Here is a 139,147-nt window from a genome sequence, read left to right as displayed (position 1 = left end):
TCTCCCTCTCAGCTTTGCACCCCCCTGGGGTCTGTCTGTCTGTGTGGTCACATCTGTGCCTGCTCAGCTGCCTGCTTGATCCCACAACATCTGCAGGACACCTGCATTGTGTCTCCCTGGAAATATTTCTGGAAATTTATCCATCAGCAACCAAGGCCAGGGTGTGGCCCAGCAGAAATTCAGCTGAAATACTTGGCCTTTTTCTTGGTCTCAGGAATGAACAGTTTCATAGGGTTTCAGTAGTTTCGGCTGACATGCCATTAATTTCAGGCTCTCGTTAGCAAGGAGGAGTTGATGCTAATTGTGCAGGGCCAGGTGATGTTTGAAATAGGATCTGTTTGGGCACTGTTGTAACTGATCCTTGGCTGCTGGGGAAGCCTTGGCTGGGGCCTGAATGGCTCTCCAAATACAAATATTTGCCTGTGGATGGATGCCTCATTATTAATTTAAAGCCTGCCATAAATCATGAGCACAGAAATGCAGACTTAAGCTTCGCAGGCAAAAATAGATGTGGCCTCTTGCATGGGGAGCTGTTCCCGACTACGCTTCCATAATTGGATCACGCTGAAATGGATACCTTAAATTTAGTTACAAAAGGCTAACAAGAATAAAATGCCAGCAATTTATCACAGGCATGGTGCTATATTTAAAGCTGTCAGCATTCCTGGACTATAAAGTGATTATAAATCCCAGTGATTTGTAACTGGCCATAGGAATCTGCTTCCATGCTGACATTCAACACCCAGGTTCTCCACGCTGGCAGCCCTGGATTCAGCCACGTAATTAAGCCTTCACCTCCTTTTCAGTTTAGGAATAACCCTGCTGCTCTTACAGCAGCACTGCCAATTCCAGGCACAAACTTAATTGATTTCCTTCAGTAATCAATACGTCGCTGCTGGTTTGGAGGTGGAGGTGCTAGAACGCTGCTCTCACGTCCCATTTAACTGAAATAAAGCAGTTGCCTGGCCCTGTTCTGGGGCTCTGGCAGCTCATTAGCTGATAGTGAGAGGAGCAGCAGACAAAAAACCCAGTGAAGTGTGCTTTTCCATGAGCCTTTCCGAGGAATCTTTAGAAACAGGCACACAATAATCCATAGTTTGATACCTCTTCAATCCCCGGAGGTTGTTGGCATCGCCAGCCTGCAAAAAAGGGATAAAAATCTTGGAAACAGGCAGGCAGGGAATGACTGTGCTTGGCTGAGGTTTCTTCCAGATCTTCACTGGTTCATGCCCTGGAGCAAGGGAGTTTACCTTGTTTTAAAAACTCATTTAGAGCTTAATCTCCAACCTGTAGGCAGGTGGTGGTTCACTTCTCCTCACGTCTGTAAAGAACTTTTCCATGGATAAAAGCCATAGAATACTTTTAAATTTAAACTCGAATACACCTGCACTCCATTCTGCAGCCTGTTAGGATTTCAAAACCTTGATTACTAAAAGTTTCTCTTTTTTTTTATGGGGAGGTTACAACCAAACCCAGGTTTGTACATCAAAGATGCTGGAATTGAGAGCTGATGTCAGCTTACCAAAATCTGAAAGTCTTACTGATGTCTTCTTACCAAAGCCAGAAATGGAGCACTGATGTCTCTTAAGAAATTCCATTAAACTAAATATTAAATTAAATATTAATTATGTTATTAAATATTTGAAAAAACCCATTATTTTTAGAATAGAAACAATGTTTTATTCAAATATATTTTCACCTTTGCTAGCTGTGACATTGAGATATTTTACTTACACAATGGAACGATGTTTGCTTGAGTCATGATACAGATAATACTGAAAGAGCCTGGAATTTGGGAAAGTGGCCACAAAATAAGCCAGGGAGCAAAGCCTCTGCCTGTGGCTCTGCTTCCCTTTGTGTTTTCATTTCCTACCTTCATTCCTTCTCCCTTACGTGATCTCAAATTTCTGGAATGCACTTATTTATTAGCAAGCTAAAGAACAATAAGTAAAAAAATGCAATAAAAGAAGAAACCTCTCCTAAACCTCCCTTGCCAAGCATGTGAATCCTTCAGGAAACTAATCCACTCCACGGCTCAGCAAATCACTGAGGAATGTGAGTTGTCCCATGGGATTAAAGAGCCCTCAGGAAGGCTGCTGAGATTTGGGGTGGGTAACCCCATTTCACCACTTCTGTGCTGAGTAGTTTTCCGTGTTTTCTAACACAAATTGTGCTTATCAATTTTTTTTTTTTTTCACAGCCCAAAAGCTCTTTGTTTTCTTGCTACAAAGCCAGGACAAAGCCAGGATGCCCATGGAGTGTGGATTTGTCCCTGGAGGTCCGACCATGCTGTGGCCTGGGCTGCAGTAAACCTCAGCACTATTCAGAGAACCATGGAATCGTTTCAGTTGGAAAAGCCCTCAGAACTCATCGAGTCAAACCATTAAGCCACCACCCAATTCCAAATTTTCCACCTCACAGGAGCTTCCTCAGGGAAGGCTTCATGTCATGTGGCCAGACCAAGGCAAAAATCCTCTTGCAGTGATGACTGAGCAGCAGGAAAGAGCGTGGTCAAAACCAGGCCAAGTTCAGCCCTGCTCTTACTGAGGCTGGAGAGAATTTCAGCTTCCCCATCCTCTTGCTCACCTGTCATCTCAGAGATGTTTTGGAAGAAGGCCATGCCTTCAGACAAGGCTGAGCTCATGGGATTTATGGATGTGAGGAGAGATAGACAATCTCCCCCAGCTGAAAACTGAGATAAGCATCTAAAGGTGTTCCAAGAGAGCTAGAGAGGGAGGTTGGACCTGGGCAGGGGGTGACAGGACAAGGGGAAAAGGCTTCACACTGAAGGACAGTGAAGATAGATGGGATATTGGGAAGGAATTCCTCCCCGTGAGGGTGGTGGGGCCCTGGCACAGGGTGCCCAGAGCAGCTGTGGCTGCCCCTGGATCCCTGGAAGTGTCCTAGGCCAGGCTGGACAAGGCTTGGAGCAACCTGGGACAGTGGAAGGTGTCCTTGCCCTGGAATGAGATGAGCTTTAAGGTCGCTTCCAACCCAAAACATTCCATGATTCTGAGTTTTTATTATTCCATTCTAATAAAATTAATTCCTTCCAGATACTCCAGCTCTTGTTCACCCCACTCCCACATCCCGTTTGATGGCCATGTGTGGTTCCCACCCAATGTTCACCATTGGAGCAGAGTCCAGGAGACTCCTCCTGGCACATTGTCCTGACATTCCCTGGGCAGATGTAGGTCCTGGATGCTCCAGGTGGGATCAGGAGAGCTGCAGGAAGCGCTGCATGGTCTTTGCCTTGACTTTGTTGGCACCCACCTTTGTGAGGGTGATCGTGCGCTTAAAGCAGAGTCAGAGGGATTGATTTTCCTGGGAATTGAGTTCCCAAGGGAAAAGTTCTGGCTATTAGTATTTCCCAAAGCTGTGCCTGGGTGACTGTTCAAGGAGAGTCAAATATATCTGGCAAATGTGTGAGTTTATTTCGGTAATGCCAAAGGGACAGGGACATTTTTGGAGGAAGAAGAGGCAGAGGGCTGAGTCAGCTGTTGAAACAAGGAAAAGAATGGGCAGTGGTGGTGTTCTGGTTCTTGAGCCCAAACCTTCAACACATCAGCACTAAAGTGACTGATAAGCTTTTAACGGGACCTCTCACTTATTTTTCTACTTATCTTCCAGGCAGAAAGGTCTGCTGCTGCTGGTAAATCTTGGACAGGTTCGTGGAATTTTGCTGCCCAAGAAAGATGCTCAGTCTCCTCCCTGTTTCCTTTCCATTTCCACCCAGATCAGCCCTCACAAACTGAGCTCTAGGTTTTTAGCAGGTATTTGGCACGTCCACCCCAAACATCAACACTTCACAGCTGACAGACGCTCCTCAGTGAGAAGACTTATTTTTGACATTTCTCTTGCACAAAAAAATAGGGACAGTAACAGCTTCCCTTTCCCCTTCCCTCCCACCTTGCTGGCTCCTTTGGAGATCTCCGATTGCCGGCGTGAATCATCCACATCCAGGTGCCAATAGCAAACAGGAGGGAGGGGTGGCTTTTTATGTTCCAGGCAAATTTATGTTCCTACTAATCGTTCCTTGGACGGAGTAAAGAAGGCTCAGCCAAGCAGACATCCCAGCTGCAGGGCTGATGGCTGCAAGGGACGTTTTCCTCCCTCTGTTAACTTATCAAGTGTGTGGTTAATGGCAAACATTAATTAATGCAAGAGATAGCGAGTAGCCAGGTTGAGCCAGTGGGACAGGCTGTGACTTCTTTGGGAAAGAATTTAATGGTCGTGATATCCCAAATATCCTCTGAGCAGGCAGGGGACAACGCTCAGCCTGGAGTGAGGAGATGGGGCTGAACTGACAGCAGAGAAGGACCAAGCCAAGTGGCTGAGGCCTCCTGGGGGGTTATGGAACCTTCTTCTGGAAAGATCTTTCCACCGTGAAAACAGAGTTCAGGATCCTCCTTTAAAGTGAGGTTGCTCGGCAGTGCTTTGGATGTCTCCATGTGTGTTCCTGCCCGTAGAGACTTCAGAGCTGGCCTTTGAAGTTGCCCACCCTCCTCCCCTGGGCTGCTCTGACTTTGACCCTCCTGGCCCAGAAATAGCTCCTCTCAGTCACAGAAAATATCAAAGGTGTTGGACAATGGCTGGGTCCCCATTCTCCCTGAAGGCAGTGGGAACTCTGCCACGGTCTGGAGAGAACATGATCAGACCAGCAGGGCCCTGGGACAGTCCTCCTGGTCTTGGGGTGGGGGCACATTTCCTCCTGGGGACATGTAGCCAAACCCAGCCTCCGTGTGGTGGCCTGTGGGACGGCAGCTGCAAGAGAGGTCACCTGGCCCAGAGAGGTGACAGCAAAGCACAGGAGCTCCCAGACCAGTGTCAATGGGCTGGTCAGAGCCAGAGCTGCAGCAACAAGGTTGTTCCAGCCTATAGGTCCTTCTCCATTGAACCTACACATCCTGCACAACCCAACCCACACGTCCTACACCATCCCAACCTACAGGTCCTTCTCCCTCTAACCCACAGGTCCGACATCTTCCCAACCTACAGGTGGTCCACCATCCAACCCACAGGTCCAATGCCACTCCAGACTACAGTTCCTACACCTTCCCAACCTACAGTTCCTCCTCCATCCAACCCACACGTCCTACACCATCCCAACCTACAGGTCCTTCTCCCTCTAACCCACAGGTCCGACATCTTCCCAACCTACAGGTTCTTCTCCACCCAACCTATACATTCTACACTGCCCAACCTATAGGTTCAACGCCATCCCAAACTGCAGGTCCCTCTCCATCCAACCCCCAGGTCCAATGCCATCCCAGACTACAGATCCTACACCTTCTCAACCTACAGTTCTTCCTCCATTCCAACCCGCATGTCCTACACCATCCCATGCTATACAGATTCTTCTCCAGATAGCCTACACGTTCTGTACTGCCCAACCCACAGGTCCAACACCATCCCAAACTGCAGGTCCCTCTCCATCCAACCCACAGGTCCAATGCCATCCCAGCCTACACGCCCTACACCTTATTAACCTACAGGTCCTCCACCATCCAACCCACAGGTCTGACACCATCCCAACCTACAAATCGTTCTCCATCCAACCCACAGATTCTACATCATCCCAACCTACAGGTTCATCTCCACCCAACCTACATGTCCTACACTGCCCAACCCACCGGTCCAGCACCATCCCAACCTAAGGTCCTTCTCCATCCCAACCTACAGATCCTTCTCCATCCCAACCTACAGGTCCTACACCATCCTAACCTAAGGCCCTCCTCCCTCCAACCCACAGGTCCGACACCATCCCAACTCACAGATCCTTCTCCATGCAACCCACAGATTCTTCATCATCCCAATGTACAGGTTCATCTCCACCCAAACTACACATCCTACACCTTCCTAACCTGCAGATCCTCCTCCGTGCAGCCCACAGATCCAACACCATCCCAACCTACAGGTCCTTCTTTATCCAGCCCACAAGTCCCACAACCATCATCAGAGTCACACGGGTGTCATCACCTCACATGGCTTTGCTATGTGCCCAGCCCGACCTGAAGTTCACTGGAAGCCCCAGATTGTGAAGTCATGTGAAAAAGGAACAATCTCCACTCTCATTTTTTTAAAGTCTAGAAGTCTTTTTGGGAAATTGCTGTCATGTACTGGGAACACTTTACTCTCTCATAGTAAGACAGATCCTGTGAAAGCCCAGCCAGTCTAAATTTTTTACTTGTTTTTGGGGGCTTGAGAGTTTTGCTGGGTTGAAAAATATATTAGCTCTGCTCACAAAACTTGCCTTACCCGTGACCTTGGACTATCAGAGCCACAACAGCTCTGCCATTAGGAAAAAATAATATTTTGAGCCTGTGGCTGGGAATACTGACAAAATCCAAACTAAGTGCCAATTTCTCTGCCGGAACTCAGGCTCCATCAGAAGAAACTCACAGTGGTGTTTCAGTTCACAACCTTCTCTACAGGCAACACAGTCCAACTTTAGAGACGATGAGACAAAAATAAGTGGAGGAAACTCAACACGGGAACATAATCAAAGGCATTGAGCCTTTTAAGATAGCGTCTGCCCCGATGTTTACAGAGTCCTCCCTAAACCAGGAGACTTCTTCTGGACTTCAGAGACTCAGTGTTGCTCTGTTCCTGTTTATGGCCCTGATGCCAAAGAAAATTGAGGGGCTGATAAGCACCATGCACCCTGCCATGCTCTGTCAATGGACTCTTCCTTGGGATTAAGTGCCTGAACAACATAAAAGTGTTTTCATTCTGCTTTATGTTCTCATCTGCCTCCAGAACAATTATTTTCAGAGTTGTACAAGAACACAGGCTCAGTAGGACTTGGGTTTTGTTCCTGCTTTTTCATCAAGCTACAATGGAGAGCCCACGTGCAGTGTCTCACTCTCACTCCCAGACCATGGCATTGTCCTCATGGGCTCATCTTGGAATTGTCCCTCATGTGGGAATTTGCTTATCTGAATCCAGAGCACGCTCCAGCCAGCCAAGGAATGGCTCCCCTTGGAAAAGTAGGCATATTTAAAGGATGCTTTCACTGTAGCCAGTCAATGTTCAGTCTCTTTGTGTGTCTGGACCCTAATTAGAGAAGGGAATTGTGGATCAGGAGCTAGAATTTGGTAGAACTGGAAAAAGAGTTTCACCTCAGGCTTGCAATCTCCTGAGGTTAACCATGGTTAGTAGCTCCAATCCCACTGGTTGGATACAATGGAATAGAAGCCCTCTAACTGCGTGTTAATTGCAGTTAATTGTTCACCAGGAAGGAATCCAGGCCTTCCTAGCTGATTATGGGAAGCAGTGATAGCTGAAGGAGGAGCAGGGTCTCCATGGATGGTGGTGCTGGCAGGAGGTAGGGCAGGGCTGCCCAGGTCACCTTCCTCCTCTGCCACCTGGGCTGAATCCAAGTGCCACAGCCCTAATCCTGCCAGAGCTCCAGGAGAATTTGGACAACACTCCCAGGGATGCACAGGGTAGGATTGTTGGGGTGTCTGCTCATGGCCAGGGGCTGGACTGGATGATCCCTGTGGGATATTCTGTGATTCTAACCCTGCACTGCTCTGGCTTGCCTGGGTCTCTGCTCCACTCCCAGGCTGCCCTTTGGCTGCTCCCATTCGTTGCTGATCAACCCAACCTCCTTGGGAAAGAGGGGCACAGACCTCCTTCTGCTTCAGACCTCTGAAACCCCCTCAGATCCTTTCTCCTTGTGGGAATTCCAGACCAGTATCAGCTTGAGGCTTTGCAGGTGAGGTGGAGGGGAAGGGAGGATGAGGGGAGGTGGGGAGAGCTGGGATATGTGGTGGGAAGGGAGGATGGGTGTGCACACCCAGTGCCTGCACCGAATTCCATGGAAAATTTGCCCCGGGAGCTGGGCTGCCAGGCTGTGAGTTTGGGAGAGAAAGGGAACACGGCCAGCAGAACGCAGAGCCTGAAGCAAGCACGGGCTCAGGATGAATGTGGGGGGCCGGGGGTTTGGCTCTTGTGGGTTTGTTGTTGCAGAGAGGAATGCGAGCAATTCCTTGGCAGGATTTCTCCGCAGGATATTAGCATTAGAAAGGGACTCGCTGAGCAGGGATAGTTCAGATGTTGCTGGCTCAGTTCACCCTCTCTGGGGGTCTTGGTCTGCTCTGCCCTTTTCCAGTCAATGCAGTCTAAGGATCAGTTGATTCCTGCACAAAACTTCTTACCCCAAAACCAACTGAGGAGGACAGCTGGCAGGATAACATGCCATTCAGCATCCCAAAACTCCTTGGCCTCTTTCTTCAGGCAGAGTGCAACCCGGAGCCTTCAGGAAAGAGACTCCTGGCAAGGGCAGAACAACAGATTGATGCTTTCTTTCCTTTCCTGACATGATGAGGGGATCCCAAGTGAGTCTTTTTTGTCTCTCCTGGCTCTGGTCCACATTAGGAATTTAAGTCTAATGAGTCTGTGATCATGTCCAGGGCACTCTGGGATGGATGGGGAATCTATACCTCAAGGACAGATATGTGGATGGAACCCAGGGGGATATCTCCCCCTGACTACTGAATGGGGATTTTTTTTTTTTTTTGGGGGGGGGGGTGGGGGGAACCAACCTCTGTGCCTCCTTTTACAGCAAGCTGTAAAACTTTACTGCTTGTCAAGCAACATCAGTACCCGCCCCTTCTGGGAAAGGAATTTTACTGTCATTACAGCAGATTCACCTGAGCACCTCAGGGCTCAGAGGTGCTGGGCACAAATCCACGCCCTCGATCACTTTTAACAGCACTTTGGAAAAGGCTTCTCCTCTCACCCCTCACTGCTCTGGGAAATCACATCACAATCCAAATGGAGCTGGGAGAACAGTTGTTCATGATCCTCCCCTCCTTGCGGGCAGCTCTTCCAATCCAGATTAGATTAAATTGAACCAAAAAGCCTCCAGACTGTGCAGCTGTAAAGGAGCCAAGAATTAACGAGTTTTCATGATCCTGGGTCCATGCTGCAATTTCTTCTGCATTCCTGTGGCTGCCCACGTTCAACAATGAATGTGCCCCATTTCAGAGTCCATGGGGAGGTGAGTGAGTGTTTGTAAACTGAAAATTGCCCTTTGAGCCATGTGAAGGCAACTGGGGTGGCAGAAATGGGGGCTGGCAGCCCTCATCCACGGATAAGGAGCTATGCAGGCTCCTGGAACAAGGGCAGAGAGGAAGCAGCCTCCAGGTGTAGCCACAGCTTATCCCCTCTGGGCCACAAAGTTTTGGAGCCACATTGCCATGGAGGGAAGGGGAGCAATCCTGATTTTCTTGGGAGATTCTCCTAAACCAGTGGAGAAGAGCACCCCACTGCTCCTTTGCACCAAGACACCTTTAATCCTGTGGAGATGCCATTCCTGTTCCTTGTTTGTGTGTCAGCCCTTGCTCTATCACAGGACACCATGATCTCCTTTGGGGTTGCACAGTCTTCCCACTCCCAAAAAATTGGGAAAAACCCCAGAGAGTTTTATGCACTCAGTAAATGATACACCAGGTCTGCCTACCAGAGAGCCAGGAGTTTTTGGGATAACTAGGGGAATGTTAATGGTGAATTAGTCAGAAAGGCCAGTGAAGTGTGACACTAATCAGGAAAGGTGATCACGCTCTGCTCAAAGTCTGTGACTGCCCCTGAATCACCCGAATTTGCTGCTCCCCCGGGGTGGTGCAGCAGGGCCTTAGGAGGCAGCAAGGCTGAGCATTGCTGAGGGTTTGACATCTCTGACAGTTCTCTCCCAAGACTGTTTCACAAATCCTTAATGAAAATCCCCCTTGAGCAAGAGGTGGTGTGTAGGGAGCTGAATTGCTTTTTCAGGACCAAATGAAAGTCTCAAAATGTGTGACACGGGCACCTGGAAGCCCATCATGATCTTTGCCAGGCCTCAAAGGGACTCACTCTCTCTTGTCCATGAGGGTCATAGCTCCTTTCCAGGGCTGGGAAAACCCACCAGGAGATGTGTATTTGTTGAACTGGTGCTCCAGCAGCTCCCAGAGGTGTTGGTTGAGATCTGGAGAGTGACCAATGACCCCAAAGAGCAAAACTTCAGTTCTCTGTTGTCGGGTTTGGCAGGGGACGGGGAGGATTTAATGTGCTTTAAAGTAAATGTGCATAAGAATCATCCCAGAGTGGTTCGGGTGGGAAGGGACCCCAAAGATCAACCAGTGCCACCCCTGCCATGGGTGGGGACACCTTCCACTAGACCAGGTTGCTCCAAACCCTGTCCAACCTGGCCTGGAACAATTCTACACATGGAGAATCCACAGCTTCTCTGAGCATAATATACACACAAATATAACAAATACCAGTTTATATATGTTTTAATCAGCCTATCCTAAAAGTCCATGAGCCCTCAGTGTGGTAATTGCAAAATGGACCAGGGCTAAACTTCCCATTCCCATTATCTGTGCTCCTCCCACTGACATTAAGTCAAACTTGAATATTTTCCTGCAGTGTGAAGCAAATAAAGAAAACAAGAGTCAAGTGAAAAGTGCCATTAAGCTGTAGGCAAACTGGCGAGCTTCCGACCCTGGGAATGATTTACTGGAGTCTTTAATGAAGCCTGAGTGGGTGAATTATGGGCAGAAAGGCAGGGATGAAAAGGAGAGTGAGAGGAGGGTATTTTTGTAACCTATAAATTCCTGTCAGATTTATGCTTTTCTCAAATTTTACGATGCTTGGATGTAATTCCCGATAAACTTTCTAAAGTGGTGTTTTCATCCCAAATTTAGTTTGTGTTGTAAAAACATCTGTGACAGTCCTTTCTCATTCCAGCTGCTCCAAGATCCAGGCTACTTTTGCCACTACCACAGCCCTGTTATCCATCTGGGATGGGTTGGGATGGATATAAGGATACAGGACTCTACTAGCACTTGCGTGGGTCTACTTGAAAATAAAGCTATGAAGCAAAACTGAGCAATTTTGCCATAGAAATGTTTATCTGTCACCCATTCCTCACCCTCCAAGGAGGAAAAAAGAGTTTTGGACCTAAATCAAAAGGGTTGGTGGAGCTGGATCCAAATGGGCCTGATACCTCGATCAGGCTCCAAGGAAAAATCCTGGAGCTTGGATGTGTTGACAGCATCCAGCTCCCACAATCCAAGAGTAACATAAAGCCTTGAGGTATTAAAGGCTGGGATCAAAGTAATTCCATGCTTTCCTGTTTGTCCCAGCTCCTGAAGAGCACAAGAGCTGCTGGGACTAGATAGGAGTGGTGAACGTGCTCCTGGGGAGGTGAAAGTCTTTTGAACTGAGGGCAGCGAGGCATGAAAAGCACATTTGTGCTTCCCCACTCCTCCCACCTCCTGCAAATCTTGCAGGGTGGGGAAACCTCCCTCAGTCCAAATGTTTTGCCACGAGAAAGAAATTGAGGAGCAACACTTGGATGTTCAGGGCTCTGTGTCAGCATGACCCTGGTTTTCTCTAAAGGAAGAAATAACTCCCAGAAAAGTGGTAGCACTGGTTCTTCCAGGTCAGCTCGGTTTGCATGGCAGCATTTGGGATTAGTTTATGATTTTTAAGGCTGTGTTTGTGCCTAAGCCCTGGAGGGGATAACACCAACGTCACGCAGCCCATGAAGCTACAGCCAGCCTCTCCCTCCTTCTGGCTCTCCCCCCATTACCCTCTAGGCTCCTGAGGCTGTTGTGGGCTAAGCCATCCCTTGTTAACTGTTTTTGGATCCAGGTTACTCTGTTCCAGGCTTTTCATTCCTGGTTTTAACTTTCCCAGGCAGCCAGAGCCAAATCCAGCCCCAGGGACCCCAGAGAGCTTCAAGCAGGGGTGAGTTTGGCCCAAGGTGTTTCTGTCACAAAGCTGTCAAAACCAATTTCTTCTGATCAGACCGAGTTGAAATCCCAGTGGAGGCAGCTCATCTCCTGCTGGATGCTGGCTTGAAGAGCAAATAAACATCAGAGGCAGAAGAGCCTGGCTGGAGATGAGAAATCTCATCCTGTGATGAGAGGTTATGAACCTCTCTTATTTTATCTTATCTCATCTCACCTTTCTTTATCTCTTTGCATTTCATAAGGAGAAGCCTGGCCTGGCAGCAGCTCATCCCTGAGCTGGGGCCGGGGTACCCAGGGTGGCTGGGGTTGCTGCAGCCAGCTCTGCTCCCCAAGGTTGTAATGTGGGATGAGGCTGGGACAGGAAAACTGGAAGGTCCTTGTGTCCATGGCTGTGTTTACTCCTTCCCTGGAACACTGGGGCTGAAGGACAAGGTGTGGAGGGAACATGTCAGCGTTACAGCCACGCTGGATTTAACAGCAAACCCTTAATCTGCTGCCAAGGTGGAAGCAAACACCTGTGGGAAGGTGCCAGCCCTGGCCAAGGTCGTTCCTCCAGTGCTCCTGCCCACGCTGAGAAGCATTTTGGGACACAGCAGTGCCTGAGAGCAGGCAGTGGAGCAGCTTCACTCCCTCCACCTCTAGCTCAAATTGTTCTTAATGGTGATACCTCCACTGCCTGAGCCCCAGGACCCCTCTGAAGGCCACCTGTGACCACTGTCCTGGCCACATCCCTCCCCTCCATGCCATGCAAATCCCACCACCTCCCACCACAGAGTTGCAGAATATTCCGAGTTGCAAGCAAACCACTTGGATCACCGAAGTCCAACCCATTCCACCTCCCTGGACAACGGGTGATTTCCCCCGTTTGCCTACAGTAGCTGCCACACGTCTGCAGAGTGAATTGAGCCATGGGGATGGAGCCATCCCACCCAGCTCCCACGGGAAATGGGTGTCAGAAGAATCCCTTGCCTCCCATTCCCACTCCGTTTTGCCGGCTGCCGGCGCTGCAGCAGCGAGGAGGAAATGCCAGGGCTTAAGTGATTTAGCTTGGGGAGTGAATGAAATCTACTTACATGGGCTAATTGATAGCAAATGATTCCTTAATTAGAAATTATGGAATTGCCCCCTAATTTACGAGGAAGAACAGGACCAATGAAATGAGGAGCTGAGGGGTGTTTCCCGTGGTTGCCGGTGATTTTCCTTCAGAGATACTCTCGCCAATTAACTTTTCATGACATAAATTTGTTTGCCTTAAAATATCCAGTTAGAAGCATTTGCAAATGCATTATTTAAGGCTTGAAAATAAATATTAGATGCTCAGTCTGTGCTTTGTGAGAGCTCTGAGCCGCGTGGCTTCTCACTCAATTATTGATTGCACTTTCCACCGTGCTGAAGATGTTCCTGTATGCAAAGGGGAAAATCCCAGCTTGTTTACTTGCTCCTTCTGTGTCTCAAAGTCTCCAAAAAACTCACCCAGCAATGGATTTGGGGATGTTTATAACTTTTACATCTTCCTCGATGTGGGTTTTCTGGTGTTTAATAAGGTATAAGCACCTTGTACAATTTTTTTTTCCTTGCAAAGACATTTACAGATGTTTTTCCGTATAAAATTTTGCCAGGATGGATTTATCCTTGTGTCAGATCTGATTGTAAATAGAACCACAGAATCATGAAGGCTAGACAAGACCTCCAAGATCCTCAAGTCCAACCTTGAAGGCTCCTCAGCAAGTGTGGTGGCTTTGACCTCACCTTCAGCAAACAACAGCACGGAGAAGTGATGAAAACTCATAGCTGAGGATGTGAGATTTGTAACGGGGAAGGAATTGCATAAACCTCACCTTTGGAAGATTGCAGAGAGGTTTCCAGGGATATCTGGGGGCTGCCAGTGCCCAAGAACCACTCACCCTCAGCTTTGTGTCAGAAGACCTGCCAAAAATTCGCAGGTGGAAAACCGGTCAGGCTGCTTGGCTCTGCAGCTGGAGCCTTGGCAGGAATGGGAATGCCAAGTCCAGGGGGAAGAAGATTTCTGCATCCCATTAAATACTCTGTCCCACAAAAAAAGCTTCTCTGGGGATGCTTTGTGAGAGCCCCAGCATCACCCAGGATGAATCTGAGCATTGGCAGAGGCATAAATAATGCGGGACCTGTCGGGAAGCGTTGCAGGGGGAATTCAGTTTGCATCCCAGCTCCTTCCCACATGGCAAACTGGAGCCAGAGAGCTTGGAAACCCTGCAGACTCACAGCCATAATTAATAGTACAAAGAGGCTGGCAAGAGAACGCCACCAGACAGGCTCCAGCCCCAGCTCTGACCGTCTGCAGAGCCCTGGCCATGCCGTGGCTGGTGGGGAAAGCCAGTGGGCATTTCCCTCCTGCCTTCAAAGAAACCAACATTTTGCCCCAAAACCCTGTTGCTCCCATCTGCTGCTCCATCCCTGGCATGAACAGACCACACAAATCCCAAATCTTTTCCACGGGGTGCCCACCACAACAGAAGCAGCCTGATAAATGCTACCTCCCTCCAATTTGCCCACCTTTAAAATGGGAATTGTGCCATTCGTGCTGGTGGCATGCTCAGCCTGTGGGTTGGTGGTCACTGTTATTGCAGGGAGGGTCTCTTAACATCCATGCTAATAATCCCATGGCACTGGGAACTAAATGAGATCCTGCCAGCTGGAAGTGAACTGGGCATTTCTTTGCCGGAGAAAAGGAGGGTGAATAATGGGCTTAGAAAAGAGAGACTGCCAAGAAAAACGCGGAGCCGAGCGCTCGCTGCTCTCCCTCACATGCTTAAAGAAAGCAATTCAGGCTCAGCACACGCAGTTATTAAATGGGGAGAAAAAAAATATAATTCTTGTGACTCTGTTTCTTTGCAGGGCAGCCGAGCAAACTCCTCGATCCGCCGTGACCTCGGGACATAATGGGGCATTGAAAAGCAAATCCGGCGGCACAGAAAGGAAGTGTGTTCCACCAGGCCAGAGGAGGCATTGAGGGAAGGAACAGCCAAGTGGTTATCTCTGACTGGCTTAAATCTCAGCCAGGCAGAGTTTTGGACAAGCCAGGCTTTGTTGGGAGAGCCACGGGCAGGGCAGTGTGTGGAGCTGTACCTGGCAGCTGATGTTTAACGTCATTTTAGAATGATAAAACTCACTTGGGATGCTCTTTGTCCTTGGCAGGGTGGAAAAACCACCCAGGACAGGCACCTGTGTGGCAAAACAGCCACCATGTCCTCGTCCTTGGGGGCTGCTCCAGGATGCCTGGTGAAGTAGGGAAAGTGGTTGTGGGTTTCAAACCCTGCCAGGGGAAATGAGGGAAATCTGAGCGTCAGCATCACTGCTTTGTCCCCCTGGTCCTGGCAATAAATGTCCCCGGTTTTATCTCGGCACAGGTTTGGGCTGAAAGATTTGTCAGCCCCTCAAGCTGGGCTTGAGATCACCTGAAATCATTGGAAATACCTTGATTTATGGGCACGCTGGCAAATTTCAGCACTGTGCCTTGCTGTGCTACATGGGGCTGATCAGAGAATCCCAGGATAGTTTGGAAAGGGATCTAAAAGCTCATCTTCTTCCACCCCCTGCCATGGTCAGGGACCTCTACCACTAGACCAGGTCCTTCCAATCCCTGCCCAACCTGGTCTGATTTCTCTCTCTTGCTTCCCTCTGCCTCTAAAACCTAGGGAATTCTTATTTTCTCCTTTATCTTTTGAGTCCTGAGCCCTTTACCAAAGTGAACAGGTAGATAGCCGAGAGTGCTGATACTTTTATCCTCTGCTTTTATCCCGAAACACTTCCACCCAGTATTCCTGAGATGAATTTGTAGAAAATGCTGCTTGTTTTGAGCTTGCCCTGTATTTGTGCCAGGGTCTTCCAAACGCCTGTCCCTGCCCCAAGCCACACTGGTGTCTAGTGGGGACACCCAGGGCAGAAATCCAGGTGGAAATGACCACAGGCAGATCCTCTCCTTAAACGGGGCTAATGATGTGAAGCAGCTGCTCTGAACACAAGCCAGCACAGTCATCAATTCAATGAACCCCATTGATTAGTGCAGGAGCTCAGCAACAGCCATAAACGAGGCTGTTTGTCAGTGAACACGGGGAATTACTGTGTCTTAACACTGCTTAAGGAGGGAAACTTTCCCCCATTTTATCACAGAGCTGCCTGGAAAGTGGAAGGGCTCTGGCAGTGGTCTGCGGGAAGAGAGTAAATGATCATAACAAAGGTGTATCCCTTTGGCAGCACCATTCAATGCCTCTTGCTCCCCATGCCTTTGCCCCAGAGAATCTTTAGATGTGGAGGGAAAATGTGGGAATCAGCCGCCCAAAAGAGGTGGAGAAAGGGCTGCTCCAAGCCTCTGAGGAGCAGGGAAAGGCAGCCTAAGAGGATGTTTAGCTAAAGACAAAAGTATTCTTGGCTGAAAAACAGGACTTTGTGCTCCTCTAACTCCCTCCTGCAAGCCCTGAGCCTTTTCCAGGTCCACAGAAATCTGCTGGAGCCTGACTGTGGAAATCGCACAATCTGGAATCTGTTGGTGCAGGGAGGGAGGAGGTTGGAGCCATCTCACTCTCACGTCCAGATTCACAAGGATGCACCAACAACCACTTTGCATTCCCCCTCTGCTAGCCAGGGATATTTATCCATCTGGGAAGCCTTCATAACCAGTAATGATTTCCCTGTTCCCATTATCCCGGCGCTCTCTCCCCTAACGATAATGAAACAGCCTCATCCTGATGGTTGGTTTTAGATAGAGCTGTCATTGAGTCTGGGAATTTTTTTTCTTTTTTTCTTTTTTTTTTTCTTTGCAGCTTCCGTGGTTCTGTTGCCAGGAGAATCTCCAGCAGGAACAAAAGCTGTTTTATTTTGTGGGACAGGACTCAAGGAGGAAAGGGAAAAAGGGGAAGGACAGCGTTAACTTGTGGGTTGTGGGTCCTGCTGCTGTGAGCGGCCAGGCAGCCAGGGAGGTGAGGACAGGGATTCCTTGGCTTCTAAAGGGTGATGAGGAAAGAGGAACTGGGTGATTTACTGGGGATGGTGGCTTAAAAGGAAGGATTTTGGTTACAAAAAAAAAACAAAAAACAAAAAAAAAAACAAAAAAAAAAACAAACAAAAAAAAAAAAACAAAAAAAAAAACCAAAGAGGCTCCAAGGGAGCTGGAGAGGGGCTTTGAACAAAGGCATGGAGGGACAGGACACAGGGAATGGCTCCCTACTGCCAGAGGGCAGGGATGGATGGGATCTTGGGAAGGAATTGTTCCCTGGGAGGGTGGGCAGGCCCTGGCACAGGGTGCCCAGAGCAGCTGGGGCTGCCCCTGGATCCTTGGAAGTGTCCAAGGCCAGGCTGGACACTGGGGCTGGGAGCAGCCTGGGACAGTGGAAGGTGTCCCTGCCCACGGCAGGGGGTGGAATGGGATGGGTTTTGAGGTTCCTTCCCACCCAAACCATTCTAGAATTCTAGGATTTTGGTTATTATAAAGGCCTTTGCCATGTGGAGTAGTCTTCCAGGAGGAGGGAGGTTGGTGCAAATCTCTCCAAAACCCATCCCTTCCCACAGGACAGGGTGGGATTTGTATCCTGGGATTTGTACCCTGTGAGGGGTGTGATGGGGGCAGGATCTGTGTGCAAAGCTGAGGGCAGCGGGGGAAGGACACTGCAGCATTTTTCCTGAGGAGCAGAGAAGGTTTGAGACCTGTCCCTGTTCAAGCTCTTTCACCTCTCCCTTCTTTGCTGTCCTTTGTTCCTTCACTCTCTCAGCTGATGTCAGGCAGCCAGAGATATTATAAGCCTCTCCGGAAGCTCTGTCCTTTGCTCCGTGCACGTCCTCATCAGGCTTAAAAAACTAATCCCTGTTATTAGCAGGAAGTGGTTATTACCTGGCCAGGTGTTCCTGTCACCTCACAAACCCCATCCAGGGGTGATCACAGGTGATATCAGCCCCCCCTTGCCACAGCTTTCCCTCCCCTTTGGCACCAACCTAGTCACAGATTTATGAATCATGGAATGGTTTGGGTTGGAAAGGGACCTTCAAGCTCATTCCACCCCCTGCCACGGGCAGGGACACCTTCCACCATCTCAAGGTGGCCCCCAGCCCTGTCCAGCCTGGCCTTGGGCACTTCCAGGGATCCAGAAGCAGCCACAACTGCTCTGGGCACCGTGTGCCAGGGCCTGCCCACATTCCCAGGGAAGGATTTCTTCCCAATAGCCCATCTATCCCTGCCCTCTCGCAAAAGCAGAGGTCAGGCTTGCCAATATCACGTAGGGAATTGCTGCCTTCAGCCATTGCCATGGATGAAACAGGAACAAACCCTCCAGACTCCCAGCTGCAAGAGGAAATCAGGTGGAGACGGCGAAGGAGGAGTAAATCTGCCCTGCTTTAATTCCAGCCCGGCATAATGGAATTCCGAAAAGGAAGCAGAAATAATCCATGTGGGGAGCCTGGCAGAGGGTTTGTTTGCCAGTTCCAAATGCAGCCAGCCTCGTTTACGAGGCACTTCTGTGGGTAATTGGCTTTGAGGTGGGAATGTTGTACCTACAGAATAAATCTTGTTGGAATTTATTGGCTTTATCCAGCTCCTAAACCCCAAGTACCTTTGAGCAAACACCTGGAAGCGCTGCCTGTGGCAGCAACGCTCCAGAGCCTCGATCCTTGCCTCGGGATACAAACAAAGAGCTGCTGCTTCCCGGGAAGGAGTCAATAACTCAGCTTCCATAGGAGAAGAGGGACATCATACCCTGCCAGTTATCCCTCTCTTTTGTCATTAACCATCAGGGCTGTAATTAATTCGCAGCAAGGGGAAGATTGGCCTGGGAAGAGCTCGCCCCGGGGAGTTTGCTGGAGTGCTGCACTAACCAAGCGTTATTAAACGGACCTTGGCAGCCAAGCACGCGCTTCCTCAGCTCCAGAAAGCCATCCAGAGCACAAGCCAGGCTCAGGGATTCGCTGGATTCCCACCAAAACTGCAGAATCATGGAAAAGCGCTCCCTGCGGCCATAGCAACAAACATGGAGCTTGGGGTGTTCTGATATTCCACGTGGAAGTGGATTTGATCAGCTTCGGGTTTGGGAAGGCTCCCTTCTGGAAGGTTTTGGGAGCTCAGGGTTCATGGCTGAGCTGCTGCTGTGTCTGTGAGAGCCCCTGCAGGGGTTGGAATGAGATGGGCTCCAAACAATTCTATGGTTCTGGGATTCCATGATCCTCCTGGTGAGGAGGATCCGTGCTCCAGCCCTGGGGAGGGGATTGGTGTTGCTGAGTCTGGGGCTCATCAGACCCAGGTCCGGATGTCCAGCTCCTGTCCACAATTCCCAAGGCAGCATCAGAGCGGAAAGGAGCTGCTCTCTTCCCAACCAGACCCAGGGGAATGTCATCCTGGACCAGCCCTGTTCCTAAGAACTGTCAGGAACCAACAATTTCCACCCAGATTTGGGCCTGAGAAACACCACAGAGAATCAGAGAAATGAACTTTACCATGGAATTCCTGCAGGACGGAATCCCAGCGCCACAGAAAAGCCTGGCCTCCTTAGGGCATTTTGTCCAGGGCTAATTGCTCCCCGGGATCACTTCCTGGCTTGGACTTGCTCCTGGGCATTGCAAACCACTCGGAGAACAGAGAGGGATGGGTGCAAACCGCTCAGAGAGCAGAGAGGGATGGGAATGCTCATCCCTCCATCCCAGGCTCTGCATGAGCAATGTGCCCAAGGCACATCCTGAGCTTTGGGAAAGCTGCTCCCAGGATAAGCAACTGTTGTCACCCATAAATTGCTGATTTTTAATGGAGTCCGAGCACGGTTTTGGCACCTGGAGATGTGGTTTTTCCCAAGGGATCTGGAGGATGCTGAGCTGGAACTGCAGATTCTCATACACCTCCTGCAGCCCACTGGAAAAGACACTTTTGTCCCCAAAGCCACTCAAGGTGCCAGCCCAAGACAGGAATAAATTTGGACTATCCAGTATCCAAAGAGATGGGGAATCACACTAGAGATGGAAAAGAGGAACAAACCAGCAACTGAAGTAGTGATTTTAATGAGAGTATTGCAGGAGCAGAGGGATAGGAGCACCCCAGGCTTGGTGCCAAGGCACGGATGGGGGCAGCACCCAGCCCAGCTGCATCCCAGGTGCCATCCCAGTGTTTTCCACTGGCAAAACAGGATAGAAGTGCCCTGTTACAGTTAGAGAACCGGGTTATCCGGCTGCAGGGAGCTCGCCTTGGAGAAACCCCAAAGCTCCCAAAATAATGCTGCAGAAAAGAGCTCCCAAGGGTTCTTTGAAGTGGTTCTGTGTGGCTTGTTTTGGGGAGCCAGAAAAAAGCTGGGATGAGGCTGGGAAGTCCCAGCTGACCCCTGGGATGGGGTCTGGCCACACAAGGACTCACAGCCACCCCACTTTTGTCTCAGCCCAGCCAAAACTCTGTCTCCTTCTGCTGTGCTGGGCGCAGGAGGAGCCAGCACCAGGAAGAGGAAATTTAATCATCAGATCCTGATTAAACCCAGGAAAAAACAAGGAGGGGTTGGGAAGAGCAGCGGCTTGAGTAGCCCGGACCCATCTGCTCCGATATTTCTCACTCAGCTGCTTTTCCAAAGGGTGTTCCAACGGGAGATGATCACTGTGGTGGTCTTGGTGGCCACCATCTCTGGGTGCACTTCGTATCCATGCCTGTCCTGTTGTGCTGATGCTCCTGGTAGCCCACTTCCTAACCCTGCATCCCAGCCAGGCAGCACAACCCCAGGGTGGGATGCTCCTTCAATCTATGGGATTTTAGGGAGCACAACCCCCTTTTCCCCCTTTTTCCGGCGTTGGGTGCGGTGGGAAGTTGAAGCCGCTCTCTGACCGTGGTTAACGCGAGAGACCAGAGTTCAGCGTTTTCCTCCGCGTTTCTCCTGCCTTTCCCACCCTGGGAGAGCAACAGGGGCGGGATTTCTGCTTTACCAAGATTTCGCAGCTTCGCTTCCCTGACAAAAAAGGCCCAAAAAAAGGGTCGGGGGGAGCGGGCGGGAGGGCATAAAGCCTCAGCTGCCCAGCGCACAAGGTTTGAGCGTGACCACCACGAGCGTGACCACCCTCGCCCCGGGGCGGGGCGGGGCGGGGCGGGCGTGGCTCGCACTCGCCCCTCGCCCAAGGACGCTCCCTCCCACTCCGCCATCCCGCTTTTCCCGTCCTTCTCCCCTCCCCACGTGTTTCACACGAGCATCTCCCCCCACCCCCGGCACCCGCCGCGCTCCCGCCCCTCCGCGGGGCCACGCCCGGGCCACGCCCCGACCACGCCCCGGCCACGCCCCGGCCACGCCCCGGCCACGCCCCGGCCACGCCCCGGCCACGCCCCGGCCACGCCCCGGCCACGCCCCGTGACGTCAGGGCGGGCGGGCGCGCGCGGCCCGTGCCCGGGAGCGCAGCGGGGCCGCTCCCGGTGCTGCCGGTGTCGGAGCGGGCGCAGGTGAGAGCCGGGATGCTGGGCGAGCCCGGGGGCTGCCGGGGATGGGAGCGGCTCCCCGCGGGCTCCCGGGCCCGCCGGGGAAAAGTTTGTAGCGGCGGGAGGGCGGCGGCGGCGGCGGTGGAGGGTCAGGGGGGAGGCGGCTGGGCAGAGCGAGAGTGCGAGAGTGCGAGTGCCGGTGTGCGAGTGTGTGTGTGTGTGTGTGTGTGTGTGTGTGTGTGTGTGTGTGTGTGTGTGTGTGTGTGTGTGTGTGTGAGTGTGTGAGTGACACCGTGCGTGTGAGCGTGTGTAAAGTGCCCTCTGTGCGGGTGGGACTGTGTGCAAGTGTCGCGTGTCCGCGTGCGGCAGTGTGGCACTGTGTGTGTGTGTGTGTGTGGCACTCTGAGTGTCCTCTGTGCGTGTCCTGTTGGTGTCTGAGTGTGACTGTGTCGCGTGTCCTCTGTGTGCCGCTTTGTGCGTGTGTCCTGGGTGACTGTGCGTGCCACATGTGTCCCCTGCGTGTGTGACTGTGTGTGTAGTGTGTCCCCTGCGTGTGTGTGACTGTGCCCCTCTGTGTGTGTGTAGTGTGCCCCTCTGTGTGTGTGTGACTGTGTCCCCTGCGTGTGTGTGACTGTGTCCCCTGCGTGTGTGTGACTGTGTCCCCTGCGTGTGTGTGACTGTGTCCCCTGCGTGTGTGTCCCTGTGTGTCCCTGCGTGTGTGTGACTGTGCCCCTCTGTGTGTGTGTCCCTGTGTGTCCCTGCGTGTGTGACTGTGCCCCTCTGTGTGTGTGTCCCTGTGTGTCCCTGCGTGTGTGTGACTGTGCCCCTCTGTGTGTGTGTCCCTGTGTGTCCCTGTGTGTGTGTGACTGTGCCCCTCTGTGTGTGTGTCCCTGTGTGTCCCTGTGTGTGTGTGACTGTACCCCTCTGTGTGTGTGTCCCTGTGTGTCCCTGCGTGTGTGACTGTGCCCCTCTGCGTGTGTGTGACTGTGTCCCTCTGTGTGTGTGTCCCTGTGTGTCCCTGCGTGTGTGGGACTCTGTCCCTGCGTGTGCAGCGTGTCCCCCGTGTGGATGGCCGCGTTCTGTGCTCGCTGTTCGTGTCCCTGCCTTGTGCCCCCGCTGCCATGTGCTGTGTCAAGGTGTACGTGTGGCCGCGACACGCGTGGCTCCGTGTCCCCGCTCCCGGGGAGATGCCGTGTGGCGAGTGTGCAGCGCCGTGGGGGTGCCGTGCCCTCCGTGGGGGTGCACACCCGTTGTCCCCCCGGTCCCGCTGGCACTGCCGCGAGGGGATGGACGCGATGGACGCGGCTCCCCGCGTTGTCCCCCTGCCGGTGTCCCCGGACGTGTCCGACAGCCAGCGCAGAGGGGCCGGGCTGGGCTGCCTCCTCTTCCTTATCGGCCCCAGCTGGGACGCTCCGGGGAGTTCGGGGCTCTTTTGAGCAGCATTCCACCGGCTGTGCCTGGCGTTCCTGTTCCAGGAGGGTTTTCCCAGCTCGCCGAGGGCCCGCTGACCTCTTTGCTCCTTGCTGGCTGCGCGGGGGATGCTTTGGCAGCCAGGGATGCTGCGCAGGGCTTGGTTTTCCAGCTGTTGCTCCCGGGACGGCGCTGGGTGGGAGAGGTGGAGTTGTGCAGGTGTGTGATGTGCTGCAGCCTCGGGCTCCTGGGAACACCGATTTTCTGGGATCCCTGGCTATTCAGGAGTAGGCTCGGCATAAGTTTGGTCCAAAGGGGGACAGCAGTGACCGTGAAGTTGTCCTGTGCCCAAATTAAACCACATTGCATCAAAGCCCCAAAACCCAGAGGAGCTGTGGGATCAGGCGGATGCAACTTCCCAGCTCTGGAATGCCCATCACTGCCTTCCTCCCCTCTCCAGCCTGTGCTCGCTGGCTGATGCTCCCTGAGATTTGCAATGATTAAGTTTTGGATGTTAATTAATATATACATTGCAAGTTAATAATTCAGTTATGCTGAATGGAGCAGCAGCTTGGGTAGGAGTTGGAGTGGGGCTTGTGTTGTGTTGGATCTCTGTCTGGATGCTGAGGCTCTGGAATAAGGATCCATCCTTGATTTCCTCCTGCCTGACTGCACCAGCAGGATGCTTAAATTTGCCTTAAAGTAGAAAAAAATCTTGGTAATAAGAATAACATCCTCCTGGGATGGCTTGTAGGTCTGACAGGGGTCAGTGGTGGGTTTGGCAGTTGGGTTAATGCTTGAGCTTGAAGCTTTCAGGGAGCTTTTCCAACCTGAGTAATTCCGGGATCCTTGGAATGTTCACGTCTCCTCCTGGCTGTTGCTCCTGTGCAGCTGTGTTGGTACCAGACCCTGCAGAGGGGACAGCATCTCTGGTGGCAGCTCTTCTCTCCTGTTCTGCTGCTTTTTCCTTCTTTCCTCCTTTTCTCTGGAGCAGCTTGCCCTGACGAGCTGGGGCTGCCCCATCCCTGGAAGTGTTGGATGGGGCTTGGAGCAGCCCTGGTTTGGTGGAAGGTGTCCCTGCCCGTGAGGTGAACTTTGAGGTCCCTTCCAACCCAAACCATCCATGATTCCCTCAGCTTTCCAGGGTCTCCATGTTCTTTCCACAGCGAGCTTTATCCCCCTGGTTGCTCACAGCAAAAGAATTTCCCACTTTTCTCGTGACCCCCATCCCACGGACCCGCTGAGCGCATCCCCTCCTGGCTGGGGAATTTGCCGGCAGAGATGCCAGCTTTCCATGGCTATATGTTTCCAAAATAACCCCGTTCAGGCTGTGGAAGGGAACGTGCTTTTCAAAAATAGCAGCTTCGTTACTTTTAATCAACCAGAGCCGGAGCAGCGTGGAGTGATTGCAGCCGGCGCTCGACATCCTAATTATGTTTGCCTTTTAATGAGAGGAAAACTATTTGCGAAGCTAAAATATTTATTTTAGCCTGGTGGGATTGCTTGCAAGAGCTTGTGTGGATGGTAAGGAGGTGGTTTAGACATTGTGTGTGTTTTGTTTTGTTTTTAATGGGAAAAGCATTTAAATCTGGCAAGAGGCTTTTTGTGGCCGGGGCTGTGTGTGCAGAGGGAGCTGGCAGCTGGAGAGGTGCAGGGGAGTTTGCATCCTCCTCAGTCTCCTTATTTCCAAGGGGTCTGACAGTTGTGTCGCCTCCTGGCTCCGTGGGTGGATTTCTGCCGGCAGCTGGCACAGGAGTGAATGCAAATAACCTCACCTCGGGTTTGGCACCTGCCTTCTCTTTCCTGCCCAAGATCTGTCCTGAAAGCACCTGAGCTTTGCAGGCTGGCCCAGAGGCTCCACAGGAGATGGTGAGGAGGTAGGATGGGTTTTTATGGAATCATGGAATTGCCTGAGTTGGGAGGAACCCACAAGGATTGTCCAGTCCAAGCTCTGGCCCTGCACAGACACCCCAACAATCCCACCCTGGGCATCCCTAAGAGGGTTGTCCAAACACTCCTGGAGCTCTGTCAGCCTGGGGCTGTGCCCATTCCCTGAGGAGCCTGGGCAGTGCCCCTGCATTGTCTAGGGGAAGAACCTTTTCCTAAAATCCAACCTAACCCCCCACCCCCGCCCCAGCACAGCTCCAGCCATTTCCTCCCGTGCTGTCCCTGGCCACAGGGAGCAGGGGATGGCAACACCCAGGAAAGTTTTGTAGCCAAATGTTGACTTCCCCAGTGACCAGTGATGAGTCAGCTTTGAAGCAAGGGATTAACCCACTGGGAAATGTATTTCTGCTTATTAACTGGGATATCTTATTAACTGGGATATTAACTAGGATATCTTAGCAACTGGGATATCTCTGCTCTGGAGCCAGGCTGGGAGAACTGGGGGTGCTCACCTGGAGAAGGGAAAGCTCCAGGGAGAGCTCAGAGCCCCTCCCAGGGCCTAAAGGGCTCCAGGAGAGCTGGAGAGGGACTGGGGACAAGGCATGGAGGGACAGGACACAGGGAATGGCTCCCACTGCCAGAGGGCAGGGATGGATGGGATATTGGGAAGGAATTGTTCCCTGGGAGGTGCTGGCACAGGGTGCCCAGAGCAGCTGGGGCTGCCCCTGGATCCCTGGCAGTGTCCAAGGCCAGGTTGACACTGGGGCTTGGAGCAGCCTGGGATGGTGGGAGGTGTCTTTGCCCATGGCAGGGGGTGGGATGAGATGAGCTCTGAGGTCCCTCCAAGCCAGAGCATTCTGGGATTCTCTGATGGCTGCAGCAAGGTGTTCATGGAGAGCAGGGTGTGGGTGCTGCTGGAGTTCCCTGCCCTCTGGACAATGCCCTGTCAGGATGCAGGAGGCATCTCCACTGCCAGCGCCAGCTCGGGACCCATCCAAGCCACTCTCCAAAATTTGCAGAGCGAGGTTTGAAAGCACAGAACGCGTCCCCCATCGCTTCCTTCAGCGGGAGCTGCTTCCCTGGGCTCCCTCCTGGCCAGCAATCCCTGCATTAACCCTGCCCAGGGCTTGGGCACAGGGCTGGCATTGTCTGGGCGCCTCGGCAGCGCCGTGCCAGCCCTGGCTGGGGCAGGGAGCACGTGGCTCTGCCGGCGCTGGCACAGGGAAAATCCAACTGATGGACGGGGAAGCAGAGGCTGGAGGGGCAGGAGAAACCCTGGGCTGCTCCTGGTGGAGGTGGTGGGGCTGAGCCCTGTCCCTAGGGGAGCTGAAGGGTTGGGGACACCAGCCTGTGGGGACACCAGGGCAGCGTTGCTGGTAATTATGAGGCTGCAGGGTTTGTTACGTTCAGAAGGGTTTACAGCCCAGGCTGGCTCGGTGGCCATAAATAATGTTTGGGGTTTTAGGAAGGGGAGAAAGGAGAAGGCTCTTGCAGGACCTGCAGCTTTGGCACGTGCATGTCCTGACAAATCCCTTTGCTTCCCAAACAAGGCAGAGGGACTTGCTCCCAGCAGCTCAGATCTGTTTTTTAGTGCTCAAATGATGCCCCAGTTCCATTAACACCACAACCATCCACACTGAAGGATAATTTTTGAGGGTACCTGTGGCATCTCCCTCATCTTGTGCTCCTCCTTGCAGCCTGGAGTTCTTAATTTCTCCTGGTGGTCCCTGAAGTGATTTCCATGTATTTCTGTTTCTCTGGGCTCCTAAAGAAAAGTGTGGGATTCTGGATAGGGATGTGTGGATGGCTCAGAGCAGCAGGGAATGCAGGAGCACATGGAATCCCTCTGCTGCCTCGGGGGACTGCAGGTCCAGGTGTTTCCCAAGGTAAAGTTATGGATTTTCCCAGGGTAAAGTTCATGGATCAAAGAGCAGACCACAAAACTTCCAACTCTTTCATTGTGCCCCTGGATTGGCTTTTTGTCCCTCTGCTGGGAAGTTGGCATTCTGTGTGGGTCACGTGTTTTTGGGAGGGATCACTGAGTGTGCCATGAGCAGCATTTCCTGGCTTTAATCCCATTCTTTGGTGGCCAGGCTGCTGCCCCTCCATTGGGAACCCCACGAGCCCATGGGATGTTTCTATTTTTAACATGCTGATTCCGTGTGGATTTGTGCAGGGGGTTATTTTCGGTGCTCGGAGGCAGCCGTTCCCATTCCCAGCTGGCATATCAATGGGAGAGTCATGCTCTCTCTCATTCCCCAGCTCCTGGGGCTAAAGAAATGTTCCTGCTTATTCCTACCTGAGTGGGTGTTCCTGCTCTGCCCAGGAGAGAGGTTGTGTCAAACCCAGCTCTGGGAAGATGGCACATCCCATCTCCTGTTTGTAGGATCATCACAGAATCCCAGATTGGTTTGGGCTGGAAGGGACCTTAAGGCTCATCCCATTCCATCCCCTTCCAATGGGCAGGGACTTTCCCAATTCCTGCCTAATACCCAATTTCTTTCAGTTTGGGAGAATAACTTCGTAGCCTCAAACCTCTGTATATGAAAATACAAAGGTGGAAGGTGGCCCAGCCACTTATTTGTAATTGCACTGGTGTTTCCTCAAAATGAAAGAGAGTTGGTTTAGATGGAATATTGGGAAGGGATTGTTCCCTGGGAGGGCGGGCAGGCCCTGGCACAGGGTGCCCAGAGCAGCTGGGGCTGCCCCTGGATCCCTGGCAGTGCCCAAGGCCAGGCTGGACAGGGCTTGGAGCAGCCTGGGACAGTGGGAGGTGTCCCTGTCCATGGCAGGGAGTTGGAATGGGATGAGCTTTAAGGTCCCTTCCAACCCAAACCTTTCTGGGGTTGGGGGATTTTTCATCATCTGGCTGCTTTTGTGTAAATTGGAGGGGTGGTGATGCACATCTGGTTTGCAGTCCCGTTAAATAATGGGGAAAGCTTTAATAATATTGAAAATGATATTAATAATAATGTTGTGAAGGCCTTTCCTTTTCACTGTTCATTCTCTGGAGTTGCTTCCTCTCCTGCTCCGTGGGAGGGTCACCCTGGGGACCATCCCATCATTTTCAAGGGGGGAAATCACTGCCACAGAGCCAAACCAGATATTTTCTAGCTGACTTCAGAAAATCTTGACCCAGCAAAGACTCCTGCAGGGCTCTGCTGTGGGATCCTGAGGCTGCCTTGCTCAGCTCATCCCCTGCTGCACAAGCTCCCTGCTTCCCTCTCTCGGGGGTAAATCCAGCTGCCGCCCTTCTCCTGCCCTGCCTGGCCACTCTGCCTGGGTAAAGGGCTTTAGGTCATCCCTAAAAAGTGTTCCCGGCCGTTTTTGGGGGGCAGGCTCGGCATGGTGTGTGGCCTTGTTTGAACAAGGCCAGCTGTTTCCTTAGGAACAGGGAGAAAAAGGCTTTCTTGGAATTGAACAATGGGTCAGTGCAGAGGAGCAGGGCAGGAGGTGTTTTATGGGCACTGCTGCTGGAAGCTGTGATCCTAAGGGTCTTTTCCACCCTAAGTTATGAATCTGGGATAAGTCCAAGAGTTGGTTTGGTTGGACTTCTTAAATGTGTCCAGGGCTGAGTGCAGAATCCCTCATTTTATTTGGTGTGGTGGGGGAAGGTGCTCAAGTTATCCATTTAAAAACACCTCCCCAGGTCAAGTGTGGAGAAAGGGAGCAGGAAAAAACCCAGGACCTGGAGTAAGGGATGCAGTGGTCACACAGGGAGTTCAGCCCAAAGTCTCCCCAGTCTCACACACCTCTGGGACCGAGAGCGAAGCGGGCCGTGGCGTGGTGGGAGATGTTAAATCCCTAATTCCTGCCTCGTTCCCTGCTGCTGCTCCGTCCTCTTGGCTCACATCCGTTCCCAGAGCAGCCGGGGGGGCTCTGCTGGGTCCCTCGGTGCAGAGGCTGCCACGGCTAAAATTAAACAAAGAGAAACTTCCCATTTTTCTGTGAGCGCTCCGGCTTCCGGAAAATGGCAGCGCTGCAGGCAGGCAAACAAAACAAGGCGTCCCCGACCAGAGGAAAAAAACCTCCTCACCTCAGAGGCATTTCCTTGCTTTCTTTCCCCCCTCTCCAGCCTCTCTCCCTCCCCATCCTGGCTGCTCCATTGAAAACCTGCCATCAGATTAGGGCTCCCGGGGTGGGGTTGCTCTGGGAAGCATTTCCCAGGCAGCAGCCTGCGTGGAAAGGCAGCCTTGGGAATCGCTCTGCTCTCTGCCCCAAATCCCCTCCGTGCTTATTTTGCCGTGAACATCCTCAGTGGGGGGGTTTGGGTGCGTGTGGCTCCACCTTTGTGGCAGGTTGAGCTGTTGGAATCCTTAAGGAAGTGCAAGGAATAGTTCCCAGTGGGCCTGGGAGCAACCGGTCCTTGCAAAGGATGAGGTTTGGGGGTAGGAGAAAAAAGAGATGCTTGAGTGCATCCTGAATAAAAGAGATCCGTGAGTCCGTCCCACAAAAACAGGACCTGTGTGGGTGTATCCTGCAAAAAAAAAAGGAGGAGGAGGTAGGGCTGCATCCCAGAAAAAGGAGGAGGTGGGGAGTGCGTCCTGCAAAAAAGAAGGGGGAGATGCATGAATGCATCCCAGAAAAAAGCTGGAGGAGCAGATGTGTGGGTAGATCCAGGACAAAAAGAGCCGTGCAAGTGCATCCCACAGGAGAAGGGTTTGCGTGGGCACGTCCTGGAAGAAAGAGCAGCTGTGCGAGTGTGTCCCACAAAAAAAAAGGATGAGGAGATGAGGGTATCCCTCAAAAGGAGGAGATGTGAGTAAATCCCACAAAAAAAGGGGAAGCACATGGGAGTGCATCCCAGAAAACAAAAGAGAAGGTGCCCAAGTGCATCCCACAAAATGAAAGGAGGAGAAGGGAGGGGTGCATCCCACAGCTCCTCCTTCCCTGTGGATGCTGTTGGCTGCAGGTTCCTTGGAGCAGCCTCCCCAGGAGTGGAACCTCTGCAGGGATGCATCCCGTGGCTGCTCAGATGGGACAAGTGGCTTTTTTGGGGAAAGGGGAGGAAAACCTGGCATCCCCGGCGCCGGGATGGATTATTTTGGGGGTGTTCTGTGTCTTTTTTTTTTTTTTTTGATACCAGCTTCCTAGAAAGTATCTCCTTTCCAGCAGCTGAGCTTATCAGGGAGTGAGACCACAAAACAAGGCTTTCCTGGAGTCTTTGGAAATGTTTTCCTTGGTTTTCTGGGAATGGACCATGGACAAGGTATTTGCCCTCCCTGGAGGGTGGCAATTACCCCGTCAGCAAAGCAGGGCCCCTGTGCTTGACCAGCTCATCATTCCAAGAGTTGCCTGGGAAGGATGCTCTGGGATAGGGACATCACTGAGGTGGCTCTCTTCCCCTGCCTGGCTCTTCACATCCCGCAAAATAGGCGAAGTTTTCGGGGATTTGAGGTTGTTTTTTCCACTGGGAGTTCTCGGAGTCAGCCAACGCTGCAGAGGAACAGCTTGGTGCCCTCAGTGCTTCCAAGTAATTTTTTCCATCTCTCCTGCTGCACCCAAGCTGTGGCCCCTGCTCCTCAGGGAGAGCTGTCTGAAAGTTAATTGCTGCTGAAAAATGCTTTAATTAACTCAATTAGCCAGATGGTCCATCTGGGCTCCTGCAGAGCCTGATGAGATCCCTGGAATGAGGTCACAGCTCCACCCCGGTGATGGTGACGCGGAGGACACAGGGACTCATCCAAATCCCCATGGGATGTGCTGTGCTCTCCAGAGCATCCCTGCTCCTGGACCTGCTGTGGGAGGTGTTTGACAAGGGCATGGAGTGACAGGACAAGGGGGAATTGCTTTAAACTCACAGGTTTAGAGGGCAGGGATAGATGGGATGTTGGGAAGGAATTTTCCCTATGTGGGTGGGGAGGCCCTGGCACCCAGAGAAGCTGTGGCTGCCCCTGGATCCCTGGAAGTGTCCAAGGAGAGGTTGGATGGGGCTTGGAGAAACCTGGGGTAGTGCAAAGGTGTCCCTGCCCATGGGAATGAGATGGGCTTTGAGGTGTTTCCAACCCAGAGCACTCCATGACTGTGCACCTGGCCCTGCCATGGGACATCCCTGAGGCTCCTCCCAGGGCAGAGCAGGAGCTCCTAAAACACCCACCACATCCAGGACACGGCCAGGCATGGAAAGAGTGAGCAGAGGAATGCCCTGCACGCTGTTTGAGCAGAGGAATGCGGGGGCCTGGAGCAGGGGTTTGGGAAGGGGCAGTGTTTAACCCCCTGTCTGCCTTGTGACCCTTCCATCCCACCCTCAACCCTGCTGTTGGGCTCTGTTTTAAAGCCTGGCCTTACAGACATCCCGAGGGAAGCTGGTTTTCCTGGCTGTGCTGGGAACTTGAGCGCTGGCAGATGGAGATGCATCCTTGGGGCAAAAGGGAGGAATGTGTGTCCTGAGGGGTTTGGATACCACTGGAAAATGGTGCAGGGAGACTGAGGCACAGTGTTTCTCCGTGGGAAGGTTAAACCGTGGTCCCTGCAGTCGTGGTGCCCATGTCTCCGAGAATGGGCTCTAAAATCACTCCAGAAGGGCTCCTGGTGGGGGTGGGGAAATGAATCAGTGTGGGAATATTTGCTGTTGGGCCTCATTTTTAAGAGATTGTGATCGCAGAGTGGTGATGGTGCATCAGGTGCTCCCCTGGCTTGGAGAGGGAAGGGGAGGTGTTTTGCTCTGGGAAAGGGCAGGTAATTCCTGCTTTAAGGCAGTTGAGCTTGTGAAAGTGGGACAGAGGGTAATTCCCAGTGGGAGTGCTGGAAGGGGAGGTGATGCTGCTGGGAGCTACCAGGATGCAGAGCATCTTCCTTTGGGATGAGCATCCACTGCCCAGTGCTCCTGCCTGGAAAGCTCCCAGCTCATCCTCAGCTCCAAAACAGTGCAGAGTCCCAGCATCTCCCTGATTTCTTTCTTCTTCTGTGCTTGGGAATCACTTGGAAGCAGAGGTCTGAGCCTGTCCATGGAAATCCCACACGCCATAGTGCTGCAAACACTTCTGCCTCACTTCTGCCTTTCACCAGAAAATCCTCATCCCCTTTCCTGCACAAAAAAATATGTGAGTAATGCTGGAGAAATTTGGGATGAGGCCCAGCAAACGATCGGATATCCGGCTAAGCAGGGCTCTGACTTTTGGACTGAAAGCTCCCAGATGAATAAATGCAGCAGGAGGAATGGCAGATTTTGAAGGATTATATTTTTCTGGTGGTGCTCTGTTTTATCTCTCTTTAAATCTTCACTCTGCGAAACTTGGGAATGGCTTTTTTTTCTTTTTTTTTTTTTAATCACCTCAATATATTTATTTTATGCCTGAGTAATAACACATTTCCCGTTGTTCTGTTAAAAGCAGAGCTGATGGTATTTAAAAATAATACTGGTGCCAGTTGTCTTGTGATGCACATCATGTGTTCTGGCTGTAAATGTTGTTTACTGGGATCATGCATGGCCAAAAAAAAACAGAATTCACTGCAAAAGTGGCTTGTTGGGAGGCTAAAATGCCAGTGGATTTTTGCCCTAAGGAGTAATGGGTGGTGGTTGCTGTCTCCCTTTTGGTTTTCTTTCCTCCTTCTGGACCCTGCTGAAAAAGTTCCCATTTTTTTCCTGTTGATCGAGTACTTAAGTCATTCTTCTAAATATAAATCTCTCCTGATGCGTCAGCTGTGCCTGGGATTTCACTTCTTTTATGTGGCACTTCAAGCAAGTTTTAATTAAAAAAAAAAAAAAAAAAAAAAGAAAAAAAGAAAAAAAAAAGAAAGGTCCATCTGCATTGGTTTGATATTTAGGGAGTTTTTTTCCTCATCAGGAGCGTGTCTAATTCCAGCCTGACCCTGCAAAGTCCTGCAGGCTGCATGTGGCCATCAGCTGGTTGTGCTGGAGAGCATCCTCAGCTCCTGGAAAGTTCTAGCTATGTCCTGCTTGGAATCAGGGAATGGTTTGGGTTGGAAGGGACCTAAAAGCTCACCTCGTTCCAGGGCAGGGACACTTTGCACTATCCCAGGTTCTCCAAGCCCCATCCAACCTGGCCTTGGATCCAGGGGCAGCCACAGCTGCTCTGGGCAACCTCTGCCAGGGCCTCCCCATCCTCACGGGGAGGAATTCCTTCCCAATATCCCATCTCTGTCAGTTTAAAGCCATTCCCCCTTGTCCTATCCTTCCAGGCCCTTGTAAATCATCTCCCATTCCCTGGAATTCCAGGTCTTTTCCTCAGGGTTGCTCTCAGTCAGTGCTGCTTCTCCTGGCAGGGCTGTCCCACCACTGGCACCAACGTCTGCTGGATGTGACCAACAATGAGATACGGAAGAGCTTGATCCTAACGGGAAAAAAAAATCTGGGATGTCGATGTTGCTGTGGAAGGTGCTGAGAACAGGAGGTGTTGTCTGGGCAGGTTGGTGGAGTTGCCATGGATTTGTCTTCTCCAGCCAGGAGCCTGCTGCTTGCAGCCCCATGTTTTGGGTCTGGAAATTCAAAACGCATCGCTGTGGTTGTCAAAGCAGCCTCCGAGCAGAGCTGGTGGTGGGATTGAAGTTGTTTTCTACAGGAATCCATAAATGGAGGGGGCTCTGTGCTGCTCACAGGGAATGTGCCTGCTGACCCAGGGAATCTGCCCTGAACACGTGGGGCTTTTTAACCTCAGTTATGTCCTTGCTTTTTGAAAAGAGGTGTTCTTGTTGAGACAGAGGACAAGCTTTGGGGTCTGCTGTGTCCCGTGTGTGGCTCTCAGTGGCTTTGTCTTGTCTCCTCTAATTTGGGCACTTGGTTGGCCCAAGACCACCCCTTATCACAGCTGATAACGCTTCACCCCTAATTCAAGCTCCAAAACCCCAGAATTTAGCTCTGTGCTGTCTTACATATGGGAATTGAGCAACCTGGTCTGGTGGAAGGTTTGTTTGCCCATGGATGGGCAAAGAAGGGTTTTAAAGTCCCTTCCAACCCAAACCCTTCCTGGGGTTCTGTGAAATCTCAGTGGGAATGAATGGAGCGTGTGGCTCTGGGGCTCCAGCAGGGAGGCTCTGAGGTTCCTCTTGGGCAAGGAGAAGCCAGGGCAGGTCTGTCTCCTTCCAGCCTTGCCTGGGGCTGACTTCTTGGGGCCAGCAGAGAGGGAATAACTTGTCCTCTGGAAACGTTCCCTCTGTGGTGGCTCGGAGTTGTCCCTTTTTTAAGGGACGCTCCTGTGTCTGATGCACACGTGGGAGGTGTCTTGTCCTTACGAGTGCAATGCAGAGTTGTAGGGGTTACTTCACTCAAGCCATAAAGCTCTGCTTTGAGCAGGGAACAACCTGCCGTGGCTCTGGGATGACTTTCAGGTATCATTTTAATTTTGCCTGGTGACTAATGCTGCAAAAAAAAGTGTTTGAGGTTCAACCCTGCTCCGTCCAGCAAGGAGAGTAATTTTGAGCAAAAGTTTTTGCCAGATTTGCTTAAATTACTATTTTTCTGCCAAAGCATCTTGCTAGATAACCGGCATCTATCCCCAGAATGGCTGAATGTTTTGCCAAGGGTTATGTCCAGGCCCAGAGAAGCAGCTTTGCCATCACACACGGGGGAGGCTGCAGAGAGGGAGCTTTGGCTCTCTTTGGGGCCGCATTAATCCCAACACGGGCCTCGCGTGTTCTTAAACTGACGCAAAGCTGCAGTTCAAAGTGCGCGTCTTTGTTTGCAGATAAAGCCTGCCCATAAACATTTGGGGCTTAAAAGTGATGAAATTGGTTTCTTATCAGCCATCTGACCCACGGTCATGGGACTGAGCAGCTCTTAACCTGGCGAGACCGAAACAACAAAACCCCGGAGCTCTGACAGATGGAGGTGGGTGGTGTTGTTTTGGGTTTTTTTCCCCTTCATGGCACTCCTGATGCTGTGGAAAACGCATGGAGCCACTGCTTGGATGCTGTCTGACCTCCCTCAGCCCCAGGATGAGTTAATTTGCAGGTTGCACTGAGTCTCTGTGCAGTCTGATGGGCTTTAATTTCGGGGTAATTAATTAAACAAGCATGTGTGGTGTTTGCTCTTGTGTTGCATAAACAGCAGCCAGTTTTGGTGTATCTCAGGCACCCTCCTGGCTGGCAGAGGTAGGTGTCTGCACCTGGAAAGCTCATTCCCACCCCTGGAGAAGCTCTAAGCTAAATTAAAGTGAGGATTTGTGCTGCTGAAAACCACCTAAAATGAGCCACGTGGTCTTTGTGTCCACGTAATGGGTGTGGTGTTCAAAGCATGCTTTGGATGTAAGCAGGAACACTTTTTGGGATGGGTCTGCAGCTGGCTGGGTTTGCAGGTGAGATCAAACCTGAGGTCCTAATCCAGGCTCTGGTCGGTTTAGATCAGATATTAAGACAAAATTCTTCCCTGTGATGGTGGCAAGGCCTTTGCATGGGTTGCCCAGAGCAGCTGTGGCTGCCCCTGGATCCCTGGAAGTGTCCCAGGCCAGGTTGGACACTGGGGCTTGGAGCAACCTGGGACAGTGGAAGATGTCCCTGCCCATGAGAGAAACTTTAAGGTCCTTTCCAACCCAAGCCATTCCATGATTCTCTCATCTGTCCTCACATCCTCTTCCTACTTGCATCATCACCTGGGAGTTTGCTCTCCAGGTATCTCTGCCCTCTTTCTCACATGGAAATCCCTGGTTTATGAGATTGGGTCAAACATGGAGCATCCCATGATGTGACCAACCCCCATCTTTCCTTCCCATGAAAACACCATCAACTCCAGCAAAGGGTTAAGCTGCTTAAACCCAGGTGTCCCAGGCAATCTGGTTTGGGAATGTTTACCAAAGAGGAGCTTAAAAAACCCTGCTATTTTGAGGGAATTCTTTGCAATGTGCTGATTCTGTTTGTTTCTGCTCAAAGAGAGGAAAGAAAGGAGGTTTTTGGCTCCTGTCAGCATTTTCAGCATAGCTGAGGGTGTCCTGTAATCCAGCAGCAGATCAGTGATGGATTAATCAGGAAGGTGTGCTAGAAAATTAAACCAAGGGGTGGTTTTGCCCCAGCTTGAATGAGTTCTTGGAATCCAGAGAGGCTTCATTGATCATTGCTTGGTGTCCAGGTGGCAAATTTGGAACAAAACCCCTTGTTTTTCCCAAAGATGGACCTCCTGACTGAGAATACCTGGAGATGGATCAATCTTGGTGGAGTACTTGGGCTGGGAGAGCTGCATGGAGTTGTCTGTGATGACCTGCTGGGAGCTGCCTCGTCTCTGGTGGTCTACTGCTCATCTCTGGAGCTTTGTGTTGTCCTCTCTGTACCAGCTCTGGTGGCAGCCTGTCCAGCCAGCAGCATGAGTGACTTTCTTGTGCCTGCCCTTCTCTGGTCATGCTGGTGGGACTGGTTTTCCAGCCAGGAACAAGGAGAACACGTGGCATTGCAGCAGCTCCTCTCAGTCAGGCAAGGGCAGAATCAGTGAAGGGTGATGAGGACAGGGCTCTGAAGTGTTGGTGCAGTTAAAGCTCTGTCATCACCTCCTCTTGGGGAAGCTCAGCAGTTCAGGGACTTTGGGTTTTGACAGCTCTGAAGGCCAAATTAGCATCCAAATTATCCGAGGAAGGGGAAGCTGCTGGGACTGCGGCTGGAGGGTGGGAAGATAGAAAGATGCTCCAAGATTTTATCTTCCAGGGAAGATAGCAAGCTGCTCCAGTGCCTTTTGCTTTCAAGCTTCCTGGATCTGGTTGATTTGAGATGGGGAGGAGGAGCTGAGTGGCCCCCCTTGGGTGATCATGAGATGGTTCTTGCAGGACCCACAGAGGTGGGAAGCTGTTTCCCCTCCTTTTGACTTCCATGGTTTCCCTTACTCTGCTCTTTGTGGGTGTTGGCCTGAGATCTCTTGGGTGATCATGGTGTCTGTATGCATTGTCCTGGTGATTCTGGCAGGATCTTTTTCTTTAGAAGTGTCTTTTTGTGGCTCTGGAAATCTGGGATTCATTTCTCCTCCACCACCGATTGCCTGTGTGAGCTTGGGCTGCTGCCTGATCCAGCTCAAATCTGAGTTTCCCTGCTTTGAGAGATGTTTGATCCATGCTTTTGGCCCCAAGCGTCCTTCAGGAACAGTCTTGCTTTGGCTGTTGGCCAAACTCTTGGGCTTGTGAAGGACTTTGGAGGGGCTGTGAGGGTTTGGAGGAAGACAGTTCTCTCCTGGACTCCTGTTCCATCCAAGGGTTTTAAAGCTTGAGTTTATGGCTTTTATGTTTAACTCCTGTGGGAGCACAGGACTGGATGTGACTTTGGGTTTTCATGGTTTTGTTGGTCCCCGTGGGGCTTGTCTGGATTCAGCTCCTTGCCCTGCCAGAGAAGCATCCTTCCACAGCTCCCTGTTAAAAAGGCAGAACACCTTTGGGAGTGCCCTGCCTGAATTAGGAAGTGTTTTTTTCTCTTGGAAGAACATTGGGCAGACAGCAGGGGCAGGATGGACCAGGACTGAACTCTGCCTTTTCTGATACGAGGGCTGATGGACATCAGACGAGAGCCTGTTCCTGGTGGAGATGAGTTTTCCATCGCATTCCAGCCCATTTGTGCAGCTCCTTGCTGTAGGACATTGTGGAGACAAAAATGTCTGTGGGTTCAGGGAAAGACTGACCAAGCCCTCCCCTGGGCAAGAGGTCCAGGCGAGGCTGCAGAATGGTCCCCACTGAGGTCTCCTTTGATCTCTCTGCTTCACCAAGAGATGTTTGGGCAGACTCCACCTCTGGGTTTTTAACTGGCTCTGAGGAACGCAGGAGTCTGCTCTTGGGGGGTGCCTCGCTCTCCGTGCCGGCGTTCCGGCAGCATCCATTGCACCGAGGACTCTCCCGCTGGTGACATCCCTCTGCCTTGGTTTTTTTGGGAATGCCTGAGGGGATGGCTGGTCTTGCAGCCTGTGGTAGTGTTGAAACCGTGGAAGCAAGTCTGGCTTTCTTTGCTTCCCCGTGTTACCAGGGTGGGCGTGCACGTCATGGTTTTGTCGCTGTGGAGCGGAAGGACCTGGGCTGTTGTCCCAGGAAAACCTTTTTTGTGTCCCTGTAAAGCTCACAAGGGCTCCTGCCCTGTGCAGCACCTCCAGCACCTTCCTGCACTTCCAGGTTCTTTAAACCTCTGCCACACTAGCAGTTTTTTCAGGGATTTGGGGTGGGCTTTGAGGTTGCTGTGGCTGTTTGAGGGCGGTGCCTGCATCTCCAGGACCCTCCTCTGCCGTGGCATCAGTGCTGGGCACCAGCAGGAGGTCCTGCAGGGAAAACTCCCTTTTCCCACCCTCAAGACTAATTTATATTTGAGTCTCATGTAGCTAGTGATGGGGGACTCGTGCTCCAGAGTGGCTGCTATAAAAGGAAGCTCTCCCATCCTCCTGCTTTGCCTGTGAAGGATGACATCCCCAGCAGGGAGGCCGTGACGGACACCAGGCACCAGCACTCACTCAGCCAAAACAGTCTTCATTCCCCTCCCTTCTCCTTCAAACTGGCCATGCTTGGCTTGCCCTTGCCTGGCAGCAGGAGCTGAGCCAAGCTGGAGCTCGAGGGCAGGATTTTTCCGTGGGGCTTGGCAGGGAAGCAGAGGGCACGGCATGGCACGGGGCCGGGCTCCGCTGCCGCCACGTTGGGTGCAGCCATTCCCACATCACATGGTGGGAATGGGCTCCAGAACAAACCCCTGGGACGTGAGGGTGCTGCAGGAGGGATGGGAGGTCCTGATGCTTCCACAAGTCCCTTCTTGTTTGCTGGAAAAGGGACTAAAAGCGCCGTGTGTTGTGTTCCTGGCAGCTCCCGGGAGGCTCGTGCTGGGACGGACGTGTGGGTTCACACCAGGGTGTTCTTTCTGGTACAAAGAGCTGGTGTTTGGTGTTGTCTTAAGGGGTGGTTTTATCTTTGCTTGGCTTGGGTGGGTTTTTCTTTTTTTTGGAAGATGAAAGCGTTGGCTTGGCAAACGCAAGCGGTGAAGGAGGAGGAGGAGATAAGAGAGAGGCAGCGGGGTCAGGAATCACTGGGCATGGCTGGCATCAGACTTGGAGAATGCTTGGGCCGGCTTTCTGAGGGGAAAATCTCAACAGCAGCCAGCTCTTCCCCACCCATCCCCTCCAGCAAGGCTCATGGAAGACACCTGGATCACCAGGAGATGAGCCACAAGCTGATCGGTCTGTTCCTTGCCACCAGCTGCTTCCAAAGCCTTCCCAGCCTTGCGGGAGGCTGCAGAGGACCTGTGTGGGGCTGTGCTGGTTTTTGGGTTGAATTTAAGTTGCTAGTTTCAAGGACATTGTGTTTTTTCACCTGCCTGAAGATGTGTCAGTGCAAGCGTGGGAAAAGGAGGGAATTCTGAGCTGGTGGGATCATTTTCCACTGGAGGGAAGCCTGTGGAGCAAGGGCCAGCATTGTGTTGTGTCACAGCCATGGGGGAGAGATCTTGAAGGTGAAGAATTCACAGGGCAAGACCAAGTTCCTAAAGCAGATTGTTTACTAAAATTTGGAAGTTTCAATCACTCTGGGGCTTTTTACAGCTTCTTTTGTAGGCCCTTGCACCTTGCAAGGTTGGTGTCATCTGGCACTCCCTGAGCAGCTCCCTCAGGCCTGGGGTGTCCCTGGGGTGTGGAGGGGTCTCTTCTCCATCTGCTGCCATGGATTTGAGTTGCTTGGGGTTTTGTGACTGATAAAAGCAACATTTGCAGTAAATTCATTGTGTGGGACAAGTGTTGTGGGGAGCGCTGTGGCTCTGGGACATGAATTCCTCCCTAGAAAAAGTTTAAATTTGCTCATATCCACACAAAGCCGACTGTTTTTAAAAGAAACCTCCAAAAACACTTCTATGTTTGTAGGAGAGCCAGAGGAACTCAACTTTGGAGAAAGAAAAAGCAAATTAAAAGCCATAAAGCAGCAAGTGCCTGGAGTTGATCTTGGCTCTGCTGTGGGGAGAGGATGATGAGGAATTGATTGGAAGCTCCTTCTTTTTTTTTCCCCAATTTTCAATTTGTAGCCAAGGGTAGGGTGGGAGATTTCCCCTGAGCTTGCACCCCAGTCTTGAGAGGCTTTCAATGGATTTTCCAGGGAAAGCAGGGGTGCAGGGTGGTCGTTATTGCAGAGTTGACCAGTCTTACGTCACGGCAGCTCCTGTTCCTTGTGCTTCCCACGGACACGGACGTGCCCTGGTGGGATGGACCCTGCAGCTCCAGGGAGGGCTGGGAATGTGGGATGGGCAGGGATGTGCATTGCTCTCTTTGCTGCTGGCAGCTCCTTGGCTGCACCTGGAAGGACCTGGCTCCATCTCCAGCCCTGACAGTGCTTGGTACCACCCAGCCCTGCCAGCCCTCCTGGCTCTTATCAGCCCAAATTCTTGGCAGCCAGGGATTTCCCCTCGCTGAGGCTCCTGGAGGGGTCCTCTCCCACCTACACCACAGTCAGTGCTTGTTGGAGAGGACCTTCCATTGGCCAGCAGCAGATCCTGCTTCCCACCCACCCTCGGGCTGTGCACTTTTGGGTGTTCCCGTGGTTTCATTGCTTTTCTTTGCTCCAGGACGTGGGTTTGGTATTTTTCCTGGGATTGCTTTTCCCTGTCCAGCATGGCTGGGTGCCCATGGTGTGTCTTTGATAGCTCAGCGTCCATCCAGAGGTGGGTCCATCCCATAATGCCATCGGGATGTGCTCGGAATGATGGCTGGAGCTGGGGAGGATGGGGCTCTGTCTGTGCCAGGAGGTCTCGGGGGGCTCCCCAGTTGGATTCCTGGGATAAGTTGTACCAGACATTTTGCAGGAGTTATTTTTAACCTTTTCCAGGCCACTAATGCTGCAGCTGGGATGCTGAATGCTGTGTGTTCAAGTGCTGCAGGAAAAATTTGGTTTTGTTTTTAGTGAAGTTTTAGTAAGTGGTTTTTTTTTTTTTTAATAGATGTGACACTGTCACCAGCCCCAGACCTGCTGCAGCTCCGTGCCTGGTGGGACCTGAGGGAGCAGCTGGAGCTGTGTCAAGGGATGTTTAGGTTGGGTTTTAGGAAAAGGTTCTTCCCCCAGAGGGTGGTGGGGCACTGACCAGCTCCCCAGGCAGAGTTAAATCCAGGAGCAGCACCATCCGTGCCAGGAAGCTGTGAGGATGCACCCATGGAAATCTGCTCACTGGGGCTGCCCTCAAGCTTTCTCCAGCTCCCAGCAAAGCCTGCTTAGGATTTGGGAAAGAAAAACGTAACCTCTGTGGGGCCCTGATGCAGGCAGCTGGATTTGTTGGGATGGGGGGAGCAGGCAGCAGGTCCCCCTGGCTCCTAGGGCTGGATTTGACCCTGCAGCATTCTCTGTCCCTCATAGGAGGGAAAAAGCAGCGTGAACAGCAGGTGTGGGTGTCTTCGAGGAGCTGCTGGTGCTGTCAGGGTGTGCTCTGGTCGCCCACTGGTTTCCTTCCCCCCACCATTCATTTTGGATGCTGTTTGTGGCTTTGGGTAAACAGATGGGGCTGGGTTTTTCCCTGGTCTATATTTAACCCCAGGCTAAATTTAAAGCGGCTTTCAGAGGAGTTTGCAGACCATTGTCTCGGTGATTTCTAAACAAATCTTGCCCCTTCCACCCTTTGTTTCCCCCCCACTTAACCCTTTTATCCTCACACAGCCTGAATTTGAGGGTTGCTGGTTACCTCTGCATTCAGAAGCATTTTGGGTCCATCCCCAGCTCCAAAACAGGGCTCTCATCCCAAACCCAGCCGTGGGGGGCCTGGCCCCCATCCTTCAGTGGGTGTGTGCATCCCTGCATCCAGGAGGGACAGACAGATCCACGATGCTGCTGTCAGGAGAGGAAATACCTTTCCATTATCCCTCATTTGTGTGTAGATTCCTTTTGAGGCCTCAGGGTGCCATGCAGAGGGGATTTTTCCAGCTGTTTCTCCACACAGCCACATCTGTCAGAGACCTTTAGCGGAAAGCTTCCCATCTCCTTATGTAAATAGAGGGAGGGGGAGCATCCCTGCAAATTCCAGGCTTGTGGATGTGTCAGTGAGAGCTGTCAGGGCTGTAGCTGCCATAATTAATATAAAATTCATTTGATGCTGGACCAGCAGGCAGGTGTTTCAGAACATATTTGTGGCTTACACTTGGTTTTTTCCTACTTTGTGCAGAGCTGCCCAAGCAGGGGGGAGTTGTGGGATGCTGCAGCGGTTTGATTTTATTTTTTTTTAACAGGACTGTGTACAAGAATCGCCTAAATCGGTGAGGTGTGGGGTCTCTGGAGGGAGGCACTGTGTGTTTGGGGTCTTTCCACACCACCTAGAAAAGCTGCAACCCCAGATGGCATTAATGGGTGGATGGCGAGTGGTGCCAACCAAGGGGAGCATCCTTCCTCCCTTCCTTGCTTCCTGCTGGAGCTTCCTGCTGCTTATTCCTGCTTATTCCTTTGTCCTGCCCCTGGCAGCAGCTCCAGGTCCCCTCTCTTACCTGTCCCAGCTCTGATAAGCTCAGCCTTGACTCAAAGCCTGGTTTCCCTGTGTTTATTCCCTGCCAAACCCTTTCCCCTTGGATCGCTCCCAGCAGGACCTGACAGGAGGGGAGGCTCTCCTTGAAGGGGAAATGTTTGCACACAAGTTCTCCCTTCCCTTTTCTGGCTGCAGCCTGGTGCATCCCTTCCAGCCAGCCACATTCCCGGCATACCAGCCCTGGGGATGGCTTGGGAAGCATTTCAAGCAGGCTGGAGTATCTCCTGCTTAGGCTCTCCCCTGCAAATTTCCTCTTGCTGCATTCCAGAAAAGGGCACCAAATCCTTCAGGACTTGCTGTTCCCCCTCACGGTGCCGGAGGAGACATCAGTTCTGTATTCCCACCTAAGGAATTTGGGTCTGGCTGTTGTTTTCTGTTGGATTTCATTTTTCAAGCAGAGGGAGGAAAAGGAAAAAAAAAAATTGCATGGGAGGGGGAGAAAGGAAGAACAGCATTAGCAGTGGATGAAAATCCCTTTGTAAAACAAGGGATTTGGTATAACTTTTAATTAAAACTTTTATGGTTGAGACCTGCTGGTGTTTTGCAGCCAGGCTGGAGTTTTGTGGCAGCTGTGAGGGAGCAGGAGGGAGGGGCTGAATCCAGAATTTCCAGGATGATCCCAGGTACGTGGACAGCGTTCCTGCTGCCTGGTGCAAACCTGGAGTAGCAACTCGTGGCTCAGCTGTGCTCCAGCCATGCCTTCAGCCTTCCCTGCTTGTCCTGGCCTATCTGGCCACTGTCCCAGCTCCAGAGGACACGGGTGACATCAGGGGAGCTCTTGCCCATGCTTGCATCAGCCACGACGTTGGTGGTCGGAGTGTCCTGTGGGAACGGGCTCGTTTTCCTTTTGGCTCCAGTGGGCTGATGCAGCTGCTCTTCCACAGGGGTTCTGGAAGTGTTTTTGCCAGTGCTTCTGGAAAAAAAAGGAGGAAAAATTTTATTTTTCCTTTATTTTTGTCGTATTCAGTGCAGGAAGGGATGTTGCTCTGCCTGGTTGGCTGGGTGAGGGGAGAGACATGGGGAGCAAGTGGGAAGAGCCACTCCCCATTCTAGGAGATGCTGCAGTGGGAGAGAGGGATGTGACCCATTTGAACAGGGAAAAAGCCCAGTCCTGTGGGTCTTCCGTGCTCCCACAGCAGCACAGTGCTTGGTGGTTTTATAATTGTGTTACAGTAACCTGCAGATGCTTGGGAAATGGGGAGAAGGACCAATTTACAATGCTGGGAGCAGCGTATTCCCAAAAAACTCCTAAAGGCCAGAGGGCTGCTTCATATGGGGTTGTGTCCAGCATCGTGCAGGACCAGGCTGTCCTTGCTCCCCAGGGGTCTGTAGGCAGTGCTGCGGAGCATCCAGGTTGTGCTCCACGATGGTTTAAGGAGAGTGGGACAGGCTCTCCTGTACCGGCAGCACGGGATCAGCGTGTGGGTGCCATGGGGGCACCCAGAGCCTTTCTAACACCCTGGCCTTTGTCTTTCTCCCCCAGGCTGGTTCCCCGAGGTGACACCGGGGTCCCCATCACCAGCAGAGGGGCCATGGCCATGTAGTGCCCACCAGGAGCGGAGATGGCAGCGCAGAGGATCCGGGCGGCCAACTCGGGAGGGCTCCCGCGGTGCAAGTCCGAGGGGACGCTCATCGACCTGGGCGAGGGCTTTGCTGAAACTGCGCTCTGCGACGTCAAAGGTGCCTGGGGATCACCCCCCTCCTCATTTCAGGCCCATCCCCACCCCTGGGAGGGCTCGGTGACACCAGCAAGCCGGTGACAAAGGCGTTTCCCTCTCCCCAGTGCTGGGAGCCTGCAGGTTGCTCCTCCAATAATCCTTTTTTTTTCCCTTTTTTTTCCCACCTTTTATTGCATTTTTTTCCTGCTGTGTTTTCCTTTTATGCTGTGTTACCCAGAATAAAAGCCATGGTCAAGTGGGAGGGGAATTGCTGCTCCCCTGGCAGGAGAGCATCCCAAGGAAAAACTCCAGGTGGAAGCTGGAGAGCGCTGAGGGCCTTGAAAGTAAACATGCACAAAGGAGATTGTTTTTGCAGGTGTACCACCTGAACATCAAACACTTGCTGCAAATTAGATGGGTTTTAATGCAAAACCAGAAATTGCTGCTCCTATCCAAGGGGTTTCAGCACGTCCCTGTTAACCCCTGCATGCCCAGCTGGAGGGACAAGGGAACAGCCACTTGCCTGTCTGATCTGACACCAAAAATGCTCCATCCTGCAGGATGACTGAGGTCACAGCAGCTTCCAACCTAGCAGGCTGCCAAAATAATTCCAGTTTAGAGTTTCTGTGCAGTTTTCCACTGGGTGAATGTCCCCACACCTTTGCCTGCTGACAGATGAGCTGTTCAGGATGTGTACAAAACTCTTCTCCTCTGAATGCTCCATCCCCAGGCTATATTTGAAGGCCTCTCTTTGCTCAGCTGTATCTTCCCTTGCCTTGTTGTTTCCGTGGGTAAGAAGAGCTGCCAGCCTGCAGGTGGAGACTGAAGGGATGTGCAGTCTGAGCTCCCATCCCTTTGTCTCTGGGATTTTAAGGGCTTCCTGTGTTTTCTAAACTCCCTTTTCCTCCCAGAGAGCTCTTGAGCCTGTTGAAGCAGGTGCTGTCCCAGTTCCCTTGCAGCTCCCTGTTGGTGAAAATCCAGCTTTCCTTGTTTTCTTCAGACTGTCTAGGGAGAGAGCACACATTTAACCATTGATGGAACATCATCTTCAGCTTGTTCTTAGTGCTTTTTACAGAAACATGTCCTGAAAATGAGAGCAAAGCCAATAAATAGGGTGGCACTGTAGGCTCAACCCAGCCTGGGTGTAAATTGGGATCCCCTGGCAGAAAACTCTTCCGCTGGCACTTCTGCAGGGGAGGTTGTAGATGCTGCCAGGACCAGAACAGCAGTGTGGGAGGGAGGTGTGGGTTTCTGTGAGGGTTCAAACTGGGTAACCTTCAGAACCACAGAATGGTTTGATTTGGGAGGGACCTGAAAGCAGGGACACCTTCCACTAGCCCAGGTTACTCCAAGCCCCATTCAACCTGGCCTGGAACGCTTCCAGGGATTTGGGGTAGCCACAGCTCCTCTGGGCATCTTTCAGATGTGCAGGAGAGGGGTTACAGCAGAGCAAGAGGGCTTTTTTTAGCCTGTAGGGAGAGTTATCTTGGGTTTGGATGAATCCTTTAGGGAAGAGAGGTGTGAATGTACCAGAAATAGTGGAGTTTTCTTGAAAAAAAAAATTATGAAGAAAAATACCTCCAGGCTTGAGAGGTTGCCCAGGGAATCAGTGGACCTGCAAGTGTTCAGAAAACACATAGATATGGCACTTGGGGACATGGCTTTGTGGTGGACCTGGCAGTGCTGGGTTAATGGTTGGACTCGATGGTCTTGGAGGCCTTTTCCAGCTTTAATGGTTCCCAAAACTACCTTCATCACTTAAAACAGCATGGAATGGTGACCTGGAATGAAGGGTTCCAAGTCAGCGGTGACTCTGCTGAGCATCTCTCACTGTGCTGTCTCCTCCTTGCCTCTGCAGTGCCTTCTCCCAGTGCCTTGCTGGTAGACAACCCCACGTCCTTTGGGAACGCGAAGGAAGTCGTAGCAATCAAGGATTACTGCCCCACAAATTTCACCACGTTGAAGTTCTCCAAGGGGGACCACCTGTACGTGCTGGACACGTCGGGAGGGGAGTGGTGGTACGCCCACAACACCACGGAGATGGGCTACATCCCGTCCTCCTACGTGCAGCCCGTCAACCACCGCAACTCCTCCCTGACCGACAGCGGGGTGATCGACAATCTGCTGGAGAGCCCTGACGAGGCCGTCAAGGAGTTGGACCTGCTCGGGGAGTGGACTGATGCGAAGAGAAACTCTGCCAAATCCTACCACAACAACCCCTTCCTGAACGGAGTGCAGACCAACCCATTCCTGAATGGGAATTTGCAAGCAGCGCCCCGCTCGGACAAAGAGTCCAACTCCAGCGTGGCCGTGGATTTGTTGCTCTTCGACACGGGGGCTCCCACGTCGGCTCTCCCCAGTTCGGCTGCCAACAGCAGCCTGGGGAACCTTTTTGATGAGTTTCCCTCCACAAACAGGCTGGATGTGGAACAGCCCGTGAGAAGGGACAACCCCTTCTTCCGAAGTAAGCGCTCCTACAGCTTGTCCGAGCTGTCTGTCCTCCAGGCCAAGTCAGACGTGCCAGCATCGTCAGGTTTCTTCAGTGGTTTGAAGTCTCCCACCCCTGAGCAGTTCCAGAGCAGGGAGGATTTTAGGACAGCGTGGCTGAACCACAGGAAGCTGGCTCGGTCTTGCCATGACTTGGATTTGCTTGGCCAAAATCCTGGCTGGGGTCAGACGCAACCGGTGGAGACCAACATCGTGTGCAAGCTGGACAGCTCTGGCGGGGCCGTCCAGCTGCCGGACACCAACATCAGCATCCGCGTGCCCGAGGGCCACGTGTGCCCCGGGGAGACGCAGCAGATCTCCATGAAGGCCATGCTGGACCCGCCGCTGGAGCTGAACAGCGACAAGTGCAGCACCATCAGCCCCGTCCTGCAGATCAAACTCAGCAACATGGAGGTGAAGACCTTCATCATCCTGGAGATGAAGGTGTCGGCGGAGGTCAAGAACGACATGATGAGCAAGAGCCTGGTGGGGCTGCAGTGCCTGCGCAGTGACATGAAGGAGGGGCCCTACACGCCGATGCAGCTGAGCTATTCCTACGGGGACACGATCCAGGTGCAGCTGGAGAACCTGGAGCCCTGCATGTACATCGCGGCCGTGGCACAGGGCCAGAACATCCTCTACCCTTACACCGTGTGGGATTACATCAGCAAGAAGATCACGGTGGGCGTCTACGGCCCCAAGCACATCCACCCTTCCTTCAAGACCGTGGTGGCCATGTTTGGCCACGAGTGCGCCCCCAAGACACTGCTGGTCAACGAGGTCACCAGGCAGTCCCACAGCCCGGCTCCCGTCGCCCTCCAGCTCTGGGGGAAGCACCAGTTTGCCCTGTCCCGGCCCCAGGACCTCAAGCTCTGCATGTTCTCCAACATGACCAACTATGAGGTGAAGGCCAGCGAGCAAGCCAAGATCGTCCGGGGCTTCCAGATGAAGCTGGGCAAGGTCAGCCGCCTCATCTTCCCGATCACATCCCACGACCCCAACGAGCTGTCGGACTTCACGCTGAGGATACAAGTCAAGGATGACCAGGATGCCATCCTGACCCAGTTCTGCGTCCAGACGCCGCAGCCGCCTCCAAAGAGCGCCATCAAACCCACGGCGCAGAGGCGGTTCCTGAAGAAGAACGAGGTGGGGAAGATCATCCTCTCCCCTCTGGCTGCCACTGCCAAGTATCCGGTTTTTCAGGACCGGCCGGTGTTGAGCCTAAAGTACGGGAAGCTGCTGAAGACGGTGGTGAGGCAGAGCAAGAACCACTATTTGCTGGAGTACAAGAAGGGAGACGTCATAGCCCTCCTCAGTGAGGAGAAGATCAGGTTGAAAGGCCAGCTGTGGACCAAGGAGTGGTACATTGGCTACTACCAGGGGAAAATTGGCCTTGTGCACACCAAAAACGTGCTGGTGGTCGGGAAGGTCAAACCCAGCTACTTCTCTGGGCCGGATCTCACCACCAGCCTGCTGCTGGAGCAGATCCTGAGGCCCTGCAAGTTCCTGACCTACATCTATGCCTCAGTGAGGACTCTGCTGATGGAGAACCTCAGCAGCTGGCGCTCCTTCGCCGACGCCCTGGGCTACCTGAACTTGCCGCTCGCGTTCTTCTGCCGGGCGGAGCTGGACAGCGAGCCGGAGCGAGTGGCCTCCGTCCTGGAGAAGCTGAAGGAAGACTGCAACAGCGTGGAGAACAAGGAGAGGAAATCTTTCCAGAAGGAGCTGATGACGGTGAGTCTGAGGCCTGGCGAAGGGGGGTTTCATTCCTGGCTCTGCAGAGGGATCAGGGGAGGTGGCAGTTTCTTAATTCAGTATTTAGAGAGTGAAGTCCATCTTGAAGGTCTTCTGAAGACTGCTGGGCACTGCCAGGCAGGAGTCCAGCCCTGTGGTTGGTGGCATCTTGCTTTAGCAGGATCATGGCAATAATGAGGGATGCACTGAGGTGCTTGGAACTGCAGAATCACACGATGGCTTGGGTTGAAAGAAATCTCAAAGCTCATCCAGTCCTACCCTTCCACTGTCCCAGGTCACTCCAAGCCCTGTCCAACCTGGCCTAGAACACTTTCAGAGATGGGGAACCTTGTTTTTTTTGAGTGGCACCTCTGAGCTGGGATGTTTTATGCATTACAAATGGAAATGTGTAATACATTACAAATGGAAATGTGTGACTTGCTCCACATCCTGAAAGGAATTTGGGAGGAGCGCTGCCTGCCAGTATTTCTAGGATGCTGTTAGCAAGTAAATCCCTCACAAAATATCATCTCCACGATCATTTCTAGCATTTCATAGGAAGTGAGCCAAAGAAAATACAGGGCAAAATGTCTGGGAGAGATTTGCAGCTCTCTCCCGTTCCATGCTGTCCCACAGGAGCAGAATAACTGAGTTATGGAGAGCAGCGTGGTTTAAAATGTCAATTGGATTAAGGAATAGCGGCGGCCTTGCTTGGCAAAATGAAATTATGGCAAAAGGGGACTGGAGCTGGATGAAGGAGTTAGGTTCCCACACTCCTTTTAGGGAGAAGGGGGGACTTTAAGGATTGACTAGAAGGCGTTATGAAGAGTATCGAATCCGTTGTTATTCACGGATATGTTGTCTGGAGAGCTCCCTGTGCCGGGTACCACTCTGGGGCCTGTGGGGCGGCGTTTCAGCTTTGACTTTCAGCTTTCAGGTCATGCCACCAATGCTGCTTCTGTTGCAGGGTTCTCCTGGCTATCAGTGACCCTTTCCTCACCCAGGATTGGAAAATCCTCTCTCGGGCCCCCCTGTTTCCTCCAAGGGAGGGTTTGCTCCTTTGATCATCAGGCTCAATGATTGTTGGGATGAAATCCGTGCTGCTCTTGCTGGATACTTCTGGGAGCTTTGTGCTGTTTGCTTTACCTGTCTGCAAACCCCACAGGTGTTGTTTTTATCTCTCCCCATTGTTTTCAGGGATCCCAGGCAGTCTGTAGGTCATGGAGAATCCTCATGGGGAGACAAAGGGAAAGATAAAGCTCAGGGAGCTGCTGACTCAAGGGGAGGGCTGGGAGCTGCAGGAAAACATCCTGCTCCCCTGTGGCTGCCAGGAGAGCAGAGTCCCAGGGCAGGTTTTATTCTCCTTGTTTCTCTAATCCTTCTCTCTGTGAGGCTGAGCCTGTGGATAAAGGATGAGCTCCCTTCTTGGTGGAGCATGATGCTGCTTCCAAACCCCTGGCTGCCATCAAATCCTCCTTAGCCTATGGAGAAATTAGATTGAGCCTATTGAAAGAAGAAAATAATGATGTTTCAGGGGATGGCAATGGAGCAGTAATGGATTTTATTGTGTTTAAATCTGATTTTATTTGTAACAAATGGACTGGCTTTCTGGCAAGAGGAACCAGCTGCACTAAGCTCCAGTGTGGCCATTTCAGCTGAAAGTTGGTTGTCTCCCCTCGAAAGGACTGGGAAGGGAGAAGTAGAAGCAGGTCTATCAGTGTTGAGTACACAAAACGCCAGTGGCAGAGTCGTGCACCAGCAGCCAAGCAAGGAAAAGCCTGGTCATGATGACTGGTTAATCAGTAATCTGCCTTTAATTACTACTTCTCTAATCAGGCACTAGCACTGGGGTGTGAAGGTAACTCAGGGGGATGTGGCTCAGGAATTACTCAGCAGAGAGGGAAAGCACTCCCTCCCTCCTCTCTGCCCCTCGGAAGCAGGCAGCGCATGGATGGTTTGGATAAAAAAGCTGGGCATGGATTCAAGAAGATTTCATTGCCCCTGGTGCCTGGTCCGTGGGGTTAGACCTGCCCTGAGACACAGCTTTTCTCCCTCTCTGGCTGCGGAGACACTCTCGTTTATCATCCTTCCAACAGACACTGCTGTTGGGAAAAACACGGCTCTGCTGGGAATGGCCCCTGGCACGGCAGCAGGGAGCTGTGCAGAGGAAACTGTGAGCTTGTTCTTCTCCAGGCTACTTGTAAAGGTCACACAGGAGATGAGCCTGGGATATTTTTTTTCCCCTCTCATTGTTTTGTTTGCTCTGACTCCCGGTATCCAGGTATCCATGTGCTGCTGCCTGTCTCCTGCCAAGAGTTTCTGCTTGTCCCTGGTGTGTGCAGTTCTCAAAGAGCTGCGGGGGGGCTGGAGCTGTCCTAAAGTCCTGCAGGTCAGGGTGTCTATGGCTTTGAGTTGGAAAGGACCTTAAAGCCCATCCCATTCCACCCCAGGTTGCTCCAAGCCCTGTCCAGTCTGGCCTGGGACATTTCCAGGGATGTGAACCCACATCTCTGAGCAAGGCAGCGGGGCCTCACCACCCTCAGCATGCTGAGATCCAGGTGGGCATCATGTCCAAGGGAATTACCCCATGGAGGCAGTGCAAGGCTTTATGAGGTAAAAGAAAAAAAAATCAGTATTTAAGGCTGAGAGTGTGTATTTTAAACATGCAAGATGATTTTGGAGGTGGTGACAGCCAAAACAGTGAGTGAGAGAGATGTTTGATGCCCAAAGAAGGGGTATTTTGGGGAGCACTTGTACAGAGCCAACTTTTTTGGGTCAAAACCTGACCTGTATCCTAGAGGGGATGATGAGCCAGGAGCCTGTGCACAAGCATCCTCTCACCCCATGGGGCTCATGGTCTCCTTGGGGACACAGGGCCTTTATTTCCGCCCCCACTCTGTGTTTGAGGAAGTCCCAGGGGGGAGCTGTTTTCCTCCACAATGCTGCTTTCCTTTATTAGGAAATGGGATTCTGCATTTCAAAGCTGGGATGTAAATTCAGCCTTCCCTGGATGCCTTTTAAGTTGAGGTGTTTCTGCTTTGAACTGGGATTTGAATATCAAACACCCTCTTTGCTGGGCTGGCGGAGCCGGTTCCTGCCTGCTCCCAGGGGAATAAATAATAAATAATAAATGTTTCCAAGGGCTCTGGCAAAGCACAGCCCAGGTCACACCTGGGTGATGAGGGATGGAGACACAGTGAGTGGACCCAGCTATCCTGGGAGGCTTGTCCAGGCCAAGGGAGGAGGATGGAAAAAATTGTGGCATAATCCCACTGGAGGATTAAGTCTGCTGAGCTAATCCCAGTGTCTCGCCGCCGTTTCCAGTAATATTCCCCCTCTGGCTGCCACCTCGGCATCTGTGATGCCTTGCACCCCATCCCCACGTGGCTCTGGTGCTGTCCCGGTGTCCTGTCACCTCTGCCCGAGTGTCGGGAGCTGCCAGGGCACAGCAGGTGGTGCTGTGGCCCTCAGTGGGTTTCAGAGTTAACCAGACCCATCCATCTCTCCCAGAGCCGTTGTTTTAAGTGATTTTGCAGTTCTTTGATGAGGTGCCCTGCCGGGTGTTTTCCTTGCTGCTGTTTTGTTGTTCACCTGGAGCAGCAGAAGGAGCAGGAGAATCCATCTCCTGCAGCTCCATCCTTCTTCACCCTGCAGCGCTCCCGGCTCCGGGCGCTGCCTCTGACCTCGGGCAGGAGATAGGAGCAGCTCCTCATCCTGCTCTCCTAAATGCCAGGCTCTGCATGGAACTGGGATCCAGCTGCCTGGAAAGGCAGGGTTGGGGATGGTCAGTCTGCCCCTTCCTTAGGACCCGCCAGATCCCTCGCCTGGAGAGAGGGAGCTAGATCCAGAGAGGGTGGAGGACCCAGAGAGGGAGCAGGACCCAGAGAGGGTGGAGGATCCCGAGGGGGAGCTGGATCCAGAGCGGGGAGCTGGATCCAGAGCGGGGAGCTGGATCCAGAGCAGGGAGCTGGATCCAGAGAGGGTGGAGGACCCAGAGAGGGTGGAGGATCCCGAGGGGGAGCAGGCCCCAGAGCAGGGAGCTGGATCCAGAGAAGGAGGAAGATCCAGAGAGGGTGGAGGATCCCGAGGGGGAGCAGGATCCAGAGTGAGGAGCAGGATCTAGAGGAGGAGGAAGATCCAGAGAGAGGGAGCAGGACCCAGAGATGGAGCAGGACCCAGAGAGGGTGGAGGACCCAGAGAGGGTGGAGGATCCCGAGGGGGAGCAGGACCCAGAGCGAGGAGCTGGATCCAGAGAAGGAGGAAGATCCAGAGATGGAGCAGGACCCAGAGATGGAGCAGGACCCAGAGAGGGTGGAGGACCCAGAGAGGGTGGAGGATCCCGAGGGGGAGCAGGACCCAGAGCGAGGAGCAGGATCTAGAGGAGGAGGAAGATCCAGAGAGAGGGAGCAGGACCCAGAGAGGGTGGAGGACCCAGAGCGGGAGCAGGGTCCCGAGGAGGAGCAGGATCCCGAGGGGTGCTGATCCATGGGCTGTAGGAGAGGAGGCAGTTCTGGCGCAGGTGTGGGAGATCCAAACTCGCTCCTCAGTGTCGTTTCGCCAAACCAAATGCGTGCACCTTTGGATGGGTTTTCCTTGTTTGACAAGGGGGTTTGTGGCCTCCCTGGCTCCCGCAGGAAGCCGTGTCAGCACTTTGGAGGAGCAGGCACGTGCTGGGCTGCAGCTGTGATTAGAACCCAGCTCAGCTTTAAGCTGGGAGCAGATGAGGGGAAAATCAACGTGCATTTGCTTTGCAAATCGCTGGAGTGGTTTCAGATGTTCCCATCTTCCCTCCCCCAACTGTCCCCCTGCAGTCTCCAGTGGGAGGATTTAACCCTTCTTTGCCCCGGAGGCAAACCTGGATTTGCCAGATCCCTGCGTTGGAAGAGGATGCCAGGACCCAGAGGGGCAGAAAGGTGGATTCTGGCCACTTCAGGAACCACCTTATCCTTGTGATTTCCATAAGAACCATCCCCGTGCTGCTGTGAAGGAGTGGGTGGGGTCTGTTTGCTTGATTTCCATTTTTAAAAACATCAAAGCCCCTCCTGAGGTTCAGGGTGGGATTTGCCCAAGGTCTGGGCTTGCTGCTGCTGGGACTGTTGTGGTCCAGAGGCTCTGGCAGAGGCTGTGGGAGCCCTGGGGAGTGGGATGATGGTCCTGACAGTCAGATCCCATCCTCTGAGAATGAACTCTGTCATTAAACCCTTCCTTTTCCAGGGCTGCACTGGGGCTTCTCCCCTACTGCAGCTTCATCCCACTCTGAGGGGATTTTAATGTGATTTGACACTTTAAGGCAGGAGCTAACCATACTCCATCCCTTTTTTGCCTGGCTAAGTCATTCCTACCTAGAAAACCCAGACTGATGCAGTTGCTCTTTCCACTTCAAAACCATTTATGGAAAATCTCAGCTTTTAGGACAATAAATGGTGCAGGAAGAGGAGGAGGAGAAGAGGAAGAACATCCTGTAGTGCCGGAGTCTTCACCTGGGTCTCACCCCAGTCCACCCCCTCACAGGGCTGATGTCCAGGTTGTGCCTTGCCCACTGCTCTGAAGGATCCTGCAGCTCTGGGATGGAGTCTGGATTAGTTCTCTTGATTGAAAGCATCTCTTTATTAAAAGCATCTGTTGTCCTCAGCCCCTGGGATGCTTTAAACTGCTTAAGGTGGGGCCTGGACATCTCTGGGGGGGAGCTGCCTGGAGAATGAGGCTGCAAACCCCATCCAGAGGGGTCGAGCACTTGTTCAATTAATGGGATTATTCCCTTGCCAAGCCTGCTGGCCTAATTTCCCCAGCTGTCGCTAAAAAGGAGGCAGGAGGATTTTTGGGATGCTGGGGGGGAGTTCACCACCCGTGGCCTTGACTCCCTGCTTGCTTTTCCCCGTGTCCTGCAGGCCCTGCTGAAGATGGACTGCCAGGGGCTGGTGGTGCGGCTGGTCCAGGACTTTGTGCTGCTGACCACGGCCGTGGAGGTGGCCCAGCGCTGGCGGGAGCTGGCCGAGAAGCTGGCCAAGGTGTCCAAGCAGCAGATGGACGCCTACGAGGCCCCGCACCGTGACAAGAGCGGCGCGGTGGACAGCGAGGTGAGAGCGGGCACACCTGGCTCTCCAGAGATCCTGGAATTCTTTCGGCTGGAAAAGACCTTCAAGGTGTTGGAGTCCAGCCTTTGAGCTGGCACTGCCAGGCCCACCAGGTTAATGGTTGGGCCCAATGATCTTAAAGGCCTTTCCAACCCAAACAAGTCCACGTTTCTCTGGAGGTTCCTCCAGAGCACGCTCCCCCTGGAGGATCACAGGGATCGGAGGGTGTTGGGGGGCTGTTTTCCCGGGAATGTGCCCGTTCTGGGATGCTGGCTGAGCTCTGACCCCCTCCCACCTGTCCCCCCCTCTCCCCAGGCCATGTGGAAGCCGGCGTACGACTTCCTGCTGACCTGGAGCAGCCAGATGGGGGACAGCTACAGGGATGTCATCCAGGAGCTGCACACGGGGCTGGACAAGATGAAGAACCCCATCACCAAGCGCTGGAAGCACCTCACGGGCACCCTGATCCTCGTCAACTCCTTGGACATGCTGCGAGCAGCTGCCTTCAGCCCCCAGGACCACGAGGATTTTGCCATCTAGCCCGTGTTTGTCCACTTCTCTTTGGCTGGGAATTTTTTCCCTCTGCTTTCCCTCCCTTTCCCTTTCTTAAGCAGTTGACTTTAAGGAGAAAAAAATGGAGGTTGCTCTCCCCTGGGTTTGAAGAGGCCAAAGTTTGCAAGTTCTCCACCAGGACTGGAAATCAGCAGGAGATATCCCAGCCTGATGGGAATTCATCTGGAAGGGGATGGCTTTTCATCCAGTTAAACTATTTCTTATTTTAAAAAAAACCAAAACTTTCAAGAGGGCAAGGGATGGGAAGGGATCACGTTTTCTAGGCATTTACAAATAAAAGTCTAATTTTTGTAACGAGCAGTAAAAGTTCTGACAACTTTGAGGAGGGGTGGGGGAAGCTGTGGCTGGTTTTAGGTTGTCAAAACCGCTGTGAAATGACGGGGTTTGAGACAAATATGAGTCCTGTAAATATATATTTTAAGAAGAAGCACAGTAAATGCCCTTCCCCCCCCAGGTTTTGGGCTACCAGCTGTGACTAAAGCACCACAGGAACTTGGGTTTTCACCAAATTTGGGATGTGCTCATCCCAAGCAGCACCTTTCACCAAAAACATACTTTTTTTAAAATTTTATTTTACTTTATTTTATTCACAGGCCCTGTGAGCATTTTGGTTGGTTTTTGGGTTATTTTCATGTCTCTGCAGACGTGGATTTTCTTGTTTCTGGCCAGGGAGTTGCCTGTTCCTGTTTTATAACCAGGAGGAGCTTCTTCCCTCCTGCCTGTGGTGCAGGAAGAAACTGAGGTTTGGGGCTCACCAGAGACCTCAGGAGATGGATCAGGAGGATGGTGAGAGTGAATCAAAGTCCCCAGGTGCTCCTGCTCTGGGGAAGAGGCCAGAAAGGGGGAGGAAATTGTTGCCATCCAGATAAATCCCTCTACAGGCAAAAAAAAACCCAAAAAAAAACAAAACAAAAAAAAAACCCAAAAAAACCCAAGAGGGACAAGAGAGACTCTTTCTCTTAATTTGAAATCTGAGCTCACTGGGGATGTTCCAGGTGCTCTTTGCCATTGATTTCTAATTCTTCAAGGCTCCTCAAATCCAGTTTATCTTGTAAATAATCTTTGCTACAAACCTGGTGGCAGAAATTTCAATATTCGTGTCACCCAGTGCCCGTATTATTTTTCTCCTCTTCCTTTTAAATCTGAGTTTTTTGAACACTTCCTTTCCTCCCTGTGCTCCCCAGATTTCAGATATTTCACCTAGGAGGGAAACAGAGTATTTTAAGTGCAAAGGCTCCTTTTAGTGAAAAGCTGCTACCAGAGGATGTGTAAGGGTTCTTAAAGGATGATTTTGTTCTTTTCAGGTTAATTAAAAAAGCAGTGGAAGAAAAAGAGTAGGAAAGGCATCTGGTGGAGGGAATGGTGTCTCTTCCTCTTCCCAAAATCCCATCCTCAGAAGCGATCTCTCTCCATGGACCCCACAATAGCACCTTAAATTTCTCCTTTGGGGGCTTTAAGGGATTTCCTGTGCAGCTCCCCAGAGCCCAGCGGCTCTGCCAGCAGCCCAGCCCCTTTCCCTCTCCCTGCTTTTCCATGCAGGAGCTAAAATCCCTGTTCAGTGAGGGCGACCTCCAGGTGCAGGCAGCAGGATGCCTTTCCCCCAGGCTTTTACCCAAATCTGGGCTTTCCCCCTGCTCCTGGCAGGCTCCAGAGCCCTGCAGGAGGCTGTGCTGGGAGAGTGGCAGCAGCAGCTGAGGGTAGGAGTTTGAGCCCCCCGTGGTCCATGAATAATCCCAGCTTTTTTTTTTACTCCCCCTTGGTTTTTCTCTCTATCTCAGGTGCTCTGAGTACCCACCTTGGCTGCCTCAAGCAGCCTGGGCTCAGCTCCTCACCACCCTGTGCCCTCCCCAGACCCTTGGGACCACAGCCAGCACATTTTGGGGCCTGTGGGATGAGGCTGCATTAATTTCTTCCCATTTTTGGTCTGAAGTCCAGTCCTTCCTCCCATGCTGGGACTGGGAATGTGTCCCTCAGATGCCTTCTGAACTAAACATCAAGGCCTTCTCCCAAAAACCTGTTTGGGCTTTGCACTGCCACCCTTGTGCAGTAACGGGTTTTCGTTCTTATTGTTAATGGTCCTTTTTTAAAAGGAGTTTCTGGGGAAAAACCCATTCCAATTGAAGCTGTTACTCTCCAGTGTCCCCGCTCAGATGTCATCTGGTGTTGTCTCTTCATCCCAAAGCAGAGTGAGATTAATTTAGTGGGGTTTCCACCGTGCCAACACCCAGAGCCAGTGGTCCTCAATCTCATCTCCTCCCTCAGCCTTCCCATCCCCCTGTCTCCAGGGGAAAAGTGACTGGAAACCATCTCACCTCCCAGACTGCTGCTGATGCTCAAGCTCTAGGCAAGGAACTTCCTGAAGTGGGGCAAGGTGGGGTTGCAGGATTTGTTTTGGCACAGAGGAGTTTTCCTGGTTGTTTTCTGGCTGGAGAAAACACCCTTGTGTCTAGCCAAGGCTGTTGTGGTGCTCCCAGTCCCAGTGGAGGTCAGATCCCAAGCCAGGGAAGGGAAATGCTCAGGGTTCTGCTGGGGCTCTCAGGCCCCTCCTGCCCTGCCCCAGCTCTGTGGCGTGGGCACAGCTGATGCCCCGCCATGGATACCCTGCTCTGGGAAATAGGGACACCAGCCCGATGATCTGGGGAGTTCCCCCTTGGCTTCTCCCCTGCTGCCTGGCTCCCTGGAATATTTCAGCTTCAGGGAAAGAAAGGATTTGGCTTTTTATTCCTCAGGGAACCAAGTCTTCAGCACGGGTCACCTTGCAAATGCATCCCCACAGCATTTTCTCCTCTGCTTCAGCCGCCACAAGTGAGGGATCATCTTCCGTGGGCTCATCCAGCACCAAAAGGCTGAGGGAGAGGTGTCAGGGAGTGGGAGGGAGAGGAACCAGCCCTGGACCCCATGGTTATCGGGGTCTCCACACAAAGTGGGGTTTGCAGGGAAATCTGGAGCCTGTGATGAGACCCAGGAGCTCTCTGGGTGTTTGTTTTCATCCCTAGAAACCCCTGCTGAAAATCACTGGATTTGCTTCCTTCCCAGCTCTTCTTTAAAAGCCTGTTGTGGATTAATTGGGCACGGTGTGAGGAGCTGGCTGTGAGTGCTCACAGGAGCAGGGTTGCTCCCAAGTCTTCCTCAGGTTTTTCTTTAGCCACCAAATCCCTCCCTTTCCAGGGCTGTCCCCTGCATCCAGCCTCCTCTGGGGGGCTATGTTCCCATGCCAGCTGGAGGCTTGATGGTTCGTTTTGTAGAAAACCGTGGTAGAAACACCTTCAGTGAGGATCACAATGGATTCCTTGGAATTCTGCCCTGGCTGCTGGGATTTGCTGGTGTTCTGAGCACACCTGGCTCAGCAGTCCTGTTCCAGGTTTGGGTTTCCTTGTTTGCTGGATCCTTAATTTTTTTTTTTTTTTTTTTTTTTTTTTTTTTTTTTTTTACTTTAATAGCCTGAGGTGACTTAATCAGGCCCGATCCTTCACAAAAAGAGGGTTTGCATGGCTGGAAATTCAGGGAGATGATGATCATCATCCCCTGCACTGGGAAATGCAACTCCCATTCCATGTTCACAGCATGACCCCGTTCACAGCATGACCTGCTCAAGCCTCCTTTCAAAAGCCCTTTTTTGGTTTTTTGGCAACAGGTTTTACGAAAAGCAACCCCTGGGGCTCCCCTCTTCACAGCTTAGCAGGTTTAATCCATTGCTGGAATTCAGGGGCTTCTGAGCAACAAATGGCACCTTTAGGCTTAAAAAAAGATTTATTATTATGAGGATGGGGGAAAGAAGCACGTAAAGGTATGTTTTTCCCAAGAGGTGGCTGATTGCAGGATTTGGGGTGGAAGGACCCTGATGTCCAAATGAAGAGGAAGAGGGCTCTGGCTGGGGGGAGGAAAGTGTAATTTTTTTTACTGTTTAACAGCCTCACTCGGTGTTGGAATGTTGGGAGTGACGCTGGTTGCGGTTTGCCCTTCCTCCCCATGCCCCTCCCTGAGTCATCCAGCCCTGAATCACCCTCCTGCTCTGCTGAGATCATCTCCAGGGGGTTGGGACCAGCCCAGCTCCCAAGGACGGCCCCAGCACCCCTTCAGCAGTCTCTGGGGTATGCCTGTGGGTTCCTGCCCTGCTTTGATGCCCCCCCTCTGACCATTAATTAAAGTTTCCAGCTCTGTGGCATTGTCCAGCACAAACTGAGTCCCTGGGGCTGAACCACAGAGGGATGCTTGGATCTGCCCCAGTGAAGCAGGGACCATGTCTCCCCCTCCCCATAAATAATCCAGGCTGGTGGCATTCCTGGGAAGAAATCTGCTCCTTTTGTTCAGGCTGGTTTTTGAGGACAGGCTCAATAAGCCAGGCAGGAGCTGGCCGGGGAGGGGATTTGGGATTTGCTCTGTGACTCGCTTTTATCACCACAAGCAATCAGATGTGGCAGGAGACCTTTCACCCTTCCTTAAATAAAGGGAATTGATGCTCCCTCCCGTGAAGGGAGGAAGAGTCTGTCCTGCCCTTTGTGTCAGACATTTTGGCAACCCCTTTTCCCCAGGTTTCATCCCACTCACCTATAAATAACTCCTGAAAACACCTCTGGAGGTGATAATTAATCCGAGGGCCCTGTGGCTGCTCCAGCTAAAATTGCCTGGGCTTGCTGGTGCCAGCTCCCTGTCACCCTCAGGCAGTGCCAGGGATCCAAACTGCCGTGGGATGGGACACCTGCAGTGCCAAACCCTCTGGAATGCTGCAGGGAGAGCTCTGGGGGATGATGCAGGGGCCAAGGCATGTTCTGGAGCCCTTCCCATGGTTGTTCCCACAGCATTATCCTTGCACTGATCCCCAGGCTGGACCATCACAGCTGCAATCCCGAAGCCACTTTTTTTTTTTTTTTGTGGATGCATGTGGGTTTGGGGTGAGTTTGGGTGGTTTTTGTTAAATGAGGCTGACGCTGCTCCTGGCAGGTTGGTTTCCCTCATCCACACTCCTCAGGGAAGTGGGATGCATTCCTCATCTTCTCAAGTCGTGCTTCCATGACTTCCCACAGTGGGAAATGAGCTCCTGGAAAACCTCCCCAAACTGGGGTCACGGCTGGGTACCAGCAGCAGTAAGTATTTACTTTTTCCAAAGCAACCCGAAAGGTAGATTAACAAATAAATGAATTCAATTATTAATTGCAGGTCTGAGTGTGAGCATCCAAGTGAGAGTGTCCGGGGCAAGGGACCCACCTGTGGGTGGAACCTTGCACAGGCAAGGAAGAGGAAGTGTTCCTGTGCCTGTGAATAACCAGGATATTTATTTATAAGGACATACTTCTAAGGGGCAATGGCTTTCAGCTGACAGAGAATAGGTTTAGATGGAATATTGGGAAGAAATTCTTCCCTCTGAGGGTGGTGAGGTTGCCCAGGGAAGCTGTGGCTGCCCCTAGAGTCCTGGAAATGTCCAAGGCCAGGTTGGACAGGGCTTGGACACCCTGGTGTGTCCCTGTGGGCCAGGGATCTCCATGGACCCCCCCACTGGGGAGCTGGAGGAGCCCGAGATCCACGCAGAGCTCCCATGGCAGTGGGAAAACCTCGCTGTTGCCCTTGGGGACTGGGCTGAGGCTGAGAAGCCCTGTGGCTGAAGAAAAATGCCAGCAATTCTTGTCATTTCCCGTGGTCTGGCTGGTGGGAAGCAGGGAGAGATGCTGGCTGCATCCTTCCCCCAGAGCCAGGGCTGCTGGGTCCCCCAGGACACCCCATCCCAAAACCAGAGAGCTTCGTGGCCATATTTTGCAGCTGGGGTGGGTCTGAGCAGTCCAGAAGAGCTGGGAAGCAGCACTGTCTCTTTCCCACACTTACTGGGTGTTAAAATCCAGGGAGAAATAAGACAAACACTCAAAAGGTCCGTGGGTGGGAGCAGAAATCACCAGCTCTGGCGGGGGGATGCTGCTGAGGTGGGAGGTGTTTGTACCCCTGTTCTCCAAGGGCAGTGAGCGCATTTTGGTTGCTGCCTTTTCCCTGAGATTTGAAGGATTTGTTGGGAAAGCTTAGGCTGCAGTGCCTGGGGCTCTGAGGAGCTTGGGGAGACGAGCAATGGTTGGCTCTGCCTCAGTTTCCCCTTTTGGGAAGTGCCCCAGTGTCAGCTTTGGTGCTTTAAACTGGGCTGTGGCTGTGGATTTCTCCATCTCCCAGCAAGGGAAGCTGGGCTGGAGGCTCTGCCCTGGTTTTTGGCTCTGTATGGCTCCCAATTCAGTGGCAACAAGAGGGGACATCATCCCCTGATTAACCCTTCCTGGGAAGGTTTGGGGGGCCCGAGCTGTGGTGATGATCCAGCTCCTTCCTCCGAGCCAGAGCCACTTGTCCCAAGTGCTTTGGCTCCTAATTGGCTCTGGGAATCCTCTCCTGGCAGCAGTGTCCATATTCCTGGAGCACGGGGTGGGGGATGAACAAGTCCCTGTGGAGTTCCAGCCATCCCCCTGGGCTGGCTTGCTGGGAGGGGTGGCCTTGTCCCTGCTGCTGCCTCTGGGTGATCCCACAGTGTCCTCTGCTGGGCACAGGGATGCTTCTCCAGCCCTGGTCCTGCACATTCCTTCTCCAAGGGAAAATCAAGAGCAGGATAAAGCAGTGAGGGTGAGGAGAGCGAAGGGAGGAAGAGGTTAACTGGATTCTGCTGCTGTTTTTCCTTGGCTGTGTTAAAAATATTTCTGAAATGAAATAAGTCATGGGATGGGCATTTTGAAACTTACTTCCTTTCAGTTTTACTTTCCCTGCATAAGGGGGTTGGAGCTGCAATTGGGATATTTTTATATTTTTTTCTCAGTTGTGCTCCTCTGATCTGAAATCAAAGAGTTCTCCCCTTGTCCGTGCAGAGAAAGTCACTGGCTTGATCCAAAGCTGGTTTGCAGCAGGGCACTCGGAGAACTTCTCCTCAAAGACATTTTGAAGTGTTTTTTTTTTTTTTTTGGCATTGGACACGTCTGGGAGCCAGGGATGCTCAGAGAGGACTGGAGCCACCGTGGCTGCGTGGCTGTGCTGTGACAGCCCTGAGAGGTCTCGCAGGGTCTCCTTTCCAGCTGCACTGCTGTCACCAGAACGACGGGGATCGCCAGAGCTGTCACCTCAGGAACGTGTGGAGCTGCAGGAGCTGCATTTTCCAAGCAGCTCAGCCCTCACACACCGTGGTGAGTCTGCACACCCCAAAGGATTCCTTCTGTTTGTGGTGGGAAGGAGGAGGGGAAGAAAAGTGCTGGGCAAGTTGTGGGTGGGGTGAGTGTCCAGGAGATTTGAGCACCGCAGTGGGGACAGGCCAAGGACACAGACTGCTTTGGACTTCACACAGCTTCCTCTGAAATCCCTGCTTTTCCAAACAGCCAGAGAAAAGAGCAGCAGCAGGTACTCAGCAGGACACCTGTGCTGCCCTGATGTACTGGGTTCCCCCAGCTCAGAGCCTGGAATATTCACCTGGGAGCTGTGGCAGCCTCAGGATGTCACCTCTCAGCAAGGACCAAGTCACCAGGCGGCAGGGACAGGAATGCTGAGAAGGGGGTTTGTGTATCAAGGTGGCTTTCACACTGTGGGGGACTCAATCTGTCCCTTCTCCAGCTCTTTTTCCATGAACAAACAAGCATCCCCCCATAACTCTCAAGACAGAAAACACAGTAGCCTTTATTTGTAGTATTCGGGGTTTATTTATAGGGCTGGGGTTTGGGGTCTTTCCCTGAGCATCACTTACAAAGAGAAAATCAGTTGTGGGGGTTTATAAGCAATGCTTACAAAGATCTTCTCATCAGCAGCTGAGCTCCAACTACAGCACATCTGCCTGATGGGCAATTTGGGGGAAGCATCAGTGGTTTTCCAGCAGCTTGGTTTTATTCAGGGTCTTGTTAACACCCACAAAGAGGTGCATTGAGCTTGGTTTGCATTACAGGGACTGTGAGTGTACATTTGCCTCTCCTACAACAGCAGCCACACAGACATTTCAGACAGAAATCTGACTGGATCGTTCTCCTAAAGTCCTCCAAAATCCCTACGTATCTCTGCTGCAAGTGGAAGTTAAAAGAAAAGTCACTGAGAATCCTCTGCACACGGACAGGTGGAAGCCAGGGGCCAGGGATTTCACACTCAGACCTTTCCAAGTGACTGCAGCACTCCTTCACAAGACATTTTTAACAACCCATTCTTAATTAAAAGGCCACAATTAGATCAGTGGAACAACCCTTCTTGTGCTGCTATTTCAAAGGACCCCTATCATTCCTTGACTGAAAATCATGGTGTTTTATTCATTGCAGTGAAATTCGAGCTGTTCCCTGACCCTGCTGCTGGGTGTGGAGCAGGAGCTTTGTCACCTACCACCGTTCCCAGGTGCTAGTGGGACTTGGCTTTGGTGGCCTTCCCCATCCTGCCCTTCTTGCAGAAGCACCTGCGGCAGCAGCAGAGGCAGCACTTGAAGGAGATGAAGAGGGCGAGGAGGATGACGGCCGCCAGGAAGGCGATGACGTCCAGCGAGTGGTACTGCACCCAGTTGAGGTCGTGGGCGGCGGGGCGCAGGTGAGGGGCCCCCTTGTGCCTCATCACAAACTCCACCCAGTGCACGGCCAGGTCCAGAGGGTGGATGGGTCTGTCCAGGTGCAGGTCAGAGAGGCGCTGGATGTTCTCCTTGTACCTGCCAAGAGAACGTGGAATCCTTTGAACCCCTCAGGGAAATCCCAAGGGCCTTTCCCTGGAAGAATATACCATAAAATCTCCACCTAGGCTGAAAGAAAAGACTTCCCCATAGAGCCTTGCCAACACCAAGATCCACCCCAGTTCCTTTCCCCATATGTCCCAAATTCTTGTGGTTTTTCCTTTCCCTGTTTCCTCATTGGTTGTGGTATCCCTGGTGGCCGGCCCCATCTTCCCTGTAGGCCAATGCCCTCGGACCATTGGCCACTGACCCCTACCTAACCTTGTGCAGAGCACATGGCCAGGTCCTTTGTCCCTAATTTCCCCTTCATCGTGCAGAAATAAACCTGGCTGGAACTGACCATATAAAAGGCCCTTCTGCCTCTCTTGGCTGAGCTGGCCGTGGTGAGTGTGGTGTGTGGCCTTGTCTGCCTTGCCTGAACGCTGACCCAAGTGGCTTTTCCACAGGAGATGCTTATTGGGGAATAGGTAGCAGCAACCACCATCTAAACCCCACAGCAACCACCATCTAAACCCCACTCTGTACAAGAGAAGGCATTGTTCAAACATGAAGCTGATGCCTTAGGATTTTAGGGGTTTTTTAATCTTGTACTGCTTAGGGTGTAACTCAAAAACTCCATAGCCTGTCTGCTGCTGTTCTCCCATTTTATTCAGGCAAAACAATTCCCCTAGGTCTGAAACTCAAGGACACCCTACAGCCTCAAGCCCTGAAAAATTTAAACACCAGTGAATTGGGTGGGAGCAAACTGGGGATATGTGACCTCATTACCTGAAGCTGTAATTGGGATATGAACCCCTGACGTGTGAATGGACCAAACTTATAATTGTCTGAAAAACTCGTGACCATCATCTATCTTGGGTGTAGCTTCTGGCTTCTGACTGGCCAAGGTGTGCCTATTGAAGGCCTTTAATAAATACCCACTTTATTCTCTTAATCTTGTCTAGCCTCTGTTCTAGGTAGCCACTCCAAGGCATCAGTTTTCTGGCACCCCAGATGGGACAAGAAAAGCTTCTGGAAAACCCTTGGACCAGAGAAAAATCCAGCTTTTTTTAAATACCCACTTAATTATCTTAATCTTTTCTAGCCTCTGTTCAAGTAGCCACTCCAAGGCATCAGTATCACAGGGTGAGGTGGGTTGGAAGGACCTTGAAGCTCATCCCTCATGGGCAGGGACACCTTCCACCAGGCCAGGTTGCTCCAATCCCCATCCAGGACACTTCCAGGGATGGGGCAGTCGTAGCTCTTGTGCGACTGAGCCCCTTGAGAAGGTTAATGGCAAAGTTAGAGCCCCAGGAAGTGACCAAAAAAGAGGAAAAGCTTAGTTTGAGCTCTCAGCAAAATCTCTGGGGTGAAGGTCTCTGGCTGAAAGAGGAGACTGGGGGTAGAAAAGCCGGCCAGCTTTTCCAGCTGCATTATTATTGGTTTTGCTAGTAGTAGTCTTATTGCTATTATTGCCATAAAAACTGGGTAGGAAACAATGTCAATAAGCTGCTATTTCTCAGGAGTGTGGTGGAGTTTCTTAGTTGTTGGCATCCTCGAATGGGAGCAGGGAAAAGCTCTTATGTCTGAAAGAAATCTCTGTGCTGCCTTTAAACCCCTTGGTTGTGCTGACTGCAGCCCTGTGATGTTCCCTGGGCTTTCTCAGTGCATCCCTGCAGGTTCCTCCTGCTCTGTGCTGGGATCGTCCGGCCTTGCTGAGCCAGACAAGGCTCTCTGTGCTCACAGAATTCCTCATGAGCACTGAGTGGGGGAAAAATGCCTGAGAAAACTCACCTGTAAGATAAATGAGTGACAAATATGTTTCATAAACCCTTGTCAGGCTCTCCACTGACCTGGGTCACCACAGGTTTGGGAACAAAAGCTGTTTGCCACTTGTGTCAAAGCCCTCTCTGTCACTGCCTTGGCTTTAAGAAGGTGACACATTTTTTTGGCAACTTGATTTCTTTCATTGCATTCCCAGCCCATCTTCCCTGCTCCCTGCAGCCTCCCTTCTCAGCCACTTCTTGTCCCCTAAAGGGGACAGCCTGAAGTTAACTTAGGACGAGCATCAGCTTCTCCATGGAAGAAGCTATCAAATCCAAACTTTTGATAAAAGAAGCCACTTAGGAAGAGAAAAACACTGTGTTAAGCTGGAAGTGTGAAGGTGCTGGGGATACACAGTAAGAAGGGGGAAGGCTGTGCCTCTGGTACTGACTTTTTGTCATTGATGACTGCTTTCAGGGCATTGGAAATGTCGTTGGAAGTCATCTCCAGGATGTTCAGGGTCAGCCCTGCTCCCCGGGACTCCACTCGCTTGGCATTGTCCATCTGGTCCCCAAACAGAGGCATCAGCACCATGGGCACTGCATTGCAGATTCCCTCATAAACACCATGGGAGCCTCCGTGGGTAATGAAAGCACGAGTCTTGGGGTGGGCTGTGGAGGGAAACACAGGCTTGTGTTAGCTTGTGTAAGGTTTGCTTAGCTCCTGAAATTCCTGACTCCCAGCAACACGTCCCTGGGGGAAAAACAGCACCAAAAAAGAGCCGTGGTTGGGATAAATCAAGGATTTGGGGCTGTTGGGAGCATCATCCTTCATGGCCAGACTTAGGGATTGGAACTTTGTAGACCTCTGTCTTGGTTTTGGGTAATCCTCCAACTTTAGGATTAAACCAGAGCCAGGAGAGGTTAAAAAGGATGTTACCACCAATTAGTTTTTCACAATCTCTTCCATAGTAGTAAAGGTCTCTCAGCTGAACCTGTTCTGTTACCAACAAATCCTGGCAACAATTCCACCACTTTAAAAGCCCAAAGACCTATCTGGAAACGCTCCCTTGAGGACCATGAAGTTTCTTTTCAGGCCAGAAGACAGGACAAAAACACAGCTGGCTGTTGAGACTGCTTAGTCAGACATAAAGACTCTCATCTTTGACTGGTACTGGAGTGTTGGAAAACCTTTTCAAACAGAGTTGTTTCATAATTTGGTGATTCCCAGCTAAGTTCCTAAAGGACAAGCTCTGGCTCCAACAGCAAAGGGAGGTTTGTGACCCACAGTGCTGGGTCAGGGGATGTAACTCACACCTGACTCACAGATGATGTCCTTAGGGCCTCACCACAGCAGCCCTGGAGCACCAGCACCAGCCTGGTGTCAGCCCAAGTATGTCAGACCTACCCAGGAGGTCGTTCTGAGGCAGCCACTTGACGAGCTTCACATTCTTGGGCAGGTTGGGGGGTGCCTTGCCTGTGTAGCGCCAGAAGACCTGGCAAGAGGAGCAAAGCCCACGTCAGATCCCAGCAGGAGAAGGGAGGGAGGACCTGAGAACACCGTGAAGCTGCTCTGCTGGAAGGGGAAGAGGGGATTGGTACCGTCTGAGGGACTGTTCCCAAGCCCTCTGCAATTTCCATGGCTTTCTTCATGGGAATCTCGGACACCATGGAACCCAGCGAGAAGACAACGATGCCGTGTTCTCCGGAGGCATTCACCATGGCCTCAAAATCCTGCCAAAGTAAAGCAAGCCTTTAGTCCAAGCCCTTTCTCTTGTCAGAGGCTGGAATTGCTGCCACGTTCCCACAAAACTCTCTGGAAACGCAACAGAACAAGCAGCGAGCACAACAAAATTAGGACTAGGAAAATGAGTTGTTATTGACAGTTCTGCATCACTGTCAATCACTGCATCACTGGGATTCGCCCCCTCTCATGAGACCACACCTGGATCCTACTTCCAGCTCCAGGGTCATCAACATGTGAAGGACATGGGACTGTTGGAGCAAGTCCAGAGGAGAACCATGGAGTTGACAAGGAGTCAGGAGCACCTCCCTTATGGGGATGGGCTGGGACATCCTGTTCAGCATGGAGCAGAGAAGGTTTTTGTGTGGAGAATTTAGAGCCCCTTTCCAGTGCCTGAAGAGGCCCAGAAGGAATCTGGAGAAGAATTCTTCACGAAGAACTGGAGTAATGGGGCAGGGAGTAATGGGTTCAAACCAAAAGAAGTTTTTGTGTTAGCTATCAGGAAAAAATTCTTCTCTCTGAGGGTGGGGAGGCCTCACAGGCCTCTGGCACAGGGCGCCCAGAGAAGCTGTGGCTGCCCCTGGATCCCTGGCAGTGCCCAAGGGGAGGACGGAGGGGGTTTGGAGCCACCTGGGATAGTGGAAGGCATCCCTGCCCACAGCAGGGGATTGGACTGGATGGGCTTTAACATCCCTTCCACCTCAACCTGTTCTCTGATTCTAAAGAAAATGAGTCTTTGGGAAGTAAAATAAGCACATTTAACCCATGTCTGGATTCAAAGCTGATGATCTTCTTTCCATGCCATGCAGCTACAAGAGAGAATTAAAATCCTGAAAGAGGGTACTGACAGCAGGTAATTCAAATTTTTAATATCTGGATTTATTGTATCTGCTTTGGGTGTGATAACACTGAACTGCTGCCAGTTTTGTCTCTCTTTTGTCTGAGTGATTTAAATAATAGAAGGAGATCTAGCACTGGAATCCAGGAACAAAAGATTCCAATGAAGCACAGAAAAACAGCCCAAGGCTGGAGCAAAAATTCTTTGAAATAGAAAAACATTTGGTGGAGCCAAGGAAGGAAAGGCAAAACTGGAGGAAATTGTTGCAGGCATCAGAGTTAAATAAGGGGAATACAATGAACTAAATGTTCCTGTAAGTCTGGCAATTGCCATGTTATCTCTGGGATCTGAGGGGATAACCAGAGAATCATGGAATACTTTGAGTTGGAAGGGACTGTAAAGATCATCTCATTCCAACCCGCTGCCATGGGCAGGGACAACAGAGACTGACTCTGTCAGTTTATGCTCTTTTCCATATTTTTGTGGCTGTCTCAAGGCATATTTAATCCTATTTATAGTCTGTGGGACATCAGTTTTACTTTGCTTTTTTAGATGTTTTAGAGTTCCAAGGTCCAACTTTCTGCTCAAAAGTTCTCCTACTATGAGGAAACTCTTTGTAGCCCTGCTTTGGGGATACACTGATTATTTTAGTAGTAGTTTTAATCAGCACCTGCTCATACTTTTACAAAATATCTGCAGTGGAGACTCATGCAAAAATAAGAGAATTAGAAGAATTTCTTAATGGAAAGTGGGAGATATCCCATACTGAGGAATTTTGGCACAGTTGAAGCAAAATACAGTTACAGTGCAGCAGAGTATTTTACAAAAAGGTGGCAGAAGTGCTGCTTCACTGGTGGCGGGGATTTAATTCGAGCCCGCCTGAACTGTCCAAAGTTCATGGAATATCCTCAGTTGGAAGGGACCCACAAGGATCTTTGATCCAACCCCTGGCCCTGCACAGACACCCCAACAAGCCCACCCTGGGCATCCCTGGCAGCGCTGTCCAAATGCTCCTGGAGCTCTGGCAGCCTGGGGCTGTGCCCATTGCCTGGGGAGCCTGGGCAGTGCCCAGCACCCTCTGGGGGAAGAACCTTTTCCTAAAATCCAACCTAAACATCCCCAACACAGCTCCATCTGCTCCCTCAGGTGCTGTCCCTGTCACAGAGAGCAGAGATGGGAGCTGTCCCTCCACTGCCCCTCTTAAGGAAGCTGTAGACAGGGAAAAGGAAAAGGGAATGTAAACAGACAGGAAAAATTGGAAAAGAAAAAACCCTTTTTTTGGTGCAGGTTTGACTAGGAATGCAGAGGTGTACCACAAAGTAACTTTTCCCTCATTGTTGAAGGGATGCAGCCGTGCAAAATGCATTCCCAGCCACTTTCACCTGGCATCATTTATTCCAGCCTGAGAGCTCCATCTCCCGGAGAGAGCTCACAGCGCACCCACAGCTAAATTCAGGGAAAAAACCGGGAACTAACCTGGGATAATTTGTTTTCCCGAGTGCAGCCTATGCCTCCGACCAAGACCATGTTGGGCATGAGGGGCCTGGGGTACTCAAAGACAAAGTCATATTTCATGAGCCAAACAGCGGCGTGGCTGAACAGCTCGGGCACGGTCGCCTCCCGCTGCAAGAACTCCTGGATCAAGGGATCATAGGGGGAATAAAGGACAGAGCAGGCCAGGGAGCTGCCCAGGGTGGCCAGGAGGTTGCCCAGGCGCTGCCAGAAAGACATGCGGTCCGTGGAGCGTGTGAAGAACCGTGGGACGTAGGAAGGAGGGCTGGGACACATTGTGGCCTGGAATTCCAGGCTGCATGGCAGCCCCCGTAGGAAATACACGGAGGGCAGGGACAGATGTTCCGCCAGTATCTGCCCACATGGGAAGAAGGGATCCATAAAGATGGCATCAAATTTGCTTCCCTCGAGGTATTGGATCAGCTCTTTGTCAGACAGGAGACGCTTGCAGGAATCCAAGAACATGCTTGTAAAATTGGCAATTTTGGAGAGTTTTTCCAAGAAGGGATGAGGTGTGAAACTCCTGTGGCCCATCTCTTTAAACTCTGCTTCCACAAACTCCTTGGTGTAGGACACAGGGTAGGTTTTCAAGGTGTAAATTGGGGATGAATGGATCCGCAAATTTACCTCCGGTGCAACCACCACGATTTCATGTCCCTTGTCCCTGAGCTTCTCTACAACAGGGTGCATGCTGAGCCAGTGGCTGCCATCGATGGGTATGACCAAGACCTTCCCACCTTCACCAGAAGTCCACAGCAGCAGGAAAAACACAGCCCAAGAGGCAAGAAAAAAGATTTCTGGCTTTGGAGAAACCATTTCCCTGGTGTCGCTAGCGAAATTATAAACGATGGTGAAATTGCGGCCGGGGAGGAGGAATGAATCACGGGGTGCTTCCCACTTGAATTTTAACAAGGTGGGTATTTAATTTTTAACAGGCAGAAATTGGGGTAATTTTTAACTGTGGGTAAATATTGGGTTTATCATCTGTGCACAGGGGAGGATTTCAGTGAGTGGCTGCCCTGAGGTGAAGTTGAATGTTTGGACTGACACCAGGAGGGAGGAGTGACCAACAGCCTGTGGGGCTGAGAGGCTGAATGAGAGCCATGAATGGGGCTGACCCAGCAATCACTACATCATTAACATCCAGTTAATAATCAACCCCCTACCTTGAGTCCACTGCAGTGATTGGACATGGAACTCAGCACAAATCTGGCCTTTGGATTGCTTTGTGCCCCCAGAGCATAGCCAAGAAGCTAAGATTGGCAGAGGTTTGATAGAGTGGGTTGTAAAGGTTTATCTCCAATTTGTTGCTCTATCACAGTTAGAGTGAGTTATCAAAGTGAAAGCCCTGAATTTACAGTAGTAAATGTGTTGTAAGCGGAGCAATAACTCCTGCTGTTGCAACACCACAATGCCTGAAAGCAGAAAAACCCGGGGATATCTGCACTATTTGCACAGCACAAGGGGAATCTTAACAAGGGACAGTAGTTACAATCCTGAAGGCTTCCTTTCCCAACCATCCTCTTATTTGCTATCTTGCGTTGTTGCTTGCACAAATCCAGAGGCAACAGAGCTCCCTCTGCCGTCCTTGCACACCCCTGGTTTTGGGATGTTGGCACACACGGAATCACAGAATATCCTCAGTTAGAATTTCCTGACCCACAAGGATCATTGATCCCACCCCTGGCCCTGCACAGACACCCCAACAATCCCACCCTGGGCATCCCTGAGAGCATTGTTCAAACACTCCTGGAGTTCTGGCAGCCTTGGGGCCATGCCCATTCCCCAGGGAACCTGGTCAGTGGCCCAGCATTGTCTAGGGAAAGAACCTTTTCCTAAAACCCAGCCTGACCCCCTCCCTCTCCTGATGTTCTGTGCTTCGCTCAGCTTCACGTTCAGTGGCAAAGCAAAAGTGCCTGGGTATATCCACAGAGTTAATTCTATATTTCCAATTTTTGTCCAATCAAGTCTCCTGCAATTAACTGGCATTCCACATTCCTTAGGGATATTAAATCCTCTGACCTAGAATTATTTTGTCGTTTACGTATAGAGCATGCCACAAGTGATGGTGACAACTCGACCTAAGCTCTCCTGGAGAGAAACCCTTCAGCAAGCCTAGTGATCATCTCAAAGCCTAAGATTCCCACTCCCATGCCATCCTAGGATTTGATCCCCCCCTGCCTCAAGCACACAAATATCACTACAGGAAACACTTAAACAAAACACATCTTGAACAAGCACCAACACCACCCTCAGGGTAAGCAACGGCAAACCTTTGAGAGTGGCTTCTTCTGCAGACAGTTGATGCCTCCAATATAGACCATGTTGGGCATGATGGGGCGCGGATACTCAAAAACAAAGTCATATCTCATCAGCCAAACTGCTGCTTGGCTGAACAGCTCCTGTATTGTTATATCCCTCTGCAGGAACTCGGAGGCCAAGCTCTTGTATTTCAAATAAAACAGGTGGCAAAGCAAAGGCTCTGAAAGCCCAATCAGAAAGTTCTTCACGCGCTCTGGGAATGTCATGTGGTCAGAAAGAGATGATAAAGTCTTGGGCACATAGGATACAGGGCTGGGAGACTGCGCGGCTTTGTAGTCTAAGGTACAGGGAAGGCCACGCATGAAGTACACGGAGGGGAGGGAGAGATACTCAGCCAGAACTGGCCCACAGGGCAGCACAGGGTCCATCATGATGGCATCAAATTTGCTGTCCTGGAGGTACTTCATGAGTTCTCTGTCAGATAAGAGATGCCGACAAGCAGAAGTGAACATGTTGGTCAGCTCTGTGATGTTGCTGAGTAAAAATGAGAGCGTTAGGGTCTCAAAGCTATTTTTCCCCAGCTTCTGGTAGTATTGGTCCACATACTCCTGGGTGTAAGGCACCGAATACGTTTTGATGGTGAAGGACTGGGAGCTTTTCAAGAGCAAGGCAGCATCAGGAACTACGGCCACGATTTCATGCCCCTTCTCCCAAAGTTTCTCCAGGACCATCCGCATACTCAGCCAGTGACTTCCATCCTGAGGCACCACCAAGAGCTTCCCACCACCTGCCAGACTCCAGAAAGCAAGAAAAAACACAAGCCCAGCATGTACATGCTGCCTCCACATAACTATCATGGGTCAGGAAAAGAAACGAGCTGCTCTTCCTTATGTTGTTCAGCAGCATATGAAAAAAAATCTCCTTGTACCTCATTTATATTGTGGTAGACTTCCATGTTTTATCTCTACAAAATGTTTACTGATACAAGTTATTGGAGTTCGAAGACCATATTGCCGATAAAAGCCTTGATTAAAGTGCTGTCAAGGCACCTATGCTTTGGTATGCGTTTAGGTTATCTCAGATTGTTCAGAATAGTCAGTAGAAAAAGCAGTTGTTCATGGAGGGGTTTTGCTCTGTCAGGGTTGTTTCAAGTGACTCACTGTGCACTCAACTGTCCCGGGCAAGATTCAAGTCAGTAATCAAATTTATGGCCACTCCACAGAGCTTGTATCACAAGAACTGTGTCACGCTGTTGACAAGCAAGACCTAACCCCCCAGTCTTTGCTCAGGAAGGTGGCTGGAGTTCACAGAGAATGTTCTCCATGGAATGGCAGGCTCCTCACATGGAGCAGCAGAGTCACCAATGTTTGGGTAACACATTAACCAACCACCTTTCACCTTTGTAGCAAAGCGGTGATAGAGCAGAAAGCACAGTTTGTCCTCAAGAGGCGCCATCAGAGTTCATAGGTCAGTGGCTAAAGAACTTTTAGAAAAGAAATGATGCAGCAGAATATGCAGCTCTTGCTCAAGAGGGGCCATGGGAGTTCGGGGTGAGAGGCTATGGGACAAATGGGCTTGAAAGTTCTTAATAACAGTCCCTTTCCCAAACTTCAGAAGGCTTGGCTGTGGTATGTGGTATGTGGAAGTCCACACTTGTGGACAGAAGGGCCTGGCCAAGCAGATCTCACCTGCCATTAAGGCATATTCCACATGGGTAGGGAAAAGCTCCATGCCAAAAGTTTGCAAGTTTACAAAAGCAATACAAGATACAGGAATGGTACCTGGACAAGAGCTGGCTGGAGAAGACAGATCCTTTTAGACCCTCCAACCAAGAACTCTTGAACAGAGTGAACTCTGAGCAGTTTCTCCAGGCCTGAAAGAGTTCTCTTGGAGCAGGTAGGAATGATGGGAAATCTGATCCATGCAATGGCTACCTTTGCCAAAGGCACCTGAGTGTGATAAATACACTCCAAGGCTAATCCTAAATGTTATTCCAAGATTAAGCCTAAGTGTCTCCTAAAATGTTTATTTGGAAAGGAGGTCCTCCATGTGGCCTATTAAAGAAAAGGGGTTCTTAAAAGCCAGCGAGAAGGACTGTAATGTTTATGGAAAATGCACTAAGTATGAAGGAATTTCAGACATCGGGGGGGGGTTTAGGTTGGATATTAGGAAAAATTTCTTCATGGAAAGGGTTGTCAAGCACTGGATGGAGCTGTCCAGAGCATTGGTGAAATCACCATCCCTGGAAGCGTTCAAAAAACGTGCGCATGGGGCACTTGGGGCCACGGTTTAGTGGTAGACCTGCCAGTGCTGGATTAATGGTTGGACTCTGATTTTAGAGGGCTTTCCCAACCTTAACAGTTCCATGATTTGATGCAGTCCCATTCTGCAGCTGGTGAAGCAGAACTGTAGCTCTAGCTGGCAGTGGGGTAGCATTGAAAGACCAAAAATGACAGGAGGCGGAGGCAAGGGATTCTCACCTGCCAGGGCTGCATTTTCACATTTCTGTGGTAAAGCAATCTCAAATAATGAGGTGAATCAGCATTCAACAATCCTTAAGGTGGCAGTACATACACAGGTAGTGAACTCAGGGTTGCAGAAACACTCTTACCCTGCATAAAGGCCCCTCAAATCCTCATATTTGGTACATAATCACTCCCACCTAGTTAAGTTCTGCTAACATTTCAGCCAAACCTGTATCACCTGTGAGACACTAAACCAAAACCCTATAAAACAACACTAAAGAGGTAAGAAAATCCCCTCAACCCAAACCCTTGAGGCCAAGCTCAGAAAAATTTGGAAAAAAAAAAAAAAGAAGTTCAAAAAAGTTCAGCAAAAGTTCATAGAAGTTGTGACGCTAGATTTTGAGCAGCACATGAACACCTTCCACATGTTTATGAGTGCAGAGACTGAAGTCCACAAGTCCAGCCCATTCTAAAGGTGAGACAGCAGGAGAAAGTCAAGCAAAAGTACAGAACTGAGTGCCAAGGTTGTAAGCTGGAAACAGTACATCCGAGCTAAGGGATTCCATGATTATCTCTCCTGTAAGCCTACAAATCCCGACAGGCAGCCTGTACCTCTTATTAACCCCCTAAATCCCTTTATAATTCAGAGGATTTGTCTATGAAAAAGAAAATTCACACCTTTTGAGAGGCTGATTTGGGGTTGTTTGGGCCTCGGTGTGAAAAAACACCCCCCTTTGTTTGCTCTGAGCTTGCTGCATTTCAGTGTTAGTCAGAGGACAAATATTGGGAGAAACTATCAGTTCCCCATGTGCCTTTAGCTATGATTTTCCAGATTTTACAAACCTCTGCCATAATTCTTTTCATCGGTTTAGCTGTGCAATTTATTCCCTCTTTGCTTTTCTAGCCTGAGTGCCAAGTTTGAATCCTCTTAAAAATCCTCCATTTTTACTGTGTGAGATTGGGCTTTTTTTTGAAATATCAGACTTATCTCAGCATTTTGTAAAGCAAATATCTGAAAAAAACCAACAGGAATAGTTATTATTAAAAATACAATCTAAGAGGATACTCTGCAAACCACAAAATCTATTTGAAAACACATTAAAAAAACAGCTGACATGAATTATTTTAGAAGAATAAAGAAACTTATACTTTTTTTTTTTTTTGATGCTAGATATAAATTTAACTAAGGAACATCACTGGCCTGGGATATACAAGCTGGAAAAATGAGCCTATAAAAGGCTCATGAAGGTCAGCAAAGGCAGATGCAAAGTTCTGCCTCTGGAATAGGATAATTCCATGCCACAGGACAGGTGCACTACAGCTTGAATGCAGGAGATGACAAAAAGTTAAAGAAAAAAATGAGATTGACAGTGACAAGAGGCAACAATCACAAGCTGCAACATGGAAAATTCAAACTGGATACAGCAATCAATTGGATATAATATAATAAGGTGTGTCCACTTATTATTAAAATTAGAATTGCTGAAGAAATCAGCCAGAGAATAAATGAAGTCCCCCTCAAATCAGTGTGTTTTGCACCACACCAACAGCCAACTCCGATCCAAAGCAGCCTTGGAGCAGAGGCACAGAGCCAATGGGGAGTCTCCCAGAGCTAATTCCATATACAGCACTTTCTCCACCTTTCTACTCTGATAATCCTTCACAGATAGCAGAACCAGTACCTCCCTGCAAAGCAGGAGCAGTTTGAAATCCTCCTTTCTAACAAAAGCTGAGTTTCAGCTCCCCAGAGATTTCCAAAGCCTGCAAGAACAACAAGAGAAAACAGAGTGTGACTGACCTGATTTAGCTTCTTGTAAGCACAATTTACTCCACTAATCAAAACCATGTTGGGCATCAAGGGTTTTGGGAAGTGCAAGACAAAGTCCAACTTCATGAGCCAAACGGAAGCCTGGCGCAGGAGATCCGGCACGGTCACCTCCCGCTTGAGGAATTCCGAAGCCAGTTCTGCATAAGGTTGGAAGACAACATCGCAGAGGAAAAAATTTGGGATGTCATAGAGCATGTTCTTCACCCGCTGGAGAAAGGTCATGTGGTCTGTAAGGTCCGTAAATAGTCTGGGGACATAGGAAGGGGGACTGGGGCACTGGGTGGCTTGATATTCCAAACCACATGGAATTTGCTGCAGGAAATACACGGAAGGCAGGGAAAGATACTTGGCCAGTATTGCCCCACAGGGGAGGATAGGGTCTGTGAGGATGGCATCAAACTTGCTCTCCTCAAGGTAGCTGATGAGCTCTTTGTTGTGAATTAAGTGTGTGCAGGTGGCCAGGAACAGAGCAGAGGTCTTCTTTGCCTGTTGGTACTGTCTAATAACTCTTTCCAAAAAAGGTCCTCCTTTAAATAAATCCATTACTGACCCTTTGAAAACTTTATCCATCTCTTCCTGAGTGAAAGGCACAGGGTACATTTTCATCACAATGGTCTTGGACGGTTTGATGTGCAAGGAGACTTCGGGTGCCACCACAACCACCTCGTGTCCCTTCTGCTGGAGCATGTTCACCAATTCCCGCATGCTCAGCCAGTGGCTCCCGTCCACTGGCACCACCAGGAGCTTCCCAGCAGCAGCCAGACCCAGCAGGGACAGCAGCAGAAGCACAACTGGTGGAGAAGCTCTGAGCCCCAGGGCCATTCCTGCAGGGATCAGCTGAGTGCCTCCAAGGAAGGAAACCCGCGGCAGCACCGGAGCACTGGCCCTCGCTCTGCGATTCTAAGCAGTCTTTGCCAGCTTTGTATCCTTGCTTTATCTGTTCTGTGGTAAATGTGTAATCACTGGTGTGATAAAAGGCTGCATAACCAGCAGCAGAGTTCATGCAGCTGATAAATGTTGGGGATGCACCAGATAAGCCTCGTGGTTCTGTTGAAAAAATCTTGGCAGCTCTGTCACCTTTCAGCGCTGCCTGCCAAGCCAACATAGCCCCTTCAGACTCCTGGAATTTGTTGCTAGATTGCACACAGCCATCACCAGGCCATAATTTTCCTAGATCTGCCTGCAAGCAGAGGGACTGCTTGTCAACCTGAGAGCCTCCAGCCTGCCACCTTCCTCCAGATTCCAGCTTTGGAAATACCCAGGTGAAGAAGCACAAATATTCACCAGCAAAGAAAGACGTAGAGAGGCAACAAGGACAGAAGCCTGAGGTGCATTTCTCAGTACACAGCAGACCCAACTACAGCAATTTGCTAACTTGGGATTGTGTCTGAGCGTAAGGCTTTGACAGCCCCACAGACTCATTCATCAATCAACAAGAGAGTACCAAGTTACACAAAGTTCCACAAATGGTTCTGAATATGTGAAATGAAAACAGCAAATGCAGAGCACGCTTTAGCGGAGAGAAGGTACAGGACTGCTGCCTACAAATGGAAAGGGAGAGAAAAATTCATGAGCATTCATCCAACCACCCATCATGGGAACTCGATTCCCATCTGCAACACACGATTCAAGGCTCCTGAACACAGACAGCACAAATTCAAAACTGAGTGCAACCCACCTGAGGCAGTTCCTTGTGAGCACAGTTTGCTCCTCCAATTGGAATGATGTTGGGCATCAAGGGTCTGGGATAGTCTAGCACAAAATCCAACCTCAGGAGCCAAAGAGAGCCCTTCCGTAAGAGATCCTGCACAGTCACCTCCCTCTGCAGGAACTCCGAAGCCAGTTTTGAGTAGGGTTGAAAAGCAAAATCACAGAGGAAAAGTTTTTGTGTGTCAAAGAGCAGATTCTTCACCCGCTGGAAAAAGGTCATGTGGTCTGTAAGTTGTGAAAATCCCCTGGGCACATAGGAAGGAGGATTGGGACACTGAGTGGCTTCAAATTCAAACCCACATGGGATTCCTCGTAAGAAATACACAGAAGGAAGTGAAAGATGCTCAGCCAGGATCACCCCACAAGGTATTGCAGGGTCTGTAAGGATGGCATCGAACTTGCTCTCCTCAAGGTAGCCCATGAGCTCTTTGTTTTGCAGGAGATGTCTACAGCTGGAGAATGCAAGATCAGTGAATCTTTTCACAGCTTCAAATACTTTAAAATATCTTTCCAGAACAGATCCTTCTTCAAATGTGACATGAAAAAATGCCTTGAATGCTTTGTCCATATCTTCCTGTGTGAAGGGCACTTGATATATTTTCCACACAAAATTCTTTGATGGTTTGATGTGCAATGAGACTTCAGGTGCCACCACAACCACCTCGTGTCCCTTCTGCTGGAGCTTGTGCAGCCCCTCCTGCATGGTGAACCAGGGGCTCCCATCCACCCACACCACCAGGAGCTTCCCAGCAGCAGCCAGACCCAGCAGGGACAGCAGCAGAAGCACAACTGGTGGAGAAGCACTGAGCCTCGGGGCCATTCCTGCAGGGATCAGCTGAGTGCCTCCAAGGAAGGAAACCTGCGGCAGCACTGGCCCTCGCTCTGCGATTCTAAGCAGTCTGTGCCACAGCCCAGCTTTGTATCCTTGCTTTATCTGTTCTGTGGTAAATGTGTAATCACTGGTGTGATAAAAGGCTGCATAACCAGCAGCAGAGTTCATGCAGCCGATAAATGTTGGGGATGCACCAGATAAGCCTCGCGTTTTATAACAAAACCTTTGGTACTTTTGTCACCTTTGAGCACCACCTGCCAAGCCACTGTAGCCTTTGAGACCTCTGAAACTTGGTGTTACACCTCACACAGCCATCCCCAAGGCAAAATTTTCCTACATCTGCCTGCAAGCAGAGGGACTGCTTGTCAACCTGAGAGCCCCCAGCCTGCCACCTTCCTTTAGATTCCAGATTTGGAAATACCCAGGTGAAGAAGCAAAAAAATTCCCTGGCAAAGAAAGATGTAGAGAGGCAACAAGGACAGAAGCCTGAGGTGCATTTCTCAGCTCCACAGACTCATTCATCACTGACTAAGAGAGTACCAAGTTATACAAAGGTACCAATAATTAGAGATTGTAGGGACAAAAACTGGACAAGACAGAGAAAGGAACATCCTGACCTCACTGGACTTGCTTTGACAGGAGGTTCTCAGACCTCAAATGTCCTTCCAGGTGACAATATTTGATGAGCCTATGACAATTCATAGCATTGAAAATCCTTTGTTAAAGGAACAAAAAGAGACAGAATTGTAGAGGAAATCCACCAGGCTGGACTACAGGATAAATACACACATCTTCAGTTCAAAGCATGTCATGCATCACATCCACAGCCTGGCTGGAAGAGGCTCTGAATAAACCACTCGAATCCAAAGCAGCCTTGGAGCAGAGGCACAGAGCCAATGGGGAGTCTCCCAGCGCTAATTCCATATACAGCACTTTCTCCACCTTTCTACTCTGATAATCCTTCACAGATAGCAGAACCAGTACCTCCCTGCAAAGCAGGAGCAGTTTGAAATCCTCCTTTCTAACAAAAGCTGAGTTTCAGCTCCCCAGAGATTTCCAAAGCCTGCAAGAACAACAAGAGAAAACAGAGTGTGACTGACCTGATTTAGCTTCTTGTAAGCACAATTTACTCCACTAATCAAAACCATGTTGGGCATCAAGGGTTTTGGGAAGTGCAAGACAAAGTCCAGCTTCATGAGCCAAACGGAAGCCTGGCGCAGGAGATCCGGCACGGTCACCTCCCGCTTGAGGAATTCCGAAGCCAGTTCTGCATAAGGTTGGAAGACAACATCGCAGAGGAAAAAATTTGGGATGTCATAGAGCATGTTCTTCACCCGCTGGAGAAAGGTCATGTGGTCTGTAAGGTCCGTAAATAGTCTGGGGACATAGGAAGGGGGACTGGGGCACTGGGTGGCTTGATATTCCAAACCACATGGAATTTGCTGCAGGAAATACACGGAAGGCAGGGAAAGATACTTGGCCAGTATTGCCCCACAGGGGAGGATAGGGTCTGTGAGGATGGCATCAAACTTGCTCTCCTCAAGGTAGCTGATGAGCTCTTTGTTGTGAATTAAGTGTGTGCAGGTGGCCAGGAACAGAGCAGAGGTCTTCTTTGCCTGTTGGTACTGTCTAATAACTCTTTCCAAAAAAGGTCCTCCTTTAAATAAATCCATTACTGACCCTTTGAAAACTTTATCCATCTCTTCCTGAGTGAAAGGCACAGGGTACATTTTCATCACAATGGTCTTGGACGGTTTGATGTGCAAGGAGACTTCGGGTGCCACCACAACCACCTCGTGTCCCTTCTGCTGGAGCATGTTCACCAATTCCCGCATGCTCAGCCAGTGGCTCCCGTCCACTGGCACCACCAGGAGCTTCCCAGCAGCAGCCAGACCCAGCAGGGACAGCAGCAGAAGCACAACTGGTGGAGAAGCTCTGAGCCCCAGGGCCATTCCTGCAGGGATCAGCTGAGTGCCTCCAAGGAAGGAAACCCGCGGCAGCACCGGAGCACTGGCCCTCGCTCTGCAATTCTAAGCAGTCTTTGCCAGCTTTGTATCCTTGCTTTATCTGTTCTGTGGTAAATGTGTAATCACTGGTGTGATAAAAGGCTGCATAACCAGCAGCAGAGTTCATGCAGCCGATAAATGTTGGGGATGCACCAGATAAGCCTCGTGGTTCTGTTGAAAAAATCTTGGCAGCTCTGTCACCTTTCAGCGCTGCCTGCCAAGCCAACATAGCCCCTTCAGACTCCTGGAATTTGTTGCTAGATTGCACACAGCCATCACCAGGCCATAATTTTCCTAGATCTGCCTGCAAGCAGAGGGACTGCTTGTCAACCTGAGAGCCTCCAGCCTGCCACCTTCCTCCAGATTCCAGCTTTGGAAATACCCAGGTGAAGAAGCACAAATATTCACCAGCAAAGAAAGACGTAGAGAGGCAACAAGGACAGAAGCCTGAGGTGCATTTCTCAGTACACAGCAGACCCAACTACAGCAATTTGCTAACTTGGGATTGTGTCTGAGCGTAAGGCTTTGACAGCCCCACAGACTCATTCATCAATCAACAAGAGAGTACCAAGTTACACAAAGTTCCACAAATGGTTCTGAATATGTGAAATGAAAACAGCAAATGCAGAGCACGCTTTAGCGGAGAGAAGGTACAGGACTGCTGCCTACAAATGGAAAGGGAGAGAAAAATTCATGAGCATTCATCCAACCACCCATCATGGGAACTCGATTCCCATCTGCAACACACGATTCAAGGCTCCTGAACACGGAAATCAATCACAGCACAAATTCAAAACTGAGTGCAACCCACCTGAGGCAGTTCCTTGTAAGCACAGTTTACTCCTCCAATTGGAATGATGTTGGGCATCAAGGGTCTGGGATAGTCTAGCACAAAATCCAACCTCAGGAGCCAAAGAGAGCCCTTCCGTAAGAGATCCTGCACAGTCACTTCCCTCTGCAGGAACTCCGAAGCCAGTTTTGAGAATGGGTCAAAGGCAAAATTGCAGAAGAAAAGGTTTTGTGTGTCAAAGAGCAGATTCTTCACCCGCTGGAAAAAGGTCATGTGGTCTGTAAGTTGTGAAAATCCCCTGGGCACATAGGAAGGAGGATTGGGACACTGAGTGGCTTCAAAATCAAACCCACATGGGATTCCGCGTAAGAAATACACAGAAGGAAGTGAAAGATGCTCAGCCAGGATCACCCCACAAGGTATTACAGGGTCTGTAAGGACGGCATCAAACTTGCTCTCCTCAAGGTAGCCCATGAGCTCTTTGTTTTGCAGGAGATGTTCGCAACTGCTGACTGCCAAATTACCAAGTGTTTTCATATGTTGGTACAATTTAAGAAATCTTTGCAGAAAAGGTCCTTCTTCAAATGTAGTGTGTAGAAACACCTTGAAATCTTTCTCCATCTCTTCCTGGCTGATGGGGCCTGAGTACCTTTTCATCACAAAGTTCTTTGATGGTTTGATTTGCATAGTCACTTCAGGTGCCACCACGACCACCTCATGTCCCCTCTGCTGGAGCATGTCCACCACTTCCCGCATGCTCAGCCAGTGGCTCCCGTCCACTGGCACCACCAGGAGCTTCCCAGCAGCAGCCAGACCCAGCAGGGACAGCAGCAGAAGCACAACTGGTGGAGAAGCTCTGAGCCCCAGGGCCATTCCTGCAGGGATCAGCTGAGTGCCTCCAAGGAAGGAAACCCGCGGCAGCACTGGAGCACTGGCACCCACTCTGCACTTTCAAGCAATCTGTGCCACAGCCCAGATTTGCATCCCTGCTTTATCTGCTCTGTGGTAAATATGTAATCACTGGTGTGATAAATCACATGGATCTCCTGCCAAGTCCATAGAAGGACCAGATAACTCCAATCTGTCGATCAGAGGAACAGTAAAAATTGTTCCTGGAAGGAGTCAGGTATGGCTCCGGGTCTGCACTTTGGTTCTTTCCCGCTGGCTAGACCTTCTGCATGTTCAGGAGATGTGTCACGTGTAGATGTGTCCCATGCACATCACCCTTTGGACCAGCAGAGGCTTCACCTTTCCCCCAGACAAGGTCTGTCCCCTCTGCCTTTCTCTTGGAAAACTCATGTTCAGGAGACCCAGACCCCACAGCAGCTGTGGAACAGCTGTTTTAAGACAGTTTCTATACTGAGAAGACAGAGTAGATGGAAGGATGATGCCAGGTTTCTCCCAGAAATGTGACCCACATCTAGCAGTACTTCCAGTGCCCCAGACCTGCCTCAGAGAATGCAAGGGTTGGCTTTGTGAGCTAGGAGGCTTGAGCAGAAATTTATGAGCACTTTTGAGGGGGACTTCCCAAAGAACAATTCAGGGCATAATTCTGGCATTGTTTTTGTCACTGACAAAGCACCCATGGTGTCTAGCAGTGGTGGACTTGTGTGAATGCTCACATGGGCAATCCCAGTGTGCACAGGGATGTCTGCCGGATGTCACAGCCACCTCCACACTTGGGGACCGGTGGAATTGCCACAGCAGCTTTGGGATCCCACCCTACACCACACCAATCCTAAGGAATATGAATGAAGAGAAAGCCAGGGCAACAAAAGAACTCACCCAACTCTCCAGGCTCTCCCCTGGAGCAGCAGAGGAGGCTCTCCAGGAGGAGCACTGCACAAGGCTCTTGCCAGCATCCAAGGGAACCCAAAGTTTAGCATCATCCCCAAGGCTGCACTCAAACTGTCAGTGCCAGTCAAGCCATGCTGGATGTGTCAAATCAGACCTGCTCCAGGCATCAGGGCTGGGCTTGTCAATCAAAAAAGAGTTCTTAAGCTTTTCTGGGACAAACCCTGGGATCTCTTCAGTAAAGGAACCCAGCATTTTGTCTTCCTTTCCACAAATTTTGACAGTCCCTTGGCTGGTGCAATCAACATCCCACCAAAACGCTCACTAGAAGACCCTGCTGTTTACCTACAACTGAGCAGCAATTAAATGCCAGAAGAAACAGCTGCCTACACAGGATGTGGAAAGTCAGCAAGAAAGTGAGAGAAAAACAGTTTCTTTACTCACTCACCAGAAATGGGAAATTGATTTCTATCACAACACAGAATTCCACCCTCCTGAACACAGAAATCAATCAAGGCATGGATTAAAACCAGACCCACCAGAGGCAGTTCCTTGTGAGCACAGTTTACTCCTCCAATTGGAATGATGTTGGGCATCAAGGGTCTTGGATAGTCTAGCACAAAATCCAACCTCAGGAGCCAAAGAGAGCCCCTCTGTAAGAGATCCTGCACGGTCACCTCCCTCTGCAGGAACTCCGAAGCCAGTTTTGAGTAGGGTTGAAAAGCAAAATCACAGAGGAAAACATTTGGGATCTCAAAGAGCAGATTCTTCACCCGCTGGAAAAAGGTCATGCGGTCTGTGAGGTCTGTAAATACCCTGGGGATGTAGGAACGAGGACTGGGACACAGCCTGTCATCTAAATCTAACCCACACGGGACTCCTCGTAAGAAATACATGGAAGGAAGGGAAAGATGCTCTGCCAGGATCAACCCACAAGTTGCTACAGGGTCTGTAAGGATGGCATCAAACTTGCTCTCCTCAAGGTACCTGATGAGCTCCTTGTTTTGCAGCAGCTGCTCACAGCTGGTGATCCAACAGTCAGTGAGGGTTTTCATACCTTTGTACACTTTAAAAAATCTCTTTAAAAACCAACCTTCTTCAAATGAACCATAAAAAAATGCCTGGAATGCTTTCTCCAACTCTTCCAGTGTGAAGGTGACTGAGTACATTTTCATCACGAAGTTTGATGGTTTGATGTGCAAAGTCACTTCAGGTGCCACCACAACCACCTCATGTCCCTTCTGCTGGACCTTGTCCAGCAATTCCCGCATGCTCAGCCAGTGGCTCCCATCTGCTGGCACCACCAGGAGCTTCCCAGCAGCAGCCAGACCCAGCAGGGACAGCAGCAGAAGCACAACTGGTGGAGAAGCTCTGAGCCCCAGGGCCATTCCTGCAGGGATCAGCTGAGTGCCTCCAAGGAAGGAAACCTGCGGCAGCACCGGAGCACTGGCGCCCACTCTGCACTTTCAAGCAATCTGTGCCACAGCCCAACTGTGGATCCTTATTTTATGTGCTGGGTGGTGAATGCATAATCCCTGATAAGATAAAAGGTTGCAGAACAAGCATGGGATTCCTGCCAAGTCCATAGAATGTCCAGGTAACTCTACCTTCTCTCTATCAGAGCAACATTAAAGATTGCCCCAGGAAGGAGGCAGGTGTGGATCTGGGAATGCACTTTGGTTCCTCCCCTCTGGCTTGAACTTCTGCATGTTCAGGAGATGTGTCACATGCACATCACCATTCAGACCTGCAGAGGCTTCTCCTTTCCTGCAGTCATGGCCTGTCCCCCCTCTCTCACCCTTTCCATCTCATCCCTAGTAGACCCATACCCCACGGCAGCTGTGGAACAGCTGTTTTAAGACGGTTTCCAGACAGAGAGGACAGAGAAGATGGAAGGGTGATGCCACATTCTAAGCAGAGGTTTACGAACACTCTTTGAGGGGGACTTCCCAAAGAACAATTCAGGGCATAATTCTGGCATTGTTTTTGTCACTGACAAAGCACCCATGGTGTCTAGCAGTGGTGGACTTGTGTGAATGCTCACATGGGCAATCCCAGTGTGCACAGGGATGTCTGCCGGATGTCACAGCCACCTCCACACTTGGGGACTGGTGGAATTGCCACAGCAGCTTTGGGATCCCACCCTACACCACACCAATCCTAAGGAATATGAATGAAGAGAAAGCCAGGGCAACAAAAGAACTCACCCAACTCTCCAGGCTCTCCCCTGGAGCAGCAGAGGAGGCTCTCCAGGAGGAGCACTGCACAAGGCTCTTGCCAGCATCCAAGGGAACCCAAAGTTTAGCATCATCCCCAAGGCTGCACTCAAACTGTCAGTGCCAGTCAAGCCATGCTGGATGTGTCAAATCAGACCTGCTCCAGGCATCAGGGCTGGGCTTGTCAATCAAAAAAGAGTTCTTAAGCTTTTCTGGGACAAACCCTGGGATCTCTTCAGTAAAGGAACCCAGCATTCTGTCTTCCTTTCCACAAATTTTGACAGTCCCTTGGCTGGTGCAATCAACATCCCACCAAAACGCTCACTAGAAGACCCTGCTGTTTACCTACAACTGAGCAGCAATTAAATGCCAGAAGAAACAGCTGCCTACACAGGATGTGGAAAGTCAGCAAGAAAGTGAGAGAAAAACAGTTTCTTTACTCACTCACCAGAAATGGGAAATTGATTTCTATCACAACACAGAATTCCACCCTCCTGAACACAGAAATCAATCAAGGCACGGATTAAAACCAGACCCACCAGAGGCAGCTCCTTGTGAGCACAGTTTACTCCTCCAATTGGAATGATGTTGGGCATCAAGGGTCTGGGATAGTCTAGCACAAAATCCAACCTCAGGAGCCAAAGAGAGCCCTTCTGTAAGAGATCCTGCACGGTCACCTCCCTCTGCAGGAACTCTGAAGCCAATTTTGAGTAGGGTTGAAAAGCAAAATCACAGAGGAAAACATTTGGGATCTCAAAGAGCAGATTCTTCACCCGCTGGAAAAAGGTCATGCGGTCTGTGAGGTCTGTAAATACCCTGGGGACGTAGGAAGGGGGCTTGGGACACTGAGTGGCTTGAAAATCTAACCCACATGGGATTCCTCGTAAGAAATATATGCAAGGAAGGGAAAGATGCTCTGCCAGGATTGCCCCACAGGGTAGGAAAGGGTCTGTAAGGACGGCATCAAACTTGCTCTCCTCAAGGTACCTGATGAGCTCCTTGTTTTGCAAGATGTTTTCGCAGCTGGAGACCTCCAAATCAGTGATTCTTTTCATACCTCTGTACACTTTAAGAAATCTTTCAAAAGAAGATCCCTTTTCAAATGAAACCTGAAAGAATGCCTTGAAATCTTTCTCCATATCTTCCTGCGTGTACGGGACCGAGTACATTTTTATCCCAACGTTCTTTGATGGTTTGATGTGCAATGAGACTTCAGGTGCCACCACAACAACCTCGTGTCCCTTCTGCCCCATGACATCCACTACCTCCCGCATGCTCAGCCAGTGGCTCCCATCCGCTGGCACTACCAGGAGCTTCCCAGCAGCAGCCAGACCCAGCAGGGACAGCAGCAGAAGCACAACTGGTGGAGAAGCTCTGAGCCCCAGGGCCATTCCTGCAGGGATCAGCTGAGTGCCTCCAAGGAAGGAAACCTGACAGCACTGTAGCACTGGCCCTCACTCTGCACTTTCAAGCAATCTGTGCCACAGCCCAACTGTGGATCCTTATTTTATGTGTTGGGTGGTGAATGTGTAATCCCTGATAAGATAAAAGGTTGCAGAACAAGCATGGGATTCCTGCCAAGTCCATAGAATGTCCAGGTAACTCTACCTTCTCTCTATCAGAGCAACATTAAAGATTGCCCCAGGAAGGAGGCAGGTGTGGCTCTGGGAATGCACTTTTGTTCCTTCCCTCTGGCTGGACTTTCTACATGTTCAGATGATGCATCCTGTAGAGGAGATGTGTCCTATGCACATCACCCTTGGGACCAGCAGAGGCTTCTTCTTGCCCACAATCACGGCCTGTCCCCTCTCACTTGGAAAACCCATCTCTAGGAGACCCAGACAGCAGCTGTAGAACAGCTCTTTAAGATGGTTTCCAGCCTGAGAAGACAGAAGTGGTGGAAGGATGATGCCAGGTTTCTGAGAGGAGATTTATGAATACTTGTGTTAGTTTAACACAATCTGGCTTTTAGTGGGGTCAGAGGAAGCCACAGAGGCTGCTTCTGAGAGAGAAGCTCATCAAAACTTCTACTCAGTTCAGCACAGCCAATCCCTTAAGACTCTGACAATTGATGCATTGGCTGGCCCAGTTTGAGAAGTTAGTAACACCTCTGAGAGGACATAATTAAGACCAAGAAACTGCGTGCAAGTCCTCTTTCCTCTTCTCCTGGCAGGGGAAGTGAGGGGGCCACCGGGGTCCTTCCCAGCCTGGCCAGGGCCCTGCCATGGTGTGGGGCCATCCTGGCACTGTGAGTGGCCACACGGCTGATACCATGCACTCAGGTCAGGCGCTGGGAGCGTTCATGCGGCCAGCACGATGCGCAGCAAACTGTGCTTTCTTGGCCACTTTCAGCTAGCCATGCTGTGGGCAGAAAAGACAGGAGTGGCAGCAGCAGATTTTCCTTTTTGGCACCCCGCATGAGGAGAGATGTTGAGTGAAGCTGGCGGCCGGTGCGGCTCCCATGGTGCTGGCGGCAACCGTATGACCAGCAGTGAGGGGCATGGCGAGCAATTCCCCAGTGTGGGGCCCGGATGAGATCAACCTTTCAGTGCTGCAGGACTCTATAAAACTTTTAAATTAATAGAACGTGAGAAGAAATGAACACACAGACACCAATTCTCTCCCAGGTCAGAGAAAAGGGAAAAGTGAAGATGTGAGGAGAACAACATGGCAACACTAAGGTCGGTAAAAAGGAGGGAGGGGGAGGAGGAGGTGCTCCGGGCTTTGGAGCTGAGATTCTTATGCACGCTGTGATGAGGTCTATAATACAACAAACTGTTTCCGTGTAATTTATGAAGTGCATGGGGGGATGCAGAGTTCACCTGCAGCCCATGAGAAAGAGTGCTCACGCTGGAGTGTGTGGATGCTGAAAACTGTGATCTAGTGAGAAACTCGAACACAGAGAGAAGACTCTTGCTTCCAGAGATAGAATAAGAAGACCCTTGCTTCCAAACTAGAACAGCTCATCCTTAAAAGACTACACGCCATGAAGTAAAACAACCCACACAAACAGTTGTAGGACGACTGCTTTGCCTGTGGGAGGGACTCATGCTGTAGCAGGTTGGGTATGACTGCTACTCATGAAAATTAGAACCACGTTGGAAAAGTTCACAGAGAACTGTTCCATGAAAAAGACCCCATGGCATAGCAGAAGATACTCTTCTCCATAAGCAAACTGAAGAAAGATTTTTAGAAGTGACAAACGGACTAAAACTCCTATGTTTTGTCTCCCTGCATTGTTGGTGGGAAGGAAAGAGGGGAGAGGGGTGCAGGGGAAGATATTCTAAAGATTTATTTTAGTTCTCATTATCCTCTTTTAATAATTCTGTTAATAAATTTTCCTTCATACCTTTTAAGTTTTGAGCCTGTTCTGCCCTTAAAAAGTTTCTTCCCAATCCTTACCTCAACTCATGAGCCCCTTTTGTCTTTCCTTTCCCCCTCCTCTGCTCCAGTATAGCAGAAGAGAATGAGTAAATGTTTTTTTGTGGATGCCTAGCTTCTAGCCAGTGTCAAATTCTGACAACACTCCTTGAGGGAGACTTTCCACAGAAGAACTGTTTTTGTCACTGACAAAGCACCCATGGTGACCAGCAGTGGTGGAGCTGTGTGAATGCTCATGTGGCCAATCCCAGTGTGCACGGGGATTGGTGTGATGTCTGCCAGATGTCACAGCCACCCCCACACTTGCCACACTTGGGGATGGGTGGAATAGCCACATATTGGGCTTCATTATCCCAGCCCACATCACACCAATCCTAAGGAACAGGACTGAAGAGAAAGCCATGGCACCAAAAGCACACACCCAACTCTCCAGGTTCTCCACTGGAGCATCAGAGGAGGCTCTCAGGAGGAACAGTGCCCAGGGCTCTTGCCAGCATCCAAGGGAAGCCAAAGTTTGGCATCATCACCAAGGCTGCACCCAAAACCAAACCATCAGTGCCAGTCAAGCCATGCTGGATGTGTCAAATCAGACCTGCTCCAGGCATCAGAGGTGGGCACTCTGCTGGTGGAATCAATGTCTCATCACAGACCTTCACGAGAAAAGCCTGGTGATTCCCTTCAACAGAGCACCCTTTAAAGGCCAGAAGGAACAGCTGTCTACACATGAAGTGGAAGTCAGGAATAAGGAGAGAGAAACAGTTTCTTTTATGAGGATTCACCTCACTAACCAGAAACAGAAACTCAAAGCGTATTGCGTAAAAAAATTCCCCCCCTCCTGAACACAGAAACCAATCATGGCATGGATTAAAACACTGTGACCCACCTGAGGCAGCTCCTTGTGAGCACAGTTTACTCCTCCAATTGGAATGATGTTAGGCATCAAAGGCCTTGGATACTCTAGAACAAAATCTGACCTCAGGAGCCAAACTGAAGCCTGGCGTAAGAGATCCTGCACAGTCACGTCTTGCTGCAGGAACTCCGAAGCCAGTATTGAGTAGGGTTCAAAGGCAAAATCACAGAGAAAAATATCTGGGATGTCATGAAGTAGATTCTTCACCCGCTGAAGAAAGGCCATGTGGTCTGTAAATTGTGTAAATCCTCTGGGAACATAGGAAGGGGGCCTGGGACACTGAGTGGCATCAAAATCTAACCCACATGGGATTCCTCGTAAGAAATACACAGAAGGAAGTGAAAGGTGCTTCGCCAGGATTGCCCCACACAGTAGGACAGGGTCTGTAAGGATGGCATCGAACTTGGTCTCCTCAAGGTACCTGATGAGCTCCTTGTTTTGCAGGAGATGTCCACAGCTGGTGACCCCAAAGTTAGTGATTCTTTTGATACCTTGGTATGCTTTAACAAATCTTTCCAGAAAGGATCCTTGTTCAAATGAAAAATGAAAAAATGCCTGGAATTGTTTCTTCAAATCTTCGTCTGTGTAAGGGACTGAGTACCTTTTCATCACAAAGTTCTTTGATGGTTTGATGTGCAAAGTCACTTCAGGTGCCACCACGACAACCTCATGTCCCCTCTGCCTCAGGGTATCCACCACCTCCTGCATGCTGAGCCAGTGGCTCCCATCCACTGGCACTACCAGGAGCTTCCCAGCAGCAGCCAGACCCAGCAGAGACAGCAGCAGAAGCACAACTGGTGGAGAAGCTCTGAGCCCCAGGGCCATTCCTGCAGCTGAGTGCCACCACAGAAAGTGATCCCCAGCTCAGCGATTTTAAGCGATCGGGTCTCTGGTTTTTATGGATGGTCTTTAGACTTATTTGCATTTGGTAAATGTTTAAACCCAGACATGACAAAGGTGGCAGAAAAGGTTAAGGTTCATCTTATTTGGCAGACACAAACCAGGGCCAGAGCTACCCTGGGAAACACCCCCCTCTCTCTATTGGACCAGCCCTCGGTTTGGAGGAATGCTGCCTGGTTATGTAGGGAGAAAGTCAGGAAGTCCAAGGTGCAGGTGGAGCTGAACTTAGCCAGGGGTGAAAATAACAACAAGAAAGGCCACTATGGATCTGTCAGCCACAACTGAAAGGTCAAAGGAAGTCTTTCCCCCTCAGCAAGCAAGACTAGGAAACTGGAAACAGTGGACGAGGTAAAGGCTGAGGGACTCAAGAACTTTCCTTGCCTCAGCCTTCACTGACAACCTCTCTTCCCACACCTCTTGAGTGGATGGATGGCAAGATGTGGCTGGGGGAACAAAATTCCACCCAGTGTAAGAGAAGATCATGTTGGTGACCGCTTGAGGAACACAAATATAAGGGCACCTGATGACCCAAACGCATGGGACCCCATGAGATGCATCCCAGAGTCCAGAGGAAATTGGTTGATGGAGTTGCCAAGGCACTATCCATGATATTTGAAAAGTCCTGGCAGTCAGGTGAATTCACGGTGACTGGGGAAAGGGAAACAATGCACCCACCTTTAAAAAGGACAGAAAGGAATCCCCTGGGAACTACCAACATGTCAAACTCAGTTCTGTGCCTGGGAAGATCATGGAACAGACCCTCCTAGGAGACATTCTATGATTTAACTAAATGAGGGATCCTTCAGCAAGTGGTCTGCTCAAAAGAGTAAACAGATCATTAATTTTCCAAGCATGAATTTTCAGTGTAAGATTATTCCTCCCCTCCTGCCATTCCGTATCGTTTCCTGGTTGCAAAAGATTAGAAAAAATATTAAAGCTTCACACGGGAAATGGTCTGGATTCTTCACCACTTTTATATTGTGACACTGCAAGAAAGATGGAAAATTGGCTATCAAAGTTCATTTCCCTGCAAGGCTTCTTTTTGGATGGATGAAGTAGGGACTGAAAGAAGGAAGGACATGGACATGGTTTTTGCCAGCTGTACTTAAAACTGAAATAGCAACTCAGAAATACCATTCTAGATCAGTCTGGGAAGAGTTTGCCCCTGGGCCATGAAAGCAAACAATATTAATGCACAGACAGGATTTGCAGACAAGCCCTAATCATGAAAATTATTGCACAGAAGCAATTTTGACAATAAAGTCATTTAGTGTAGCAGTTGATAGCATACACCAGAATATTTTTAAGGACATTTACCAAACTACTGTGGCTCTAGGCACATCCTTTGTAGGGAAACTTTTGGGAAGGCAGCATAAAGCTCTTGCAGATACAGATGCTGCCAGAGCAATCAGAACATTATCTACCACTTGGTGCATTATGATGCTTCATTTCTAAATTATGAAAGGGTGGATCTATTAACCAAAAAGATTCCCTGATTTTAAAAATCAATTGCGACTGTAAAACCAATTCATGGACATAGTTATAGACACACAAAGCATTTGCAAACAGCATTAAACATTTATATATTTTACCACGGCAATCACTGAACCTGAGATAATGGCTTTTTCTTTCCACAGTTTATACCTTCAATAAAAGTATGTTGGGCATCACTGGTCTTATAGACAAGTAATGTAATGATTGGCTCCCACAATTGAGAGATAGATATTATGCGGATGTTAAAATGTATAGTTATGTTACAGTAATATGTCCTCCCACAGTCCTCTTTCCCCTCCCCCTTGTAATAGCCTTAGTAGTGATGGCATTTAGAGGAGGCTGGCTTGTTACCAGAAGGCGTGGCATAACAACACCTGACCTCCAGTCAAGGTGTAAGAAAGTGATCTCCACCAATGGACGGCAGAGAAGGAGTTGACTGCCAAAACTCTGGGAGGGGATAAAGATATAAAAGGCAGAACATCCATTTTGTAGATGACCTTGTGGACGATAATCACAGCAGCTCCCAGTGCTGTAATTTTCCTTATTTAGTGCTTTTGTTGTATTTTTTTGTTAAGGTTTAATAAACCTTTTAAAATTTTTTTAAAGGTGAGCGGTTGTTTCTCACGCTGGCATGGGATACTCAAACCCAAAATCAGTTATTTCAAGCCAAATGGATCCATGGTTTAAGAGCTCCTCCACTGTTACTTGTCTGTGAAGAACATCTGAGGCCCGAAGTTTAAATGGGAAATAGGCAAAATGGCAAAGAAAGGAATCTGTGAACTTGAGAACTGAGTTTGCCACATGCTGGATAAACGCCACGTGGTCTGAGCTGTCCGTAAATGTTCTTGGGACATAGGAAGGCAGATCTGGGCACTGATCAACCTGCAAATCCGAACTGCAGGGAAATCCCCGGAGAAAGAAAACAGACAGGACTGAGAGATGCAGAGCCAGGATTTGTCCACACAGTACAAGAGGATCTGTGAGAACTTTGGAGATACTGTGTCAGATCCTTGTTACGCAGCAGACTGCTGCAGGAGGAGCTGTAGAGGTTGGAGAGGAACTGGACTTTTTCAAGGAGAGCAGTAATTCTTTGGCGAAAAGGTTTTCTTTCAAAAGGATCATTCCCAAGGGAGCGCACACGTGCTCTCAGCTCATCCCTGCATAACCACACTGGATACATTTTGAGGCTGTAATATGCAGATGTCTCCATGCTTGAATTCGCTTCCCGTGCCATGGTGACAATTTGGTGGCCTTTCTGGGCCACCAGCAGCGAGCACAGGCTAAGCCAGTGACTCATCCATGGGCACCACCAGCAGTTTCCCACCATCAGCCAAGCACAGCAGGACAGGAAAAGCAGAATCCCCGCCAAAGCTGAGGAGCTGTATTTACCCACAGCAGCCATGCTCCCAGAAATCCAAATTCTGCTCATCTGCCCCGACCTAGCAGCTTTTAAATACAGCCACAGCTCCCTGCCAGATTCCCACATTCCCCCTTAACGACCCGGCTTTTCCAGCAGAACCATTCACTGGTAACCATTGAAGGCACTGATGAACCATTTAATGAATTTGGGTTGGGTGGAACTGGGCTTGGTAAATGGGGCTCCCTTTGGCCTCAATCTGTGGTGATTGATGCTAGATTGAAAATAAAATCAGGCTTTGCCAAATTATGACCCTAAGAATAGTGCTGGCACTTGGAAGTAACCAGGCTTGCTGAAACCTGGTATTAAAATACTTCATTTCTTTCCTTCTTTTTGAGAAGGATTTTACAGCTGTTCTGAAATGGTTGGCAAGTTCATGTTTAAAATTATAAAAGTGTATGCCACTATATAACACAATAGCTATGTAAACCCTTAGGAAGAGGCTCTGGGATTTACATATGTCTCAGCACTGGATCCAGGCACACCACCAGGTATGAATTTAATCTACTGGAGAAGCAGAGAGTTTCCATCAGTGAAGGAAAACCACTGGGTTGATGCTGTCACACACACCACTCCTTGTTCTCATCCTGACCCATCTCTCGCCATCATTTTCTTCTTCTGGGAGGGACAGGATGAAATCAGGAGTGAATAATCAGTATTTCTGCAATAAATATTGCTGCTGGACTATGATATTTACCCCTGAGGGAAGAAAAAAAAAAAAAGAGGGAGCCTTGCCGTCAGAGAAGAGTTTGGTTCCATGCTGGAGCTGCTCCATGGATTTGCCTAGAGGCAGGATGTCCTGCTGCTTTCCAGGAGGATCTGCCTGGCTTTGTCCCTGAGGAGCTGTTAAGCAGCTCTGATGAACAGAAGAGACAGGAAAAAACACTACCCTGATAAAAGGAAGGCTTGGTAACAATTTGAAAGAGACTTTTGTGAAAAAGCAGAGCAACAGAAACAAACAACTCAATGAAGCTGAACTAGGGAAGTTCGAGGTGTGAAGCAAAGCCTTAGAGTAGGGAAGGTTGGCTCTGGGGAAGGTGTAAAAAGCAAATCTCTTTTCTTGTGAAGTTTCTCTCATTTATGTTCACAAAAGCCTGTGAATTTGAGGGAAGAGTAAGAGTGGTGCTAGACCAGAAGAATCCATTCTAAGGGGTTTGGGAAGGCTGGCAAATGAAAAAAGTTCGAGGAAAGAAGAGAGGAGAGTTTGCTGATTTTTAAGTAATGTTCACAAAGATAATTTTTTTTCCTTTTTAAGAAACCAAATTATGTATTGTTGAGAGGTTAGCATGACACTAACTACAGATCCATCACTACTGAGGAGAGTTCACTTCTCCTTTATCTCCTTTTCCACTTAATCCTTGCCTTCACATGTTCCACTGACAGCACAAGCAAGCAAGAATACACATCACATTAGCAAGAATACAAATCATCATTAGCAAGAAGCTAGTGAGCATCCTGAGCACCAGCAAGCTAATCAAGGGCTTTTTAGACCACAGATTCCCCAGCAACCACCCATCCACGTTTCCACATCCAAACTGGATGTGTCGTAAAATAGCAGCGAGATTTCAGGTGGTTTTCATGGAAGCTGTTAGACCAAAACCTTCACCACAAAATATGACCCTTTGACTCAAGAACTGCTGGTGCATAACAGAGAACATGGTGTTCTTCAGCATGACCCAGTGAGGTATTTTTCTGACTAGATAAGCAGCTAATGAATGGTTTTGAAGAAATATTCTCCTTGCTTCTACGTGAGGCAAAGAATTATTGGAAGAGCTGTTATAATTCACCAGCCCATTTTGGCATTAATTCCTGCCTGAGAATTTCTGTGCCTGATTTCAGCTGGAATTAAACACAGTATAGCATGTGATGCCACCACCAAACAAAATCCCCATGTTGGGCAGACCTAAAGAAAGGAGCTGGAATCACATCTTGTGTTCCTGGCCTGGTTTTTATGTGGATTGGCTGTACAGAAAGTCTTAAACTAAATAATACCCTTAGGTAGAATGCCAGAATGGTTTGGATTGAAAAGAACCTCAAAGCTTGTCCCATTCCACCCTGTGCCATGGGTAGGGACACCTTCCACTATCCCAGGCTGTTCCAAGCCCTGTCCAGCCTGGCCTGGGATACATCCGGGGTGAGGCAGCCACAGCTGCTCTGGGCCACCTGTGCCAGGGCCTCACCATCCTCACAGGGAAGAATTTCTTCCCAGTATCTCCTTTAATCCTTTCCTCTGGCAGCTTAAAGTCATTGCCCTTGTGCCATCACTTCAGGCTCTTGTAAATAGTGTCCCGCCGAGAGAGATAAGATACATCCCTCTCAAATACCTCACTTGGATCATGCAGGTGTGTGACTGCCACAACCTCTCCCAGCCAGCCACTGACCTCAGATAGTGGCTTCTTCTTCTCTCCACAGTGGATGCCTCCAATGAAAACCATGTTGGGCATGACAGGCATGGGATACTCAAAGACAAAGTCGATTCTCCTCAGCCAGATGGATCCATGACTTAAAATCTCTGTCATTGTCATTGGTTTTTGGAGGAACTCTGAGGCCAGCTCCTCAAATTGAGAATAGGCAATATTGCAGATGAAGGACTCGGAAAGGGCAATCAGGAAGTTCTTCACCCTCTCGGAGAAGACATGTGGTCAGTGTTTTCCGAGAATATGCGTGGGACATAGGATGGTGGGTCTGGGCCCTGAGCTGCACAAACTTCCAAGGCACATGGAACCAGCCTCAGGAAGAAAACACTGGGGATGGAGAAGTGCAGGGCAATGATCTGCCCACAGGGTGTAACAGGATCTGTGAGTAGGGCATCAAAGTGACTGTCTCCAATGTACTTCTTCAGCTCTTGGTTGTACAGCAAGGACTTGCACAAAGCATGGAATGTGGTCCCGCTCTTCTGATAATCTTCTAAACACTTCCAGAATCTCACGAGGAAAGGCTCTTGGCTGAAAACTCTTGCACTGAAGGAGCGTAACTGTTCCTCCATGTCCTCTTTCATCAGTGGCACAGGGTAGGTTTTCAGTTTGTAGACATCTGAGGAATTGATCAGGATTTTGTTGTCTGGTGCGATGACCATGATTTCGTGCCCTCTCTTGCTCAGCTCGATCAACACTTTTTTCATGCTGAGCCAGTGGCTGCCCTCCATGGGCATCACCAGCAGCCTCCCAGCAGCAGCTGGGCTCAGGAGGCACAGGAAGGGGGGAAGCAGTGCCACCAGCATGGTGTGGGCCGTACAGAGAGGAAGCCTCGCACCAGAGAGGCCAGGAGTGCTTTGTCAGCTTTTGTAGCTGTGCTCCACCCTTTTGACTCACCTCCCGTTTTGGCTCATCAGACCTTTGCAACAAGGTCACAGAAAGCAATGAAAGATTAGGAACTAATCAGGGCAGGCTGGGACTTCAAAGGTGGCTTTGCGTGAGTCAAGAAAGGTGTGTCACCTTCACACACACCAAGCTAAGGTTATTAGCTTAAAGCCACCTTCTGCCCTCAGCAGGACCCCAGCTTTGTGGCACTTCTTGTCACCAGCCCAGCACGCCCAAGGTCTGATGGCAAAATGGAGGGAAAATCCATGAAAAAATGCACCCACAGAGTGGGTGGGCAGAAACCCTGCTGAGCCCACATGGGAGGACTGTGCCTATTTGAGAGAGCACTGAACGGACTCTTGCCATCGCTGCCACTGAAGGCTGACAGAGCTGTCATAGACTGAGGTAACTGAGCATTTTATAAAAGCATTTTCTTTCCTAATGAAACTGATGCAAGTAGTACAGTGAAACATAACTTACAGTAAGGATTAATATGAGAAATCAGTGTAAGAGTACCTGGGGTTTGGGTTTTGCTTTTTTTTCAAAAGCCAAAACCAGCTAGCACCTCTGAGAAAAAATAATTTTCCTTAATGCAAACTTGTATTTTTTTGGAAGATACACAGCCATCAGAAAATCTTTCCCCATCTCTCCATATGCATTTCAGCTAACCCCTTATCCTATCAGGTATAAAATGAAGTTGCAAAAGAGCAACTTTGTACACCTTTGTACCCCAGATAACCCCAGATAACAACACCCTTGTACCCCAGATAACAAAGACCAACAACACCTCTAGTTCAGAAAGTCATGGATGGTTCACGGCCAATGAGGGGTCAGTTCATGACCAGTGTTGGGTCAGTTCATGACCTCAACCCTGTGTCCAGGTCCTTCTTGCTTGTAAATTGCTGGGGGTTTAGAGCTGGTGATAGCCTCCCATTAAAGCTGATAAGTAGGGGAATTCGGGAAACATCTTCCTTCTCCAGGGCTTTCTGGGCTTTAAACCCTTGCTGGTGTTTTGTTTCAATGCAGTTTCTGCAGGTTCCTTCCAAAGCCTGGTGGAAATCTTGTATTTTGCTGAGAACCTGCCCTCCAAAAGGAGCAGCAGCTCCATCCCTCATGCTGATCCATACTGGTAGTTTCCAACATGGTTTAACTGAATGGGGATTTTCAAGCAGCTCAGAGGAAGGAGATGCACAGAAGGCAGGCCATAACCTCAGACTGGCTGCCAAATGAACACAGGAAGGTTGGTGCACAGAAGCCAAAATGGAAATTTACAGGAGATATCCATACCCAGGAAAGCTTAAAACCTAATTCAATAATCTAGACGAGAAGGGGAGGATGGAACGGGAAGAGGATTTCTTTTGGGGCTTGGATATTGACACCTAGACAATAAAGGCAGATGGAAAGGAATCAATCCAGTGGATGGCTGTGGTAGAATACAGGTGAAATCTTTAGTCCCATAGCCTTCACTGTGGATGAAAGGAGAGGGGATATATGGACAGTCCACAGCTGAGACAGCTGGGAAAGGAGGATAGCAAAGGCCTTCAGTTCAACAAAAGAGACTATAATTTGCATAAAAGCTACACATCACTTAAATTGTCCTAATTAAGTCTGATAAGGCTTTAGGTTTGTCAGGACGTGATATAATCTGAATGCTGGCTATTAGGAATTAACATTTCTGCATCATGCAGGATTTCTATCTTTAAACACCAAGATGTTGTCAGTCAGGGTTTGATGTAAGAATGTGAGTGACATCCTTTGCCCAGGATGGCAGGGGGATGGAATGAGATCATCTTTAAAGCCCCTTTCAGCCCAAACCATTCTGCCATTCTATGATACATTTATGCTTTGCCTTTTCAATATAAAAACCAAAGAAAATTTTGTACCTGAGACAGTTTTTTCTTCTGAACACAGTTAATCCCTCCGATAAAAGCCATGTTTGGCATTACTGGTCTCGGGAACTCAAACACAAAATCGTATCTCATCAGCCAGAAGGATCCACGGCTCAGGAGTTCTGTCGCTGTCACTTTCTTTTTGAAAACCTCATATGCAAGCTCTTCAAAGTTATCATAGATAGGCTTACAGTAGAAGAGCTCCAGCAGATTGACCAGCATGTTCTTCACCCGTTGGGAAAACATCATGCTGTCTGAATTATCCAAGAATAACCTGGGGACGTAGGAAGGAGGGCTTGGACACTGGGTAGCAGCAGAATCCATTCCACAGGGAAAGCCCCGCAGGAAGTAGACGGCAGGAACAGAAAGATACTCAGCCACCAGGGGCCCACACATCAGGATGGGATCTGTGAAAACCACGTCGAATTTGCTCTCTTTCAAGTACTGCATCAGCTCCGTGTTCTGCAGAAGGCTCTTACAGTTGGTGAAGAAGACCGAGGAGATTTCTATCGTGCTTTGATACGAGGTAAGAACAAAGTTCAAAACAGACTGTTCAATAAAATGGGCATTAACGAAGGCCTTGAGCATTTCACCCAAGTATTCCTCTGTGTAAGGTATTGGATACGCTTTGACTGTGTAATTCTGAGGCTCCTTTGACTTCATATACAGACTGGTTGAGGGTACAACCACAACAACCTCGTGTCCCTTTTGCTGCAGTTCCTCCACTACTGGGCGCATGCTGAGCCAGTGACTTCCATCCTGAGGTACCACCAGGATCTTTCCACCTTCAGCCGGGATTAAAGACAGTGTCAGGAGGAGAAGCATCCAGGTACCTCGGTAAAAAAGAGCCATTTAGGTGGGAGTGAACCAGAGGGTTCTGCTCCGGAGGGATCCACGCAGTCCTTTATACAATGGTCCATGCAGACCAAGCAGGGAATTTATTGGCTACAGAAATTAATATTTAACTTCCCAATACGGTTGTGGTTAGCCTGTGATTTTGCCTATGTTTGTGCAAGGGAAGCCGTGTCCTTAGAGAAACGTTTGTACTTTCTGTTAATGTTCAAGCTTCGAAGTCTATCAGCACTTAGACACTGTCAGCACTAAGTCTGTGACACCAAGAGGAAGGTTTATGTTGTAACAATATTCATGGTTAAAACCATTGACCTGGTAAATACACGGCGAGAAAGTAATGAAAATACACCCAGCAGAATGGATGCAACTCCATTCCTGAGGACAGGAGGCTGACATTGAATTCCCACTCCCTGGAAGCAGCCCAACCTGCACCTCTTACAAAGATGCCACGGCCACCAGGATGTACCAGGCAATCCCAAATCTGAGGAGAAGAATCCCGACTGGCTTTTTTCCTCCTGGCACTACACCAAAAAAGTGAACTAATGCACGGGTTCAGAGCAAACAAAGGGAAAGGAGGCCAGCACAGGGAAACAAAGAAGGAGTTTTGGTCTTTGGTTGCTGTCTTGAAAACCCTTTTAATGTATTGTGAGCAAAACAAAATCTAGGAGAAGGTGTGACACCTTCCACTGATCCCATTGCAGGAATGTTTTGTCGTTGTGAAAGTAAAAGCAATGCCACAGCAAAGCCATTAGGAGGGTGCTAAGGAAGGAGTCCCTGTGATGAGAAACTGCCATCAGTACAAAGTTTTTCCGTTCTTTTTACAAATGGTGCTGGGACTCCCAGCATCCTGAGTGAGGAGAAACAAATCCTTACAGCCTGAGGCAAAGGGATTTGTCTCATGACACCCAAAGAGGGCTGAGACTGCCCTGAGTAGCCCCACTCTGTCACACGGGACATGGAGGAACCACCCTTAGACATGAAAAACCAACTTCTGGAGAGGGCCAGCGTGGGAGAGGGGGGAGACAGCACAGACTGAAAGCAGGACACAGCACAGATTTACAAATAATTGTCTTTAAATGCAGGACATCTGGATGCAAAGAGTTCATTGCCACTGCTGTGACAAGAGCTGACCAAATTAACTTGGAAATTGCTGCTCGGTGTGTTTTCTACTCTGGACTCGATTGGATTTTCAATGTCAACACCGGCTAGCTGAAAACAACCAATACAAGTTCATTTCCCTTGACTACAAGAGAAAAAGTCTCTTGAAAGGATGGCCACACTTTCTTATGGACTCCAGAGGCTCCCTACTTTTTGTTCCAGACCATCAGAGCAAAAAAACTGTGGGAAAATAATGCAGTAACAGGAAGGGCAAGAGAAATTAGAGAGAAAGGCAGGAGAAACAAAGAAAGGATGAAGTTCTTAGATTAGCACAGGATCGGCTGAGGTCAGACCTAAACTGGGTAATTATTACTGAGAAAATTAACAGCCAGGCTCATTTTGCAAAGCAACAGATAAGTTTGTATGTGTTTGTTTTTCACGATGAGTAGCAAAGGGCACCTGGATCCCTCTCAACTCTGAAGGGTGTGGTGCTTGTTACCAGCTCGTGTTTTGTGAGCGAACAAGGAGCTGAGGAACTGAGGATTCCAAATGTGAGAGAGCCAGGTGCCTGCTTGGAGGAAAGCCTTCCCCACTGCATACCCAAGGATGTCAAGGCTTGGGTGAGCCAGGACTACAGGTTTGTTTTCCTCTCAGAAGTGATAAAGCTTGTGTGGGTTATTCCAGGGAGTCTCTTGGAGATGGCAGGGAGTGATGGAGCAGCTCTGCAGGGTTTGGGCCCCTCACCCTGCGACTGCTTCAGCTCCAAGAGGCGCTAAAACTTTCTCAAACTGTTCACCTGTGAGCGGGACTGGCTGTGATGTGTGGACTTCTGAGTGGCACTAAGGAAAGAGAGCAGCAAACAGAAACCTCAGCACCACTAAAACGACAGCAAGAACACCTGCTATTTGTTGTGGCAGCCTGGAAGTGTTGGTCTCATCCACTGGATTTGCTTCCCTGCTGTGAGGTGAGATTGTTGACCCACTTTGGCTCTGAGTCCTGGAAGGAAGAAAAGGTTGCTCAACCCAAAGAGTGTGGGGGTGATGCCCAGAGAAGCTGTGAATCCCTGAAGTGTCCAAGGCCAGGCTGGACAGGGCTTGGAACAACCTGGGATTTGGAAGTGGAAGGTGTCCCTGCCCATGGCAGGGGATGGAATGGGAAGAGCTTTAAAATTCCTTCCAACCCAAACCAGCCTGTGATTCAATGTAATGTGACTTCCCTGGTTTCTGGATGATGGATCGGGCTTATCCATAGAGATGTCCTTGTGTAACTGAACCCAGTCCCTGTTTTTGGTGCTAAGCAGCATCTGGGAAATGCAGGTTGGTGGCTGCTGACAGGAACCTGCCTGATTCCCCCTCAGGTTTTTCACAGTGTGGAGATACACTAGCTTTCGAGGAAAAACAGCTCATAAAAGTTGTTGGAGAGGAATAGAAATGTTTGTGAGAGCAAGAAGCAAATCATAGAACACAGATAATTTCCAGGGCAGCTGTTTCCTAAGCCATGAATAGAAACCTTGGGAAAATGGAGAGGGTTTTAAAGTAGGATCTGAGCTCTTAAGCCCTGTGCTGGTGAGAAAAAGGTGTTTATTCAGTTACACTTTTTCTTTACTTGAGGAGCTACCTACTTCAGCCTGGGGTTAATTTAATGTTTTCAGTTGATCAGCTGTTTAAATAAGTACTGGGAGGTTTAGGTTAGAAAAAAACAGGGAGACGTTTGAAAGGTGGCTGTATCTTAAACTCCTGACCTTTGCTTTAATCAAATCATGCTAACTTTGGTTTTCTGAGCTGGCCAAAAAAGCAACTTTGCATTAACTTTGGCTAAAGATGAGATTGTCACCAGAGTGTCTCAGGGCTCACAGTTTGAATTGATTTGCAATGTCACCATGCCAGCCTTCAGGTACTTCTTAGAGCCAAGATACTGGCTGATTCCTGCAAGCCTTGTGTTAAACTTTCAGACACTTGAGGAGTTGGAAACATGGGATTTCTCTGCCTGTTAATGAAGGTGTAATTGCTGCTGAGACACATCCCCATGCAAAGCGCAGGTCAAGAGGAAAATAGCCTGAGGCAGCTTAATCAAGGTGTAAATGCAGATTGTGCTCCCCTAGGCCCAGCCCTGTGCTCTCATGTTCTCCCACAACCTCTGCGATGATCCTTACACAATTTAGGATTGGATTCCCAGGTGGATAAGGCAAGTAGGGCCAGTTCTGTACAAGCTCGAGCTCCTTCAGCTCAGAGCAGCTGCTCCATGGGACCACATCAGATCCAGCAGAGAGAAGCTCTTATCTGGAATGAGACCACTGTGCCCTATTCCCCTGCCTGTGGAAAACTATGGAAGTGGTGTAACAAAAGGCATGTGGGTTCCTTGTCTGAGAAGGAATCTGCAATTTGAATCTCTTCTTCTCTCTCCCTCTCCCAGGAATCCTTTTTCTTTTCTTACCTGTTGAGCAATGGGTTCAATAGGCTTTGCAGAACTATTTCTTCTTCTCCTAGGATTATGTTGCTGAACAGTAATGACCAACCCAGGGCTTTACTGGTGTGTGTGTGAACAGGCAGATTTCATTTCCCTCTATGACTCACTTTACTCTTGTTTACACTCGGCTGCTGGGCACTATTCAAAGTGAAATAGGAGAAATTCCTCTGCAATCTGTAGAAAATGTAGCCAGAAAAGAGACTGAAGAAAGGATAATTACAGAAGATTTTTCCAGGTGTGGAACATGTGATTTTCACCTAAGAGGAGTGTGAAGACAGGAGCTGGCAGGGATAAAGTGAGGGCAGGATGTCTCTACCCTTGTAGCAAAGTTAAAAATTCTGTGCAGCTCAGAGACCCTCAGGATATAAAAGTAAAGACTTATATTGTGGAACCAGCAAGAATTTGCCTCTTAAATCTCAAACTAGCAGCACTCTCCTGAGCTCTACTGTGATAGAATACCCTAGATATAATTTTATCCTAATATTCTAGTTAATAATATTATTCTTTGCCTTGTTTATCAAGTGTAGAGGGCTCTCCATAAGGCTGTCAAAGAGCATAAAAGAAATCTGAAAGAAGAAAGAAAAATCTCGCCCCTCCAGCTCAAAGACATTGTGCAGAGATATTGCATGACCACAAATCAGAAGTGAGGGAGCAATTTCCTTGGAAAGAGATTTGTGTCCTGCTTTGTGCCTGGAAAGAAATGTCCAGTGTTGCCATTTTAGAGATTGCATGTTGACTATCAGAATAGATTTCTAGATTACCTTTAAGACCCTGCAGGACAATTCTGGTAAAAGCAAATGTCAAGGAGTATGAATGAAAAGTTATCTGAGTTCTGCATTCAAGTGTCTTTCACCCAATCCGGGATTGTAAGACTATTTCTTGCCATTTCAAGGTGACATTTCTATTTCACCCCTCAAACAGCAGTAACCTAACACAGACAGCCAGTTTGGAAATAATATGTCATGAAAATACAGCTAAAGTGAATAAACTGATGCTGTTGAGCCTGGAGTTAAAAATACGAAAAAATGACAAATGACTCTTAGGTTTTTGATCAGATAAAAAAAAATAGATTTCAGATACCATTAAAACGAAATCAAAACTGGATCTGGTTGGTGGTTAAGACACATTCACTGAGGACAGTAATTTCCATCTGGCAGATGAAATCCCCTTTTTGTTTGGTTTGTTACAAAACCTGCATTAATTCAAGTAAGTCTCTATCAAGGTTGTTTGCCTTCAGCCTGTGGAATACAACTGCCCAAACCTGAATGGATTAAATTATTCCCAGAAATTAAAAAAAAAAAAAAATCAATAGGAATAAACTTCCTAAAACAATAGAATGACTTTTCACTGGGAAATGTACAATTTGTAGGCAAAGGAACATTACCTTAGGCAGTGTTTTTTTCTTAGCACAGTTGATCCCCCCCACAAAGACCATGTTGGGCATCACTGGCCTGACGTACTCGAACACAAAGTCAAACCTCAGGAGCCAAACGGCAGCAGAGTTCACGAGGTCCATCAGGGACACATCCCTCTGAAGAACTTCTGAGGAAAGCTTAAGTGCTTCTCCATAGAAACTGTTACAGTACTCAAGCTCCAGGAGTAAAATTAGGGCATTTTCCACCCTCTGGAAAAAATTCATGTGGTCTGAGTTGAAGCTGAAGAGTCTCGGGATGTAGGACGGAGGGCTTGGGCACTGTGGGGCTGCGAAGTGAAGGTTGCAACCAAATCCCCTCATGAAGAACACAAAGGGAAGAGAGAGATGATGAGCCAGGATGGCCCCACACATGAAGGCCGGATCTGTCAGGATGGCATCAAAGCTGCTTTGGTTGAGGAGCCTCAGGGTCTCCTGGCTGCGGAACAGGTCCTTGCACTGCCCAAAGAAGGTGCTGAAAACATCCACCGAGGCCTTGTACATCGCCAGGGCATTGAGGGGGAAAGGTTTCTGCGTCAGGTGCACAGCGACGTATTCCTGGAAGGCGTTATCCAGCTCTTCCAGGGTCTGCCTCACCGGGTACGTGAGTACCTTGTAGGCCTGCGTCGTCTCCATCTGCCAGCTCACCTCGGGAACCAGCACCACCACCTCGTGTCCTCTCTCGCTCAGCTCCTGCACCACTTCCTGCATGCTCAGCCAGTGGCTTCCCACCATGGGCACCACCAGGAGCTTCCCTCCATCTGAGAGGCTGGGCAGGAGGAGGAGGATGGAAATCCAGGCACTGCAAAGCCTCAAAGCCATGTTGCTGCACTTGGAGTAGGGGCAGTGGAAGAGATTTCTCCTGTAGGTGGTACCTGAAGATTCTTTGGAAAGCAACTGATGGGTGGATTTGTTGCACTGTGCTCTTTGATCTTCCTGTTATTAATGATTCACTGCTTTGGATTGTGGGTAGTTTGTTTTGCCTTTTCCCTCCTTACTTGGAAAGCCGAGATTTGGTGATCTTTTCATTGCTGAGTCACTGGAGTTCCTCAATGTTCCATTAGCTCCTCAACGTGCTACTCGGACCCCTCAGGACTCCTCATATTTGTTGTGTCTTTTGTTGCACCTTGGCCAGGACCCAGGGAGGCAGTCTTGGTGTGAACAACTCCCAAGCCCACAGTAACAAAAGGAAAAGAGCCTCTCTGTGTTGGAGACACGGATGCTCAGGTGATTCCTCCAGGGATGGAGCAGGAAACCCTCAGGACAAAGCTCAAGGCTCTTCTGAGCTGGCAGGAGTCTCCTCAGTGCCAGGGACACCACAAAGAGGTGCTGAGAGGGGCTGACCTCTCTCTGTATAGCCCAAGCTCTCACTTTACAGAGTTTTTCCCCAGGCTGGGAGGTGGGCCCTGGGTAGCTGAAAACTCCTCCCCACCAGGCATCAGACCAGCACTAAAAGTGTTTTAGCAGCCAGTGGAGCCTCAGGTTTCAGACCTGACTCAGCAAAGGAGCATGTTCAGCACACACGGGATTTCCCCAGCCTGACAGCATTGCCATTGATGGCAAAATTAAAAATTCAGGATACTCAGAGCCATGCAGCCTCCATCCCTCAGGCACACAAATTCTCTCCTCTCTCTTCATGCCGCGGTCAATGCACCAAAATGAACTGCATATTTTCCTCATATCAGCCTTATTTATTGATTTTTCCTCTTTTACCAATGTCTTTATTTCTATTGGGAAGGTGGCAGAGGGCAGTTTTATGTCAGGATGGCTTTTCAGAAAACAAAATTTTTAATCTTTAGAGTAGTGGGGAGAAGCTCTGAGGTAAAAGAGACTAAAACACTCTCTGAATCTATTATAAACTGTAAAGGAAAAACATCATAGTAACTACATATGTTCAGATGTTTATAAAACTCGGAACTGGGCACTGGGAAGCTGATCAGTTTAACAAACAGCATTTTCTCACCAAAAAAAAAAAAAAAAAAAAAAAGTTAATTCCTGTATTTTGTGATGGCACCCCGGCTGTTTGCTGAAGTGGGATAAGGAGAGCGCTGTCAGGGAAATGTCCTGCCCTCCCCTCCCTCCCGCTGCAGGACGAATTTTCCATCCAAACCTTCAGTGTGAGGAATGGGTGCAAAGGCAATCCTGGGATGGCTGAAGTTAATCAGTACCTCAGTGTTTGTGAACTTGGCAGAGGCTCCCTCAGCTGGCCTGGTTATCCCAGGTTATCCCAGCCAGGAATTCTGGAATTTGCTGGGTTCAAGGCAGTATGAGATCAAAGACACTCCCTGCTCACACCTGAGCAAAGGGAGAGTGGGAAGTCTGGATTTGGGTGAAAAGGCACAAATTTGGGGGCAGCCCTGTCCAGGGAGGGGTAACATAGCTGTTAAGGGGTTAAAAACTCTCCTGAGCCGAGGGAACTGGGGGTGTTCATGGAGAAAAGGAGGCTCTGTTGCCTCTGTGTCTCCCTGGCAGGAGCTGGGGTGGGATCACGCTGTCTTGCTGTGTCCCAAGGGAAAGGGTGAGAGGAAATGGCCTCAAGTTGTGCCAGGAGAGGTTCAGAGTGGGTATTAGAAAAAAAAAATCACTGGAAGAATGGCCAAGCATTGGAATAATTTGCCCAGGGAGGTGGTGGAGTCACCATCTCTGGAAGTGTCCGGGAGGAGCCTGGATGTGGCACTTGGGGACGTGGTTTAGGGGTGATGATGGCAGTGCTGGCGTGGGGACCGGGTGATCCTGCAGGTCTTTTCCAAGGTGGATGATTCTGTCAGGTGCAGGCTGGGCCATCCCGGGCTCAGGAATTATTAGGGAATACTCAGGAGGGAATTATTAGAGTAGCTACAACACACCGGCCAAGGCTGGAATAAATCCATGACTGGAGATCCCAAACTACCTCTTATAAATCCATGAAAAGAGATCCCCCAGCCCCTCTAATAAATCCATGGCAGGAGATGCCCAATCCCTCTAAAACATCCAGACAGAGATGCCAAAACTGCTATAATAAATTTATAAAAGGAGATCCCAAATCCCTCTAATTAATTAATGACAATAGATCCCCAAGCCCCTCTAATAAATCCATGAAAGGCAATCCCCAAACCCCTGTAATAAATCCATGAATGGATATCCCAAAATCCTTCAATAAACCCATGGCAGGAGATCCCAATCCCACCTAATATATCCATGAAAACAGAACCCCAAACCCTTCTAACAAATCCAGAAAGAGGTCACCAAACCCCTCTAATAAACCCATGAAAAGAGAGCCCCAAACCTCTCTAAGAAATCCATGTCAGGAGATCCCAAAACCTTTCCAGTAAAACCATGGCAGGATATCCCAAATCCCTGTAATAAATCCATGACAAAAAACAACCGTTGGAAAGAGAGGGCTGGCCTTTGTAGAATGCCAGGATGGTTTGTGTTGGAAGGGACCATAAAGCCCATCCCGTTCCACCCCCTGCCATGGGCACACCTTCAGCTATCCCAGGTCGCTGCAAGCCCTCATCGAGTGTGTCCTGGACCACATCCAGGGATGGACATCCCGCAGGCTGCCACGACGCGCTCCTGCCCTCACGGTGGCGAAACTACAACTCCCAGCGTGCCCCGCGCGCCCCCGCCCTCCCCGCGGCCGCCGGTCCCGGCGGGCTTTGCGCGGCGCCACACAACAAATATGGCGGCGGCCGCTGGCCCCTGGCCGTAGGGCCGGGCCGGGCGCGGTGAGTGCGGGCCTCTGAGGGCCGGGGGTCGCCGGCTCGGGGGCTCCTGGCATGGCTTTGTTACAGGGGTTCGGAAGCTCCTGGCGTGGCTTTGTTACAGGGGTTCGGAAGCTCCTGGCATGGCTTTGTTACAGGGGTTCGGAAGCTCCTGGCATGGCTTTGTTACAGGGGTTCGGAAGCTCCTGGCATGGGCTTAGTAGTGGGATTTGGGATCTCCTGTCGCAGACTTATTGGAGGGTTTGAGCTCTCCTGCCATGGGTTTATTGGAGGGGTTGGGGGTCTCCTGTCATGGGTTTATTAAAAGGGTTTGGGATCTCCTGTCACCGGTTTATTAGAGGGGTTTGGGGTCTCCTGTCATGGGTTTATTAAAAGGGTTTGGGATCTCCTATCACAGATCTGTTAGAGGGGTTTGGGATCTCCTGTCACAGACGTATTGGAGGGTTTAGCCTCTTCTGCCATGGGTTTATTGGAGGGGTGTGGGATCTTCTGTCATGGGTTTATTGAAAGGGTTTGGGGTCTCCTGTCACAGATTTATTAGAGGAGTTTGGGATCTCCTGTCATGGGTTTATTAGAGGGGTTTGGGATCTCCTATCACAGATTTATTAGAGGGGTTTGGGGTCTCCTGTCACAGACTCATTAGAGGGTTTGAGCTCTCCTGCCATGGATTTATTAGAGGGGTTGGGGGTCTCCTGTCATGGGTTTATTAAAAGGATTTCGGATCTCCTATCACAGATTTATTAGAGGGGTTGGGGGTCTCCTGTCATGGGTTTATTAAAAGGATTTCGGATCTCCTATCACAGATTTATTACAGGGGTTTGGGGTCTCCTGTCAAGGGTTTATTAAAAGGGTTTGGGATCTCCTGTCACAGATTTATTAGAGGGATTTGGGGTCTCCTGTCATGGGTTTATTAAAAGGGTTTGGGATCTCCTATCACAGATCTGTTAGAGAGGTTTGGGATCTCCTGTCACAGACTCATTAGAGGGTTTGAGCTCTTCTGCCATGGGTTTATTAGAGGGGTTGGGGGTCTCCTGTCATGGTTTATTAAAAGGATTTGGGATCTCCTGTCACCGGTTTATTAGAGGGGTTTGGGATCTCCTGTCATGGGTTTATTAAAAGGGTTTCGGATCTCCTGTCACAGATTTATTAGAGGATTTGGCCTCTCTTGCCATGGGTTTATTAGAGGAATGTGGGATCTCCTGTCATGGGTTTATTAAAAGGGTTTGGGATCTCCTGTCACAGATTTATTAGAGGGATTTGGGGTCTCCTGTCATGGGTTTATTAAAAGGGTTTGGGATCTCCTGTCACAGATTTATTAGAGGAGTTTGGGATCTCCTGTCATGGGTTTATTAAAAGGGTTTCGGATCTCCTGTCACAGATTTATTAGAGGATTTGGCCTCTCTTGCCATGGGTTTATTAGAGGAATGTGGGATCTCCTGTCATGGGTTTATTAAAAGGGTTTGGGATCTCCTGTCACAGATTTATTAGAGGGATTTGGGGTCTCCTGTCATGGGTTTATTAAAAGGGTTTGGGATCTCCTGTCACAGATTTATTAGAGGAGTTTGGGATCTCCTGTCATGGGTTTATTAGAGGGGTTTGGGAGCTCCTGTCACAGACTCATTAGAGGGTTTGAGCTCTCCTGCCATGGGTTTATTAGAGGGGTTGGGGATCTCCTGTCATGGGTTATTAAAAGGGTTTGGGATCTCCTATCACAGATTTATTAGAGGAGTTTGGGATCTCCTGTCACAGACGTATTGGAGGTTTTAGCCTCTCCTGCCATGGGTTTATTGGAGGGGTTGGGGGTCTCCTGTCATGGGTTTATTAAAAGGGTTTCGGATCTCCTGTCACAGATTTATTAGAGGGGTGTGGGATCTTCTGTCATGGGTTTATTAAAAGGGTTTGGGATCTCCTGTCACAGATCTGTTAGAGAGGTTTGGGATCTCCTGTCACAGACTCATTAGAGGGTTTGAGCTCTCCTGCCATGGGTTTATTGGAGGGGTTGGGGGTCTCCTGTCATGGGTTTATTAAAAGGGTTTCGGATCTCCTGTCACAGATTTATTAGAGGGGTTGGGGGTCTCCTGTTACAGGTTTATTAAAAGGGTTTGGGATCTCCTATCACAGATCTGTTAGAGGGATTTGGGAGCTCCTGTCACAGATTTATTAGAAGGGTTTGGGATCTCCTGTCACAGACTTATTAGAGGGTTTAGCCTCTCCTGCCATGGGTTTATTAGAGGAATGTGGGATCTCCTGTCATGGGTTTATTAAAAGGGTTTGGGATCTCCTGTCACAGATTTATTAGAGGGGTTTGGGGTCTCCTGTCACAGACTCATTAGAGGGTTTGAGTTCTCCTGCCATGGGTTTATTGGAGGGGTTGGGGGTCTCCTGTCATGGGTTTATTAAAAGGATTTCGGATCTCCTATCACAGATTTATTAGAGGGGTTGGGGGTCTCCTGTCACAGGTTTATTGGAGGGTTTGAGCTCTCCTGCCATGGGTTTATTAAAAGGGTTTGGGATCTTCTGTCATGGGTTTATTAAAAGGGTTTGGGATCTCCTGTCACAGACTCGTTAGAGGGTTTGAGCTCTCCTGCCATGGGTTTATTGGAGGGGTTGGGGATCTCCTGTCATGGGTTATTAAAAGGGTTTGGGATCTCCTATCACAGATTTATTAGAGGAGTTTGGGATCTCCTGTCACAGACGTATTGGAGGTTTTAGCCTCTCCTGCCATGGGTTTATTGGAGGGGTTGGGGGTCTCCTGTCATGGGTTTATTAAAAGGGTTTCGGATCTCCTGTCACAGATTTATTAGAGGGGTGTGGGATCTTCTGTCATGGGTTTATTAAAAGGGTTTGGGATCTCCTGTCACAGATCTGTTAGAGAGGTTTGGGATCTCCTGTCACAGACTCATTAGAGGGTTTGAGCTCTCCTGCCATGGGTTTATTGGAGGGGTTGGGGGTCTCCTGTCATGGGTTTATTAAAAGGGTTTCGGATCTCCTGTCACAGATTTATTAGAGGGGTTGGGGGTCTCCTGTTACAGGTTTATTAAAAGGGTTTGGGATCTCCTATCACAGATCTGTTAGAGGGGTTTGGGAGCTCCTGTCACAGATTTATTAGAAGGGTTTGGGATCTCCTGTCACAGACTTATTAGAGGGTTTAGCCTCTCCTGCCATGGGTTTATTAGAGGAATGTGGGATCTCCTGTCATGGGTTTATTAAAAGGGTTTGGGATCTCCTGTCACAGATTTATTAGAGGGGTTTGGGGTCTCCTGTCACAGACTCATTAGAGGGTTTGAGTTCTCCTGCCATGGGTTTATTGGAGGGGTTGGGGGTCTCCTGTCATGGGTTTATTAAAAGGATTTCGGATCTCCTATCACAGATTTATTAGAGGGGTTGGGGGTCTCCTGTCACAGGTTTATTGGAGGGTTTGAGCTCTCCTGCCATGGGTTTATTAAAAGGGTTTGGGATCTTCTGTCATGGGTTTATTAAAAGGGTTTGGGATCTCCTGTCACAGACTCGTTAGAGGGTTTGAGCTCTCCTGCCATGGGTTTATTGGAGGGGTGTGGGATCTCCTCTCATGGGTTTATTAAAAGGGTTTGGGATCTCCTGTCACAGATCTGTTAGAGAGGTTTGGGATCTCCTGCCATGGGTTTGTTAGAGGGATTTGGGAACTCCTGCTATGGGTTTATTAGAGGGTTTTGGGAGCTTCTGCCATGAGTTTATTTGAGGGTTTTGGGAACATCTCATCGGTTTGTTAGAGGGCTTTGGGAATCTTAGGGCTTTATTAGAGGGGTTTGGGAGCTCCTGGCTTGGGTTTTTTGGAGGGGTTTGGTATCTCCTGCCATGGGTTTTTTAGAGGGGTTTGGGCTCTGCTCTCATAGATTTATTAGAGGGGTTTGGGAGCTCCTGCTGTGGGTTTATTACAGGGGTTTGGGATCGTTTGTCATCGATATCTTAAAGGATTTGGGGGATTAAATCTTTGGGGATTTCCTGTCACAGATTTATTAGAGGATTTTGTGATCTCCTGCTATGGATTTATTAGAGGGGTTTGGGAATCTCATTGGAGAGTTGTGGTTTATTAGAGGGATTTGTGGATCTCCTGTCATGAAAGTACTAGAGAATTTTGGGATCTCCTGTCATGCATTTATTAAAGAGGTTCTGGGATCTCTTGCCATGGATTTATTCCAGGATTTTGGTGTCTCCTGCCATGGATTCATTCCAGTCCTAGCCCCTGTGCTCTGAGCTGTCCCTGAACCATCCAGAATCCCTTCCAGCTGCTATTCCTGTGTGATTTTAAGGGAAGGAGGATCCAGAAATAAGGAGCGAGGGAGGATTTGGCACTCAAGTGCCTCTCCAGAGTGCTGGGTGGGTGGTGTCTCCTGGATATGGCCCTTTTTTGGGACAAACCATCCACTCAGGAGCTGCTGGGAGGAGATTCATGGAGGAGAAGAATCTAAAGTGCAACAGGCCTGACTGGGAACAGGAATGAGGGCTGGGAGACAGCTTGGATTGAGTGCCAAGCCCAGGAATTCCATCCAGCAGCTTGGGAGGAGGGGCCTTTATAGAGATTTTAAGGCAGTCGAGAGCTGCATTCAGAGGAGGAAAAGCTGATGCAAAGTGATTTATTTGCTATTTATGTTCATGAGGAAAGTGAAACTTTAAAATCTTTCTGCTTTAATGTCTCAGATGAAGGAGTGCCAGGGTTTTGGAGGAGGTGGATAAGGATAATCCAAGGTAGGGGATAGTTCACTTGTAGGAATAAATAACGGCTTTGTGCAGAATGGAATTGTGGTGGGTTTGAATCTGGTGAAAAGACTGCTCAGACCTGTGGTAACAGACATGCTTTTAATTCACCCTTTTTTTGTTACATTAATTTACACTTTTACATGGGTTCATTTTTAGAATGACCAGAATAAGGTCGGAAAAAACCAAAACAAATTCTTCAGTCAAGGCTTCCAGGTTTATCTTGGAGGATTTGAGGTGGATGGGTTCATCTGCATTTTTTACAGTAAATACCTATTGTATATTTTTAAAGGACTCTTCTGCCTTCACAATGTTTGGGGACTTATTTGAAGAGGATTTTTCCTTTATTTCCAACAATCATTATGGGAAAGGGAAGAAATCGAAGCCCAGAGAGTCTGAGCCTCCAGCTCCCAGGGATTTCACCAACCTCAGTGGAATCAAAAATCAGGGTGGGACCTGCTACCTCAATTCCCTTCTGCAGACTCTGCTTTTCACGCCTGAATTTAGAGGTGAGATGCTCAAAACCTTCTTAAAATAATGTTGGGATTGATATTTTAGTGAGACTTGTACTTCTGGTTATTTATTTAAGAAACACAGTGATCTCGGGTGATTTTAGAGAATAGTTCACTTTAAATAAATTATTGCAGAATAAAATCATAGTGTTTGACATTAAAAGACATTACATTTTTAAAGAGGGGACGTTGTCTTTTTAAGTAATAATTTTTTACCAATTGCAGAGGCTTTGTTCTCCCTGGGACCTGAAGAACTTGGCACTCTGGATGACAGCAGGAAACCAGATGCAAAGGTGTTGGGAATTTTCCTGTTCATCACTGTCCAATGCTGATTTGGAGGAATACGGCTGCAGTTCATGTGAAACTTAGGAAAATGAGTGAAAACCTGAATTTGATACTGAGAGGCAGTTTGGGCTGGCTGATACTGGATTTTTCACACCATTCTAAGCTTTCATTGCCTTAAGGTTTTACTTCAGAAATCAGATATGGAGTCTGCTTCTGCTGAGGTGTTCTCCCTCCCACCTCATTCCACCCCACCACCAAGCCCTTCAGGAGGGCTGGAGAGGGACTTGGGACAAGGCGTGGAGGGACAGGACAGAGGGAGTGGCTCCCACTGCCAGAGGGCAGGGATGGATGGGATCTTGGGAAGGAATTGTTCCCTGGGAGGGTAGGGAGGGGCTGGAATGGAAATCCCAGAGCAGCTGTTGCTGCCCCTGGATCCCTGGAAGTGTCCAAGGCCAGGCTGGACTTTGGGGCTTGGAGCAGCCTGGGATAGTGGGAGGCATCCCTGCCCATGACAGGGGTGGAATGGGATGGACTTTGAGGTCCTTCCCACCCCAAACCATTCCACTTGGCTGTGTAAGGTGAGGCACTGTGAACCGAGCCTGACTGCTCGGTGTGAGCTGAGTAATGTGCGTTATGAACCAGGCAGGGGTGGTTTATCCCCAGCTTTGTGGTAAGTAGCCTCTGTTTTTGCTGGAATGGCTGGTGTGAAGGCTGTGTCTGACGTGCTGCCTCTGTTCCCTTGCTGGTGTGCCAGGTTCGGATCATCCCGCTGCAGCTGCAGCGTTTGTTTGCTCAGCTCCTGCTCCTGGACCAGCAGGCTGCATCCACCACAGACCTCACCGAGAGCTTCGGCTGGAGCGGCCACGAGGTGCCAATCTCCATCCCCACACGCTTCTCCCTGCATACAGATGGGTTCTGCAAGTCTGACAGTTAGGAAATGCCTTAAAATCCTTCAAGCTGAGGAGATGACATCGAGTTGGGTCAGCTCTTGGTGTATCCTGTTGGATCTCCACGTGGAGTCCGTGGCAGTTGTTTACAGGGAGGAACAGAAGACGGTTGTTCTCTTAGATACAATTCCAGTTGCTTTTCCTTTGTTTTTACAGGAGTGTTTTTCCTACAGGCTCAGAACTTAGATTGTTACCCAAGTTGAACTGTGTCAGTCAGAGATTAATCTAAATCTAGGGAATGGCTTCAAATTGACAGAGAGCCGGTGTAAATGGAATACTGGGCAGGAATTGTTCCCTGGGAGGGTGGGCAGGCCCTGGCACAGGGTGCCCAGAGAAGCTGTGGCTGCCCCTGGATCCCTGGCAGTGCCCAAGGTCAGGTTGGACACTGGGGCTGGGAGCACCCTGGAATATTGGAAGGTGTCCGTGCCCGAGGCAGGGGGTGGAACAAAATGATCTTTAAGGTCCTTCCAACCCAAACCACTCTGGAATTCTATGATTCTACCCGAGTGAAAGTGTCTTAGATGGGTTGTAGCATAACCAAATTAACAATAATAGATGTAGTACTTTACTACTCAAGGAGTAAATGTATGAGTAGTCGCTGAGACTCTGGGACACTTGGTGTGTTATTTTTAAGCCACAAGCCAAGGACAGCAGTGTTTCATTCCTTCCTGTTTGGGTTTCCCTCCTTGCAGGAGATGAGGCAGCACGATGTGCAGGAATTGAACAGGATCCTCTTCAGTGCTCTGGAGACTTCCCTGGTGGGGACATCGGGCCACGACCTCATCAACCGCCTGTACCATGGCATTGTTGTCAACCAGATTGTCTGTAAGGAGTGCAAGAACGTCAGTGAGAGACAGGTAAAGGTAGGGATATTCGACTGGGAGGTTCGCTTCAGGCTGTTGACTTTAAATGTTCTTGTTTTTAAAGTCCAAAAATAATGTCATCCTTGTTGAGTACCTTGTTGAATCCAGGTAGTGAGTGTTGGTCTTGGGCTGCATTTTCTAAATGGGAGGTAAAAAACCCATGTGTTTTGCATGTTCTTGGTTCACAAGCCCTGCCTTTAATAGATGTAGTTAGCACAGAGTGCAGTGAGGTAACAGCAAAACATACCTTGACAGTCTTTTATGCTCTTTGTAATTTAAAAAAATCACTTTTTAAAAATTAATTTGCGTGACTGTGAGAGGGTTTTTTTTGCCCCTCACTGTGATGAATAGGATGGATATCTTTCTAATCACCACAAACTTACACCCCTCAGAACCTCGTTTCTTGCTGTTCTTTCTGCACAGGAAGATTTCTTAGACCTCACAGTGGCAGTGAAAGGTGTGGCTGGCTTGGAGGAGGCCCTGTGGAACATGTACGTGGAGGAAGAATACTTTGAGAATGACAACTTGTATCGATGTGGAGCCTGTGATAAACTGGTTGAAGCTTCAAAGGTAACACCTTGGGGTGGGATGATATAGGGTTAGTTGGGATGTTAGGAAAAAATTCTTCCCTGTGAGGGTGGGAGGCCCTGGCACAGGGTGCCCAGAGAAGCTGTGGCTGGCCCTGGATCCCTGGAAGTGTCCAAGGCAGGGTTTGGAGCACCCTGGGATAGCGGAAGGTGTCTCTGCCCATGGCAGTGGGTGGCACTGGATGGGCTTTAAGGTCCCTTCCAACCCAAACCATCCTGGTATTCTATGAAACCTCAGCAGGGATGTCAAGAAAAGCTCCTGTGGCTCATTTCCCAAATGTTATTGCAGTTTTTTGTCCCTAACATGGAGTGTGGTATAATTTGGAGAGTATTGACTCATTCAACACCTCTGCTGCACCATGCTCTGTGCATTCTGGAGGATTGGCTAAAAGATAAGTTAAAGCATAAAATAAAAATGTGCAATGAGAGAAATCATGGAAACTCACTTCTGGAGAACCCAAATGAGAGAGAAGAACAATGGGCAGGTGTTGCTCTGTGCAGGGAATGGGATCTGTTGCTCTGTTTTTGTGGAGGGAAGCAGACTCAGGCTGTTTTTGCCCTCTGCCCTTGTCACAGCAGCAGAGCTCCTTGGCCTCTTGCAGGATGGGTGAAATCCAAACTCTGCAGCCCTCTGAATGTGGAAGGAGTAGTTCAAAGGGAAGCTGAGGTCAGGCCTGGTTAATCAGTAACTTGGGAGTTCAGGAGCTCTCAGCAGTGCCTCACATATCTTGTTGCAAGGGCTGGCTGAGGTTTAACTGGGCTGGGTTCAAGGCAGTACAAGGTAATTGTCTGCGTCTCACAAGTGCTCATCCGTGCAGGAGGAGAGTGGGAACTCTGAATTTTGGTAGGAAATCAAAGAACTGGGGGCTGCCAGGCTGTGGATGCAAATGGAATTCCTAATTCAGGGGATTTCTTAAACCCTGTATGTGTTCCTGTTATGGCTCTGCCAGTGGAGAGGAGGATGGAGACATTGGAAAGCCTCAGAAATGTGGCCATGGAACCCATACCTGCTGTCACAGGTGGTACAAGATGGTTGGTTTTACTTCTCATGAGGGTTCTTGATGGGCTCACCCATCAAGTGGTTGGATCTGGATTAATCTGGGATCATTAAAATGGATTATCCTGGCTTTCCTGCCTGAAGCGTGCTCCCCTGTAGAAATGAGGGAGACTTTACCTCCTGGTTGTTCTGTGACTGCCTGTACAGAGCCCATGGGCTATGGAAATGCCAGTACTGACTGGAATTTCACCAATGTCCTTTATTTGCTGTGGCAGGATCAAGTGTGGTGATCACCAGTCAAGGAGGATGTGGGGCTCAACAGGGGGAGAAGATTGGGTCACTTTTAGGTTGTGTCGTTGGAAGGGAAATTGAGAATTAGTGAAGACGTTTCAAAAATGAGGGCACTGATCTTGTCTCTGGTGGTAACAAAGCTTTGGTGGAAAGGGATTTGACCACAGCAAGGTGGAAGCACAGTTTTGTTCTGAGTCTGTGCTTAAAGTGTTTTTTAAATCCCTTCCCAGTCTGCTAAACTACGCAAGCTGCCTCCCTTCCTCACCATTTCCCTCCTGAGGTTCAACTTTGACTTTGAGAAGTGTGAGAGGTACAAAGAAACGAGCTGCTACACATTCCCCATCCAGATCAACCTGAGGCCTTTCTGTGAGCAGGTGGGCACTGTTAACATTTGTTAAAAGTTTCTGTATACTCAGCAGAGAACCCACAGCTCAAGGTTATCTTTTATTTTGCATTTTGTCATGTATTTGAGTAACTTTGGTGTCCTCCTCCGCTTTTGAACTGAGCTACCTTGTAGCTGTGAGGGGGAAGGGTAAAATAATTACCCAAAAGTTATCTAACCTTTCCTTGACAGGAAGATAATTATCTGGAAATGGAAATTGAAATTTATTTTTGTGTGGTTATTCTCTGAGAGCATCATGCATAAATTGACCTATATATGCTTTAGGTGCCTGTAGTTATTCCATTTTTCTCAGGAATCTGTTTGCATTCATAAATATATTTCTGGTTATAGATTGAGCTATGCCATGGCTTGATGACAAATTTTGATTCTTAAACAACACAACAGAGGCACTCTTATGGAACAGACGTTCTTCTTCTTGAAGTGTTGCAATGCAAGCTTGGAAATTTCTCAGTGTTAGAATTTGAGGAAGCCTTTTTCCCCCTCCCCAGTTTTAGAGTTTCTAAGTGTTGCTTGTTTTCTCTCTCCTCTTTTAAACAAAATACGTTTTGTTGTGAGCAAACATTGAAATCGAAAATATTTTGAGTTTCCAGTATGGATCAGAACCCTGCTTGTTTAATAACACTGATTACCTGGGGAAGCTGTGGCTGCCCCATCCCTGAAAGTCTCCAAGGCCAGCTTGGACATGACTTGGAGCCACCTGGGCTAGTGGAAGGTTGTCCCTTCCCCTGGCAGGAACTCAGATGAATTTTAAGGTCCCTCCAGCCCAAACCATTCTGTGATTTTATGATTTATTGGCCTGTGCCTTGCTCTGTGGCTTGTGCCAGTTCTTCCTTGTGTCCCCAGCCCGCAAAGGCCATTTCAGTCTCTGCACGTGCAAACGCACACTGAGAAATCTCTGAAGTGATGCTAAAGGTATAAAGCTGTCCTTGTGCGAGAGACTGACCTCAGTTGTTGTTACAATTATTGTTTTTCTTTTTAAAGACTGAAATGGATGATTCAGAGTACATGTATGAGCTCTTCTCTGTTATTATACACAAAGGTGGCTGCTATGGAGGACACTATCATGTTTATATCAGAGATGTGGATGAATTAGGAAACTGGCAACTCCAAGTAAGTCCTAAAGGCTTTTCTTCCTTGCTTTAGAGGTTGTACTTCTCAGAAAAGTATTAAGAGCTAGTGGATGAATGTGCATCCAAACTTAATTAATATTTTAATGAGGCTTTGTGTGTCTCGCGTCATTGAGAAGGGCAGTTTAACAGAATGTCCTTCACACTCCTAAATTGTGCATGATCATGTCTGTTTGTGTGTGAAACCACAATATTTGTGAGTGTCCTTCTTACCCAGGAAGAAGAGGATGGGCCAATTGAAGAGAAGACTTTAAGAGACACTGAGAATGCCAAAGAATCAGAAAATCCACTGGCAGTCTTAAAAGGGATTTTATCAGAGGTATGGTATGTAAGGAGTTCATTGCTTTGGTTTTGGAGCGGGGGAACCTGCAGGGGGTTGGTGTTTGTGAGAGTGGGCAGGCTTCAGGGTCCAGAGCTCTTCTGAGCTTGGTGTGAAGCATTTAAAACTTGGCTTTAATATTAACAGTGGCTCTTCATACAGACAGAGGTCCTTTTGGAGAATTTCTAAAGCTGCTCACCAAAGCTGTTGCAAAAGGAATTAGAATATCCAGAGCTGGAAGGGACCCACAAGGAGCATTGATCCAGCTCCTGGCCCTACACAGACACCCCACCAATCCCAGCTTGTCCATCCCTGAGAGCATTGTCCTGGAGCTTCTTGGGCTGTGGCAGCCTTGGGAATGTGCCCATTCCCTGGGGAGCCTGGGCAGTGCCCAGCACCCTCTGAGGGAAGACCCTTTCTCTGATATCCAACCTAAACCCCCTCTGAGACTGCTCCAAATGATGCTACTGCAGCTTATTAAAAACCAGGAATGATTAAAACACTTCCAAAATGGCTTCTTTGTGTTGACCCCTTGACTTCTATAGCCTTTGTTACCTTAGTTTTTCATTTCTCTGCAGGAAGAAGCTAAACAAATTCCCGTGGATCAATTAGGGCAGAAATTACTGGAGAAGAAAGGGGTGTCCTGGAATAAGAAATACAGAAAACAATATGGAGCATTACGAAAGGTAATCACAGGTTTGCTAGTCTTGGCTTTAGATAGCTTTTATAATCATTTATATTATTACTGAATAGTCAGGAGGATGATAATTGAGAATATGGACCCTTGGATTAGCATGTGCAAGGAGAGGTTTGTAATGTGAATTAGCAGGCTGGGGAACATAAGATCCCAAGGAGTTGTCTGACTGAGATTTTGTGTATTTTTTTTTCCAGTAAAACAATTTACCAAATGGTTGTTGCATTTTATGATGTGATAAGGAAAATAGTTCATCATTTGTGTTGTAGATAGGTGGAACACTGATGCTTGCTTGTTTTTTGAAGGGAGCTACTTGCAGTTTCCACAAGAAATATTTAAATGTAGGTGTGAAGTGTAGATGTGAGGCTTTTACAGAGGCAAACTGAGAAAATAGATGAGGAAGCACCATAAAATGAGAGTGGAATTAATGGGGTTTGTGTTTCACTTTGAGGACAATCAGATGAGCAGCTTAATACAGGCTGCTGCATTTAAAACTTGGCACCTTCTTCATCCTGTCCTTGCTTCCCTTTCAGTATTTGCAGAATCATTCTCAGATATTCCAGCTGAGTCCTGATGGAAATAAGGTCGGCCTGAAGGAAACACACAAGCTCCTGTTCAAGCTGGATTCTCATGGACAAAATCTCCAGAGCCCTTCCCAGAAGAACGATGTCCAGTGGAACTGTGAGAAAAACTCCCCAAGGCCAAGGGCGGCTTCTGCTGGGTGCCACTGGTTTGATCTGAATGATTCCAAAGTCCAGCCCATCAAGGAGAAGGATATTGAGAAGCAATTCCAGGGTAAAGAGAGTGCCTACATGCTGTTCTACAGAAAAGCTCAGCTGAAGAGGCCCCCTGAAGGTACACAAAGCTCATCTGGAGATCCTGGGGGGGCTTCCTGCTTTGACATTTTTTCTGGAGTGCTTTTTTGTTCTTTCCAAGCTTTATTTTCCCCAGTTTTCCTTATAGTGATCATTTGAAAAAAGAGTTAAGTGAAGATAAAAGGAGGTGGTGACCTGTTGACTGGCTGTAGCTGACTAATTTTTTTTAGCATGCTCCACAAATAATGGCAGAGCATCAAATACAAGTTGTTGCTAATGGCATTTATGTGTTCATTTCCCTTAAAGAAAGGTTGATTGGAAGGAGTAAAAGCTTTTGTTTATTCTTGATATCGTCATGCAGTTGAGTTTTCAGTAATTATTGTACTGTAATGTCTCCTCTTGATAACTTTTCTTGTTTTCCAAACCATGTTTTAAGCCTTTATTTTTTTCTCACAGCACATGGAAATCCAAGGTACCAAATTCCTGAGCACCTGCTGAATGAAATGAATGCTGCTAATACAGAGCTGCAAAAAAAGAGGTATAATGGTGTCACTGTAATCAGCTCTTATCTGCAGGACTCCCAAGGGATTCAAAAGGATAGAAATTCCTTGAGGAGAGTCAGAAGTGAAATGGTTCTGTCAGAGGTTAATTGAAGAATATAATTTCTATATCCATATTCTGCTGGTTCCCTGCCTTCCCTGTTAGCAGGCAGCCTACAGAATTTCAAGGGAAACATACAGTTTCAAATTGTACCATTTTGTGATGAAAATCACTGCAATTCTGGAAGGAGGGTGGAATGCAGTATGTTAATGGTGTTTGTAGAAGGAATTCTGCACTGGGAGAAGGGGGAAGGACTTGGTTTATGGTGAGTTTACAGATAAATGATATTCTCTGCCATAAAAGTGAAGAACTTGTGGTATTCAGGTTGGACAAAACTTTCCCTTGTCTTGAGGGACAAAGGTGCTAGTACACCTGAATCACAGTTAGGATATCAAAATACAGACACAAGAGTGACAGTTTATGGGATATTTCACACAAGTCTGTGGCTACCCCATCCCTGGAAGTGTCCAAGGCCACTTGGATGGGGCTTGGAGCAGCCTGGGGTAGGGGCAGGTGTCCCTGCCCATGGCAGGGGTGGGACTGGATGAACTTTCAGTCCCTCCCCACCCAAACCATCCTGGGATTCTGTTTCTGAGGGAATTCCACTCCTTTATGTTTTTAAAGGTTTGCTGCTACAGCTTCAGACAGGTATAAAGGAGGAGGGGATGTGACAGGGAATTTAGCCCCGAGGGGATCAGTTCCAGAACAGCTGCACAGAAACATCTGTTTGGTGTTAAATTCACCACTTTGTTGTGTTGTTCTCCCAAAGAGCTGAATGTGACTCAGCGAACAATGGCATTGATTTACATCTCCACCTGAGCTCCTGCTATAAATTCCACAATGGGGCTTTGCATCCTTCACTTTCTTGGAAAGAGAGTGTGGTGGATTTGACTATTGACAGAAGGAAGACACTGGGAGACCTTCGGCAGGCAGTGTTCCAGGTACCTGCTCTATCAAATCAACTCAAACTTCATGTTTACTTGAGCCACTGCAACCTTTACAAATATATCTGTGCTGCAGTCTTTGTGTCAAGGATAAATTTTTTCAGCAGTAAATGGAGTTTAGGAGGCTACAAACTTAATATGAGTTTACACAGGAGGAAAGAGTGGTGTGGGGTCTGTTCTTGAAGCCATGAAATTGCTGGAATTTTAACAATGGCGACCTCAAAGTTCACATGAGCTTATTAATGATATTTGGGCATCATGTGCATGGCCATGGATTGACACTGCAGAACTCCAGGCTTATTCTTAATATTTCATTTTGTGGCAGAGCTGTCTTTGTCTTTTCAAGGAGTCACCAGTTAAGTGGCACCAAGTGAGCTTGGGAGCCAGGCTGTGGCAGCTTTCAGCAGATTGTAATTATTGTGAGTGCTGTGAACTACTGCTCACTCTTATTTTACAGTGATAATTTTTCTGGTTATTTTTCCCAACTAGATGTTGGAGTCTTGGGAAGGGGACATGGTTCTCAGCATGGCCAAGCCTTTACCAGCAGGATTACACCTGTACCAGGTGCTTGATGGTAAGAGCACTGCATGCCAGGCTTCCATGCTATTGCTGTATTTTAATTTCTGCAGCCATTAAAGATTTCATTGATCAGCCATCCTGGAGATGTGTATTACTGAACACTCTTCCAGCTCAAACTCATGTTTAATTGTTTAAATTATTTATTTCACTCTTATTACTGGAATGAATGATTTTGAGACTTGGCTGTGAAATCTTTGTTGTGAAATGCAGATCTTAAGCACATTTGCTGACAAGAATGTATCAGTCTGTGTCTTGCCCTTGATTTGCTTGTGGATGTTTGCTTTCATAGGATTGGCCTATTAGGTGTAGGAGAGGGTAGAAGAGAGGAGCCAGGGTGACATCAAAGGAAAATGTAGGTTAGACTTCATCTGAAGTAGGAATTTTGTAGAGGGAAATGCTCATATACAGAGTTCATTAATTTATTAAGGGTACATCAGTTTTTCAAATTGTCATTTTTGTCTCCAGCTTTGCTTTGTTAGGCAGTTCTAAGTGTCAGTCTTTAACAACTTTATTCAGTAACTTTTAAATCTTATGTTCTCTGTGGTCAGCTTCAGAAAATCACTGTTGAACCAGAACACAACCCAGCTCTCCACGGTGTTAACATCAAAATAGAGACACTCAGAGCTGCTCTAAATATTCCTCCCCATGCTTGTACAGTTCTTTAAGTGTAGTGACTTTTAAAAACTTGCTGACCCTGTTTGTGTGTCTTGTGGGGAGGAAGAACTTGATGATTTGCTCCTGTTTTTTAGGAAATGAGCTGACCCTGGATGGCATTGGGCTGGCTGATGGAGCAGACATCTTCGTCTGGAATGGGAAAGAGGTAAAGGAACCAAGCACTTCCTTCCTTGTCATCTCTGAAGAGATTTGACTTTGCAAGGTCTCCTAGAAATCCTGTGCTGCTTTTGTAGTTTTTTCATCTTCCTTTTAATATTAAGGCTTCTGCTTAACCTGGAAGCGGCTGTGAAGCACAGCATTTTATTCTGTATCTCTAGCGGAATAAAATTATACTTTTAAATTATTTTTATTGTAAAAGTATCCATTTTATATTGGCATTCACAAAAAAAATTACTCCAAACGAAACAAAACCACCCAAACATGTAGTAACAGAGTTGTTTTCATCTTGGTTTTATTTTTGGTATAGTTTTTTCTATTGCAGCTTTTGTGTCATTAAACTTTTTTCAGCAAGGAGTTTAGGTTGAATTTAGGTTGAATATCAGGAAGATCAAGCTTTTAAAATACAAAGCCACAATGTTCAGTCACATTTGGGTAATTCTTTAATGTCCTGAGGGGCTAAATTCCTGTGTTCTAGATTTTGCCAAGTGTCCACTGGTTTCCCAGTTGCTTACCATGGAATGGTTTGGGAAGGGACTTAAGGTGTCCCTGCCATGGACAAGGACACCTTCCACTATCCCAGGTTGCTTCAAGCCCTGTCTAGCCTGGCCTTGGACACTTGTAGGGATCCAGGGGCAGCCACAGCTTCTCTGGATAACATTCTTCTCTCTCTTCCCATCACCTGTGGGTTACTCTTTTTGTTCAGTACAAATTTGGTCCGAGGAAGTTTGTTTGTGAGGGGAGCACGTGTGCTTTGGTCTCAATTTTCTCCCTGCCCAGTCTCTCCTGTATTTTCTGGATCAGCCCCCCCATAAAGCTGGCATTCCTTCCTGCTTTCCCTCAGGTTGGAGGCACAAAGGTGCTGGCGGGCCCTGAGCACGAGCCCGTGGTGCTCAACGTGCTTCGCTTGGCCGAGCACAATGAGGGCGGCAAGGGGCAGCACTTCAGCGAGGCCCAGCACGTGTTCTCCTGCAGCACCAGCCTGGCACAGCTGCACTCTGCCTTGGCTCCAGCCGGGGGCATCATCCTCAAAAACGGCTCAGGAGCAGACACAGAAGCCAAGAACTGGGAAGTTTTCCATGAGGAAGACATGAAGGAAACAGTCCGAAGTGTTGGACTCAGGGACGGGTGCTCTCTGCTGATTTTAGACAGCCATGACCAGAGGTAACGTTTTTGATTATGATTGTAATTAAACAAAAAAAATAATTTTGGCAAAAAACCTTTTAGTTCAAATTATACTAAAAGCATATATTCTTGTAATTATCACTTTAAGCTTACAAATACAAGTGCTTTCATCTTAAGTTTTGGAGACCAGTTACTTATCAGCTGTTAGATTTTTCTTGCCCTCAAAATGCAGCACCAGTCACAACCTTTGATTTGCACTTGTAAAAGGAGAAAAACCTGGTGGGAACAACTCATGTTCAGTGAATCCAAAGCTGCCAGGGGCAAATCTGTGGTCTCATGATGCTCTGTGCTCCCTGAGGCCTCTGCTCTGTGAGATGCCATCACTATGAACAACTTTGGCATCATCCGTTTATTTGGGAGCTGTGCTGGTGAGTGATGTAACCCTGCCAGTGTTTAGTTTTCCTGTCTCTGACTGTCTTTGCACTGCTGATTCCCACAGCTTTGTCAACGTGGCAAGTGGGAATTTGACTGCCTTCACCTATGACATCAGCTGGCTCCAAGTGAAAAACTTCTGTGGGGTGGAAGAGGAGGAGAAACACGTTAAAATAACTGCCACTATTGAAACGGTAAGGACTCTGCTCTCCTGAACAGCTTGGCCACTCTACTTGGCCCAGCTCATTCGATGTAGCCTCAGGGATGAAGCTTTTCCCTGCTGAAATTGGTGTTGAGCTCAGTTACAGTCCCTGGGGTATTTGCAGGTAGCTTAAACCAGTGCAGTGTTTTAGTGTCAATGTCTTGGTTTGGAAAGACAGGTGTCTGCCCCTGAAATGGAAAAATGTAGACCCCTTCCATCCGAAATATAAATTTGAAATTAAGGGAGGCTCTCAGGCAAAAATATGGGAGCAGGAATACCAGTTCTTTATTAGGGAAGAAAATAACAGATAAAATAAACAATGCAGTGAACTAAAACAACACAGACAGAGTCAGAATACAACCTGACACCCTGGTGGACAGGGTGTTGGTAGCAGTCCAATTGGAACTGTGGCTGCAGTCCTCCCGGAGTGTCAGGTGTGGTTCTGTTGGAGAAGTGATCTTGTGGAAAAGGGTGCAGTCTTCCTCTGAAGAGGCAGTGGAAGAGGCAGCTGTTCCTCTGGGAAATCCAGTGCAGGAAAAGCCCTGCTGGTGTTCCAGAAACTCAAGATTATATCCAGGTAGGAATGCTTGGCTCCTCCCTCTGGGCGGAGCATCTCACAATGGCATGTTACAGTTCTTTTCAGTCTTGCAGTGGCCCACTATCAGCAGATGTCTTTCCGGAGGGAGGATTGATTGTGGAAGAGATTAGGAACAACTGCCCACTTCACACAAGACAACTGCCATACAGATGGCAAATAGAATACATCTTGCTTTTTTTCAATCTGGGATAGTCAAATACTTGTCTTTGGACCACCCTGTAAATGGAAGTTTGAGATGGTGTCAGTAACCAGAGCTAAAAGAGAGGGGAAGGATTATCGTTGTGCACTGGCACTTGAAGAAGCAGGGAGGGGTGTTGGTGGCATTCCAGGCTGGAGGTGTTGATATCCCTTTTAATGTCCCTGTCTTTTAGGTGATGTCAGATATCAAAATGAAAGCGATCCGGGAGCTTCAGCTGCAGGAGGAGCTGGGTACGTGTTCAGCTGCTTTATCAGTTTGCTAATGTTACAATTTACTGGCTTTTGAGTGGGTTTAGTGGTAGAATTTCCCTTTCAGTAAAAGAACAAAAACTGAGATTGTTGATGGAGCCTCGAGGAGTCTCTTTCCAGTTGTATTTTTGGTGTCACAGAGGGAGACCTTGAGATAAACCTGTTGTAATGAATCCTAAAGGTGTTACTTGTCTGAAATTCTGAGCCGAATTCCTGTTTTATTCCTATTTGAATGACTTAATACCTCTCTCTTTCCTGCCCTTTTTGCTGCAGCAAACGAGAGCTGTCTTAGACCTGTTAGTGGTAATGGGAAACTTCTGTCTCCAGGTAAATTGATTTATTGAATCACTGTTCTGTAAGAAACTCCCAGGGGAGATTTTGAGCCTCTGTTTGTCCTTTCCTGGGAGGAGTTACCCATACATAACTCCACTGATTCCAGGCTTAACTGAACCTGTTAAACTGTGGGTTTGTGGTTTTTTTTTTCCCAGTTTTAAAGTTAATTAAAAGTACCAATACAAAGATAAGGGTTAAACTGAAATGTTCAGCTTGGTTTTATTGCTTACATCCCTAATCCACCTGTGCTCCTGACTCTGGGAGCTCTCCATGCCTTTGTTTTCCTCATAGGAGACTCACAGATCTGCTGTCAGGGCTGAACAAGCTCTCCAGAGAGCACTGAAGAGTTTTAGCTTGCTCTGAGGATGATAAAATTGATGTTTTTATTTGTCCTCCCTGAAGTGCCTGAGGATTACACAGTCAAGGAAGCAGAACTTAAGATGGGAAGCTTGCTGGGGCTGTGCCGTGGGAAAGCTCCAACTTCCACTCAGGTACAGCAGTGTGGGATGGGAGGAGCCTGGTGCAGGGACTTTCCTTAGGAGAATAAAGGAAAAAAAGGGGGCATATTGCTCTTGGAATGTGCAAATTGTAAATATCCCAGGATCCCAGAATGGTTTGGGTTGGAAGGGATTTTAAAGCTCATCCAATTCCATGCCTTGCCATGGGCAGCATATCCCAGGATGCTCCAAGCCCTATCCAACCTGGCCTTGATGTGCAGGGGGAGGAGTAGTTGTGCATTTCTAGAGACCAGTGGTGGCTAATGAGGATCTGCTGATGGCCATAACTCAACTATCTTTGGGTGTCATTTTTTGGTGCCATTTTAGTGCTTTTTGATGACATTTTTGCCACAGGAATTGTTCTTACACTTCCATATTTATTCTGATAGTTTGCTTTTGGATTTTCAGCTCTTCCTGTACTTCATGGTTGGGAGTGACCAAAGCTGCAGCCCTGAGATGGAGATAGTTGTGGAGGAGACTGCCTCTGTCAGAGAGGTAAGGCTGGCTGCTCCCAAGCTCCTGAACAACATTCCTTACAGAGACCTGGAGGCAGAGAAGTTGGGAAGAGCCATGCATAGAATCAAGGCAACTCTGGTGCTACCAGTTCAGTTGAATTTGCAGATTTTTTTTTTTTTTAAAGGTGCATCTGCAAACTCTGGGGCAGAATTTGTTCAAGTAAAGGAACAAACTGACAGCACACATTTCATTTTTTACCAGCTTGGGAAAGCTGACTCAGCTGATGTGGTGAATTTTTTGCCTGCAAGCCATCTCATCCATGAAGGGTTTAATATATAGCCCAAATACATCTTGTCTATCTAATTACATTGTTTTAAGAATTGACCAGCAGTCATTCTTTATGTCAGAAAATTCTAACATAGGTTTGCTGAAAAATTTATTTCCTAGCCTCAGCATTGACACAACTCTCATCCTGTGTTTCTTCTTTCAGTGTCTCAATTTAATGCTGGAGAAATCAGGATTATCAGGTTAGTTGTGTTACTTACATTTTTAAAGGAATTTTTTACTATTTTTAAGTCAGGTTTTCCTTCCCTAAACCTTGTAAGTTTTTTCAGTAATCTGTGTTATTGTAATAGGAGAGGAAAGAATTCTAAACATGAAGTTTTTATAATATTGTTCTTATTTTAAAGAGCTTGTCATAGATTCAAATGATAATTTGACACATGAGAATTCCTTCTCTCCTCTGAAACCAGGGAAAATAATTAGATAGGTGAGGAAGGGAGATCTGTGCAAATAAAAGATTATTTTCGTACAGCAAAAGGTCTGGGGAAGGTGAAAGTGATAATTCATTTAGCCAGAGTAGTGTTTAAAAAGCAAATAAAAATAAAGAACAAAAGAAAAAGGACCCTTGACACTTCTGAAGAGTTTTGTAATATTTTCCCACGCTGGTGTTATTGACTGATTAGTTTTCTGTGTGTATCTTTTTTGGTTTTGGTAGGTGACAACTGGCATTTGAGAAGGCTTGACTGGTGCTACGAGGCAGGGGAAGCATTAAGTCAGGAAGTAAGAGGAGCCTGATTTAATCCATCAGTTCTTTGCTCCCTGGGGAGAAAGGCAGCTGTGGGCTGACAGGGATCCTGTGCTTTCTCTTCCTGCAGAATGCCACCCTGAAGGAACTCAATATTTGCAGAGGAGACACTTTGGTTATAACTGAAGGAAAGCTTCCAGAAAAGGTAAAAGGAGAGAGGGCAGTGTCTGGAGACTTGGAATCTCACAGTGGCTTGGGTTGGGAGGGACCTTAAAGCCCATCCAGTGCCACTCTGCCATGGCAGGGACACCTTCCACTATCCTAGGTTGCTCCAGTCCCTGTCCAACATGGCCCTGAACAGGTTGTCTCTCAAAATTGTGGCATCATTATTTTTGCACCACCACCGTGTTCCCCACTAAATCACATCCCCAGCTGCCACACCCACAAATTCTTTGGACACTTCCAGGAGTGGTGACTTCGTGCTGGGCAGCCTGTTCCAAAAGTTTAGTTTAAACAAATCTTTTCTCTCTTCCTGTGCTAAAGGTGAAATTTCACCTTGTCTGCACACAACACTTGAGGAGCCACCTGCTATTTTCTGTTCCAGGGCTTCCTGAAAATCCCCATCTGGTGGCTGAAGCCTTCAAACCATAAGAAACATGGAGAGAATGCACAAGACCAGGTGAATGGGATCACCTGGAAGATGGAGGCTTTGCAGGTGTCTGCTGCAGCAGGTGAGCTTGGCCAAGCTTTGAAAGGAATCGTCTGTGGTTGCTCTTTAAGTCAAACCCAAATTTTAATCCAAAGCTTAAAAACCTTTCTGAAACGTAGGAAGGGCTGCATGAGTTGCATCAAGGTTATGGTGAATGGACCACTCAGGAGACAGATGCAGTTTTGGACATAAATGCTGGATAATCCTATTGTAGGGATGTTCCTCAGATGGATTGGCTCAAAACACCACTGAATTTTATAGCAGGGGCTCTTTATTTGTCAGTCTTTGTCCTGAAGGCAGTGACAGCAGTGTAAAGCATCTCCTTCATGAGCACAGATGTGATTGGCTTCAAGTTCCAGACTCCTGAAGGCACAATGAATTCCCTTCAGGCTGTGTTGCTTTTTGGGAAGCTGTAAAAGGAAGGATAGGTAAAGTTTGCATAGTATCAAAGACCTTAAATGCAGTGTTTTAACTGTTTGCTCTCCTGAAAGTCAAATCCAAAACCAGCCAGGGCAGCAAAATCAAGTGGGGGTTGAAAAGGGAGAAGAAATTGAATTGAAAATAAGAGAATTAGAAAATGGGGAACAAATTGATTTTTCATTTTTTGTTAAAATTATTATTCCTCTGGTGCTGAGTTGTGCTGCAGGGCAGGACCACTCCCCTTGTAGAAGTTTTCTTTGCATTTTTCTCCTTCTGCCTCAAACTTTTTCTGAGTTTCACTTTTCCCCCTGTTGATTCCAGTAGTGGAGCTAAGAGCAATTTAGCATTGCTTGCAGAAGGTTTAACCAATAAGTAACCCTGTTTCTCAATGGCAATAACTGCTCCTAGTTCTGAAATTTGCAGTATAGGATCTGTATAGGAACTGTTTGGAATTACCAGGATATATTTTGTGTGCTGGACATGGCCATGGGAGGGGGTTGGAATGATGTGACCTTTAAGGTCCCTTCCAACTCAAACCAGTCTGGGATTCCTGGATACTCTAAGTGGACTCCAGACTCCTTCTCAGTGAACTGTGACCATGAAGTGACTGTTATCTCTCAGGACTATACAAATCACGTTGACTCTTCTGTTATTTGTTTCTTCCTCCTCCCTCTCCCCCCTCTTCAAAGCTTCACCGGAACCCACCCACCCAGGCCTGGATCTCTGTTATGCTGGCAGGATAGAGATAGCAGGAGAGGCCTCTCTGGAAGATCTGAAGATGCAGGTTAGATGTTCTCCTGTGTTGGACTGTGCAGCAGCTCTGTGATGACTCGAGCTCTATTAACAGCTCTTTTTTATTTCCTTTTCCCCTGTCTCCAGTCTGTTGTGCCATGGTGTTTATGCCATGGTCACTGGTAAGTACCAAGAGGCAGCTGGAGCACGTAGCTCAGACACTTCCTTAGTGTCCCTGGTGTCCCCATCCTCCCTGTCACGTGTCCTGGCCTGAGGGAGCCTGGTTGCACATCAGCTGAAGCTCTGCCTGGCAGCTTTTGTCTTTATTTCAGTGTAAAATCTCTCCATGGGAAGCACACACATAACAAGCACCTCCTAAAAAGCCACTTTGCCATTTCCACATTGTTCCCATATCAGTTTTCTGCATCTTTTTTTTTTTTTTTTTAATTTCTGTATGTGGAATCTGATGAGTGAAGAACTGCTTTGGGCTGCACAGGTTTGTCAGCCAGGAAGGTCTGTCTCATTTTGTTTAGCCAGAAGCTAAAATACCTTTGTATGGTTTAATATACTAAAAACCAAACCAAGCAAAACACCCCAAAAGAAAAAACTGAACCCAAAACCCACCCCAAACTCACAAAAATGGGTAACCCAGTCCTACCAAAAGGCTCTGTGTGGTTTAAGCACACGGATTGTTCTACTTGAACTGCATGGGGAAGGACCTCTCACCCGATTCTGCTCCATACCAACACTTATTTTTGGGTATGACTTCAGTTTTGGGCTCTTCCAGGCTACTGCTATGGAGAACTGTTTGCAGCTTGATCAAGGAGAACTGGCTGAGCATGGCAAGTGTTGTGTCCTTGGCAAGGGCTTAGAGGAGCTCAGCACTTGGCTGGAGACTGGGGCAACGATTACAACAGCCTCATTCCCTCCCAGATATTCAAATTTTGGTTAAAAAAAGAAATTGGGTACTTTGGAAATGGAAGTTGAGTTGAGAATTCTTGAGAGGGAAGGAAATCCAGCTCCCTTTGAGGTTGAGACGTATTTTGCTCATAGCCACCAGCAACAGCTGGTGTGGAATAAATCTCAATACCTTGCCCTCTTTTTTGAGAGTTAATCCAGTGGTTTTCTATTTTCCCAGGGAGACTGGCTGCTAAAATTGACAAAGTATTTCTGTTTTTCAGGCTCTGACCTTACCCTGCTGCCAGGAGCAGCTTGTGCCCCTGCCCTCATTCCTCAGAGCTTGGACAGTGGACAGCAAACGCCCCGGGAAGCTCCTACGGGACAACAAGAGGAGACTCAGGTGGGTTTCCTGGGGAATGTGCAACAGGCTGGATCTGGGATGGACTGTAGGAAATTCATCAGCTCAATCTGGGTTGTAAAGGATCTTAAAGATGCGTAGTCCCACCCTTGCCATGGGCAGGGACACCGTCCACTATCCCAGGGTGCTCCAAGCCCCTCCAACCTGGCTTTGTACACTCCCAGGGATCCAGAGACAGCCACAGCTGCTCTGAGCACCCTGTGCCAGGGCCTCACTGCCCTCACAGGGAGGAATTTTTCCCAATATCCCATCTATCCCTGCCCTCTGGCAATGGGAAAGCCATCCCCCCTTGTTCAGTCCCTCCAGCCCTTTTCCAGTCTCTCTTCAGCTTTCCTGGAGACCCTTCAGGCACTGGAAGGGGCTCTGAGGTCTCCTTGGAGCTTTTCTCTCCTGCAGGTGACCACTCCCAACTCTCCTAGCCCAGCTCCAGAGCCACGTAGACAATCTCTGTTCTGTTTTCAGTGACTACAGGCTGGGTGCCAGAGTGGAAATCTGCATAGAACCCTTGCAAGAAGAAGAGAATTTGGGGTAAGAGATCAAGATCTTTATTTCTCTTGTTTCTTACGGCTCTGCATTTGAGGGAAGCCATCACTGAGCAGCTTTTGACTTCAGGGCTCTCAGGATGTGGGAAAACCTTGGAAGTTGTTTATTGTTTTCTACAAACAAAGTGAGGGAGGGCAGGAGGAGGGGAAAGCTGGGAATTCTGAAAGCATGGCTCACAAGAATTTCCATTCTCTCATCCTGCTGCCAGCCCCCAGGAGCTGCTGCTGCGAGTCCAGATGGGAATACCAGGAGAGAGGGACTACTTCAACTCCCAGGATTTGGTGTGGGATATCTCCAAGGAATGCACAACCTGGGCTCTGAGGCAGAGAGTGGCTTCTTACTATTGTCTGCCTGTAGATAAAATTGAAATAGCCAAATACTTCCCTGAGAGATTTGAGTGGCTGCCAATATCTAACTGGGTAAGATCTGGAGTGACGGAATCCAACAGCTGTTGGAGAGGAGCATGTGTTGGTTTGGGCTGCAGTTCCTTAGGGATTGAATTTAAGGAGAATTCCAAACTCTTCTGCTTTGATTTTGTTCAGACACAGCAAATCTCCAAGAGGAAAAGGAGGAAAAAGCAGGCAAGTTTGCAGTCAGCACCTTACCACCTGAAGGATGGAGACATCATTGGGGTGAAGGTAAATTTCCCTGGATTTAATTGTTGCACGAGCATCAGGTTCAGGCAATGTCCCCTCTGCAACGTCCCCTTCATTTCTTTCTGGTTTTCTCTCATCCTGCTGCATTTCTGGGAGTACTGGGATGTGGGTTTGGACAATGCGTTGTGTTGATAGGAAATTTCTTGCTGCTACTGCTTTTCCTTTTTCTCCTGGATCATTTCTTCTTGCCCTCATTTTTTGACTTGTTTTTTTTTTTTTTCAAATTCTGAGTAAAATCCAAGGAAATGCCCTTTCAAAATCACATTATAGACACAAACTGTTACATATTATGGGTTACTGAACTTTGACAGTTCTATTTTATGGTGTGAAAAGGAATTACCCAGCATTGAGCTCTGAGCTAGCAATCAGGCTTAGTTAGAAGGAAAGAACATTCTGGCTGGGTTTTAGAGCAGTAGGAGAAAAATGTGATGTCCTGTCCTGCTGTTTTAGCCTATTGGAAGAAATCCATCCCTGGAAGTGTTCCTGGCCAGGTTGGACAGGGCTTGGAGCAACCTGGGATAGTGGAAGGTGTCCCTGCCCATGGCAGGGGCGGTACTGGATGATCTTCAATATCTCCCAACTCAAACCATTGCAATTGTAATGAACTTGTAATTAATCAGTGCAAAACTAGACAAAAGAAACAATCTGGAAATGTATTGTGTCAGTCGAGGAACAGCTGGGAAATAGTTGGACCTTCTGACTTTGATCTCTCCAATCCTTTTTCATAACAGAACCTTCTCCTTGATGACACCAAGGACTTCAGCACCGTCAGGGACGACATTGGGAAAGAGAAGCATAGGCAGCTGGCTCTGGAAAAGAGGAAAAGGTAGTGAGCATTTAGTTTCATTTTTCTTTAGAAATATGCAAAGTGCTTGCTGCTTTTCAGAGCAGCCATGGTTGCCCCATCCTTGGAAGTGTCCACGGCCAGGTTGGACGGGGTTTGGAGCAACTGAGATAGTGGAAGGTGTCCCAGCCCATGGCAGGGGGTGGCACTGGGTAGTCCTTAAGGTCCCTTGAAATCCAAACCATTCCATGATTCAGCCTAATTGGATAATTTTTGAGGCCAGTGGTAGCTGGCTGCTGTCAGAGCACACAGTTCCAGTAATCCTGAAGGGAGCACTTGGATGATCCAATCTCCTGGCTCTCAGTGTTCTTCCACTGAGCCCCATGGTTTTGTCTCCTGGAACACACTGTGGAGATGAACATGAACCCTTGGCTGGCTTGGCCTTGCACGGGCTGTTTTCACAGCTCACTGGAACTCAGAGTTCAGGCCAGGCTCACCCTGCTAAGGCCCAGCACTGAACATTAACCAGGTTATTTCTGTTTTCCAGCCGCCAGGAGCGTGTCCAGGATCCCCTTTTCCCCGAGGAGAAGCTCCACACAAAGCCCCGCAAACCAGAAGTGGCTCTTTCCATCAGCGTGGGGGTTTTCAGATAGCACCAGGAGCTGCTCTGCCCACACCACCCTGTACTAACCTGGCCTGCAGGGCCTCAGCTCCAGCAGCAAGAGGGGCTTTCCCAAAGTGTCTTCAAGGATCCCTGAGGCACAAAGTGGCTGTAGGATTCAGGATAACTCTTGAGTTTCTTCTGCTCTCTCTTGGGGAAGTGCTTTAAGGTCCCTTTCTCAGTGTGGTACTTACTCTCAGGCTGAGTAAATGCACTTTATGGAGGAGGAAAAGGATTAATATATTGAACCCCTCAATGACTCTTTTTTAACCACCCAAAATGCTTTGTTGGGTCAGATCTGACCTCCTGCACCATCACTACTGAGATTTAATGCAGTCATAATCATCTCTTTTTAGAATTTTTTCCTATCTCTGATCACTGAAGTTGCTGCTGATAACAGAATTGGCTTTTCTCACTTTATCTTTAAAGCTAGGTCTGTAGGAGCTGGAGTCAGCCCTAAGAATGAAGGCAATGTGGAAATCTCTGAGCAAAGTGTAGGAAATTGGCTGAAAAATAACAAGTCCAGCATCTGTCAAGATGTAAAACCTGGAGACATTTTGTGATCTGGAACAACAGGGAGGTAATCTTAGATTTTGAAGTTTCTGGCTTCAGTTGTTGCCCATAAACTTAATTTTGCAATTTCTTAGGGCATTTTTGTTGTCCCTGAACTTCATTAACAGGCAAAACGGTTGGAAGAAATGGACAGATCCAATGTTTGATCTTCAGTGGGTTTTACTGTACTCAGGAAAAAGGCATTTATTTTCAGTGCTCCTCTTCAGAGGAATTTTCCTCATTTCTCATCTTTCCAGCTGTTCTGATACTCTGTTACATTGGAGAACCTGTTTCTCTTGGTGTCCTGAGCTGATTTTGAGCAGCTCACTGAGCTGGGCTCCAGGTCAAAGGCTCTGAAGTATTAACTCCAAAGTGAGCCTGATTATCCTGAATTAAATCTGCAATAATGACAGGAAAAAACACAAGTTTGCTTTTGGGGGCTGCAGTAAGTATTTGACCTATTTGCTGTATGTAGTAGGAGCTGCCAGTTGAGCAGATTCCTCAATTTTTGGCTAATGTTAGATTTTTCATGTATCTTTTATAGCTTAACACTACTCTGGCATTTCAGACAGCAGAAAGATAAAAACTGACACTCTGCTAGCAGCAAAAAAAAAAAAAAAAAGAAAACAAACTGAAAAGCACCATGAAACACACAATTAATTTTTATTTCTCTGCATATCTTTAGAATTCAGCAGGTACTCCTGTGCTTTTGGGTCTGATGCTCTGCAGAAGGGGCTGTTAATGTCCTCACTCAATTGGATCCTGAAATCCCAGTTTCATGGATACATTTTCTGCCCGAGGGAAGGGCAGTGGATGTTTTCCCATCTTAATTTGTGTTGCCTTCTTTCCATATCAGGTGTTCTTGGGAGCCTGGGTTTACAGCAGGGGTCAGAGGTGCTGATTCCAAAGGTTTGTGTTCCCACATGGTTCCAGCCCAATGGATTTTTTTTGCTGTCACTTCAGTTCCTCTGGTTCCTGCTGGAGAGCTGGACTGAGCTCAGCCTTCCTCTCTTGAATGACTCTGGTCTCTCCCCGAGAACACCAAGTTTGGAGAAATCGAAATGCAAACTCCAAGTGGGAATTTTGTGCCTTTGTTCAAGTGTAATGTAGCAGCACCTGCACTGAACCAATCTTGGATTATTTCTAATGTTGGCTCAAAATGCATTTTTTTTCCTCCTTGAAACTCTTGTGGGCCATTCCACAATGAGGGAGTTCATGGAAAACGGGGCTGGGGAGAGGAAACCTTTTGAAAACGGAGTCTTTGACTCTGTGGGTTCTGATGGTTATTTGCAAAGCCTTGGAAGAGCTTTCATCTTTATTTTTCAAGTGTTCTTCACAAAATAAAATGTCATTTTTATCTGCCTAGTTGGGTTGTCTGTGGATGTCTGACTGGTTGGGAATGGCACAAACTGGTTTCTGACATGAGTATTAATTAGCGTTAATCTTCCAGCGTTCCTGAACCAACATTCCCATCTCTGGGGGAGATTCCCCCATTCCTTGTGGCTGTTGTCTTTTCCTGAGGCTCCTGGCTTGGTCCTGGCTCAGGGCTCTGAGTGCAGGAGCAGCTTTGTTTTGTCCTGTGTTTCCAATCCCTGTGGGGAAAGCACTGAGGATGGCAGGGAAGGTTCCTCCATCAGGACACAAAACCACTCTGATGCCCTAGACTTAGAAAAAGCCTTGGAATTTTTTTGTTTATCCCAATTTTAATGAGTTGTTTGGACTGGTTATTTTGAGCAACAGGTTTTGACTGAAATTAGCAATTGGCTTCTAGAGACTACTAAGCCACTTTCTGGGAAATTAATTATTTTTAGGGTTTTGTTGTTTTTTTTTTTTCTTTTTGGTCATCTGCCTCATCCCAGCTTGCTCAGACCTTTCTGGGATTCTGGACCTGGAGACTGGGGGTTTCCAGGTAAAGGGAAATCTCCCAGAGTTGAGCTGAAAGATTCCTACACTTCTCTCAGCATCCTTCCTGACAGGCGTGGTGCAGAGTTCATGGCATTTCCAAGAGGTTTAGCGGGGATATTGGGAAGAAATCCTTCCCTGTGACGGTGGTGAAGCCCAGGTCGTGGCTTTTGCTTCTTCAGTTAAATGGAGCTGTGCTTCCTTGGGGTGCCTCTGCGGGAAAATGAGCTGATGAGGCCAAATTTTAATTCCCCCCACTCCCCGAGATCCCTCCTCAGGCATCTCAGATGCTTCCTAGAGAGTGAAAAAACCCAGATAAACCACACAAACCCAAAATAAACATCCCTCCTTCCCAGAGCAGCTTCTTCCCAGTCTTCTTGCTTCCTCTGAGACTTCTTCTGCTGGCCTGGGATGTGGAAGCTGTCAACACCTCCTGTTCTTCCCAGGATCACCAGGTCCTGGAGTCGGAGCCTGTCTGGGAACCTCAGTGTCGGTGGGTTAGGGGGGAAGGTAAAATGCGTTTCCCTCGAGCACCTGCTGCCAGGAGCCCAGGTGAAATTACCCTCTTGGTATAGGAGTGTCTATTTCCTTTTTGCTGGAAAAATTTCCTTGCCTGCACGAACACCAGATCGATTTGTTTTGTAATGCCTCCTTTCATTCCCAAATCTGAACCTTCCTTTCCAAGGGTGTGGGTTGGAACAGAGTGGGTGATCCAGTGACACCCCCTTGCCATGGCAGGGACACCTCCCACTGTCCCAGGCTGCTCCAAGCCCTGTCCAGCCTGGCCTTGGACACTCCCAGGGATCCAGGGGCAGCCACAGCTGCTCTGGGAAAACTGCCAGCACCTCCCAGGGAACAATTCCTGCCCAAGATCCCATCCATCCCTGCCCTCTGGCAGTGGAAACCATTCCCCATGTCCTGTTCCTCCATGCCTTGTCCCCAGTCCCTCTCCAGCTCTCCTGGAGCCCCTTTATCCCCTGGAAGGGCTCTGAGCTCTCCCTGGATCCTTCTCTCCAGGTGAGCACCCCCAGCTCTGCCAGCCTGGCTCCAGCCTTGCAGCATCTCCCTGCTCTCCGGGTTTGCTCCACGCAGTCCCTGTTTCTCTTGTGTTGGGTCCCACAGAGTCACCTCTTAGTGATGAAGCAAAAAAAAAAACCCACAAAACTACCAACAACTTTTCCCGCTCTGATTCCCGTCCCGCGGACACACAGCATCTCTCCCTAATACATTTTATTCACTGCCTGTTGCGCTGAGGGGTGGGGGGCACGGTTTTGGGGCTGTTTTGAGGGATTTTGGGGCTGTTTCCAGGGTTTGGGGCTGTTTCTGGGGGATTTGGGGCGGTTTCCAAGGATTTGGGGGGCTGTTTATGGGGGATTTGGGGCGGTTTCCAAGGATTTGGGGCTGTTTCTGGGGTTTAGGAGGCTGTTTGGAGGGATTTGAGGCTATTTCTGGGGGTTTGGGGGCTGTTTATAGGGGATTTGGGGCAGTTTCCAAGGGTTTGGGGCTGTTTCTGGGGTTTAGGAGGCTGTTTGGAGGGATTTGAGGCTATTTCTGGGGGTTTGGGGGCTGTTTATGGGTGATTTGGGGCAGTTTCCAAGGGTTTGGGGCTGTTTCTGGGGTTTAGGAGGCTGTTTGGAGGGATTTGAGGCTATTTCTGGGGGATTTGGGGCTGTTTATGGGGGATTTGGGGCAGTTTCCAAGGGTTTGGGGCTGTTTCTGGAGTTTAGGGGACTGTTTGGAGGGATTTGGGGGCTATTTCTGGGGTTTTGGGGCTGTTTATGGGGGATTTGGGGCTGTTTCCAGGATTTGGGGCTGTTTATGGGCTTTAGGGGGCTGTTTCCAGGGATTATTGGGCTGTTTCTGGGGTTTTATGGTTCTTTTTGGGGTTTTTGGAGCTGTTTCCAGAGGTTTTAGGGCTGTTTCCAAGGGTTTGGGGCTGTTTCTGGGGTTTTGGGGGCCGTTTCCAGGGATTTTGGGGCTGTTTATGGTGGGTTTGGGGTTGTTTCCGGAGGTTTTGGGGCTTTTCCCAGGATTTTGGGGACTGTTGTTGTGAAAAATGCATATTTTATGATTGGCTTTTCGCAAATATTAAATTGAATACTATATGTATTATGTTATATTGATTAGAAGTGCTGTATTAACATTTTATTAGTATGGTAAATGTAGTTTTGTAGTTAAAATAGAGCCTATGTAGGTGGGGTTTTTTTTTTACTAGCTCAAGCAAGAGATGAGATAATGAAGAATCTCTTCACACAGAGATGCCAGTGATGGGGGCCCATAAAGAATTACTGCCTCCTTATCGGAAAAAGACAAACATTCTTCCACCTAATCTCCGTCTTTATGGAACCACCAGGACTAAAGGGAAGAAGTTGACAAACCTAGAAAAGTTCTTAATTTGCAAGGAATTTATGCATCATGTATGAGATGTATGAATATGCAACAGGCTATTGCTTTTAAAGATTATTCCTTTGTTCACAAGGCATGCTTATCGGGCTTAAGTGCCCGAGAGCATCCGGACGCCCGTAATTCTTTGCTTTTCATTGTCTTGTAATTGTCCTAACTCTAAATTTTCATTACTCTAATTGTATTACTATTTTTATAACCATTTTATTATTATTAAACTTTTAGAATTTTAAAAACCAAGTGATTGGCGTTTATAACAGTTGTCATCGTTTTTAAGGCTGTTT

General features: G+C 49.0%; 5 protein-coding genes, 2 long non-coding RNA genes and 1 pseudogene across 19 annotated transcripts; 2 read left to right on the top strand and 6 right to left on the bottom strand.

Annotated features, from left to right (window-relative positions):
* Positions 1-21,040: 21,040 nt before the first annotated feature.
* Positions 21,041-54,731, top strand: SH3BP4 (SH3 domain binding protein 4). The gene is made up of 5 exons (XM_068196684.1): positions 21,041-21,162; positions 43,295-43,491; positions 45,328-47,690; positions 53,579-53,767; positions 54,080-54,731. Exons 2-5 carry the CDS (start codon positions 43,374-43,376, stop codon positions 54,302-54,304), a joined length of 2,895 nt encoding a protein of 964 aa, XP_068052785.1. The 5' UTR covers positions 21,041-21,162; positions 43,295-43,373; the 3' UTR covers positions 54,305-54,731.
* On the bottom strand, positions 47,167-51,136 carry LOC137477501 (uncharacterized). The gene is made up of 2 exons (XR_011001030.1): positions 50,478-51,136; positions 47,167-49,193 (listed from the first exon to the last, which is right to left on the bottom strand). It is a non-coding gene; the product is annotated as an uncharacterized lncRNA (long non-coding RNA).
* A 7,228-nt stretch (positions 54,732-61,959) lies between the features above and the next one.
* LOC137477496 (UDP-glucuronosyltransferase 1A1-like) lies at positions 61,960-104,730 on the bottom strand. 11 transcript variants are annotated; one of them, XM_068196677.1, is made up of 6 exons: positions 89,190-89,848; positions 88,982-89,057; positions 66,323-66,454; positions 66,129-66,216; positions 65,173-65,392; positions 61,960-62,957 (listed from the first exon to the last, which is right to left on the bottom strand). In XM_068196677.1, exons 1-6 carry the CDS (start codon positions 89,831-89,833, stop codon positions 62,660-62,662), a joined length of 1,458 nt encoding a protein of 485 aa, XP_068052778.1. In that variant the 5' UTR covers positions 89,834-89,848; the 3' UTR covers positions 61,960-62,659. The 11 variants fall into 11 exon arrangements, with proteins under 11 accessions (XP_068052778.1, XP_068052780.1, XP_068052781.1 ...); XM_068196679.1 differs by lacking the exons at positions 88,982-89,057; positions 89,190-89,848 and adding exons at positions 71,088-71,181; positions 75,431-76,278; XM_068196680.1 differs by lacking the exons at positions 88,982-89,057; positions 89,190-89,848 and adding exons at positions 71,088-71,730; positions 75,992-76,278.
* LOC137477497 (UDP-glucuronosyltransferase 1A1-like) lies at positions 78,847-79,950 on the bottom strand. Its single transcript, XM_068196682.1, has one exon. It carries the CDS (start codon positions 79,861-79,863, stop codon positions 78,874-78,876), a length of 990 nt encoding a protein of 329 aa, XP_068052783.1. The 5' UTR covers positions 79,864-79,950; the 3' UTR covers positions 78,847-78,873.
* On the bottom strand, positions 80,585-81,681 carry LOC137477498 (UDP-glucuronosyltransferase 1A1-like). The gene has a single exon (XM_068196683.1). The coding sequence runs from the start codon at positions 81,578-81,580 to the stop codon at positions 80,708-80,710; it is 873 nt and encodes a 290-aa protein (XP_068052784.1). The 5' UTR covers positions 81,581-81,681; the 3' UTR covers positions 80,585-80,707.
* On the bottom strand, positions 97,996-98,958 carry LOC137477499 (UDP-glucuronosyltransferase 1-6 pseudogene; annotated as a pseudogene).
* A 2,734-nt stretch (positions 104,731-107,464) lies between the features above and the next one.
* Positions 107,465-135,923, top strand: USP40 (ubiquitin specific peptidase 40). Of its 3 annotated transcripts, none has more exons than XM_068196668.1 (32): positions 107,465-107,541; positions 112,565-112,781; positions 113,010-113,077; positions 113,824-113,937; positions 114,709-114,873; positions 115,303-115,449; positions 116,985-117,128; positions 118,139-118,267; positions 118,502-118,603; positions 119,182-119,289; positions 119,831-120,152; positions 120,569-120,650; positions 121,482-121,653; positions 122,146-122,230; positions 122,985-123,055; positions 123,911-124,230; positions 124,691-124,817; positions 125,795-125,852; positions 126,144-126,197; positions 126,606-126,694; positions 127,109-127,195; positions 127,647-127,683; positions 128,154-128,218; positions 128,314-128,388; positions 128,788-128,914; positions 130,002-130,096; positions 131,226-131,344; positions 131,825-131,890; positions 132,114-132,324; positions 132,448-132,543; positions 133,293-133,387; positions 133,893-135,923. In XM_068196668.1, the coding sequence occupies exons 2-32, from the start codon at positions 112,583-112,585 to the stop codon at positions 133,996-133,998; spliced, it is 3,735 nt and encodes a 1,244-aa protein (XP_068052769.1). In that variant the 5' UTR covers positions 107,465-107,541; positions 112,565-112,582; the 3' UTR covers positions 133,999-135,923. The 3 variants fall into 3 exon arrangements, 2 of the variants coding, with proteins under 2 accessions (XP_068052769.1, XP_068052768.1); XM_068196667.1 differs by lacking the exon at positions 107,465-107,541 and adding an exon at positions 112,029-112,263; XR_011001027.1 differs by lacking the exons at positions 107,465-107,541; positions 132,114-132,324; positions 132,448-132,543; positions 133,293-133,387; positions 133,893-135,923 and adding exons at positions 112,020-112,263; positions 130,192-130,226 and having other exon boundaries at positions 131,825-131,855.
* On the bottom strand, positions 124,007-133,899 carry LOC137477495 (uncharacterized). Its single transcript, XR_011001028.1, has 2 exons — positions 133,255-133,899; positions 124,007-126,737 (listed from the first exon to the last, which is right to left on the bottom strand). It is a non-coding gene; the product is annotated as an uncharacterized lncRNA (long non-coding RNA).
* Positions 135,924-139,147: the final 3,224 nt, after the last annotated feature.

This window comes from Anomalospiza imberbis, chromosome 7 (genome assembly GCF_031753505.1).
Source record: "Anomalospiza imberbis isolate Cuckoo-Finch-1a 21T00152 chromosome 7, ASM3175350v1, whole genome shotgun sequence".
Lineage (NCBI taxonomy): Eukaryota > Metazoa > Chordata > Aves > Passeriformes > Viduidae > Anomalospiza > Anomalospiza imberbis.
The sequence above is the reverse complement of the archived record's forward strand: the minus strand, read 5'-3'. Positions and strand labels throughout refer to the sequence as shown.

Bases quoted from the DNA above. Each gene is read 5' to 3' on its own strand.
- SH3BP4 (XM_068196684.1), top strand. From the start codon at position 43,374: ATGGCAGCGCAGAGGATCCGGGCGGCCAACTCGGGAGGGCTCCCGCGG. The intron at 47,691-53,578 runs GTGAGTCTGAGG...CGTGTCCTGCAG, and splicing joins TCCAGAAGGAGCTGATGACG to GCCCTGCTGAAGATGGACTG. The intron at 53,768-54,079 runs GTGAGAGCGGGC...CCCTCTCCCCAG, and splicing joins GCGGCGCGGTGGACAGCGAG to GCCATGTGGAAGCCGGCGTA.
- LOC137477496 (XM_068196669.1), bottom strand. From the start codon at position 78,079: ATGAACTCTGCTGCTGGTTATGCAGCCTTTTATCACACCAGTGATTAC. The intron at 66,217-66,322 runs GTACCAATCCCC...TCCTCTTGCCAG, and splicing joins TGGGAACAGTCCCTCAGACG to GTCTTCTGGCGCTACACAGG. The intron at 65,393-66,128 runs GTAGGTCTGACA...TTCCCTCCACAG, and splicing joins GCCTCAGAACGACCTCCTGG to CCCACCCCAAGACTCGTGCT.
- LOC137477497 (XM_068196682.1), bottom strand. From the start codon at position 79,863: ATGGCCCTGGGGCTCAGAGCTTCTCCACCAGTTGTGCTTCTGCTGCTG.
- LOC137477498 (XM_068196683.1), bottom strand. From the start codon at position 81,580: ATGGCCCTGGGGCTCAGAGCTTCTCCACCAGTTGTGCTTCTGCTGCTG.
- USP40 (XM_068196668.1), top strand. From the start codon at position 112,583: ATGTTTGGGGACTTATTTGAAGAGGATTTTTCCTTTATTTCCAACAAT. The intron at 124,231-124,690 runs GTAACGTTTTTG...TGATTCCCACAG, and splicing joins TTAGACAGCCATGACCAGAG to CTTTGTCAACGTGGCAAGTG. The intron at 127,196-127,646 runs GTAAGGCTGGCT...TTCTTCTTTCAG, and splicing joins AGACTGCCTCTGTCAGAGAG to TGTCTCAATTTAATGCTGGA.